General features: G+C 42.3%; 3 protein-coding genes across 13 annotated transcripts in view; 2 read left to right on the top strand and 1 right to left on the bottom strand.

Moving 5' to 3' along the window:
• Positions 1–30,074: 30,074 nt before the first annotated feature.
• On the top strand, positions 30,075–76,049 carry LOC118368223 (estrogen receptor beta-like). Of its 3 annotated transcripts, XM_035752134.1 has the most exons (10): positions 30,075–30,212; positions 45,457–45,953; positions 46,156–46,286; positions 46,536–46,652; positions 46,806–47,129; positions 58,067–58,205; positions 62,394–62,527; positions 74,623–74,806; positions 74,998–75,248; positions 75,346–76,049. In XM_035752134.1, exons 2-9 carry the CDS (start codon positions 45,457–45,459, stop codon positions 75,221–75,223), a joined length of 1,752 nt encoding a protein of 583 aa, XP_035608027.1. In that variant the 5' UTR covers positions 30,075–30,212; the 3' UTR covers positions 75,224–75,248; positions 75,346–76,049. The 3 variants fall into 3 exon arrangements, with proteins under 3 accessions (XP_035608027.1, XP_052352763.1, XP_035608031.1); XM_052496803.1 differs by lacking the exons at positions 62,394–62,527; positions 75,346–76,049 and having other exon boundaries at positions 46,521–46,652; positions 74,998–75,178; XM_035752138.1 differs by lacking the exons at positions 62,394–62,527; positions 75,346–76,049 and having other exon boundaries at positions 74,998–75,178.
• A 13,356-nt stretch (positions 76,050–89,405) lies between these two features.
• LOC118369229 (glycoprotein hormone beta-5) lies at positions 89,406–90,677 on the top strand. Its single transcript, XM_035753691.2, has 3 exons — positions 89,406–89,574; positions 89,869–90,067; positions 90,335–90,677. Exons 1-3 carry the CDS (start codon positions 89,549–89,551, stop codon positions 90,524–90,526), a joined length of 417 nt encoding a protein of 138 aa, XP_035609584.1. The 5' UTR covers positions 89,406–89,548; the 3' UTR covers positions 90,527–90,677.
• A 22,214-nt stretch (positions 90,678–112,891) lies between these two features.
• Positions 112,892–144,179, bottom strand: part of LOC118368224 (serine/threonine-protein phosphatase 2A 56 kDa regulatory subunit epsilon isoform) — a 100,595-nt gene continuing 69,307 nt past the window's right edge. For all 9 annotated transcript variants that reach the window (XM_035752145.2, XM_035752141.2, XM_035752144.2 and 6 more), the window contains 12 exons: positions 134,778–134,974; positions 128,824–128,925; positions 127,226–127,318; positions 126,967–127,097; positions 126,811–126,870; positions 118,562–118,670; positions 118,174–118,227; positions 117,988–118,038; positions 115,124–115,243; positions 114,584–114,711; positions 114,332–114,433; positions 112,892–114,019 (listed from right to left, as the gene is read on the bottom strand). In XM_035752145.2, the coding sequence (XP_035608038.1) occupies positions 113,920–114,019; positions 114,332–114,433; positions 114,584–114,711; positions 115,124–115,243; positions 117,988–118,038; positions 118,174–118,227; positions 118,562–118,670; positions 126,811–126,870; positions 126,967–127,097; positions 127,226–127,318; positions 128,824–128,925; positions 134,778–134,974 (1,247 nt within the window). In that variant the 3' untranslated portion in view covers positions 112,892–113,919. The remainder of the gene's footprint in view (positions 114,020–114,331; positions 114,434–114,583; positions 114,712–115,123; positions 115,244–117,987; positions 118,039–118,173; positions 118,228–118,561; positions 118,671–126,810; positions 126,871–126,966; positions 127,098–127,225; positions 127,319–128,823; positions 128,926–134,777; positions 134,975–144,179) is intronic.

Here is a 144,179-nt window from a genome sequence, read left to right on the forward strand (position 1 = left end):
GCAACTGGGTGCTGGACTTCCTGCCGGGCCGCCCCCAGGTAGTGAAGGTAGGAAACAACACCTCCACTTCGCTGATCCTCAACACAGGTGGACTACAAGGAGCTCAGCACCCTCCTGTACTCCCTGTTCACCCATGACTGCGTTGCCACGCATGCCTCCAACTCAATCATCAAGTTTGCAAACGACACAACAGTAGTAGGCTTGATTACCAACAATGACATGACAGCCTACAGGGGGAGGAGGTGAGGGCCCTGGGAGTGTGGTGTCAGGAAAATAACCTCTCACTCAACATCAACTAAACAAATGAGCAGATCATGGACTTCATGAATCAGCAGAGGGAGCATCCCTCTATTCACATCAATGGGACCGCAATTGCGAAGGTAGAAAGCTTCAAGGTCCTCGGCGTACACATCGCTGACAAACTGAAATGGTTCACCCACACAGACCGTGTGGTGAAGAAGGCGCAATAGCGCCTATTCAACCTCAGGAGGATGAAGAAATTTGGCTTGGCACCTAAAACCCTCACATCTTTTAAAGATGCACAATTGAGAGCAGCCTGCTGGGCTGTATCACTGCCTGGTATGACAACTTCACCGCCCGCAACCACAGGATTCTCCAGAGTGTGGTGCAGTCTGCCCAACACATCACCGGGGGCAAACTACCTGCCCTCCAGGACACCTACAGCATCCGATGTCACAGGAAGGCCAAAAAGATCACGGGCCACTTTAATAATGGAACACTAGTCACTGTTTACATATTTTGCATTATACAGTATATACTGTATTCTAATCTATTCTATTCTACTGTATTTTAGTCTATGCCACTCCCACATTCCTAGTCCAAATATTTCTATGTTCTCAATTCCATTCCTTTACTTTAAATTTGTGTGTTTTAGATAGTACTTGTTGGATATTACTGCACTGTTGGAGCTAAAAACACAAGCATTTTTCTACACCTGCAATAGCATCTGCTAAACATGTGTATGTGACCAACGGCATTTATTTGATTTGATGGGATTCGATTTTTGCGACTGCAATTGAAGAAACTTTAAAAGTTTTTGACATTTTCCAGATTGACTGACCTTCATGTCTTAAAGTAATGATGGATTGTCGTTTCTCTTTGCTTATTTGAGCTGTTCATGCCAGAGTATGGACTTGGTCTTTTAACAAATAGGGCCATCTTCTGTATACCACTCCTACCTTGTCACAACACAACTGACTGGCTCAAACGCATTAAGAAGGAAAGACATTGCACAAATTAACTTTTAACAAGGCACATCTGTTAATTGAAATGCATTCCAGGTGACTACCTCATGAAGCTGATTGAGAGAATGCCAAGAGTATGCAAAGCTGTCATCAAAGCAAAGGTTGGCTACTTTGAAGAATCTAAAATATATTTTGATTTGTCAACTACATGATTCCATATGTGTTATTTCATCGTTTTGATGACTTCACTATTATTCTACAATGTAGAAAATAGTAAAAAATAAAGAAAAACCCCTGAATGAGTAGGTGTGTCCAAATGTTTGACTGGTGCTGTGTGTAGATCCTTCTGTAGCTCAGTTGGTAGAGCATGGCGCTTGTAACGGCAGGGTAGTGGGTTCGATCCCCGGGACCACCCATACGTAGAATGTATGCACACATGACTGTAAGTCGCTTTGGATAAAAGCGTCTGCTAAATGGCATATATTATTATTAGATAAACCTTGTCTCTCACTCACGCCTAAACACACACACACACACACACACTTCTGGAGGCTAGATCTCCAACAGGGTCAGATTGCATGCCTGGGCTTGCCCCGGCTACCTCCAGAATGGTACGGGAGGGAGGGAGGCTCACCCTGTGTTGGCAGGGAACAGACTGTGCCGTACACTCTCTTCAGCAACGCCAAACACCCACAGACTCCCAAGCCGGCAGGCAGGTAACCTGACCGCAGGTGTATGTCACAGTCACTCTGCACTGGGAGCCTAGAGCCTCACAAAGCTTACTCACTGGGATTGTTCCCACACACACCCTAACACATGCTATAGGCTCCATAATAACCTATATTAGCAGCTGAGAGCTGATCTCTTATGATAGTGGTGTAGATTCACATGCTACTTAAAGTAGACAAACTGTGTTTTGACTAACTCTCTTGGTTTGCCATGGCTCAAGCCAAATCTGTTGATTGCACTCTTAAAGCTGTGATACTAAACTCAGAAAAAAAGAAACGTCCTCTCACTGTCAACTGCGTTAATTTTCAGTAAACTTAACATGTGTAAATATTTGTATGAGCATAACAAGATTCAATAACTGAGACATAAACTGAACAAGTTCCACAGACATGTGACTAACATAAATGGAATAATGTGTCCCTGAACAAAGGAGGGGGGGGGATCAAAAAGTAACAGTCAGTATCTGGTGTGACCACCAGCTGCATTAAAACTTCTTAGGGCTAGGCCCCTTTTTTCTCAATTTCCGCCTGAATGATGTTCCCAAAGTAAACTGCCTGTTGCTCAGGGCCTGAAGCTTATATGCATATAATTGGTACCATTGGAAAGAAAACACTTTGGAATTTGTAGAAATTTTGAAATAATGTAAGATAATATTACACAATAGATATGGTAGGAGAAAATCCAAAGAAAAACCAAACAATTGTTTTGTTGTTGAGAGAGACCATCCTATTAGAATGCCAAGTGTAAGGTCATACTGAATATTAGCTCCCTGGATGCAATTCCTATGGATTCCACAGGGTGTCAGCATATGTTCAAGGTTTCAGACTTTTAAAAAACAAATAAGAAATATCAGTTTTAGTACAGGGACACAGTCATTCGTGTTTGCGCCCACCATGAAGACAGGACGCACCTGCTAAAATCCTATTGAACATGCTACATTTCCTATTGAACATGCTTCTTTCTGTAAGAAATATTATAGTTTGATTACATTTTAGGGTATGTGAGGAGTAAATAGAAATTTATTTTGACTTGTTGAAACAAAGTACAGAGGTAGATTTTTGGATTCCTTTCTCTGCATGTTGCCAGTTCTTCCTGTGAGATGTTACCCCACTCTTCCAGCAAGGCACCTGCAAGTTCTGGAGGGAATGGCCCGAGCTCAATGGGATTGAGCTACCGCTCCAGAGTACAGGCATCAGTGTAACGCTCATTCCTTCGATGATAAATGCGAATCCGACCATCACCCCTGGTGAGACAAAACCGCGACTCGTCAGTGAAGAGCACGTTTTGCCAGTCCTGTCTGGCCCAGCGACGGTGGGTTTGTGCCCATAGGCAACGTTGTTGCCGGTGATGTCTGGTGAGGACCTGCCTTACAACAGGCCTACAAGCCCTCAGTCCAGCCTGTCTCAGCCTATTACGGACAGTCTGAGCACTGATGGAGGGATTGTGCATTCCTGGTGTTGTTACACGTGGTCTGCCACTGCGAGGATGATCAGCTGTCCATCCTGTCTCCCTGCAGTGCAGTCTTAGGCGTCTCACAGTACGGACATTGCAATTGGTTAGGACATCTACTTTGTGCATGACACAAGTAATTTTTCCAAGAATTGTTTACAGACAGATTATTTAATTTATAATAATTCGCTGTATCACAATTCCAGTGGGTCAGACTAAGTTCACTGTGCCTTTAAACAGCTTGGAAGATTCCAGAAAATTAGGTCATGGCTTTAGAAGTTTCTGATAGGTTAATTGACATAATTTGAGTCAATTTGGAGGTATACCTGTGTATGTGGTTCGAGGCCTACCTTCAATCTCAGTGACTCTTGCTTGACATTATGGGACAATCAAAAGAAATCAGAAAAGAACTCAGAAAAGTAATTGTAGACCTCCACAAGTCTGGTTCATTCTTGGGACCAATTTCCAAATGCCTGAAGGTACCACGTTCATCTGTAAAAACATTAGTACGCAAGTATAAACACCATGGGACCACGCAGTCGTCATACCTCTCAGGAAGCAGACACATTCTGTCTCTTAGAGATGAACGTACTTTGGTGCGAAAAGTGCAAATCAATCCCAGAACAACAGCCAAGAACCTTGTGAAGATGCTGGAGGAAACAGGTACAAAAGTATCTATATCCACAGTAAAACAAGTCCTCTATCGACATAACCTCAAAGTCTGCTCAGCAAGGTAGACGCCACTGCTACAAATTGCCATAAAAAAGGCAGACTACGGTTTGCAACTGCACATGGGGACAAAGATCTTACTTTTTGGAGAATTGTCCTCTGGTCTGATGAAACAAAAAGAGAACCGTTTGGCCATAATGACCATCGTTATGTTTGGAGGAAAAAGGGTGACGCTTGCAAGCCGAAGAACACCATCCCAATCGTGAAGCAAGGTTCTGGCAGCATCATGTTGTGTGGGTGCTTTGCTGCAGGAGGGACTGGTGCACTTCATAAAATAGATGGCATCATGAGGAGGAAAATTATATGGATATATTGAAGCAACATCTCAAGACATCAGTCAGGAAGTTAAAGCTTGGTCGCAAATGGGTCTTCCAAATGGACAATGACCCCCAACCATACTTCCAGAGTTGTGGCAAAATGGCTTATGGACAACAAAGTCAAGGTATTGGAGTGGCCATCACAAAGCCCTGACCTCAATCCTATAGAAAATGTGTGGGCAGAACTGAAAAAGCATGTGCGAGAAAGGAGGCCTACAAACCTGATTCAGTTACACCAGCTCTGTCAGGAGGAATGGGCCAAAATTCACCCAACTTATTGTGGTAAGCTTGTGGAAGGCTACCCAAAGCGTTTGACCCAAGATAAACAATTTAAAAGCAATGCTACCAAATACTAATTGAGTGTATGTAAACTTCTGACCCACTGGGTAGGTGAAGCTGAAATAAATCATTCTCTCTACTATTATTCTGACATTTCACATTCTTAAAATAAAGTGGTGATCCTAACTGACCTAAGACAGGGAATCTTTACTAGGATTAAATGTCAGGAATTGTGAAAAACGAGGTTTAAGTGTATTTGGCTAAGGTGTATGTAAACTTCCGACTTCAACTGTATATCTGGGAGCTTGATGAAGGAGGGTCTGTGTTTTTCCTGAAACATTTAATGGAAACATTTATCTGACTTTTTTTTGTTGCAATTTTAATCTCTTCTTGTGTTCTCAGCCCTGTGCAGTTTGTTATCTGCGGTAGTTCTGGTTGAAGTTGGTCATGGTCTATGACTGAGTTACTCAGAAGGAGCCAGGCACAGCTCTCTATTCACACATGGTCTGGCCCAACACTGCTCAGTGCTCCCTGGGTGGAGATAGATGTCTCTCTTGATTCTTTCTCCAGATGGAAGGGGAGATAGAAGACTACAGACAAAAGAGGACATCAAGGTGATGTGAGGCTACATCAGGTTGAAATATAACAAATTATCCAGTGCAACTCACAGGGGCAATTAGGGCTAAGTGCCTTGCTCAAGGGCACATCAACAGACTTTTCACCAAGTCGGCTCAGGGATTCAAACAGCGACCATTTGGTTACTGGTCCAACGCTCCTAGCCGCTAGGCTACGATAAATAACTTCTGTTCTTGCAACTTTCTGAAAATCAAACAAACAAATGAGTATTTCTCCATCAGCCCCAACAGAACAGTAAAGTTGAGGGGTCTGCTCTAAATTCTCCCTTTGAACTGTGTGGACTAAAGGGAGGCAGTGTGTAGGACATGCTCTAAAAAACTTGTGTGCTCTAACTGACCTGAGGGGCTGAGTTTGTTTAGCTGTTGTTAAAGTTATCTTAAATTGAGATGGCCGTGGCTCTCGGAAGCAAGCAGACTCTCTATCCTGGGGTGATGAATAGCCACTTCCTGCTCCCTCCCTCCATCCCGTTTGAGGCTGATCACCTGTTCCTCAATCCCAGGGAGGGGTCAGGAAGGGGGTGCTGAGAAGTTATTGATTTAAAGGAGAGGAGTGTTGCAGTTGTGTGTGTGTGTGTGTGTGTGTGTGTGTGTGTGTGTGTGTGTGTGTGTGTGGTAGCCTGCATGGTACAGTATGGTCTTGGATGATTTACATTTTTGCCGGTTCAGGCAAAGACAACTGTGTTTAGCGGTGGAATCAATTAGTGCCAGAAAGACATGTGGGCCATTGGGGAGGTTCCTTCAGGGGTCAGACACCAACTAAAGGACACACTACCTATATAAATCTGTGAATGTCCTTCATTTAACCCCACTTTATTGATTGATAATCCTCTCAATTTATGAGTGATACATTTTTTGTGTGACTATTACCTCAATGCGTTTGTTTGAGTGGATTGTGTGGTGACCAATTTAAAGAGTTTTGCTTCAGTATTCATCAAATGACACGCTCTATGCCTCCAAGCCCCAAGCATTGAGTCATTTCATGAAACATACCAACGCAAAGACCCTATAGTTGTCCTTGTGTCATGTTCTCCCCACATCTTACAGACTAGCAGTAAATACTGTCATTCCCATGTAGAGACACTTTTGGCCTAACCCTCTCAGAAATGTTATTTTAGTACGAGATCTGTAACCCTATGATTCTCACTACTTTGTTTAGGGTCATTTTTGCTCAACTCAAACCACCAGCAACCACCAAATGACAGCATTTCTGTGTGTGTGTGTGTGTGTTTATGTAGCTTTAAAAGCCTTTGTTGCAAAAAGGTTTCTTAAGGAACTGAATATGCTGTGACACCAGAGTATAACTTCATAAAGACCTGAAAAAAATGGGGATGTCCTCAGAAAATGTTTCTTCCACATGACACACAATACCATATCAATGACTGCACCCCTCCTTTGTCAATGGAGGAATAAGGTGATTTTGCCTGTAATCTTTAGCAATAGTAGCTACCAGCTCCCTTTGTGCACCTAACTAGTGTCTATAAATCAGCCACAACAAATACAGTCAACTTAGACTGTGGTGGTTTTAGATGTGTATCGGCTGATGTGATGGAGCTTCTAGTTCAGGACACCCAGGTGCTCAGTTAGAGGGATGTTGTAGAACAAGTCAGTACTCAGTATCAGAGCAGGTTGCACAAAGATGACTACCACACTGATCACAGAGTTTTTATACCAGATGCCATTTTCAGAGAACGCACCGTTCTCAACGCCCTCAACGTCTGACGCGTTGAACAGTGCAGGCCATGTCATGGCAGTAACTAACACTCACTGTAATGGGGTAGTACGGCAGGTACAGCGTGTGATAAGGAGATGATCTTCATGTTTGATTTCAAACTCTGTCCAGGCTCATGTTTCTGGGGCTTACTTAAATCAACAGCCCAAGTGCTGGAATAATCTGGTGATCTCTGCAGCCATGCAGTGCTGCTTTGTGATATACAGACAGTGTGTAAAGATATCCCAATGTTTTCCCATATCCTGGGGCTTCCAGACCACATAAAAAAAGCACAAACAATACAGACAAAGCCGATATCCTCTCACCACAGACAGCTGGGGTGACAAATGGTACCACTCCTTCTCTCTCCACTTCTCTCTCCATCGCACTCTCGATCACTCTCCCTTTTCTCTCCATCCTTGTCTCTCTGCATCTTTCCTCCCCCCACTTCCCTCTCTCTTACTAACGTCTTCGTATCTTTATAATTTCTCTCTCTTCTTATCCAGGTCTCCATCTCCTCCTCCTCCTCTGTTATACCACCTCTGTGTTTATGGCTTAATTTCTGGCCTTGCATAACCCTGCTCTGCCTTCATCCATTGATACCCACCAATTTATTGAGTGCGGGAAGAAGCAGAGAGTGTTTATTTTGATTGCTATGCGGTGTGATTTGACAGGCTATGACATTCTCTTCAGCATATGGAACAGCACAGGGCAAATTAGATTTGCTTAGCTGGAGCAGGAAAGGAAAGAGAGAGTGGGAAATGTTGTGTGTGTGTGTGTGCGCTTGTGTTGTTATTAACCAAACTCAACTATGTTAGCATGGCTATGTTTATTAGGTCAGGGTGGGAATTGGGGAGGGGGACGGATACATACAACAGCTAACTCACTTCAGGTTTTTATTTTTTTATTTCACCTTTATTTAACCAGGTAGGCAAGTTGAGAACAAGTTCTCATTTACAATTGCGACCTGGCGAGGTTAAAGAGCTTACACACTGATCCAACACACCCATAGTAACCTGTCTTGTCCCAGTCTGACCAAGACTAGGCTGGCATTCTCCTGGCAGATTGATCCGCCCTGTTAGCTTCTGGATCCTGTGGTCATAACAGTCACCATCATGTTTGTGTGGCTTAAGCTTGAGAGGTGTGCTTGAGAGACGGGAACAGGTGATGGTTATATGGAAAGCGAGAGAGGGAGAACGAGACTTGGAGAGAGGGGAAGGAGATGTGAAGGAGGGAGGGGGTGGAGTAAGGGGCCAGGAGGGTACATTGAGTGATGGTTAGACAGCCGTAAGTCTGACAGACAGAGCAGATAGGCTCCCGGCCGTGTAAAGGGGACAGATGCAGCCATAAGCTGGTCTCATTTCCTTCTCTTTAGATCCTTTTACCAGATTTCATCAGTTATGAAATCTGGTAAATTCATCAGCAATCTACGGTCAGGGAGTGACAAGATCATCAGACAATAATTATGCATGATCTTCTGAGTAGAAAATAACCCCCCCATTTGGTGTCTGGTGCTGTCCACTCTGTTCTAACAAGTCCTGCTTGGTTTATGAAGGTCGTCGGGAAACAGACATGTACGTGTTTCTGAGACTCTTAGCTTTCAGTAACGGGATCATAATGGCTTCAACTGTTCAAAAGTTAGAGCAAAGATTGTAGCAAGAGAACAGAAGCCTCTCTGTTTGTCCCAACTGGTAATAGTGGATTTCGAAGGTTACTAATTTATCCGCAAACTTTTTTTTTTCAGAGTTTCTCTCGTAACCGCATTTGTAAAGTACCCCTATTTTTGGGAAACGTTGGGTTCGGGTTAGTTCATTAGAGCTGTATTTTTAGTGCAGCGAACTGATGCCAAATCTGTCTCTATCAAAGGCTTACACAAGATACAAACAGTTTGGTCAGGAGTGAAGATGAGACAGTGAAACAGTAGATGACTGATTTAGCTCTGAGGGGGAGAGTCTCAGTTTGGTATTTTAATAGGATTCCCATTAGCTGTTGCATAAGCAGCAGATACTCTTCCTGGCGTCCACACAAAACATGAAACATGACATAATACAGAACATGAATAGACAAGAACAGCTCAAGGACAGAATTACATACAATGTACAAGTTTACATACACAGGTTGGAGTCATTAAAACTGGTTTTTCAACCACTCCACAAATTTCTTGTTAACAAACTATAGTTTTGGCAAGTCGGTTAGGACATCTACTTTGTGCATGACACAATTAATATTTCCAACAATTGTTTACAGACAGATTATTTCACTTATAATTCACTGTGTCACAATTCCAGTGGGTCAGACATTTACATACACTAAGTTGACTGTGCCTTTAAACAGTTTGGAAATTCCAGAAAATTATGTCATGGCTTTAGAAGCTTCTATTAGACTAATTGACATAATTTGAGTCAATTGGAGGTGTGCTTGTGGATGTATTTCAAGGCCTACCTTCAAACTCAGTGCCTCTTTGCTTGACATCATGGGAAAAATCAAAAGAAATCAGCCAAGACCTCAGAAACATAATTGTAGACCTGCACAAGTCTGGTTCATCCTTGGGAGCAATTTCCAAACACCTGAAGGTACCATGTTCATCTGTACAAACAGTAGTATAGAAGTATAAACACCATGGGACCACGCAGTCGTCATACCGCTTAAGAAGGAGATGCGTTCTGTCTCCTAGAGATGAAAGTACTTTGGTGCGAAAAGTGCAAATCAGTCCCAGAACAACAGAAAAGGACCGTGTGAAGATGCTGGAGGAAACAGGTACAAAAGTATCTATATCCACAGTAAAACAAGTCCTCTATCGACATAACCTGAAAGTCTGCTCAGCAAGGAAAAGGCCACTGCTCCAAAACCTCAATAAAAAAGCCAGACTACGGTTTGCAACTACACATGGGGACAAAGATCATACTTTTTGGAGAAATGTTCTCTGGTCTGATAAAACAAAAATAGAACTGTTTGCCCATAATGACCATTGTTATGTTTGGAGGAAAAAGGGGGAGGCTTGCAAGCTGAAGAACACCATCCCAACCGTGAAGCAAGGTTCTGGCAGCATCATGTTGTGGGGGTGCTTTGCTGCAGGAGGGACTGGTGCACTTCACAAAATAGATGGCATCACGAGGAGGAAAATTATGTGGATATATTGAACATCTCAAGACATCAGTCAGGAAGTTAAAGCTTGGTCGCAAATGGGTCTTTCAAATGGACAATGACTCCAAGCAAACTTCCAAAGTTGTGGCAAAATGGCTTAAGGACAACAAAGTCAAGGAATTGGAGTGGCCATCACAAAGCCCTGACCTCAGTCCTATAGAACATTTGTTAGCAGAACCGAAAAAGAGTCGAGCAAGGAGGCCTAAAAACCTGACTCGGTTACACCAGCTCTGTCAGGAGGATTGGGCCAAAAATCACCCAACTCATTGTGGGAAGCTTGTGGAAGGCTTCCTGAAACATTTGACCCAAGTTGAAAGATGAAAGAAATGATGAAAGAAATACAATATGAAATAAATAATTCTCTCTACTATTATTCTGACATTTCACATTCTTAAAATAAAGTGGTGATCCTAACTGACCTAAGACAGGGATTTTTTACTAGGATTAAATGTCAGGAATTGTGAAAAACGAGGCTTAAGTGTATTTGGCTAAGGTGTATGTAAACTTCAGACTTTAACTGTAAAGGTGCATAACCACGTGACATAAAATAGGTCATCAATTACTTTCGGACACACACCGTCTAATGTATTCTATATGGGGGTCATTATCCTGTTGGAAGGTGAACCTTTGCTCCAGTCTGAGGTCTTGAGAGCTCTGGAGCAGTTTTAAAAAAAATCAAGGATCTCTCTGTTCATCTTTCCCTCGATCCTGACTCATCTCCCAGTCTCTGCTACTGAAAAACATCCCCACAACATGATGCTGTCACCACCATGCTTCACCGTAGGGATGGTGCCAGGTTTCCTCCTGACATGACGATTGGCATTCAGGCCAAAGAGTTCAAACTTGGTTTCATTAGACCAGAGAATATTGTGTTCCATGGTCTGAATAGTGGGCTGTTGTGCCTTTTACTGAGGAGTGGCTTCTGTCTGGCCACTCTAACATAAAGGCCTGATTGGTGGAGTGCTGCAGAGATGGTTGTTCTGGAAGGTTCTCCCATTCCCACAGAGGAACTCTGGATCTCTGTCAGAGTGACCATCGAGTTCTTGATCACCTCCCTGATCAAGGCCCTTCTCCCCCAACTGATCAGTTTGGCCAGACGGCCAGCTCTAGGAAGAGTCTTGGTGGTTCCAAACTTATTCCCTTTAAGAATAATGGAGGCCGCTGTTTTCTTGGGGACTTTCAATGCTGCAGAAATATTTTGTTTATGTGTAGATTGATGAGAAAAAAAAATGGACTTTTATCCATTTTAGAATAAGGCTGTAACATATAAAATGTTGAAAAGGTCAATGGGTCTGAATACGTTCCGAATTAACTGTATAGGCACATTACTTTTCTGTATGGAAAGGCTGCCCTCTAGTGTTGGATTTTGGTCGATACAGTCTTCTAGAAATCTTCTCTAACATCTATTTTTCTCTGTGAGATTAATAAACATTTTGGGTACACACACACACTTTAATAGTCTTCCTTTGTTTTAGTAACACATCTTCTACCATGAGCATTTCTTTTGAGAATCTGGAGGCTTAATTAAGTGTGTGATTTTGCTCCCACATTTTTTTAAATTATCAGAAAAATCCTGCGATTAAACAAATTATATGCATTTTGAAAGTATCCAAAAAAGGTTAAAAAAATGTTAACTCATCTTTTTGAAAGAAATCTTATACATTCCATATGGTTACTTATACGTATTTTCACGCCAAGATGTTATATCTGAATTCTCTCCAGGATCTCTTCAGTTGTCAGTGACCGTAGAAAGTAGCCTTTGTGCCATGTTGCTCACAAGAAGGCCAAGCAGATCATCAAGGACCCCAGCCACCGAGCCACAGCCTGTTCACCTCGCTACCATCTAAAAGGCGGAGATAGGTGCATCAAAGCTGTGACCAAGAAACAGAAAAACATCTTCTATCTTCAGGCCATCAGACTGTTAAAATAGTCACCACTATCCGGCCTCCGCCCAGTAGCCTGCCCTGAACTTTAGTCACTGTTACTAGCCGGCTACCACCCGGGTACTCAACCCTACACCTTAGAGACTGCTGCCCTACAGTATGTACACTGCTCCCACATTTTGTTGTGTTACAGCCTCCCCATCAACCCACAATACCCTATAATGACAAAGTGAAAACGTGTTTTAACATCATTTTGCAAATGTATTGAAAATGAACTACAGCTGTATCTCATTTACATAAGTATTCACACCCCTGAGTCAGTACATGTTAGAATCCCCTTTTGCAACGATTACAGCCGTGAGTCTTTCTGGTTAGTCACTAAGAGCTTTGTGCACCTGGATTTTACCATTTTTGCACATTATTATTTTTTAAATTCTTCAATCTCCGTAAACTTGGTTGTTTAACATTGCTAGACATCCGTCTTGCCATAGATTTTAAAGCTGATTTAAGCGAAACTAGGCCACTCGGGAACATTCACTGTCATCTTGGTAAGCAACTCCAGTGTATATTTGGCCTTGTGTTTTAGGTCATTGTCCTGCTGAAAGATACATTTGTCTCCCAGTGTCTGGTGGAAAGCAGACTGAACCAGGCTTTCCTCTAGGATTTTGCCTGTCCTTAGTTCTTTTCCATGTATTTTTACCCTAAAACAACTCCCTAGTCCTTGCTGTTGACAAGCCAACCCATAACATGATACAACCACCACCATGCTTGAAAATATGAGGAGTGGTACTCAGTGATATGTTGTGTTTGATTTGCCCCAAACATAAAGCTTTGTATTCAGGACATGAAGTTAATTTCTTTGCCAAATTGTTTGCAATTTTACTTCAGTGCCTTATTGCAAACAGGATGCATGTTTTGGAATATGTTTTATTCTGTACAGGTTTCCTTCTTTTCACTCTGTCATTTAGGTTAGTATTGTGGAGTAACTACAATGTTGTTGATCCATCCTCAGTTTCTCATCACAGACATTAAACTCTGTAACTGTTTTAAAGTCACCATTGGCCTCATGGTGAGATCCCTGAGCGGTTTCCTTCCTCTCTGGCAACTGAGTTAGGAAGGACACCTGTATCTTTGTAGTAACTGGGTGTATTAATACACCATGCAAATTGTAATTATTATGTGACTTGTTAAGCACATTTTTACTCCTGAACTTGCCTGCCCTTAGTTCTTGCCTGCCCTTAGTTCTTGCCTGCCCTTAGTTCTTGCCTGCCCTTAGTTCTTGCCTGCCCTTAGTTCTTTTCCATTTATTTTTATCCTAAACCCCCTTGCTGTGACAAAGGGGTTTACTACATATTGACTCAAGATATTTCAGTTCTTCATTTTTAATTCATGTTTAAAATGTCTCAAAACATAATTCCACTTTGACATTATCGGGTATTGTGTGTAGGCCAGTGACACAATATCTCTAATTAATGTATTTTAAATACAGGCTGTAACACAACAAAATGTGGAAAAAGTAATGGGGTGTGAATACTTTCTGAAGGCACCGTACATAGCCATTGAACACTTGTCACTTTAATAATGTTTACATACCGTTTTACCCACTTCATATGTATATGCTGTATTCTAGTCATCCTATATAACTACTGCTGCACATAAACTGGCCATAATATCTATACACGACATCATATACATATATATTTATATTGTTCGATATTACTGCACTTTTATCTAGGAACATAAGCATTTCTCTACATTCATGATAACATCTTCTAAATATGTGTACTGGACTACTACAATTTTATTTTATTTTTAGTGAGTCCCCATTGAGAGTGTAGTCTCTCTTGTAGGCCTAAATAGAGAGCGCCAGCAACCTATTTGTCTGTGTGACACCGTGGAGTGAAGAGATTGTTTTTTGTTCCAGTTCTGGGTTCACAGACCAACCAGTCTGGTAGTCTGCTGAATAATTCTGGATGTAATTGGTCTGCTCCATGTTTCCAGGAAGCTCATTTGATGCAAGTGATTTTTAGAATGGTACCAAACACAGATGAAACAATGCAATCCTCTGCAACCTATAGTTCTTGTGAATTACTCTCCATGCAGGATTCATTTAAATGTCAAGAATAATCACAAAAATAAATGTACAAGAAACAAATCAGCTGAGATGAGATCTCGGGATGTGGTTTCAGTAGGGGGAGCCATTGAGCCTCTACATTGTCGATTTTCATCAATGTGGTTCCCTCCATGATATGCAAAGTCAAATTTAGTTTTGTGAGACACCTGTTTGATGTAAGTAACCAAATTGTATTAATTTATATTGATAAAGGATCATAAGGAATGCTGTGGTGAATGCAATTTTGAAACTGATCAGATAATTTGTGATATGACAGTAAATGTAATGTACTAGATACTGGGTATCAAGTTTGTTTGAAGTTAATAAGTAAGGGACGACTAACAAGTGTGAGTGTGGGTAAACGTAGGTATAACAACGAATGTAATGTACTAGGTATTGGGTGCCAAGTGTGTATGTGGTGGGTCGGCGAACCCACTGGTATGTATGTGTAAACGTAGGTATAACAACGATTGTAATGTACTAGATACTGGGTATCAAGTTTGTTTGTAGTTAATAAGTCAGGGACTATTAACAAGAGTGAGTGAAGTTCTGGAGCTCAAGTGTGAACGAAAGTGTGTATGTATGTGTGTATGGGGTTAACAAATGTATGCGACTGGTCAGAACGTGTGAATGAAGTACATTAGATATTAGTCGGTGTACAAATATCGGTTTGGATGGTCTGCGGATAACGGTACAGGCAAGAGACCTGTGTTATACTGAGAATGGTTTACTGACTGATTGTAGTACATTGGGTATTAAGTCAGAGCGCTACTACCAAGTTTGAATGACCTGTGGGTATTTCTTGAAGTCATATCATACATTATTAGGGGTGGTAGTAACTTTAACATAGATTAGAATGACGATTTTACATTGGAATTAATCCTAAATTCATATTACAATTTAACCCCAATTTTAAAATAGAACGCAATATAAATGTTAAAAATGACTAATCGGGAAGTCGAAAAATATTGAAAACATTAAAGTCTACTCTGGAGAAAGATTGGAAGGAACGAGGGGAAAAGTTATACAGTATTTCCGCGCCCAACGGGCTCCCAGTCGATGGGGAGCCTGGTTGTATGCTGGTGACATAACGAAAAACATAAAACCAATTCGGAGTAGAGAGAATAAGGAGAATCCTCGCTGGGGAAAAGCTTGGACCTTTGAATTGTAATATTTTCGGAGAATTGTCTCGGTGCCGGAGTTTGCAAATACAGACAAGCGTTGGTGGTTCAGCAGTAAAATTTTTGCATTCAACGCGGGAGACTGGGGTTCGTATCTCAGCCTTGACATCGATAGACTAAAATTCATTCTGATTGTAATTCAAATATTTATAGGTTTTGCCCTGAAAGATAAGGTTGTTAGTGTTTGTTCAAGATATGAACTGAACGTTTTAATAGTTTGTTTAGGTTGAATTGAGAGACTAATTCATTCAAAATAATGGAGAGGCAATTTCTATGTAATACGTTGTGTTTCCCAAATGATCTGCTGGAATAACCTATTGGGAATGGAGTCGTATTTTAAAACTTGTTAGAGAAGTGCTCCTGCTGTGGGAACATCAATCAGCGGAAATTTCAAGTGCGCCACGTATAGTTTTTGATAAAACTCAAACTTTCATTAAAATGCACATACAATGTACTGAATTAAAGCTACACTCGTTGTGAATCTATCCACCAAGTCAGATTTGTAAAATGCTTTTCGGCGAAAGCATGAGAAGCTATTATCTGATAGCATGTATCCCCCAAAATACTGCAACGTCACCTAACGACAGATTTTGCGATAGCCGGGGCTACCCAAAACGCAGAAATAAAATATAAAACATTCATTACCTTTGACGAGCTTCTTTCTTGGCACTCCTAGATGTCCCATAAACATCATTTTGGGTCTTTTTTCGATTAAATCGGTCCATATATAGCCTAGATATCGATCTATGAAGACTGTGTGAACAACGAAAAAAATAGCGTTTTCTAACGTAACGTCATTTTTTTAAATTAAAAAAGTTGACGATAAACTTTCACAAAACACTTCGAAATACTTTTGTAATGCAACTTTAGGTATTAGTACACGTTAATAAGCGATAAAATTGATCACGAGGCGATGTAAATTCTATAGGTGTCAGTCTGGAAATAATGTCCGGGTAAATCTCAACCAAAATATCCGGTCGGATACCTGAAGAAATGGCTTGTCTCTTCTTCGTTTGACCAAGAAACAAGGCAAATGACAAGACTGTTGACATCGTGTGGAAGCTGTAGGTATTGCAACCTCGACCTCATTTAATCTGGGTCACCTTTAACAATTCTTGGAAGTGGCGCATGGATATTTTTTTCCATTTTCAGTGATCAGATTTTCCTGCACTTTTCGATGAAACGCACGTTCTGTTATAGTCACAGCCGTGATCTAACCAGTTTTAGAAACGTCTGAGTGTTTTCTATCCACACATACTAATCATATGCATATACTATATTCCTGGCATGAATAGCAGGGCGCTGAAATGTGCGATTTTTAACAAAAAGCTGCGAAAATTCGCAGCTTCCTTAAGAATGCTGAATCATTTACCTAAATCTGATGAATTCTAAATAATAATGAAGAGACAATTACGATAGATTTGTGCCCATCGAAATGTTCTTATGAATTTAGCGAAGTACGTGGTACGTTTACATTTTGGGGTAGAGGAAGTTGGAAGGTAAAACTGCGTCATTACATTGAATACACAATAACGTTCCTCAAATTATGACAGAGAAAATTGGTTGTGTCATTTAGAGGGAAAATGCGTGCTTTATAGCTTTGAGTCACTTTACAGAAAAAGTTCCAAATATATATATTTTTTTTAAGTAGCTGAATATCGTCTTACAATAATTCCCAGTTAATGATTTTGTTTTGGTTGTTCAGATAACCTCCCGTTTAATTTCAAATGGTGTTAAGGTATACTAACATTAGAATCTGTTTTCATTATGGGGAACAATGAAAGGCCCGATTGCAGGCTGAGTTTATTTTATGTTAAAGGGACAGTGTATGTGTCTAATGGCACGGTATTTAAGAAGCATTTTGGAGAGACTGTTTGAAGCGAGACTGAATGGGTTTTAGATATAACCATTACGGTAATTTAAAACTAATGATTTGATAGATACAATAGAATTATTTTAACTATTAGGTTTTATTTGTAGTAAACGTTTTGGGTTTAAGGGGATTTCCATGTTCCCCAGAGACAAGATATCTTAAAGGGGTACACTCACATATGGAATATTAGGAGTTTTATTTTCTGAGTTTTAATTAAACAAGTGATTTTTTTATTGTATTTTTAAGATAAAGGGTTATTTAATATGTCTAATTTGGTATGGAACACGAATGTAAGGGGGTAGTGTAACCTTTGACCTGTTTTCATGGCTCTCCCAGGTGGTCTGATCAGCCGTAGGGGGGTGCCATTTGAATAATGAATTTGTGGTCATAGGTAATACTGTTTTTTAAAGGTAAATTAATTATAATGGAGTTTAATTAACCTATATAAGGACTTTAGAAATTGCCACCATAGACATGTTTTTCAAAAACAAATCCATGAGTTTAGATAAAGCCAAACAGTGAGACATTTAGTTAGAATTTTGAAACAAATTGTTATGAGATTGTTATGAGAAAAAGAGCTACAGACAGATAGGGGGAAAAGGCAGACAGAAGAGCCATCCCCGCACTGCGGAAACCTTGAAGGTTGGAGAGCAGAGAGAAGTTTTAGAAGGGCGCCAGGACGAGCAAAGATAACAGAATGGGTAGATAACAGTTACTGAGTGGAGACAAAAGGGAGAATTGGACATGTGGAGAATGAAAGGGGCGCTCCTACATGATAATGTCAGAACAGAAGGATAATTTACTAATCTTACCTAAGTCATTATTTAGAGTATGTAAGGTTGTTACCTGGGCAGAGCCAGGTATCAAATGGGGGATAGGTAAATTGTGGTCTAGGATAGGATGGGGAATATTGGATAATAAACTAATAAAAAAATATATATATATTCTAGCTAACAAATAGGCATAGAGGTTAAAGATAGGACAAATGAGAAACTGTTTGTTAACCAAACCTGTATGTCCAAGATTTTATGCATTACAGGTGAATTAAAGGAGAAGGGGATTCACTCAAGCCAGTCCCTGAGGAGAATAGATGGGAAGTAGCCCCTTGGGATGGGGCCATACTAAATATTCCTGGTGACAGCCTTTGCTGTGAGAATAGCTGAAAGAGCTACATATCACACATTGTTGGAGGGTAAGACACAATGATACTGTCAAACACTGTTCGAGAGGAGAACTGGAATTAACAGAATTCCGGGGGCCATCTCTCGAATGAAGAACTTCCTTTTCCCGTCTTTCCATCCCTGTGTTTGTTCATAAATGTGGAGGTGTGTCTGGCCTCTGGCTGCTGATGTGTTCTCTGGGAGAGGGTGGGGCTTTACAGGAGTGCCAGTGTACCTGTGTAATGGGGGAGGGTGTCCGTATGGGGATTACATGATAACCAACTTGGGACAGTTTTGGGATTGGAGAAGAGGGTATTCTTATAGCATAGGGGATCCCACAAAGGTGGATAGGTTTTCCATGATATGTGGAAAACCTGCGAGCACTGTTGAACTCTGTAAATGTGATGAAATCCTACTAACCATTAGGTCCATTAACCTCTTTGCGCACGGAACCCGCTAGCGGGGTGAAATTCCACAACATACGGTGATCGCTACATAAATAGTCATATTAAACATTCATGAAAATACAAGTGTCTCACATGTATCGTAAGCCTAGAATCTTGCTAATCCAACTGCTTTGTCAGATTTAAAAAAGGATTTACTGCGAAAGAATATGATGCGATTATCTGAGCATAGAGCCCCATAAAAAAAGTTTTTTTTAACCAGCACAGGCATAACAATCAAACTGCATTAAAATAAATTGTTTACCTTTGACGATCTTTGTCTGTTTGCAATTCGAATGCTCATTGTTACACAATGAATGATCTTTTGTTTGATTAAATCCGTTTTTATAGCCTAACATGAAACATTTTGTGAACCGCTTATGTCGTGAATTCAGTCTCATTCCATTTGACGACACATTCCAGGTAAATAACCCACACAGAACGTGACTTTTCCAGTCATGTTAGTGCACCAATGATTTGCCCGCTGTTTCGTTGATTGACTGTCTTTTAACCCAATGACCACTGATCGCCTTGAAATCTAGCTGGGTAGATAGCCAATGAGCTGAGGTAAATGGCAGTAGGTCATGTTTATGTGTTGCAAGACCAACCCATGTAGTAAGCTCCAGTGTAAAGAGAGTAATTCGCTATTGAAGTGTCATACCGGAAGGAGAAACACATATTACGCACTGCATTGTTTGGTAAACGTTTATATATCAATCATTATGGCGACTAAGTCAGGGAAAGCTAAATCTAAGTCTTGATATACAGATGTACACACAATTTTAGAATAAATTGATTGGGAAAGTGAGACAGAGATTGTTGTAGGACGATTCATTTAGCGATTGTGGAGGAATATTTTATGAACGGGAGATGACATCGAGTTCTTATCATGCTAATGCCCTTGTTTGAAATTAATAATATAAAATATTATTTGTGATTTTTTTTTAAATTTTAGAAGCAATATATAAACATGTAATGTCATGAAATGTGAGTTGTGTGTGTCTGCCGCCCCACCCCACCTCCAAATGAAATAGCCTATATGAGGATGTTGAGGGGAGGGCAGGCCCACAACAATGGCCAAAGTGAAATGGAGACAGTAGATACAGCTGGTCTGTTGTAATATAATAAAGACAGTAGATCTAGCTGGTCTGTCATAATATAATAGAGACAGTAGATCTCGCTGAAATGTCATAATATAATAGAGACAGTAGATCTCGCTGAAATGTCATAATATAATAGAGACAGTAGATCTCGCTGAAATGTCATAATATAATAGAGACAGTAGACCTCGCTGAAATGTCATAATATAGAAGAGACAGTAGATTTTGCAGGTCATAATAATATATTCAACCTTATCTTCCCTGTCCTCATATATATATATATATATATATTTATTTATTATACCTGTTGATACAGGGCTCATATGTGAAACTATTCTAACTGAACATTTTCTTTCACAGTGACACTGACTCCGAATGGCAGGCCCCAGGGCCAAGGTTTCCATCCCCCATTTCTGCCACAAGTGGTGTTCATCTGCCCAAATTTATTTCTGCAGAAATGGATGTGCCTCAGGGCTAAAAGGGCACAGCATGGAGGCGTCGCTGTGTTCTTTGCAAAATTAAGTCCCCCATCACCTGCGCCACATGCTTGGTGACCCTCTGCTTTACAGCAGAAAGAGACTGCTATGGCACCTGGCATCAGCAGCACAATATTGTGTAGGGCTTTGGCAAAGTGGGTGGGGTTATATCCTTTCTGTTTGACCCTGTCCGGGGCTCTCATCGGATGGGGCCACAGTGTCTCCTGACCCCTCCTGTCTCAGCATCCAGTATTTATGCTGCAGTAGTTTATGTGTCGCGGGGCTAGGGTCAGTTTGTTATATCTTCTGTCTTATCCGGTGTCCTGTGTGAATTTAAGTATGCTCTCTCTAATTCTCTCTCGGAGGAGGAGGACCTGAGCCCTAGGACCATGCATCAGGACTACCTGGCATGATGACTCCTTGCTGTCCACCTGGCCTTGCTGCTGTTCCAGTTTCAACTGTTCTGCCTGCGGCTATGGAACCCTAAACTGTTCATATTTACTCTTGAGGTGCTGTCCTGTTGCAGAAGAGGACTGGCCACCTCTCATAGCCTGGTTCCTCTCTAGGTTTCTTCCTAGGTTTTGGCATTTCTAGGGAGTTTTTCCTAGCCACCGTGCTTCTACACCTGCATTGCTTGCTGTTTGGGGTTTTAGGCTGGGTTTCTGTACAGCACTTTGAGATATTAGCTGATGTACGAAGGGCTATATAAATACATTTGATATGATAGAGGACTGAGGGTCTTCCAAATATTGAAAGTGTGTAAATAGTTACTCATGTTATTTTGTCAATGTATACATTTTTTTCTTCATATTTTTTCTCCATTTTTTTTTTTTTTTTTTTTGGGGGTATGTGTTACAATACCATTTTGGTATTTTGTATATAGTTATTTGTTTCAAAATGTATACCTTCCTCAATTTGACTTCATGATAAATATCATGTAGCACACTCATTTTGGAAGTTATCATTCTGAAACTTTGCTCAAGTACTGTTGCCCTCATGTTTTTCACTGAAATTGTCCCCATCATCCTATCTGAATGTTTGTTTTATCTTGTTCATTTTAAAGATGATGATATAAAAATAAAAAAGTTTTTTTTTCATTGTATTATCTAAACCAGATCTATTGTGTTATATTCTCCTACATTCAATTCACATTTACATAAACTTCAGAGTGTTTTCTTTCAAATGGTACCAATAATATGCATATCCTTGGTTCTGTCCCAGATGAACCAGAGCCAGACCCAGAAACACTCCTCCACCACTCCAGGCCCAGCCCTGTCTCCACCAACCAAAATATCAAACCCTATCCAGGTAATTAATGTTAAGGATATCACAGATAGCGACCAATTGGGTACTGAAATTGGATGTGACGGTAGGGAAAATATGTGGTTGGCATACATGCGATATACTGCCAAGACATTACAAAGGAAGGACTGTTATTTGTGGCCATACTAGGCCTGTATTGGCTACTCATCCATTTGCCTTGGGAAAGGGGGAAGGATGGAGGTGTATTACCATGTTAAACCCAACTCCACCCTTTGTAAGACTCTGTCTCTAGTGTTCCCGGAAGTCCCTCCTCAAAAGGCTCCATGGGGTGTTAAGGCGTACAGAGGTAACTACAGTTGCATCACTGGTACAGGTAGGGGTTTTGACTATGGGCAGTTGCCTGCAGCAGATTGTAATAGTAACATAACCATTAATGTGACCTGGCCAGTGAAAGGATTGAATCAAACTAAGGGTGTTGCTGATGTATGGTGGATGTGTGGCCCAAACAAGGCATTTAACACCTGTCCTTAGAGGTAACTGGCAGGGTACATGTGCTTTAGCCAGTCTGATAATACCACTAACCATTATTGAAGTTACAGCTAATCAGCTCCTGGGATCAATTAGAAAAGCACCTAATGATGTTCACCCGTACTCCAGATATAAGCGTGATGCACCTTGGTCTGAGGTAACGGATAATATACATTTCAACCTACTAGGTGTGCCAGTGGGTGTTCCTCAGGAATTCTAGGCCCTAAACAGGAATGATTTTTTATGCCATCTACTACCCATTATTGGCCCAGCTATTGTGGATGCTTAACAGACCTCATGGATAAATATACTATAATCAACAACGTTTTGTTAATTACACCCACACTGCCCTTACTGGTATGGCTGAGCAATTGGAGGCTACTACCAGAACCGCCAGGCAGAATAGATTGACTTTAGATATGATCCTTGCCAGTCAGGGAGGGGTTTGCAAAATGTTTGGTGAACAATGTTGTACATGTATACCTAATAATACTATCCCAGATGGGAGCATATCAAAAGCATTGGTTGGGTTGGACGAGCTTTCGGCAGAAATGAAGGGCGTGGCTGGGGTAGAGGAGTCTGGCTGGATGTCTTGGATGGGGGTGTGGCTTGGTGAGTATGCATCACTGGTGGTTATTGGATTTCTGACCCTAATTCTTGTATTTTTGTTATTGATGTGTTGTGCTGCTTGCATCATACCTTGTTTGAAGAAGTCTGTTACAGATGTGGTACAGGCTTCAGGTATGATGCCCTTGCTTGATGCTCCTGAAGGGGATGCAGATACAGAATCTAACTTCCGGAGAAAGATGGGGCTGACTGAGGATGACCCCTGGTTTGCTGTGGGTGAGGTCGTGGAATGATAACTTCTTAAATACATAACGTGTACAATATAACTTGTCCTCTCTTATGTGAAGGTTTAGAGTCCCTGGGTGGCAAGGAGCCCACCTGGTACAGGATAGGAGTAGCTGAGAGGACCAGATGGTTTATAATAATGCTTTGCTCTGCTTTACTCTGTTTTCCATGACCAAAGTTTTATCCTATATCTAACATGTCAATAAACAATAAAGTTATCCTATTTTTGATAGTTATCCTATTTTCTTTGTTGATTTTTCTTTTGTTTTTCTGAAAAAAATCTAATCAAATAAAAATGTATAATAAACTTTTTATTTTTTTCATGAAATGCTATTAACATATTACTATGTTGGGACCGCTGAAATAATGGATAATGAGTGACACCCTAGGGGGTGTCAAAAGGGGGACTCAAAGCAAAAGGGCATGACCAGCTGGCTGGTGTGTTTACAGACATATTCAATCAATCCTTATCCCATTCTGCTGTTCCCACATGCTTCAAGCTAAAGTAACTGAGCTAAACGACTACCGCCCCGTAGCACTCACTTCCGTCATCATGAAGTGCTTTGAGAGGCTAGTCAAGGACCATATCACCTCCACCCTACCTGACACCCTAGATCCACTCCAATTTGCTTCCCGCCCAAATAGGTCCACGGACGACGCAAACGCAACCACACTGCCCTAACCCATCTGGACAAGAGGAATACCTATGTGAGAATGCTGTTCGTCGACTACAGTTCAGCATTTAACACCATAGTACCCTCCAAACTCGTCATCAAGCTTGAGACCCTGGGTCGCGACCCCGCCCTGTGCAACTGGGTCCTGGACTTCCTGACGGGCTGCCCCAAGGTGGTGAGGGTAGGTAACAACATCTCCACCCCGCTGATCCTCAACACTGGGGCGCCACAAGGGTGCGTTCTGAGCCCTCTCCTGTATTCCCTGTTCACCCACGACTGCGTGGCCATGCACGCCTCCAACTCAATCATCAAGTTTGCGGACGACACTACAGTGGTAGGCTTGATTACCAACAACGACGAGACGGCCTACTGGGAGTGTGGTGTCAGGAAAATAACCTCACACTCAACAAAACAAAGGAGATGATTGTGGACTTCAGGAAACAGCAGAGGGAGCACCCCCCTAGTAAGTAGTAAGTTTTAAGTTCCTCTGCGTACACATCACGGACAAACTGAATTGGTCCACCCACACAGACAGCGTCGTGAAGAAGGCGCTGCAGCGCCTCTTCAACCTCAGGAGGCTGAAGAAATGCGGCTTGTCAACAAAAGCACTCACAAACTTCTACAGATGCACAATCAAGAGCATGCTGTCGGGCTGTATCACCGCCTGGTACGGCAACTACTCCACCCACATCCGTAAGGCTCTCCAGAGGGTAGTGAGGTCTGTACAACGCATCACCGGGGGCAAACTACCTGCCCTCCAGGACACCTATACCACCGGATGTCACAGGAAGGCCATAAAGATCATCAAGGACAACAACCACCCAAGCTGTATCACCGCCTGGTACGGCAACTGCTCCGCCCTCAACCGTAAGGCTCTCCACAGGGTAGTGAGGTCTGCACAACGCATCACCGGGGGCAAACTACCTGCCCTCCAGGACACCTACACCACCCGATGTTACAGGAAGGCCATAAAGATCATCAAGGACATCAACCACCCGAACCACTGCCTGTTCACCCCGCTATCATCCAGAAGGCGAGGTCAGTACAGGTGCATAAAAGCAGGAACCCGGAGACTGAAAAACAGATTCTATCTCAAGGCCATCAGACTGTTAAACAGCCACCACTAACATCGAGTGGCTGCTGCCAACATACTGACTCAACTCCAGCCACTTTAATAATGGAAATGGATGGAAAATGATGGAAAAATATATCACTAGCCTCTTTAAACAATGCTACTTAATATAATGTTTACATACCCTACATTACTCATCTCATATGTATATACTGTACTCGATACCATCTACTGCATCTTGCCTATGCCGTTCTGTACCATCACTCATTCATATATCTTTATGTACATATTCTTTATCCCTTTACATATTCTTTATCCCTTTTGTGTGTATAGGGTAGTAGTTTTGGAATTGTTAGGTTAGATTACTCGTTGGTTATTACTGCATTGTCAAAACTAGAAGCACAAGCATTTCGCTACACTCCCATTATGTGACAAATGAATTTGATTTGATGACCACCACCAACTCCAATATAATAAACAGGTACATTTGACCCCCCAATAAAACACAATGAAGTAGATGAAGTTGATGGAATCGAAATTATTTCTGCACCAGAGAGATTGGCTTTTTGTGGCTTTACACTATGCAGTACTACTCAATTTCATATTTTATGATTGAAATTCCCTGTGAAGAGGTGATGAGGGGCACAAGGTGACATTTAGAATGGGCCATTATCATGCACCTGTCAGAACAGGGGCTAAAAATACATGTTATCCTAATGCACTTGAATAAGGAATGGAGGAAGCTTTCACTATGGTTCATTATCATGTCATGCAAGTTCGAATCCCCGAGCTGTTCCTAGGCCGAGGCAGTCATTGAAAATAAATAAAAAATTATTAATATGTCGTCTATTACCATATTAATAGCTAGCAGGCAGATGAAAGTAATGAGCCTCTACTTCCAACTCTCAGATAGAGCAATGGGATAATGGAAGTAATTAAGGAATGAGTAAGGAGGAATAGGGCCTCAGCTTAGCTACAAATGTGCTCCCGATTTTCTCCACTCCCTCTGACCCCCACTCGTCCCTCATTATGGTCAAGAGCTAGCGTACACTCGCTGTTTCCCCATTTCTCTGGGAGGTGCTACCCTCTCTGTTGCCTTGAAGCATATTTAAGTGGAGAGGAACAAAAGTAAGAGGACACAATTCCAATTCTAAGGTAATTTTTTCAATCAAGATTTCGGATATGAAATAGCCCACTAGTGTTCCTTTACAGCGGCAGATTTGATTCTGGGAAATTACACATGCAATTTGACATCCTATTACCTTATCCTGCAGGCCCTCGGCTATTAGGGTCAGTGTGATCATCATCAGAAAAATATGGAGGAGAGGATGAGAGAGAGGGTACTAGATTCTATCATTTCTTCTGAGTGAATTAAGTTGCATAGTGTAGAGACTAATCAGCTTCCCATGAACTGGGTCTCTGTGGCCATGCACTAAGAAAAGAGTGGATGCTGTCCTATGCTCCTCTCATCTATCTGGCCTGGTTCTAGGTTCTGTATTCCTTGTTCTGCCCATGCTGTGGGTCATGTTCTTTCCCCAAATAGTGCACATGCTATTTTATCTTTCAGGCAAATATGTTATTGTTCCTTTTTATTTTTTAATGATGCGTCACGGTTGGGTCAATGTACAGAAGTAATCTCTTATGGGATTGTTTTTATAAGGGCATAGACTATAGACTATGGCACTAGGGGAACTGAGTCAATGTGTGAATGGTCTGACACTAGTAGAATGGTCTTGCATGCCACAGTTGCTGTATGTACAAATGACATGATGGCATCTGCCTTTTAGGGAGTTTATATTAAAATGTAATTGTAAGTAAAAACTAAACAGAGACGATGTGAGGACTTATGATTTGTTTGTTGAGTTGCATTCTTGTTGGAATGAAGCAGTGACTTCCATCAGATTTTGATCAGTATTGAACATGTTGAACAAGGGGCCAATACTTCTTGAGAGATGATGATTAGGCTAAACTCTGACTCTTATCTAAATAACAATGCAGTGTGCAGTGTGGTAAGTGTTCATGTTTGTTTGTTGACCTGAACACTAATACAAAATAACAAGAGAATAAATGAAACAGTCCCGTAAGGTACAGATACAGAAAATAACTACCCACAAAAACCCTGTGTGAAAAAGCTACCTAAGTATGGTTCACAATCAGAGACAACGATAGACAGCTGTCCCTGATTGAGAACCATACCCGGCCAAAACAAAGAAATACAAAAACGTAGAAAAAAAGAACATAGAATGCCCATCCAAATCACACCCTGACCAAACCAAAATAAAGACATGAAAAGCTCTCTACGGTCAGGGCGTGATATTTATCTTGTTAACATATGTGTTATTTAAATGAGTGTAGGCCTAATATTGGTGCTGGATGGAATGGGCCAGAGGGTATGACAGACGTTTTACGTTCTTCTGACCAATTGTGCTATTTTGTGTATTCTTTTTCTCTAATCATAACTTTTTTTGTACATAATGTTTCCCCCATCGTTTCCTATGACCGGAAGAGATTCTGGAAATCAGAACAGCTATCACTAACCTCGATGTGGACGAGGACTTCTACTTCAATGAGGCGGAGGTGAAAGATATTGATTATCCCTGACCAGGCACCCTGATGAGACTACGGGGGTGCATGAATAAATCACATCTGTCCTCTGATTATCCCTGACCAGGCACCCTGATGAGACTACGGGGGTGCATGAATAAATCACATCTGTCCTCTGTTATATTGGCGAATGTGCAATCGCTGGAGAATAAACTGGACCATTCGAGACTATCCTATCAGTGGGACATTAAGAACTGTAATATGTTATGCTTCTTGGGGTAATGGCTGAACAAGGACATGAAAATATACATCTAGCTGTTTTTTCTATGCATCGGTGGACAGAACAGCAGAGTCTGGTAAGATCGGGGGGTGGTGTGTGTCTATTAACAACAGCTGGTTCCTTATTATTAAGGAAGTCTCACGGTTCTGCTCGCCTGAGTTATAATACATAGCTGGCCACAAATGGATGTTCAATTTCACTTCCTGGGTTGGTTATGTAGGCTTCTTGTAAACCATTCCTTTCTTTTTCCTATAATAATACGATTAAATAAGATCTTTACAATTAAAACCAAAGTCTATTAGAATTCCAGTCATTCCAATAAATGTCACGACTCCGACCGAAGGTGGCTCCCCTTCCCGTTCGGGTGGCGCTCGTCGGTCGTCGTCGCCGGCCTACTAGCTGCCACTGATTCTTTCCTCCCCCTCCTTATGTGTTTATTGAGTACACCTGTTTTGTGTTGGGTATAAATAGGGAGGCTTTATTAGTCAGCCGGACCGCCTGGTTCTTTGTGCGGGATTAATTATTGTGACCTTCTGTTTTGTAGTAGAGGAACGTGTTTGTTCCTGGTCGTGCATTTTGGTTGTGAGCACACTGTGTTGAGTTTTGTGCATTAAAGTTTCCTGCGTCTGACTCCACACCCACGACACCCGGAGCGTTACAAGAATAGGACTTGGAAATATGGAAGTATAGATTAGCCAAATTATTTTACCTGAGCATGACCCCAAAACTAAGGAATTATTTGCGAGCCCTACTCTGCTGTTTATGATTTTGTTGTCATGGAGGACTGATTGATTCACAAAAGTGTGAAAGTTTGAGCATGTGTCCATTAGGTGCATTCGATATATATATATATATATATATATATATTTTTTATCAGCATGAATTAGATTGAGCCATAAAAGCCCCACTTTTATTCCATGGGCTTGGATTCGCACTATGCAGCTGTTGCAAGAGCGCATTTTTCACTGGCTGTCCACTGTTTACAAAAACAATGATTGATAGCCAGTTTAAAAGTCTTAAATTCAGCGATTATTTGGTTAAAATACACAGATTTGTGAACAGCCATCCACAACAACCACAATCAGTAAGGCGAAAATTGCTAACAAACATCAATGCGCTATGTAAATATCAATAAAAGTAAATGCTGTATCACCGTAGACTACACCACAACTGTCATCCTTACCTCCAAGCGTTTATTCAAATTGGATAATCATTTGATGCCGACAGCAGTCGCACCATTGGAAGACATAGCTTGAACTTTAGCCTGCAAAAGCCTATTCCTGCTCTTTTCTCGCGATCCATCAAACACGTTTGGTGTGTCTTCATAGTGGTCTCAGACTCGCTCAGGTGGAACTCATTTAAATTTGCGCCTTTTTTCAATGATGATTTGAATGTCATTGATAAAACAGAGAAGTGTCAGATTTTTTTTCGCAAATATCCTGTCTGAATTTAAAACTAATCCTCAAAGTAATCATCTAGTTTTTTAAAAGTATCGGTAATCTGATTACAATGTTGTTGCTGGTAATGTAACGGATTACAGTTACTGTTTTGTGCATGTAATCCCTTACATGTAATCTGTTACTCCCCAACCCTGAATGCAATATATATATATATATATATATATATATATATAGTCTATTTAAAATGAAAATAAGTTTAGGCGTAGCCCCAGAGATATAAACTTTTGAATTAAACATTCAAATCACAGGATTTTGCGGCATTATTCAAATTCTGAGCTGTATGTCATGGCTTCACTGTTCTTTCATGCACAATGATGAACGTGGCCATTAAGCTGCCTATCAGCTATTTCTATTTGTTCTCGTGGATTCATTTTGGAAATTGGACAAATGATCCACCTAGGACTATTATCACTATGAATGGTGGGTAGAGGGCAAGATGGACTGGTAGACTATACTGACCTGTGGTATAGTTAAGAAATAAGTCCTGAGGGGGTGTGGTATATGGCCAATATAACACGGCTAAGGGCTGTTCTTACACACAACGCAACGTGGAGTGCCTGGATACAGCCCTTAGCCGTGGTATTTTGGCCATATATCACAAATCTCCGAGGTGCCTTATTGCTATTATAAACTGGATTACCAACGTAATTAAAGCAGTTAAAATAAATGTTTTGTCATACCCGTGGTATACCGTCTGATGTACCATGGCTGTCAGCAAGTCAGCATTCAGGGCTCGAACCACACAGTTTATAATATAAGTTAGCACACAGAGAGGCATAGCGCATAAAGGAGGTACCAAAATACCTTGATATAAGGGAGGCGCATGCAAGCAGATTAGGAAATTTGGCTAGGATGGAATAAATTATATAGTAAAACCTGCAATAAATTAATGTAAACCTGGGGAAGAAATGCACTACCCTCCCCTGTGCCCAATAAAAAAATCAACAAACCTCCCCAAAGCAAAGTTTTGAACCACCCCCCAAATAAATTGCAAGTTTCCTTCTCTGTTTTCCCGATGCCCTGCAAACCTCAGTGACTGGCTCTTGGCTCAACTCACTGACTGGAAGAAAAGTCACTGTTCACTGATTACAGAAGATCAAAATACAAAGTGACAGGTTGGTTTGATCAAACTATTTTTATTATTGCCATCTTTGAAATGAGAAACAAAGTTAAAGTAAAAAGACAAAAAATAGTGTGTGTATGAAAGTGACAAGTTGTAGATGTTGTTGAAAAGGTAGCTCACAAAATTGTCATATAGCCATTGAAATGACTAGCCTTTTACACTTGATTAAAGTAACTGTGTTAAAGCTATGTCAAATTGTACATTTTATGTGTGATTTGGTAGGGTAGCCTATGCTATACTGTTTCAAATCTATAACTGGTATTGTGCTCTGTAAATATCCTTGGGCTACTGTCAGGGAATCAATGAGACATTTTGTTTAGGCTACACTGTGATTTCGATTCACAGTAGCGGTAAGATTTAATACAGGTTTGGTGACAAACTGATAACAGATCTGGATTCATTAAGTTAAATAACAAGAAATATTATGCAATTGACTTGACACTACATTATTCTACTTTACTGTAAATAGTTGTATAGTCTAGGCTACTGCATAATTAATTGTATGCCCATTTTCAGTTCTATTATTTTGACATATAGTCTCACAATATGCTGACTTTAAATAGCAAACTGAACAAGACTTTGACAAAAAGAAACACATTGGCAATTTGAGAGACAACCAGATTTATGTTCATTTAGGCTTTAATGAGGCATGCGTGAAATGAGCTGTGAAAACCAAAAGTTGTGTTTGTCTGTGGGAAATAACATAGGTTGACAAGACACCGGTAAGATAAGAGATTCATGCCTTTATGTTCGCATGCTTGCTTACTCCTCAATTTAAATAAATAATGTCCAGACTGTGTGAAATAGAGAATTAATGGATAGACGGGTTATTTGCTTTTATGAGTACCATGTTACAGATTCAGGTTTTTCCATTTGTGTTTTGAGGTTGAACTTAAGCACATATAACATGTTAGCACATAGGCTGCACCGATTGGTGTCACCTCGTTAGTCAGTATGTGTTCCACCTGTGCTGGGTTGTCCTTCTCGTTAGTCAGAAGGAGGTTAAACCTGTGTTGGCATAGGTAAAATATTGGTGACAAACTGATAACAGATGTGGAATACCTAGGATAGGATAAAGTAATCCTTCTCACCCCCCTTTAAAAGATTTAGATGCACTATTGTAAAGTGGCTGTTCCACTGGATGTCATAAGGTGAATGCACCAATTTGTAAGTCGCTCTGGATAAGAGCGTCTGCTAAATGACTTAAATGTAAATGTAAATGTAATGTGGATTCATTAAGTTGAATAACAAGAAATATTATGCAATTGACTTGACACTACATTATTGGCTGGCCCAGTGCTCCCTGTTTTCGTTTTGCTCCACTTTTTGGTTTGCTTCCTTTCTTTAAGTTTGTAGTGGGCTTTTCTTTTGTTTGCCTCTTCTTGGGCAAATTAGGGGAAGCTCATGGTGGGTGTCTTTTAGATTCCAGTTGTTGTTGCTATTCAACTTTCAGTGGAATCCCCCATAGGGTCTTCAGAACCCCTCCTAAAACCTCACCTGTTTTGTTTGTGACTCTTTGTTAGTTCCTCTTCTGTTTTTGCCAAATGGGGATCGTAACAACCAACTTAGATCACATTTAAAATGTAAAGTTACATTTGGATTTAGTATGGATTTATGATACAGAGAGGCAGAAAAATAGTTAACTCGCTAATTATAGTGTCGTTATCCTCGCAAGGGGAGGGTGCTAATTATGAAATGATTTGTTCAACTAAATCGCTTTCTCTGAGCAATTGTATTAATATCAAATAATATAATTTGTAGCATAAAATATAGCTCAATATTTGTATTATTTATTTATACAGTATTTTTTGCTAATCTTTATCAAGGGTGCCAATAATAATGGACCCCACTTTATTTTACAAATATTATCCTTATCAGCCACTAGCTTGCATCCCATCATACATATTACCAAAATGGTAGCAAGTCCGTTTTTGTTTCCCATGTTATCTTATTTACTTGGTTCTTTTATATTTTTATGCAGCAGAAGAATATTTTATATAAATAAAAATGGTCTTGCCAATCCATTCATATCATTTCTGGAGCACTGCAAAATTTAAACTGGATTTTTACATCCCCTCTTGATAGATAGCCTTGAGAATGCTGACGGAGTAATAATTATCTTACTGTTACTGTGGGTTACTCTCATCCTTTTTACTTACAAATAACTCAACCCGGCGGGATTTAGTACATTGGAAAGTATTCAGACCCCTTGAATTTTTCCACATTTTGTTATGTTAAAGCCTTATTCTAAAATGTATTAAATTGTTTTTTCCCCCTCATCAATCTATACACAACACCCCATAATGACAAAAATTTGCAAAAAAGTATTTACTCAGTACTTTGTTGAAGCACCTATGGCAGCGATTACAGCCTCGACTCTTCTTGGGTATGATGCTACAAGCTTGGCACACCTGTATTTGGGGAGTTTCTCCCATTCTTCTCTGCAGATCCTCTTAAGCTCTGTCAGGTTGGATGGGGAGCGTCGCTGCACAGCTATTTGCAGGTCTCTCTGGAGATGTTCGATCAGGTTCAATTCCGGGCTCTGGCTGGGCCACTAAAGGACATTCAGAGACATGTTCCAAAACCACTTCTGCTGTATCTTGGCTGTGTGCTTAGGGTCTTTGTCCTGTTGGAAGGTGAACCTTCGCCCCAGTCTGAGTTCCTGAGTGCTCTGGAGCAGTTTTTCATCAATCCTGACTAGTCTCCCAGTCCCTGCAGCTGAAAAACATTCCCACAGAATGATGCTGCCACCACCAGGCTTCACCGTAGGGATGGTGCCAGGTTTCTTTCAGATGTGACGCTTGGCATTCAGGCCAAAGAGTTACATTTGCAAACATTTTTAAAAACAGTTTTTTTCTTTGTCATTAAGGGGTATTGTGTGTAGATTGATAAGGGGGAAACTATTTAAACAATTCTAAACAACAACCATTCAAAATGTGGAATAAGTCAAGAGGTCTTAATACTTTTTGAATGCACTGTGTGTCCTCCGAGGGTGAAGGTGTGATTGTCCTTCTGCCCTGTTTGCAGCCTCAGCAGCATGTTGTTCAGTCTCTCCAGCCCCCGCCTATTCTTACCACCGTGGGGGCAGCTATTGACTCCCTGGTGCACAGGTGACATGTCTATAGTGTAGTCCTCCTCAAAGGTCTGAGAGCTAACAGTTCACCACAGTGTCCGAGAGCAAGCGAGAGTTTTTTATAAACATAGACCTCATTTATATGTAGGCCTAATAGTGCTTAACAATAATACATAATTGACAGTTACCTTCTTCTCAAAAAGCTTGGCTGAGAGGCTGTAGCATCACATGGTGGCTCCAACCTCCTTTGACTGCTCCATTTCAATATCATTCTCTTTGTCCTCATCTTCCCGAAGCAGTAATAAATCTTCAGCACATAAATGAGGGAATCGTGAATGGAAGGGAATTGTACAAGTTATCAATATGCTTGCAAGGTGACAAAGTTACATTTATTATCCAAAGGTTTTCACTGTAACATTTGAGAAAACATGTAACAATTTCATATTTGATAGTCCATAACTGAAATAATATGATAATGTATGCCTGTAAGTAGCAAAGTCACAAACCAGCTAGATCAGGATCACACCAAGCAAACTACCAACCTGAGCTTCGAAACGTCATTATAGCTATCATCAATCAAAGGTTAGGCTTCAGCCTTAGGCTACATGAATTCTTGCAATCAGCAGTCAGTTAGGAATCATAGCTATCACAGATAAAAAATAAAACATAATATATATAGCTATGTAGGTTGCTAGCTAATAATTACTGTAGCTACCTAGATAGCTATATTGGGATCATACATTTTACTGGTAAAAATAGCAATCCTGCATTAGGCATCTCTTCTGCCTGGCTGATCTAATCCCTAGCCAGTTCATTTTAGCTCGGTCTAGCTCATACCTAATAACAAATGCTCTTCAAATTGTCAATAAGTATTTAATTTTGTAAAGTTATCAATGAAGACATTGACAATACAAGACAAGAGATAGACTAGCTAGCTACCTTGCCTCATTTTGTCTGATTGTCTACTCAGCTTGTTAGCAAAACGTCTTTTCACAGACATCTTATCAATCGGAAAAAATATTCGAAAAAGTAAATATAAATAGCAATATAAAAACAAATTGTTCTGATTTTTAACTCAATATGATCTTAATGACAGAGGTGTCAAAGTTGTGAGAAACTTTCAGGTCCACTAGAGGCTAGATGCCTCCCGGACAGCATTCACTTTCAGCCTCCACACCAAAACTCACAATTTAATTTGCTCACCCCAATCAAGTACGTATTGCCATCAGTTGTTACTATGGCAATTCAAGATGGCGCTACCCATACCTCTAATAAATGTTGTTCAAGATCAAAATACTTAAAATAGAGTGCTTGCAGTTGCATCAAAAATCACCTAGCAATCCCACCAGGCCATGTTGGAAGATCAGTCAGTCTGTTGGAAGTCCTCCAATCCCCCACATGGCTGGGTGTGTTTTGCTATCACCGGAAGCTTTGGGAAAATTGTCCACATTATTTTGTTTTTTTCTAATGACCGAGAAAACAGAGGCAGTGGGAGAACCTATTCAAATTATATTTTGAAAATGATAGCTACAGGAACTTTGTGTGCAGGCTAGCTCAAATGAGCGGCTAACATAATGTGTTTCCTAGCTAGCTTTACATTTTTTCGATGTATTTTTACCTTTATTTAACTAGGCAAGTCAGTTAAGAACAAATTCTTATTTACAATGATGGGCTACACCGGCCAACGCTGGGACAGTTGTGCTCTCCCAATCACAGCCATTGTGATACAGCCTGGATTCAAAGCAGGGTGTCTGTAGAGACACCTCCAGCACTGAGATGCAGTGCCTTAGACCGCTGCACCACTTGGGAGCCAAGTGAATTAAATATCACCAGCTAGCTAACTTAATAGTAGCTACTTAACTATCTTTATGTTTTTATTGTTGCAACTTCCAATGCCTTTGTAGCTATGTAGCTAGCTAACTAAAACCAGCTGTCAGAAGGGAGAGTAGGCTACTCTGGATAGGGCAGGTACCTTTGTGGGAGGACATTATGAAACAATTATCCAGTTCCAATCCTTAGCATGAAACTATGAGGACAGAGAGATATAGGAACATAATATTCAGTGCTGTCTAATTTGAGTATAATGCAGCCTGATTCGTTGTGATGTTTTCAGTGGCGACCTGTCATTTAGATCCCCACTTATTAGCAAAAAAATACAAGCGGATGTATATATCTATATACACACAATATATATCTATATACACACAATATATATATATATATATACACAGTGCCTTCGGAAATTGTTCAGACCCCTTGGCTTTTTTCACAATTTGTTACGTTACAGCCTTGTTCTTTTTTCACCAATCTGCACACAATACCCCATAATGACAAAGCGAAAACAGAGTTGTCAATTTTGCAAATGTATTAAAAATAAATAACAGAGGTACCTTATTTACATAATTATTCAGATCCTTTGCTATAATATTCTAAATTGAGCTCAGGTGCATCCTCTTTCTGTTGAGATGTTTCAACAAGTCTACCTGTGGTAAATTAAATTGATTGGACATGATTTGAAAAAGCACACACCTGTCTATATAAGGTCCCACAGTTGACAGTGCATATCAGAGCAAAAACCAAGCCATGAGATCGAAGGAATTGTCTGTAGAGCTCCGAGTCAGGATCGTGTCGAGGCTCAGATCTGGGGAAGGGTACCAAAAAATGTCTGCAGCATTGAAGAAGAACACAATGGCCTCCATCATTCTTAAATGGAAGAAGTTTGGATACACCAAGACTCTTCCTAGAGCTGGCCACCCGGCAAAACTAAGCAAACGGGGGAGAAGGGAGGTGACCAAGAACCCGATGGTCACTCTGATCAAATCAAATTTATTTATATAGCCCTTCGTACATCAGCTGATATCTCAAAGTGCTGTACAGAAACCCAGCCTAAAACCCCAAACAGCAAGCAATGCAGGTGTAGAAGAATGGTGACTAGGAAAAACTCCCTAGAAAGGCCAAAACCTAGGAAGAAACCTAGAGAGGAACCAGGCTATGTGGGGTGGCCAGTCCTCTTCTGGCTGTGCCGGGTGGAGATTATAATAGAACATGGCCAAGATGTTCAAATGTTCATAAATGACCCGCATGGTCGAATAATAATAAGGCAGAACAGTTGAAACTGGAGCAGCAGCACGGTCAGGTGGACTGGGGACAGAAAGGAGTCATCATGTCAGGTAGTCCTGGGGCATGGTCCTAGGGCTCAGGTCCTCCGAGAGAGAGAAAGAAAGAAAGAGAGAAGGAGAGAATTAGAGAACACACACTTAGATTCACACAGGACACCGAATAGGACATGAGAAGTACTGTAGATATAACAAACTGACCCTAGCCCCCCGACACATAAACTAATGCAGCATAAATACTGGAGGCTGAGACAGGAGGGGTCAGGAGACACTGTGGCCCCATCCGAGGACACCCCCGGACAGGGCCAAACAGGAAGGATATAACCCCACCCACTTTGCCAAAACACAGCCCCCACACCACTAGAGGGATATCTTCAACCACCAACTTACCATCCTGAGACAAGGCTGAGTATAGCCCACAAAGATCTCCGCCATGGCACAACCCAAGGGGGGGCGCCAACCCAGACAGGATGACCACATCAGTGAATCAACCCACTCAGGTGACGCACCCCTTCCAGGGACGGCATGAGAGAGCCCCAGTAGGCCAGTGACTCAGCCCCTGTAATAGGGTTAGAGGCAGAGAATCCCAGTGGAAAGAGGGGAACCGGCCAGGCAGAGACAGCAAGGGCGGTTCGTTGCTCCAGAGCCTTTCCGTTCACCTTCCCACTCCTGGGCCAGACTACACTCAATCATATGACCCACTGAAGAGATTAGTCTTCAGTAAAGACTTAAAGGTTGAGACCGAGTTTGCGTCTCTGACTTGGGTAGGCAGACCGTTCCATAAAAAATGGAGCTCTATAGGAGAAAGCCCTGCCTCCAGCTGTTTGCTTAGAAATTCTAGGGACAATTAGGAGGCCTGCGTCTTGTGACCGTAGCGTACGTGTAGGTATGTACGGCAGGACCAAATCAGAGAGATAGGTAGGAGCAAGCCCATGTAATGCTTTGTAGGTTAGCAGTAAAACCTTAAAATCAGCCCTTGCTTTGACAGGAAGCCAGTGTAGAGAGGCAAGCACTGGAGTAATATGATCAAATTTGTTGGTTCTTGTCAGGATTCTAGCAGCCGTATTTCGCACTAACTGAAGTTTATTTAGTGCTTTATCCTGGTAGCCGGAAAGTAGAGCATTGCAGTAGTCTAACCTAGAAGTGACAAAAGCATGGATGAATTTTTCTGCATCATTTTTAGACAGAGAGTTTCTGATTTTGCAATGTTACATAGATGGAAAAAAGCTGTCCTTGAAATGGTCTTGATATGTTCTTCAAAAGAGAGATCAGGGTCCAGAGTAACGCCGAGGTCCTTCACAGTTTTATTTGAGACGACTGTACAACCATTAAGATTAATTGTCAGATTCAACAGAAGATCTCTTTGTTTCTTGGGACCTAGAACAAGCATCTCTGTTTTGTCCGAGTTTAAAAGTAGAACGTTTACAGCCATCCACTTCCTTATGTCTGAAACACATGCTTCTAGCAAGGGCAATTTTGGGGCTTCACCATGTTTCATTGAAATGTACAGCTGTGTGTCATCCGCATAGCAGTGAAAGTTAACATTATGTTTTTGAATAACATCCCCAAGAGGTAAAATATATAGTGAAAACAATAGTGGTCCTAAAACGGAACCTTGAGGAACACCGACATTTACAGTTGATTTGTCAGAGGACAAACCATTCACAGAGAAAAACTGATATCTTTCCGACAGATAAGATCTAAACCAGGCCAGAACTTGTCCGTGTAGACCAATTTGGGTTTCCAATCTCTCCAAAAGAATGTGGTGATGGATGGTATCAAAAGCAGCACTAAGGTCTAGGAGCACGAGGACAGATGCAGAGCCTCGGTCCGATGCCATTAAAATGTCATTTACCACCTTCACAAGTGCCGTCTCAGTGCTATGATGGGGTCTAAAACCAGACTGAAGCATTTCATATACATTGTTTGTCTTCAGGAAGGCAGTGAGTTGGTGCGCAACAGCCTTTTCTAAAAATTTTGAGAGGAATTGAAGATTCGATATAGGCCGATAGTTTTTTAAATATTTTCTGGGTCAAGGTTTGGCTTTTTCAAGAGAGGCTTTATTACTGCCACTTTTAGTGAGTTTAGTACACCTCCAGTGGATAGAGAGCCGTTTATTATGTTCAACATAGGAGGGCCAAGCACAGGAAGCAGCTCTTTCAGTAGTTTAGTTGGAATTGGGTCCAGTATGCAGCTTGAAGGTTTAGAGGCCATGATTATTTTCATCATTGTGTCAAGAGATATAGTGCTAAAACACTTGAGCTTCTCTCTTGATCCTAGGTCCTGGCAGAGTTTTGCAGACTAGGACATCTGAGCTTTGAAGGAATACGCAGATTTAAAGAGGAGTCCGTAATTTGCTTTCTAATAATCATAATCTTTTCCTCAAAGAAGTTCATGAATTTATCACTGCTAAAGTTAAAGTCATCCTCTCTTGGGGAATGCTGCTTTTTAGTTAGCTTTGCGACAGTATCAAAAAGGAATTTCGGATTGTTCTTATTTTCCTCAATTAAGTTAGAAAAATAGGATGATCGAGCAGCAGTAAGGGCTCTTTGGTACTGTCTTTCCAAACTAGTCGGAAGACTTCCAGTTTGGTGTGGCGCCATTTCCGTTCCAATTTTCTGGAAGCTTGCTTCAGAGCTCGGGTATTTTCTGTGTACCAGGGAGCTAGTTTCTTATGAGAAATGTTTTTAGTTTTTAGGGGTGCAACTGCATCTAGGGTATTGCGCAAGGTTAAATTGAGTTCCTCAGTTAGGTGGTTAACTGATTTTTGTCCTCTGGCGTCCTTGGGTAGACATAGGGAATCTGGAAGGACATCAAGGAATCTTTGTGTTGTCTGTGAATTTATAGCACGATTTTTGATGTTCCTTGGTTGGGGTCTGAGCAGATTATTTGTTGCAATTGCAAACGTAATAAAGTGGTGGTCCGATAGTCCAGGATTATGAGGAAAAACATTAAGATCCACAACATTTATTCCATGGGACAAAACTAGGTCCAGCGTATGACTGAGACAGTGAGTGGGTCCAGAGACATGTTGGACAAAACCCACTGAGTCGATGATGGCTCCGAAAGCCTTTTGGAGTGGGTCTGTGGACTTTTCCATGTGAATATTAAAGTCACAAAGATTATATTATTATCTGCTATGACTACAAGGTCCGATAGGAATTCAGGGAACTCAGTGAGGAACGCTGTATATGGCCCAGGAGGCCTGTAAACAGTAGCTATAAAAAGTGATTGAGTAGGCTGCATAGATTTCATGACTAGAAGCTCAAAAGACGAAAACGTCTTTCTTTTTTTTTTGTAAATTGAAATTTGCTATCATAAATGTTAGCAACACCTCTGCCTTTGCAGGATGCACGGGGGATATAGTCACTAGTGTAGCCAGGAGGTGAGGCCTCATTTAACACAGTAAATTCATCAGGCTTAAGGCATGTTTCAGTCAGGCCAATCACATCAAGATTATGATCAGTGATTAGTTCATTGACTATAATTGCCTTTGAAGTAAGGGATCTAACATTAAGTAGCCCTATTTTGAGATGTGAGGTATCATGATCTCTTTCAATAATGACAGGAATGGAGGTGGTCTTTCTTTATCCTAGTGAGATTGCTAAGGTGAACACCGCCATGTTTAGTTTTGCCCAACCTAGGTCGAGGCACAGACACTGTCTCAATGGTGATAGCTGAGCTGACTACACTGACTGTGCTAGTGGCAGACACCACTATGCTGGCAGGCTGGCTAACAGCCTGCTGCCTGGCCTGCACCCTATTTCATTGTGGAGCTAGAGGAGTTAGAGCCCTGTCTATGTTGGTAGATAAGATGAGAGCACCCCTCCAGCTAGGATGTAGTCCGTCACTCTTCAGCAGGTCAGGCTTGGTCCTGTTTGTAGGTGAGTCCCAGAAAGAGGGACAATTATCTACAAATTCTATCTTTTGGGAGGGGCAGAAAACAGTTTTACAACCAGCGTTTGAGTTGTGAGACTCTGCTGTAGAGCTCATCACTCCCCCTAACTGGTAGGGGGCCAGAGACAATTACTCGATGCCGACACATCTTTCTAGCTGATTTACACGCAGAAGCTATGTTGCGCTTGGTGATCTCTGACTGTTTCATCCTAACATCGTTGGTGCCGACGTGGATAACAATATCTCTATACTCTCTACACTCGCCAGTTTTAGCTTTAGTCAGCACCATCTTCAGATTAGCCTTAACGTCGGTAGCCCTGCCCCCTGGTAAACAGTGTATGATCGCTGGATGATTCGTTTTAATTCTAATACTGCGGGTAATGGAGTCGCCAGTGACTAGAGTTTTCAATTTGTCAGAGCTAATGGTGGGAAGCTTCAGCGTCTCAGACCCCGTAACGGGAGGAGTAGAGACCAGAGAAGACTCGCCCTCTGACTCCGACCAGCTGCTTAATGGGGAAAACCGGTTGAAAGTTTCTGTCGGCTGAATGAGCGACAACGGTTGAGCGTTCCTACAGCATTTCCTTCCAGAAACCATGAGAAAGTTGTCCGGCTGCGGGGACTGTGCCAGGGGAATTATACTACTATCTGTACTTACTGGTGGCACAGACGCTGTTTCATCCTTTCCTACACTGAAATTACCCTTGCCTAACGATTGCGTCTGAAGCTGGGCTTGTAGCACAACTATCCTCGCCGTAAGGCGAGTACAGCGACTGCAATTAGAAGGCATCATGTTAATGTTACTACTTAGCTTCGGCTGTTGGAGGTCCTGACGAATTGTGTCCAGATAAAGCGTCCAGAGTGAAAAAGTTGAGGGGAAAAAAACAAAAATATAAACGGTAATTAAAAAGTAAAAACCGTAAAGTTGTCAGGTAGCAAAATAGGCAACAAAACGCACAGCAACTCGAAAACAAGTCTGTAAGTTGTGACCGGAAATGACAGAGCTCTAGAGATGATAGAGCTCTAGAGTTCCTCTGTGGAGATGGGAGAACCTTCAAGAAGGACAACCATCTCTGCAGCACTCCACCAATCAGACCTTTATGGTAGAGTGGCCAGACGGAAGCCACTCCCTTAGTAAAAGGCACATGACAGCCCGCTTGGAGGTTGGCAAAAGGCACCTAAAGACTCGAGAAACAAGATTATCTGGTCTGATGACACAAAGATTTGGCCTGAATGAGAAGGCTGTAATCGCTGCCAATGGCGCTTCAACAAAGTACTGTGTAAAGGGTCTGAATACATATGTAAATAAGATGGACTGTAGCCTACTGTTCAGAGGGGTTAAATGGCAACTGAAATCTTAACACTGACTGTAGATCTATAACCTCTCACATAGCCTTAATAATAACTCCTGCAGACTTAAACGCCATTCTTGCAGTAAATTATATACTAAATGTAGTCCAAATTTGGACTTGGGAACAGGAGTGGAAAAGTCTGATTTCTTTCTTTCTGCATCTTGAGATGCTGTCAGCATCATACAAGCTGATAGTATTTTAACCACATAAAATAGTCAGGTTTGCAGGCCTCCTTGCTCGCACATGCTTTTTCAGTTCTGCATACAAATTTTCTATTTTGTCCGTTTGGAAGACCCATTTGCGACCAAGCTTTAACTTCCTGACTGATGTCTTGAGATGTTGCTTCAATATATCCACATAATTTCCTTTCTAATGATGCTATCTATTTTGTGAAGTGCACCAGTCCCTCCTGCAGCAAAGCACCCACACAACATGATGCTGCCAACCCTGTGCTTCACAGTTGGGATGGTGTTCTTCAGCTTGCAAGCCTCCCCATTTTTCTTCCAAACATAACGATGGTCATTATGGCCAAACAGTTCTATTTTTTTTCATCAGACCAGAGGAGATTTCTCCAAAAAGTATGACCTTTGTCCCCATGTGCAGTTGCAAACCTTTTTTATGGAGGTTTTGGAGCAGTGGCTTCTTCCTTGCTGAGCAGCCTTTCAGGCTATGTTGATATAGGACTAGTTTTATTGTGGATATAGATACTTCGTACCCGTTTCCTACAGCATCTTCACATGGTCCTTTGCTGTGATTGACTTGCACTTTTCACACCAAAGTACCTTCATCTCTAGGAGACAGAATACATCTCCTTCCTGAGCGGTCTGATGGCTACGTGGTCCCATGGTGTTAACAGTTGCATACTATTGTTTGTACAGATGAACATGATACATTCAGGCATTTGGAAATTGGTCCCAAGGATGAACCAGACTTGTGGAGGTCCACAATTTTTTTCTGAGGTCTTGGTTGATTTCTTTTGATTTTATTTTCCAAGGATGTCAAGCGAAGAAGGAACTGAGTTTGAAGGTAAGCCTTGAAATACATCCACAGGTACACCTCCAATTGACTCAAATTATGCCAATTAGCCTATCAGAAGCCATGACATAATTTTCTGGAATTTTCCAAGCTGTTTAAAGGCCCAGTCAACTTAGTGTATGTAAACTTCTGACCCACTGGAATTGTGATAGAGTGAATTATAAGTGAAATAATCTGTCTGTAAACAATTGTTGGAAAAATTAAGTAGATGTCCCAACCAACTTGCCAAAACTATAGTTTGTGAACCAGACATTTGTGGAGTGGTTCAAAGCAAGTTTTAATGACTCCAACCTAAGTGTATGTAAACTTCCGACATCAACTGTTTTTTCTCTTTATCAAAAAACAGCAGGACTTACAGACACTTAGCTGTTGTTGTCGGAAGAATTAATGTGGTGGTCTTCCAACATGGCCGCCAGGAGGTGTCGTATGTCAACTGCAAGCCCTCTATATCCAGCAGATATTTCTAATCAGGTCACAGGGTTTTAAAAAACGATTGGAAAAACTTTTGGCCTTCGGGAGGACGAAAACGCAGTCAGACTGCATCAAACTGGCACTTCATATTAATTATATTGTAATTATATTTTAAAGAAGGACTATGGGGGTTTCCTACACAGACGAAGAGAAAGCCGGTTTGCATATAGTCCTGTCTTACGGAACTGTAGGCCTAATAAAACATTTACTCACAGTCTGTGGCAACTAGATAGCCTAATCAGGCCACATTTGATCAAAGTCTAATTTTCTCACAAACAAATGGGCTATAAATACAAAACGTTACCGCTTCGTTTACCCTGGCCAGAGAGACAGGGGCGCATGGTATTCTAGACTATGCAGCTGCTGCTGTTAGTAGCCTACAGTTGATCAGACTGAAAAATAGTCTGGCTTCCATGCAATACAGCATTTCAGATCGCTAATGTTTAGGTGTAGGCCTATAAGCTGCTACATTTATGTAAGAGTATTTGCTTGTGTCTGAGAGTGATGTGTTATAACTGCTTGCAAATAAATACCAGAGGAAAGTGGAGTGCGCCTTTATATTTGTGCGTTGCATCGGCCCGCGCAACATGCGATTTTCGTGAATCTGATTTGGTCAAGACACACAAAGATCCTGCAGCTGTCACGGGCTTCTTCCTGGGAATGACCGGACCAAAGCGCAGCGTGATGAGCGTACATTTCTTTATTTTTTTAATGAATGTCGCCAACAAAACAAGGAAACGACCGTGAAGCTTAATAACTTGGGCAACAATGCCACAAACAAAGTCAACTACCCACAAAATACAAAGGAAAAAAGGCTGCCTGAGTATGATTCCCAATCAGAGACAACGATAGACAGCTGTCCCTGATTGAGAACCACACCCGGCCAAAACATAGAAACAGAAAACATAGAAATAAAGAAACTAGAATGCCCACCCTAGTCACACCCTAGCCTCTCTATGGCCAGGGCGTGACAGCAGCAGCACTCTGATGTGAAGAAATGATTCGGTCTAAGAAAAACAGCACTTTGTCCCTCTTTTAACACTTTACATCAATACATTTTATTAAACTAAAGCAAAAGTGTTGTGGTGCTGCCATACCTGATTGAAAAGTGCTGAGGGAAATGCTTCCTCGCTAAGTTTTCCAGCGGCCCTGACTGTGCTCTCCTCTACCTGTGCTGTTGGTAGATGTGTTATTCACTTTGACAGTGATTAACGTGCTGATGGCCTGTTTGTCCCAGCCTAATAATAAAGTATTTTACCTACAGTACATGTAAAAACTGAATACCTACATAAAAACACCTTATGTTGCACTTAGTTCTATTATTTATATATGAGTATTGAACATGTTCTATTATAAAATATAAGTAAGCATACAGACTTTGTGCAAACTTGGATTCATGCCACATGGACAGTCCATTTTGCTTGCTTCTCATCCATGTGAACCAGTGTTTTACCCCACATGCATAAAGTTAGGGCCATAACCTACGTTCAGTAAATCAAGGCACTGGCCAAGCGCATGTGTCATGTTCGTTTAAAGAAGGATTGGACCAAGGTGCAGCGTGGTAGGCGTACATCTTTCTTTATTAGATGACACCGAAGAAAACAACAAATACAAAATGAAAAGCACAGTTATGTAAGGGCTGGAAAGCAACAGTACAAAAACAAGATCCCACAAACTAAGGTGGGAAAAAGGCTACCTAAGTATGATCCCCAATCAGAGACAACGATAGACAGCTGCCTCTGATTGGGCAGCGTAGCCTAGTGGTTAGAGCGTTGGACTAGTAACCGGAAGGTTGCGAGTTTGAATCCCCGAGCTGACAAGGTACAAATCTGTCGTTCTGCCCCTGAACACACACACACACACACACGCACACAGCATGTTTCTTGAGAAGGTCTTCGGGGTGCAGAGGGAGATGCAACGTATGGACAATCTCGCCGATTCCAAGGATTATAACATTTAAGGGATATATTAATAAATTGAGGGAATTCATTTATATATTTAGGGAAAAAAATATTGAGGGAATGAATAAAAACCAAGGGAACAAATAAAAAAACCAGAGGGAACTGATTAGCCTGGCCGTTTTTTTTCTTCATCACCATGACTCCTGAGGGACTCTTTAAATTAATTCAAATAATGATCAAATTGTTTTTGTTGAGGAGGATGAGTGACGATAACATTATCGTTGAGTGACTTGGTGTGCACTTTAGAATATCTATGTGGTATGAGTGTGACTCCATATCCACTTTCTCTATCCTGCTCTCTATCCCACTCTCCATCCCTCCCTCCATACTGCAGATGGACTTCTCTCTGACCGGGCCCAGTGAGCTATGCAATAGACATCAGCAGCAGCAGCCACAACTTCAGCCCAATGTTCGCCCCATCATGGCCTGTTTTCCTGGGAGTGGGACTGACACTTCTCCCCTGCTCCAGGTCCAGAAGGTGGGCTCCAACAAGGCCCCTGGACTCCTGCCCACCATTTACAGCCCCCTCAGTGGCATGGAGAGCTCCAGCCTCTGCATCCCTTCTTCCCACACAGGCAGCAGCCATGATTACAGCCCTGTAGCCTTCTCCAACCACTCTACGCTGGGCTACAGCAGACCAACCATCTCCGACAGCACCTCTCTGTGTCCCCCACTCAGTCCCCACCTCTTCTGGCCCCCCAATGACCACGGCCAGCACAACATTCCCCCGCTGACCCAGCACTGTCCCCAACCCTTTCTGTACAGCAATCCCAACAACCCCGCCCCCTTTGAAGAGCCTAAACCCCACAACCTCAACCTCACCCCTAGCAGGTAGCTACGGTCTTCCAGCATCTGACAGTGACACACCCTCCGTTTGTATCTTTCAATCTTTACACCTGCCTTATTTGACCTTTGCTTGTCTCCTGTAACATCTCAGATGGGTAAACAAAAGGAGACAGCCTCTTAGCAAAACATAGGCAACCTATTTTGTAGTTTGTGTGTTAAACAGTGTGATTGATGTTCCTTCTCATAGCTCTCTCCTCCACACTACCAAGCTGCCGGGAAGAAAATTCTGTGCCGTATGTAATGACTACGTTTTGGGTTACCATTACAGCGTGCAGTCTTGTGAGGAATGCAAGGCCTTCTTCAAGAGGAACATCCAAGGTAGGACCACCAAGGGAGCTGTGTGGTGTCATTACAGTGTCTCTGCCCTGGGAACTGGGGTCATGGTGTCCACTGTAGGGTCTGATCTCTGCTGAGACCTCATTATATCCTGTTTTTACCTACTGTACTATAGGTCTCCAAGGATTATCTACAGTCTATTATGTAGTAATATGGTTTATTGTAGGTCGATCAGATGTGATGTATACAATTCAAGTAATATCTCCCAATGTCTAGCTCTATCTTTTCTAGGGCACAAGGACTACGTTTGTCCAGAGACTAACCAGTGCACTATCGACAAGAACCTCCGTAAAATGTGCCGGTCCTGCCACCTATGCAAGTGTTATGAAGTGGGCATGAAGAAGTGTGGTAGGCAGCCATCGTCCTTATCTACTCTCTCTCACTAGCTGGGTTGTGAAACCCAACCTCATGTAGACAAACATGTGAGCTGTGAGCCTGTGAGCTTGTAGAAGTATCTGTAGGAGTGAAATCCATCAGTTGTTTGTCTGTGCTGTTGTTCAGGGATGAGGCCGGAGCACTACAGTTACATGGGGGCGAGGCACAGGCGTGTGCCTCAGAGGTGGGGGGCACCAGGCGGGCTGGTGGGGGTCGGTGCCAGGGCCCAGTGGAATCTGGAGGGGGGGTCCCTCCCCCTGTTGGAGGTGCACCACTCATCCCTGACCCCTGAACAGCTGATATCCTGCATCATGGATGCGGAGCCGCCAGAGGTCTACCTGATGGAGGACCTAAAGAGGCCCTTCACTGAAGCCAGCATGATGATGTCACTCACCAAACTGGCCAACAAGGAGCTGTTCCTCATGATCAGCTGGGCCAAAAAGATCCCTGGTGAGACACCTGTGTGTGTGTGTGTGTGTGTGTGTGTGTGTGTGTGTGTGTGTGTGTGTGTGTGTGTGTGTGTGTGTGTGTGTGTGTGTGTGTGTGTGTGTGTGTGTGTGTGTGTGTGTGTGTGTGTGTGTGTGTGTGTGTGTGCACATGTTCAAGGTTTGGTTGATACCCCGAGTTTGTATGTGAGATAAGGTAGGTATGTCTAAAGAAAGAAAGACTACCTGGTTAGCTGTAGACCCTTCACACCCTACCCTACTTCTATATCTACTAACTGTGATCAGTACTGTACTAGTTGGCCCTTAGCCTTCTCATTAGCCCACGTACTGCAGCCAGCCATATGGATGTGTAGTCCCGAGGGACAGGAAATCACACAGGCTATGAAGGAGTTTCTCCTCTCCTCTCCTCTCCTCTCCTCTCCACCCTGCTGCAGGGCATTGTTCCCCCCTCACTCAGGGTTAAAGAAGTGAGCCCAGCAGGTGCCCTCTCAGGAGAGATGTGTCTGAGTTCACACACTCTTTTGTCTGAAATGGAGCTTTGGGGGTTTGGTGAAATAAGGATATGTGAAAATTTGCTTGTATTGTCAGTTATAAAGAAGAACAAAACCTCTACAGACTAGCTGTGCATTGTGGATTTGCTCCAGAGAGCACTGCAGTTTCATTTATGAAGGTGCCTCAGCATTTGGCTTTGTTCCAATATCCATCTTTCAGTACTTGTCCAGCTAAGACTGTTGTGCGCTTTAGGGTGCTCCTAGTCTGTCAGGGCTCTACTATGCATTTCATCTGTCCTTTATTAGTCCCTTTAAATGTAGGGGCCCTTAGGGAGTGAACGTTATTCATATTAAGGGTTACATGGAGAAAATCGAAACTCTCTGAAATGAAAATGGATGGCCCTCCCTTCAGCAAAATATATTTTACCTAAACCCTCCCTGAACACTTCAAAAACAAACAAGTGACCCTCCCATATACCCAAAATAATTCTTAAAACAAAGTGGATAGCAGAGAACATGTCTACCGTTTACCCTCACTTCTTGGACAGACCAGAGCCTTTGTCCTGTAAGCATTACATGGCAACGCTGGAATTTTGATAGCACACAGGGCTGCGAGCCAGAAGGTTGTTGGTTCGCAGACCACTATGGACAAAAGTAGGGATAGAAATATCTCCTTCATTGTAAAAGAATTGCATGAATCAATCGTCGTATTTGCAGGTCCGAGAAAACATTTCCTTTTATTAAAATTATATGTAATTCTGTGTAATTTTACATATTAGTTGAATACATTTTTAACACCACTCAAATGACCGAAATTACAGGCTAAGAATGGACAGAGAGATAGGCCTATGTGTTCATCTTATCATATTTCTCCAATGCCAAATGAGTGTCTTGTTTTCAACGAAACTGTCCCTGTTTAAATATAATGAAATCTGAAAATCAAATCAATCAAATGTATTTATCACAAAGTGCTATACAGACACCCAGCCTAAAACCCCAAACAGCAAGCAATGCAGATGTAGAAGCACGTGGCTAGGAAGTCATTAGGAATCTGAGCATGGTACTTTCAAAAGTTAGGCATACCTTTCAACCCCAGATAGAGTAGGCCTGCCGATGCAGAAATATAAGCTTTAACTGCTGGCCTCTCTTCTACCGTGGCTTAACTCAGTGAGAGGTCACAAGTGTTTCCCTAAATGCTATCTGTGTTTAAATATCTTCTATTGTACAGAAAGTGAATAGCTTAATCATTTGATAGTGACATAATTAGATTACCTCCCTGAATGTCAAAGAAACAAAACAATAGTATCCCCAAGTGCATCAGAGTCAAGTCTTTCCTGGGTATTTTACAGCTTGTTTCTAGCATAAAGCATTGTGGATCAAAGCAATGTTATAGATCACTTTATATAATCAGATCTGTTTCATTTTCTTCAAAAATGTTAAAACTCTAAGGATCCACCCCTTTTTTTCAATTTTCGCCTAAAATGACATATCCAAATCCAACTGCCTGTAGCTCAGGCCCTGAAGCAAGGATATGCATATTCATGGTACCGTTTGAAAGGAAACAATTTGAAGTTTTCAGAAATGTGAAAGGAATGTAGGAGAATATAACACAATAGATCTGGTTAAAGATAACACAAAGGAAAAAACAACCGTTCTGTTTTATTTTTTTGTACCATCATCTTTGAAATGCAAGAGAAAGGCCATAATTGTCACGATCGTCGTGGTAATCATACTTGGACCAAGGCGCAGCGTACGTAGAGTTCCACATGTTTAATTAATTAAAACTCACAAAAACAATAAAGAGCAACGAAACGTGACGTTCTGTAGAGCTCACAGGCATCAACACGAAAACAAGATCCCACAAAACCCAGTGAGGAAATGGCTGCCTAAATATGATCCCCAATCAGAGACAACGATAAACAGCTGCCTCTGATTGGGAACCATACCAGGCCAACATAGAAATAAATCACCCACCCTAGTCACACCCCGACCTAACCAAAATAGAGAATAAAAAGGCTCTCTATGGTCAGGTCGTGACAATAATGTATTATTCCAGCCCAGGTGCAATTTAGATTGTGGCCACTAGATGGCAGCAGTGTATGTGCAAAGTTTTAGACTGATACAATGAACCATTATATTTATGTTACAAATGTTGTATCAGGACTGCCCAAATGTGCCTAATTTGTTTATTAATAACTTTTCATGTTCAATATTGTGCACTCTCCTCAAACAATAGCATGATATTATCTCACTGTAATAGCTACTGTAAATTGGACAGTGCAGTTAGAAACCTCTTAGAGCTCCCCCCTACTTTGTGTAATTTCCGCCTGAAGACATACCCAAATCTAACAGCCTGTAGCTCAGGCACAGAACCAAGTATATGCATATTCTTGGTGCCATTTTAAAGAAAACACTCTGAAGTTTGTGTAAATGTGAATTGAATGTAGGAGAATATATCACAATATATCTGGTTTAGATAAAACAACGAAAAAAAACATATGTTTTTTATTTTTGTATCATCATCTTTAAAATGAACGAGATAAAACAAACATTCAGATAGGATGATGGGGACAATTTCAGTGAAAAAGTTTCAGAATGATAACTTCCAAAATGAGTGTGCTACATGACATTTATCATGAAGTCACCCAGGTGTCCCACACAAGTAGCCCAAATGTACCCAAGTGGCCAAATTGGTGAAGGTATACATTTTGAAACAATAATAATAATAATAATAAACAAATAACTATATACAAAATACCAAAATGGGATTCTAACACACCCCCCAAAAAATGTAGAAAAATAAACGGAAAAAAATAAATGTGGAAAATAAATATTATTGATTAAAAAATATATGATAAATATATATATATACATTTACAAAATAACATAGGTAACTATTTACACACTTTCAATATTTGGAAGACCCTCAGTCCTCTATCAAATCAAATCTATTTAAATAGCCCCAGCCTAAAACCCCAAACAGCAAGCAATGCAGGTGTAGAAGCACGGTGGCTAGGAAAATCTCCCTAGAAAGGAAAAAACCTAGGAAGAAACCTAGAGAGGAACCAGGCTATGAGGGGTGGCCAGTCCTCTTCTGGCTGTGCCGGGTGGAGATCACAGTGGTTGTAGAGGGTGCAACAGGACAGCACCTCAAGAGTAAAAATGAACAGTTTAGGGTCCCATAGCCGCAGGCAGAACAGTTGAAACTGGAACAGCGGCAAGGCCCGGTGGACTGGGGACAGCAAGGAGTCATCATGCCAGGTAGTTCTAACGCATGGTCCTAGGGCTCAGGTCCTCCGAGAGAGAGAAATAAATAATTAGAGAGAGCATACTTAAATTCACACAGGACACCGGATAAGACTCCCATTCGGAGTCAGTGTCACTGTGAAAGAAAATGTTCCGTTAGAATAGTCTCACATATGAGCCCTGTATCAACAGGTATAATAAACATATATATATAGAGTACAGCGAACATAAGGTTGAATACATTATTATGACCTGCTAGATCTACTGTCTCTTTTATATTATGACATTTCAGCTAGATCTACTGTCTATATTATATTATGACAGACCAGCTAGATCTACTGTATTTATTATATTTCAACCAGCTGTATCTACTGTCTCCATTTCACTTTGGCCATTGTTGTGTGAGCCTGCCCCCCCCTTTAATCTAAAATTGTGTGTACATCTGTATATCTAGACTTATATTTAGCTTTCCCTGACTCTTTCCCTGACTCTTTCCCTGACTCTTTCCCTGACTCTTTCCCTGACTCTGAATCTGAGCGTTTACCAAACAATGCAGTGCGTAATATGTGTTTCTCCTTCCGGTATGAAAGTTCAATAGTGAATGACTCACTTTACACTGGAGCTTACTACATGGGTTGGTCTTGCCACACATAAACATGGCCAATTGCCGTTTAGCTCAGCTCATTGGCTATCTACCCAGCTAGATTTCAAGACGATCAGTGGTCATTGGGTTAAAAGACAGTCAATCAACGAAACAGCGGGCAAATCATTGGTGCACTAACATGACTGGAAAAGTCACGTTCTGTGTGGGTTATTCGAAAATGGAATGAGACGGAATTCACGAAACAAGCGGTTCACAAAATGTTTCGTTAGGCTATAAAAACGGATTTTATCAAACAAAAGATCATTCATTGTGTAACAATGAGCATTGGAATTGCAAACAATTTATTTTAATGCAGTTTGTGAATATGTTAGGCCTGTGCTGGTTAAATGTATTTTTATTTTTATGGGGCTCTATGCTCAGATAATCACATCATATTCTTGCGCAGTAAATCCTTTTTAAAATCTGACAATGCAGTTGGATTAGCAAGATTCTAGGCTTTCGATACATGTGAGACACTTGTATTTTCATGAATGTTTAATATGACTAAAGTAGCGATCACCGTATGTTGTGGAATTTCAGCCTGCTAGCGGGTTCCGTGCGCAGAGAGATTAACAACAATATAAGCTTTCTGCAAATATCAGATATGTCTATGTCCTGGGAAATGTTCTTATTACTTACAACCTTACGCTAATCGCGTTAACCTACATTAGCTCAACCGTCCCGTGGAAGGGACACTGATCAGCTAACAAGCTAAAACCTAGCATACCCTCTCATACCCATCAATTTGAGTCTTGGTTTTAACAGCCCTTCACTGACACGGAGGTAGTCAGTGAAGTTAAAACGTGCCTGGTGGTGGGTGAAGGAATTGATATAGCATTGATATAGCAGCCTATCGCCTAATTCCGTCTGTCTAACATGTAGGCCTACCTCTTATTTCTTAAACAGCAGGAAATAGGCTCCTTCACAAAGCCCTCTTGTTGTTAATAAAGTGTAATACAGCCTAGATTTATTTACAACGTCCCAGCAGCTATCTTAGAAATAAAACGTTGCTCCCTGCTTCTCCAAGCATTCACTTCGTAGCCTATAGCACTCAACCTCAACTCTGAACCTCAAAGCCAGTTCCACTGCGTTTAAAAAAAAATGTTGCCTCTAATCAGGGACTGATTTAAACCTGGGACACCAGGTGGGTGCAATTAATTATCAGGTAGAACAGAAAACCAGCAGGCTTCGGACCTCGTAGGATAAACACCTGTGCCTATAGGCTATGTATCATTTGATTGAGACCACACTAAATTGACTATAGGCGGGGTGAGTTTAGTTCAATTGAACGTTTGTTACGTTGCGTAATGGTTTGTACTGAAAGACATAAGATGGCATCGCCAAATTCGGCATTGGTGGCAGCACTTTTTAAAAAACTTTGTTTTAAACATCACTGGAAAAATATTTGGGAATGTGTGCAGTTGATTAATCTAAATGCAGTGATACTAGCTTTGGGCATGGGGTCAATGAAACTTACCTTTGCTGTCGGTGTGCTGTACCCGCGGGGATATGTGATAATCGAAGGTGGAGTGGGACCAGAGGACTCACCTACAGTGGTTGCTCCACTAAAAGTTTTGCTATTATCTGCAGGATTTGTGGTTTAGTACGGTACCCCGTATCACTACTTCATTGCTCCAGACCAGCGCAAGGGGAAGTTAAAGCACTGATTATGCTTTTGGGTCCTACTGTGTCTCTAACTTACAATGAATGGGTGACATAAACCTAAATTGAAACTGATAATTGTTCAGGACTTCAGTATTACTTACTAAAACTGTTGTTACACTAAGGTTTTTATTCTTTTATTTTGCTCTTACTGTAGTACTGTAGCCCACTCCTGACCGGTCACATTGTAAAGTGCCTGAGTGGCGCAATGGTCTAAGACACTGTAAGTTTTTGATTTCTTTCCCTCTAAAAACAGAAATAAATAATAACAAACTGGCTTTATTTACAAATTAGTAACAATGTCTCACCCCATGTTCAAGAATGGCCTTTTCTCACTAGTTTTACATTATTTGAAAACAAAATCTCAAGAATATTGTTATTTTTTAAACAAAGTGAATACTATTAATTTTGAATGATATAAAGGTCCCTTGGATATTCTCACAGCTATATTATTAACCATGTTATTAGCAGAACAATATACACTACCATTCAAATGTTTGGGGTATTTACAAATGTCTTTGTTTTTGAAAGAAAAGCACATTTTTTGTTAATTAAAATAACATCAAATTGATCAAAAATACAGTGTAGACATTGTTAATGTTGTACATTACTATTGTAAATTACTATTGTAGCTGGAAACGGCTGATTTTGAATGGAATATCTACATAGACGTACAGAGGCCCATTATAAGCAACCATCACTTCTGATTAAAGAAGCAATAAAACTGTCAATCTTTAGACTAGTTGAGTATCTGGAGCATCAACATTTGTGAGTTCGATTATAGGCTCAAAATGGTCAGAAAAAAATACTTTCTTCTGAAACTCATCAGTCTATTCTTATTCTGAGAAATGAATGCTATGCAAAGAAATTGCCAAGAAACTGAAGGTAAACGTACAACGCTGTGTAATTCTCCCCTCACAGAACAGCGCAAACTATCTCTAACCAGAATAGAAAGGAGTTGGAGGCCCTGGTGCACAACTGAGCAAGAGGACAAGTACATCAGAGTGTCTAGTTTGAGAAACAGACACCTCACAAGTCATCAACTGGCAGCTTCATTAAATAGTACCGGCAAAACACCAGTCTCAACATCAACAGTGAAGAGACAACTTCGGGATGCTAGCCTTCTAGGCAGAGTTGTAATGAAAAAGCCATATCTCAGACTGACCAATAAAAATAAAGATTAAGCTGGGCAAAAGAACACAGACACTGGACAGAGGAACTCTGCCAGGCAACATGAGTCTCACTGGTGTTGAGTAATGTGCTGGTAAAAGTGGTGTGGGTCTTATTTAGAGCATATTGAAGTTAGAAGCAATCGGATTTGAAGCAATAGCCTACAACTATTTTAGCACCATTGCATGCTGCTCTGAGACAAGCATGGGGACCGGTCTTGATAAATCAATTAGATTTTTAAGTTCACTGAATCTCCATTTGGGTATTGGTTAGACTACAATTAGGGTGTAGAAATGTTATGTTCTTAGTGTAACCTTTAACTAGGCAAGTCAGTTAAGAACAAATTCATATTTACAATGACGGCCTACACTGGCCAAACCCGGACGACGCTGGGCCAATTGTGTGCCGGTTGTGATACAGCCTGGATCAAATACGCACAGTCCCACATCCATTACATTGTATCTTAGTCTCAGGGACGAGATCATTCTCCTCAAGGCCAATAAATCCTCTCCCAAACATTAGTGAGGTCAGGCACTGATGTTGAGCGATTAGGCCTGGCTCGCAATCGGCGTTCCAATTCATCCCAAAGGTGTTTGACGGGGTGGATTTCAGGGCTCTGTGCAGGCCAGACAAGTTCTTCCACACCAATTTCGACAAACCATTTCTGTATGGACTGCTTTTTGCATGGGGCATTGTCATGCTGAAACAGGAAAGGGCCTCCCTCAAACTGTTGCCATGCTGTGGCATTAAGATTTTCCTTCACTGGCACTAAGGGGCCTAGCCCTAACCATGAAAAACAGCCCCAGACAATTATTCCTCTCCCACAGAACTTTATCGTTGGCACTATGCATTTGGGCAGGAAGCGTTCTCCTGGCATCTGCCAAAACCAGATTAATCAGTTGGACTGCCAGATGGTGAAGCTGCTCTAGAGTCCAATGGCGGCGAGCTTTACACCACTCCAGCTGACGCTTGGCATTGTGCATGGTGATCTTAGGCTTGTGTGCGACTGCTCGGCCATGGAAGCCCCCAACGAACAGTTATTGTGCTGACGTTGCTTCCAGAGGCAGTTTGGAACTCAGTAGTAAGTGTTGCAACTGAGGACAGCATTTTTATTTTACACGCTACGCACTACAGCACTCTGCAGACTCGTTCTGTGAGCTTGTGTGGCCTACCACTTTGCGGCTTCTAGAAGTTTCCGCTTCACAATAACAGCACTTACAGCTGACCGGGGCAGCTTTACCAGGGCAAAAATTTGACGGACTGACTTGCTGGAAAGGTGGCATCCTATGACAGTGCCATGTTGAAAATCACTGAGCTCTTCAGTAAGGCCATTCTACTGCCAGTGTTTGTCTATGTAGATTGCATAACTGTGTGCTTGATTTTATACACCTGTCAGCAATGGGGTGTGGCTGAAATAGCCAAATCCACCAATTTGAAGGGAGATCCACATACTTTGTGTATATATAGTGTATCTCTGCCCTTTGGTGAAATGGAGGCAATTATTTTGGGGTCCAGAACTAAATTGTGTAGGTCCTCTGAAATCAGAGCGGAGTTAGGGGGTGAGGTGCTGATTACTAAAACCTCTGTTAGCTAGCTGGGATGCATCCTTGATGGCAGCTTGATAGGTGTGAGCATGGCCACTAAAGTGCTAGGGAAGTTTAATGCCAGGACTACATTTTTGGCTAGAAAGTCCAAGCTGCTTGATAAGGATTCCATGAGAGTGCTAGCCACTGCCCTCATTCAATGCCATTTTGACTACACTAATACTTCCTGGTTAGGGGGCTTATATACGTTTCTGAAGGGGAAACTCAAAATATTCCACAATAAACTGATCAGGGTAGTGTTGAAGGTGAGTCCACGTACTCACAGGCAGGAGCTGCTTTCAGGAACTCAACTGGCTGCCTGTTGAGGCTAAGGTGTTCCAGATTAGACTGAGTTTGGTTATCAGGAGTATTGATGATTCTGCGCTCAGATATCTAGATGATTACTTTCCCCATGTTAGGGATGCACACAATCACAGCACCAGATCAGGTGATGCTAATGAGGGCTTATACAGGTTCAGGAGTAATGCCGGGAAAGATACTTTCTTCAATACTGGAGTCTCAGAGAGGAATGTGTTGCCTCTAACCATAAAAACAACATCCTCTCTGGGCAAATTTTTGTTTGATGTCTTCTTTGTACCTTGCGATGCAACTGCAATGATATCATAGATGTTGTTCTTCGACGTTATCGTGTATTATCCTCAATGATTTTACTCATGTGCATGTATGGCTTTTCAAGTTTTGTGTATGCTTCTTTATTTAAATGTTAGAATTAATAAACAGAACTACATTTATATTGTGCGTCCAGTGGAGAATGAGAGATGGGGTACACATCGATATACAGTACCAGTCAAAAGATTGGACACAATGACTCATTCAAGTTATTTTTTACTATTTTCTACACTGTTGAATAATAGTAAAGACATCCATGCTATGAAATAACACATGGAATCATGTAGTAACCAAAAATGTGTTAAACTAATAAAAAATATATTTGAGATTCTTCAAAGTACCCACCCTTTGCATGGATGAAAGTTTTGCACACTCTTGGCATTCTCTCAACCAGCGTAATGAGGTAGTCACCTGGAATGCATTTCAATTAACCGGTGTGCCTTGTTAAAAGTACATTTGTGGAATTTCTTTCCTTAAAGCGTTTGAGCCAGTCAGTTGTGTTGTGACAAGGTAGGGTTGATATACAGACGATAGGATAGCCCTATTTGGTAAAAGACCAAGTCCATATTATGGCAAGAACAACTCAAGTAACTTTACTTTAAGACATGAAGCTCAGTCAATCCGGAAAATTTCAAGAACAAATTTTCCAATCCAGAAAATTTCCTCAAGTGCAGTTGCAAAAACCATCAAGTGCTTTAATGAAACTTGCTCTCAATAGGACCGCCACAGGAAAGGAAGACCCCGAGTTACCTCTGCTGCAGAAGATTAGTTAATTTGAGTTACCAGCCTCTGAAATTGCAGCCCAAATAAAAGCTTTACAGTGTTCAAGTAACAGACTCATCTCAACCTCAACTGTTCAGAGGAGACTGCGTGAATCAGGCCTTCATGGTCGAATTGCTGCAAAGAAACCACTACTAAAGGACACCAATAAGAAGAGACTCGCTTGGGTCAAGAAACACAAGCAATGGACATTAGACTGGTGGAAATCTGTCCTTTGGTCTGATGAGTCCAAATGTAAGATTTTTGGTTGGCTCCCACTGCATTCTGCAGAGATGCACCATCCCATTTGCGCTTAGTGGGAATATAATTTGTTTTTCAACAGGACAAGCACTCAAAACACACATCCACACTGTGTAAGGGCTATTTGACCAAGAAGGAAAGTGATGGAGTGCTGCATCAGATGACCTGGCCTCTACAATCACCCGAACTCTATTATTCTACAATGCAGAAAATAGTCAAAATAAATAAAAAACCCTTGAATGAGTAGGTGTGTCCAAACTTTTGACTGGTACTGTATATATATATCATAATAAGCAACTCATTCAAAAATACTGAAGAATATTGAAATTTACATTACGATTACATGACCCTCCCCTAGACTAGATAAAAAAAATACTAATCCCTCCCCTTGACTGAAATTGAAAAAGCATGACCCTCCCCCATTTTTCTCCCTTCAGAATACAATGAGCACTAACTCCCTCCACTTTCTTTTCATCTGTGCATGTGTGTACTATAGGCTTTGTAGAGCTGAGTCTGACGTACCAGATACACCTGTTGGAGAGTTGCTGGTTGGACGTGCTGATGCTTGGTCTGATGTGGAGGTCTGTCGACCACCCTGGGAAACTCATCTTCTCAGCAGACCTAAAGCTCAACAGGTACAAATGCCTGAATTTCACTTCTAAGCTCCAGTAAGAATAAGATGAGAATGATGTTGGTTACAGTATCTTCGCCCTTTAAATTGCTGAGAGGTTGACATCCCATAAATCTATGATCTGAAAATACAATAATACTGATTTTAATGTTTCCTTCAAACATACAGTCCTTGTATTTTTACTTTCCTTATTGATTTGTTTTTTTATGTTCTCTAGTTAAGTGACTTTAAATTTTGGCCATATCAACCTCTGACTGCTGACAAATTTTGAATCTTTTGAATTGTCAGTACACAAAAGGTTTATGGGTCTAAATCACACATGTCCCACTTTGTTTGTCAGAATTATATATTTGTGTTGTAGCCCAAAAAACTATAACATTGGGGTTTGTTAAGCATTGAACGTTGTTTATTTATTTGTAGTTCTGGTGTTGGCTGAATCTGATCAGTCCGGAAGGTAAGAGGATTTATTGGCCTTGAGGAGAATGATCTCATCCCTGAGACTAAGATACAATGTAATGAATGTGGGAGTGTGCGTATTTGATCCAGGCTGTATCACAACTGGCGCACAATTAACCCAGCGTCGTCCGGGTTTGGCCAGTGTAGGCCGTCATTGTAAATATGAATTTGTTCTTAACTGACTTGCCTAGTTAAATAAAGGTGAAATAAAATGTTTACAAAAAAATGATGCATACTCCCACATACATTACACTGTATCTTAGTCTCAGGGATGAGAACATTCTCCCCAAGGCCAATCAATCCTCTTACCTTTCGTACCACTTGTCTATATGTGACTATGGGTGTACCGCTTGTCGATATGGGAGTTTGTGTACTACTGGTCGATATGGGAGTTTGTGTACTAATTGTCTATATGGGAGTGTGTACTAATTGTCTATATGTGTGTAGGGGTATTACTTGTCTATATGTGAGTGTGTGTGTACCACTTGTCTATATGTGTGTGTACCACTTGTGTCGTGACTTTACTTTCATTAAGGCAGCAGACAAAATCCTTTGTCCTCTCAGTGTGGAGGATTGGAATGTGTGAATGGGCCCTATGGAGAATCTTACTCAAAACAGTAACATGCAATAAATGGATTTTGGGACAATATATTCCATCAGCCAAAATGGTGGTAATAACGATAGATGGAATATGAAAATGAATGTCATTTTTGTTATGTTATTAAAAGTTAAATGACGAAGTTATAACAAAAACATTTTAACTTGAAGAGTTTCCATAATATGCACATGATGTTTACATATTGTACTTTTTGTTGGAAAATGTCCAGATTAAAGAGAACATTTTTGTAAAATTGAACTGTGAATTTAGTTGTCTAAACTTGATTAGAGTACAATCTTGATGTCTTGCCTCGTAACTACATACGCCCAGAGAACTTGCCACGAAGGCGGAAACACCCAATTCTACCCTGGGGTATAAAACATGTGAGTTAAGAATTTACACATCAGACTAGGTGACCACGCACTGCAGCCAAGGTCCGAGTAGTCGCAATCCCAAAACGCAAAACGAGGTTTCAAGACGTTACTAGAGTAATTCCCTGGACTATCTATCAGGCAGCATGCCACAACGGAGACCTCCCGGACGCTCAGTAATTCCATTGCCAGTGATGATTTTGTACAGCCTACCCCGGCTTCCCGAGATCCCCGCTTACCTCCTCCTGAGCGCTATGTTGAGGACCCTGGAACCTGCCGGGTGTTTCTTTCCCAGTGCTCCCTCATCTTTGAGCTGCAGCCCTCTTCGTTCCCTTCGGAGGTGAGGAAGGTATTCGATCATCCGGTGTCCGGGAGAGATGCGGCCTGAAAGCTACTTTCATTACCTCAAGAACCAACCCCGTAGAGTGGCAGACCACACAGTAGAGTTTTGCACGTTGGCTGCCGAGAGTGCCTCGAACCCGGAGTCTCTGTTTGATACCTTTCTTCATGGACTATCCGAGGAGATTAAAGTTGAGCTCGCAGCTCGGGAGTTACTTCTGGACCTTAACTCCCACATAACCTTAACAATAAGGCTCGATGGACCACTTGTCTATATGTGAGGGGGCGGAGGAGGGATAAGAGGCCTGTTTTCGTCTCTACTCGTTCATCCACGGCTACTTGCTCGCCCCCGAAGAACCCCGGAAGTCCCCGACGCCTGCGTTTCCGAGAGGATCCAAAGGCACTCGAGTCCCCTCGGGAATCATTGGGCACAAGTGACTCATTTTTTTTACTGTGCCTACGAAACGGGCAGAGCTAGGTAAGAGTACTATGGTGGGTCATACTGGGAGTTTTCTAACTCCCATTACTCGTACTCTCTTTCATGTTATCCTGCTGTGGGGTGACCCATCTAAATCTCTCCGAGTACTCATTGACTCTGGAGCTGAGTTTTATGGACGCTACTCTGGTATCAGAGCTGGGTATCTCCACACAACTCCTCTCTGTTCCCATGGACGCCAGAGCACTGGACGGACGTACCATAGGCAGGGTCCCTCATAGTACGGTGCCCAGTAACCTGTGTGTGTCGGGCAATCACAGTGAGTCCACACAGCTTCTTCTCATTGAATCTCCCCATGTTCCTGTTGTTTTGTGATTCTCATGGCTCCAGAGGCACAACTCCGTTATTGACTGGACCACTGGTTCTATCCTGGGTTGGAACCCGTTCTGCCACTCACATTGCCTTCAGGCGGCTTAGCCTGCCCCAGGATGTCCTCCTGCGGTCTCTGGTAAAGCCTCGGATATCTCGTTCCAGCAGAATACCAGGACCTCCTGGAGGTGTTCATCAGCAAGGCTTGCGCTCCTCCCTCCGCATCGTCCCTACGATTGCGCTATTGATTTCCTCCCGGGCACAACACCGCCTCGTGGGTGACTATATTCCCTGTCTGGCCCTGAGACCAAGGCCATGGAGGAGTACATTTAGGACTTTCTGGCTGCTGTGAGCATTCATACTTTTGCTTCCCCTGTCGGCGCAGGGTTCTTCTTTGTGGGAAAAGAGGACAAGACCATGCGTCCATGTATCGACTCCCGGGGCCTCAATGACATCACAGTGAAGAATCGCTACCCTATACCACTCCTCTCCTCGGCTTTTGAACCTCTCCAGGGGACAACCATCTTTTCCAAGTTGGACCTTCTGAATGCCTACCATCTAGTTCGGATACACAAAGGAGAAGAGTGGAAAACGGCCTTCAACACAGCTAGTGGACACAATAAGCACCTGGTCATGCCGTTTGAAATCACCAACGCTCCAGCAGTGTTCCAGGCCCTGGTCAATGATGTGCTCTGTGACATGATGATCTCTGTTTGTCTATCTCACTGACATCCGTGATTTCTCCTGTTCTACTCAAGAACACGTCCGTCAAGTCCTTCAAAGCCTTCTAGAGAACCAGTTTTTTTGTGAAAGCTGAGAAGTGCAAATTCCACCACTCCACTATCTCCTTTCTGGGATACATCATCGCTGAAGGGAGTGTTCAGATGGTTCATGAAAAGGTGAGAGTGGTGGTGGATTGGCCCCAACCCACATCCAGAGTGCAGCTGCAGCGTTTCTTGGGATTTGAACATTTCTACCGCCGCTTCATTCAGGCTACAGCACCCTGGCGGCTCCCCTCTCTGCACTCACTTCTCCTAAGGTGTTGTTCACATGGTCTCCTGTTGACAGGGCATTTTTGGACCTCAAGCGTCAGTTTACTATCGCCCCCATCCTCATCCATCCGGATCCGTCTGTCAGTTTGTGGTTGAGGTCAACGCTTCTGACATTGGAGTGGGGGCCGTCCTGTCCCAGGGGTCTGCCCAGGACCCAAAGCTGCATCCCTGTGCCTTCCTGTCCCATTGTCTCAACCCCGCTGAGAGAAAATATGACGTAGGACATCGGGAACTTCTGGCGGTCAAGATTGCATTGGAGTGGAGGCACTGGCTGGAAGGGGCGGAACATCAGTTTTTGGTGTGGACCAATCATAAGAATTTAGAATATATCTGCAGTGCCAAGCGCCTTAATTCTAGGCAGGCCCATTGGCCTGTCTATATGTGAGTGTCTGTAATACTTGTCTAAGGATGTGCATGGCGTTTGAGTATAGTAGGTGTGCACATGTTGCTCTATCTATTTGCCAATCTTTGAGTTTACATGTCTGAACTGTTACACAAGTGTACATGTCTGTGAGTGTGTGTGTTTATATAATATGTCTCCTTCACTCTGTGTGTGACTGTGTGCTTGTAGGGAAGAGGGGAACTGTGTGGAGGGAATCATGATTATATTTGACATGCTACTGGCAGCCACCACTAGGTTTCGAGAGCTGAACCTCCAGAGAGAGGAGTATGTCTGTCTGAAAGTCATGATCCTCCTCAACTCCAGTAAGTCAAATAATCAGTACTTCTGTACAGTGACATGTGGTAAATACAGTACCACTGTAGCCAAGATACACAAGCAATATTTCATATCATCAGACAAAATGTATAACCAATAGGTAGCATTAAAATACCAATACAAGCACACATTTAATCCAAGTAGTTTGTAATGCAAACGCCTTAGCCTTTCAGAATGGATATACAATTCCTCCAATGAACCGCATGCATCATGCACATACACACATGATAATAATATTATGTGAAATATTATTATACACATTATACACACACATATAATAAAGTTCTAACAAAATGTCAATATCAACAATCAAAATGACTGAAAAATGCAGTTCAAAAGATTAAAAGTGTCTCATCAAAACAAAATTCTAGCTTGATAAATCAAATGCATCAAAGGGATGTTGTCTATTTTCATGTTTCATGTTCATTCAACAGTAGCCTAACCCACAAATTGCAAAGTATTTAGGCTTAACTTTACCTGTAAATGAAGTCCATTCATCTGTCCTTCAGGGTGAACCTCTCTGTGACAGTGTTGCAGGGCCAAGGATGACAAAATTATCAAACCTTGCTTTCATTTGAAAGCTACAATTGTCCAAAATGTTATAAAACAGTCATCTCTGATTGGCTGTCTGTCCTGGGTTGCTGTGTCTGTTAAGCCGAGTGTGGTGCATTCGATCAGATGATTTTCTGTTCCTTCCTCTGATGAAAGTCAGGAAGCAGAGCTGTTGCTCTCCCTCTGAATTACACCAAGATTTCCTTAGAAAATTGTTTGAGGTGCAGTATACTACCTATATATGAGGTTGTTTTTGCTAGCTAGGATGTGAGTGCCTAATTATGTACAGTGCATTCGAAAAGTTTTCATACCCCCTTTAGCCTTGTTCTAAAATTGATTAAATTGTTTATTTCCCGCAATCAATCTACACAAAATACTCCATAATGACAAAGCAAAAACAGGTTTTTAGAAATGTTTGCAAATGTATTAAAAAGGACAAACATGTCACATTTAAATCTCAGTACTTTCTTGAAGCACATTTGGCAGCAATTACAACCTCAATTCTTATTGGGTATGGCTATACAAGCATGGCACACCTGTATTTGGGTTTCATTCTTCTCTGCAGATCCTCTCAAGCTCTGTCAGGTTGGATGGGGAGCGTCGCTGCACAGCTATTTTTAGGTCTCTCCAGAGATATTCGATCGAGTTCAAGTTCAGGCTCTGGCTGGACCACTCAAGGACATTCAGAGAATTCCCCCGAAGCCACTCACTCCTGTGTTGTCTTGGCTGTGTGTTTAGGGTAGTTGTCCTGTTGGAAGGTGAACCATTTTGAGCCTGTAATCTAACCCACAAATGCTGATGCTCCAGATACTCAACTAGTCTAAAGAAGGACAGTTTTATTGCTTTTTTAATCAGGACAACAGTTTTCAGCTGTGAAAACATAAGTGCAAAAGGGTTTTCTAACAATCAATTCGCCTTTTAAAATCATAAACTTGGATTAGCTAACACAACGTGACATTGGAACACAGGAATGATGGTTGCTGATAATGGACCTCTGTACAGCTACAGAGATATTCCATTAAAAATCAGCCGTTTCCAGCTGCAATAGTCATTTACAACAATAACAATGTCTACACTGTATTTATGATCAATTTTATGTTATATTAATGGACAAAAACTGTGCTTTTCCTTCAAAAACAAGGACATTTCTATGTGGCCCTAAACTTTTGAATGGTAGTGTATATTTTGAAAGAGGTGTTGATCATCATTATTTGACCCATATAGATCAATTAGCCAGATCTGTTTTTGGTCCAATAGGATATTTAAAATAATCCATCTTCCTTGAGGAACTGTTTGCACAGTTTTCACAATCGGATCAACATTGCTATTAATTAGTATTATTACCCCTTTTGAGTTTCTTTGCCCATGACAAATATTTTCCTCCCTCCCAGTTCTTTTCCCACCGAACCTCATCTATATTTGTAGAGTGAATCAATCAATCAATCAAATGTATTTATAAAGCCCTTCTTACATCAGCTGACAAAGTGCTGTACAGAAACCCAGCCTAACAGCCAAAACAGCAAGCAATGCAGGTGTAGAAGCACGGTGGCTAGGAAAAACTTCCTAGGCTGGAACCTAGGAAGAAACCTAGAGAGGATCCAGGCTTTGAGGGGTGGCCAGTCCTCTTCTGGCTGTGCCAGGTGGAGATTATAACAGAACATGGTCAAGATGTTCAAATGTTCAGAGATGACCAGCAGAGTCAAATAATAATAACCACAGTGGTTGTAGAGGGTGCAACAGGTCAGCACCTCAGAAGTAAATGTCAGTTGGCTTTTCATAGCCGATCATTTAGAGTATCTCTACCACTCTTGCTGTCTCTAGAGAGTTGAAAACAGCAGGTCTGGGACAAGGTAGCACATCCAGTGAACAGGTCAGGGTTCCATAGCCGCAGGTGGACTGGGGACAGCAAGGAGTCATCAGGCCAGGTAGTCCTGATGCATGGTCCTAGGGTTAAGGTCCTCCGAGAGAAAGGAAGAAAGAGAAAAAGAGAGCGAGAAAGAGAGAGAATTAGAGAGAGCATACTTAAATTCACACAGGACACCGGATAAGACAGGAGAAACACTCCAGATATAACAGACTGACCCTAGCCCCCGACACAAACTATCATAAATACTAGAGTGAGTTTCCTGTAAAGCAGCACAAATAATAGAGTGAGTTTCCTGTAAACAAAATATATTATATTCTTTCTCTTTTAGCCAGATAAAAATGTATTACTATTATACCCAGTTCTTTATGTCCATTACATACAAGACATATTTCATGTAGTCCTCATTATGTCATGTATTGTCATGTATTGTCATGTCTTGTCCCTGTGCTTTCTCTTCTCTTCGTTTCCCCCTGCTGGTCGTATTAGGTTACTTTCTCTCTCTCTATCTCTCTCTCTCTCTATCGTTCCGTTCCTGCTCCCAGCTGTTCCTCATTCTCCTAACGACCTCGTTTACTCTCTCACACCTGTCCCCTCTTTTGCCCTCTGATTAAGTCTCTATTTCTCTCTCTGTTTCTGCTTCTGTCCTTGTCGGATTCTTGTTTGCTTTGCCCTTGTTCCGTCCTGTCGTAATCTGCCTCTTCATCAGATACTGCGTGTGAGCAGGTGTCTCTATCCTCTACGGCCCGCGCCTACCCGAAGGGACCTGCAGTCTGTTGCCGCTAGCCCTGCAATTCTCCTCTACAACTAGAAGGGGGACTCTCCTGTAAAGATAGAGGATTTATGTTTTCCCTGTTTGGACATCTCCTGTAAAGATTGAGGATTTATGTTTTCCCTGTTTGGACATTAAAAGACTCTGTTTCTGTTAAATTGCTTTTGGGTCCTCGCTCACCTGCATAACAGAAGAATCCGACCAAGAATGGACCCAGCGACTTCGGATCCTCTCTACTCAGCCGTCGAGATCCAGGGAGCGATGCTAGGCAGACACGAGCAGGAGTTGTCTGCTGCTCGACATGCCGTTGAGACCCTGGCCGCCCAAGTCTCCGACCTCTCAAAACATATTCACAATCTCCGCCTCGATCCACCGGCTACTTCCAGGGCTTCCGAGTCTCCGGAGCCCAGAATTAATAACCCACCGTGTTACTCTGGGCAGCCCACTGAATGCCGCTCGTTCCTCACCCAGTGTGATCTTGTGTTCTCTCTCCAGCCCAACACGTACTCCAGGGGTACAGCTCGTATCGCCTACGTCATATCTCTCCTTACTGGACGGGCTCGTGAGTGGGGCATGGCAATCTGGGAGGCAAGGGCTGAGTGTACTAACCAGTATCAGAACTTTAAGGAGGAGATGATACAGGTTTTTGATCGTTCAGTTTTTGGGAAAGAAGCTTCCAGGGCCCTGTCTTCCCTATGTCAAGGTAATCGATCCATAACGGATTACTCTATAGTTTCGCACTCTTGCTGCCTCCAGTGACTGGAACGAGCCGGCGTTGCTCGCTCGTTTTCTGGAGGGTCTCCACGCGGAGGTAAAGGATGAGATTCTCTCCCGGGAGGCTCCTTCCAGCGTGGATTCTTTGATTGAACTCGCTATTCGCATAGAACGACGGGTAGATCTTCGTCACCGAGCTCGTGGAAGAGAGCTCGCGTTATCCGTTTCCCCCCTCTCTGCATCACTACCATCTTCCTCCACTGGCTCAGGTGTTGAGCCCATGCAGCTGGGGGGTATTCGTATCTCGACTAAGGAGAGGGAACGGAGAATCACCAACCGCCTCTGTCTCTATTGCGGTTCCGCTGGTCATTTTGTCATTTCATGTCCAGTAAAAGCCAGAGCTCATCAGTAAGCGGAGGGCTACTGGTGAGCGCTACTACTCAGGTCTCTCCGTCAAGATCCTGTACTACCTTGTCGGTCCATCTACGCTGGACCGGTTCGGCAGCTTCCTGCAGTGCCTTGATAGACTCTTGGGCGGAGGGCTGTTTTATGGACGAAGCCTGGGCTCGGGAACATGACATTCCTCTCAGACAGTTAGGGGAGCCCACGGCCATGTTCGCCTTGGATGGTAGTCCTCTCCCCAGGATTCAGTGTGAAACGCTACCTTTAAACCTCACTGTCTCTGGTAATCATAGCGAAACTATTTCTTTTTTGATTTTTCGTTCACCTTTTACACCTGTTGTTTTGGGTCATCCCTGGCTAGTGTGTCATAATCCTTCTATTAATTGGTCTAGTAATTCTATCCTCTCCTGGAACGTTTCTTGTCATGTGAAATGTTTAATGTCTGCTATCCCTCCTGTTTCTTCTGCCCCCTCTTCACAGGAGGAGCCTGGTGATTTGACAGGGGTGCCGGAGGAATATCATGATCTGCGCACGGTCTTCAGTTGGTCCAGGGCTACCTCCCTTCCTCCTCACCGGTCGTATTTTTGTAGTATTGATCTCCTTCCGGGTACCACTCCCCCCGGGGTAGACTATACTCTCTGTCGGCTCCCGAACGTAAGGCTCTCGAAGATTATTTGTCTGTTGCTCTCGACGCCGGTACCGTAGTCCCTTCCTCCTCTCCCGCCAGAGCGGGGTTTTTTTTGTTAAGAAAAAGGACGGGACCCTGCGCCCCTGCATGGATTATCGAGGGCTGAATGACATAACGGTTAAGAATCGTTATCCGCTTCCCCTTATGTCATCAGCCTTCGAGATCCTGCAGGGAGCCAGGTTTTTCACTAAGTTGGACCTTCGTAACGCTTACCATCTCGTGCGCATCAGGGAGGGGGACGAGTGGAAAACGGCGTTTAACACTCCGTTAGGGCACTTTGAATACCGGGTTCTGCCGTTCGGTTTCGCTAACGCTCCAGCTGTCTTTCAGGCATTAGTGAATGATGTACTGAGAGACATGCTGAACATCTTTGTTTTCGTTTACCTTGACGATATCCTGATTTTTTTCACCGTCACTCCAGATTCATGTTCAGCACGTTCGACGTGTTCTCCAGCGCCTTTTAGAGAATTATCTTTATTTGAAGGCTGAGAAGTGCGCTTATCATGTCTCCTCCGTCACATTTCTCGGTTCTGTTATTTCCGCTGAAGGCATTCAGATGGATCCCGCTAAGGTCCAAGCTGTCAGCGATTGGCCCGTCCCTAAGTCACGTGTCGAGCTGCAGCGCTTTCTCGGTTTCGCGAATTTCTATCGTCGTTTCATTCGTAATTTCGGTCAGGTGGCAGCTCCTCTCACAGCCCTTACTTCTGTCAAGACGTGCTTTAAGTGGTCCGTTTCCGCCCAGGGAGCTTTTGATCTCCTCAAGAAGCGTTTTACATCCGCTCCTATCCTTGTTACACCTGACGTCTCTAGACAGTTCATTGTCGAGGTTGACGCGTCAGAGGTGGGCGTTGGAGCCATTCTGTCCCAGCGCTCCCATTCTGACGATAAGGTCCACCCTTGCGCGTATTTTTCTCATCGCCTGTCGCCATCGGAACGTAACTATGATGTGGGAAACCGCGAACTGCTCGCCATCCGCTTAGCCCTAGGCGAATGGCGACAGTGGTTGGAGGGGGCCGTTCCTTTTTGTCGTTTGGACTGACCATAAGAACCTTGAGTACATCCGTTCTGCCAAACGACTCAATGCGCGTCAGGCTCGTTGGGCGCTGTTTTTCGCTCGTTTCGAGTTCGTTATTTCTTATCGTCCGGGTTCAAAGAACACCGAGCCTGATGCTTTATCCCGTCTCTTCAGTTCTTCAGTAGCCTCCACCGACCCCGAGGGGATTCTCCCTGAGGGGCGTGTTGTCGGGTTGACTGTCTGGGGAATTGAGAGGCAGGTAAAGCAAGCACTCACTCACACTCCGTCGCCGCGCGCTTGTCCTAGGAACCTTCTTTTCGTTCCCGTTTCTACTCGTCTGGCCGTTCTTCAGTGGGCTCACTCTGCCAAGTTAGCCGGCCACCCCGGCGTTCGGGGTACGCTTGCTTCTATTCGCCAGCGTTTTTGGTGGCCCACTCAGGAGCGTGACACGCGTCGTTTCGTGGCTGCTTGTTCGGACTGCGCGCAGACTAAGTCCGGTAACTCTCCTCCTGCCGGTCGTCTCAGACCGCTTTCCATTCCCTCTCGACCGTGGTCTCACATCGCCTTAGACTTTATTACCGGTCTGCCTTCGTCAGCGGGGAAGACTGTTATTCTAACGGTTGTCGATAGGTTCTCTAAGGCGGCTCATTTTATTCCCCTCGCTAAGCTTCCTTCTGCTAAAGAGACGGCACAAATCATCATTGAGAATGTTTTCAGAATTCATGGCCTTCCGTCAGACGCCGTTTCGGACAGGGGTCCACAATTCACGTCTCAATTTTGGAGGGAGTTTTGCCGTTTGATTGGGGCTTCCGTCAGTCTCTCTTCCGGTTTTCACCCCCAGTCTAACGGTCAAGCAGAACGGGCCAATCAGACTATTGGTCGCATCTTACGCAGTCTTTCCTTTCGAAACCCTGCGTCTTGGGCAGAACAGCTCCCCTGGGCAGAATACGCTCACAACTCGCTTCCTTCGTCTGCGACCGGGCTATCTCCTTTTCAGAGTAGCCTCGGGTACCAGCCTCCTCTGTTCTCGTCCCAGCTCGCCGAGTCCAGCGTCCCCTCCGCTCAGGCTTTTGTCCAACGTTGTGAGCGCACCTGGAAGAGGGTCAGGTCTGCACTTTGCCGTTATAGGGCGCAGACTGTGAGAGCCGCTAATAAGCGTAGGACTAAGAGTCCTAGGTATTGTCGCGGTCAGAGAGTATGGCTCTCTACTCGTAACCTTCCCCTTATGACAGCTTCTCGCAAATTGACCCCGCGGTTCATTGGTCCGTTCCGTATTTCTCAGGTCGTTAATCCTGTCGCAGTGCGACTTCTTCCGCGACATCTTCGTCGCGTCCACCCGGCCTTCCATGTCTCCTGTGTCAAGCCTTTTCTTCGCGCCCCGTTCATCCCCCCGTCCTTGTCGAGGGCGCACCTATCTACAGGGTCCGGAAGATTATGGACATGGGTCCTCGGGGCCGTGGTCATCAGTACCTAGTGGATTGGGAGGGGTACGGTCCTGAGGAAAGGAGTTGGGTTCCATCTCGGGACGTGCTGGACCGTTCGCTGATCGATGATTTCCTCCGTTGCCGCCAGGTTTCCTCCTCGAGTGCGCCAGGAGGCGCTCGGTGAGTGGGGGGGGTACTGTCATGTATTGTCATGTCTTGTCCCTGTGCTTTCTCTTCTCTTCGTTTCCCCCTGCTGGTCGTATTAGGTTACTTTCTCTCTCTATCTCTCTCTCTATCGTTCCGTTCCTGCTCCCAGCTGTTCCTCATTCTCCTAACGACCTCGTTTACTCTCTCACACCTGTCCCCTCTTTTGCCCTCTGATTAAGTCTCTATTTCTCTCTCTGTTTCTGCTTCTGTCCTTGTCGGATTCTTGTTTGCTTTGCCCTTGTTCCGTCCTGTCGTAATCTGCCTCTTCATCAGATACTGCGTGTGAGCAGGTGTCTCTATCCTCTACGGCCCGCGCCTACCCGAAGGGACCTGCAGTCTGTTGCCGCTAGCCCTGCAATTCTCCTCTACAACTAGAAGGGGGACTCTCCTGTAAAGATAGAGGATTTATGTTTTCCCTGTTTGGACATTAAAAGACTCTGTTTCTGTTAAATCGCTTTTGGGTCCTCACTCACCTGCATAACACATTATATCCTGTTTTATTCCGACAAAAAAAGGATGAAGGAAAAGGGAACAGATTCTAACGCTAATGACTGACAGTAAAAGTGAGTTTTAGGCATCACACTAGCCATAAAGTCATACTTAAGTTTAGCTTACAATCGACCCTGACACAGCCATGGCACGATAGCCAAGAATACATGCAGTACTGACAATCCAGAACGACCCACACACTTTAGTTTTTTATTCCACGATCTATCACCTCAGCTGTTTTACACCTAGGCCTATATCATTAGGATCAAGAATATAAAAGGTAGTGTAAATAGCTTATATAGAATAATAAACTGGGTCGCTCGAGCCCTGAACACTGACTGCTGAGAGGCGTGGTACATCAGATTGTACACCACGGGCACGACAAAGCACCAATATTTAACACTCTAACTACGCTGACAACCAGCCTCAATAGCAATAAGGCAACTCAGGGGATTGTGGTATATTGGCTACACACCACAGCCAAGGCCTGCATCCCGGCACACCGTGTTGCGTCGTGCGTAGAAGAGCCCCCAGATGGGGCATATTGGCCATTATTTGTGGGACATTGTTTTTGCACCAGCAACAGTCATGTTTATTACCATGGAGCTGCTCAAAATCACGGCTGGCGAGAAGGATGAGGAAATCCGCCCACTCCCATGCTTCACAGAATTAGAACAACCCTTTATGGACGGGCGAGAGGCAGGATAACTTGAGGCCATTGCTCCCGGCGCTTGGTGCAGGCGTTTGAAAGATGGAGAATCCCTGAACGATGCAGACGAGAGACGGAAGGTTGCCAACATTGACTTCGAAATCATAGTATTAGGCACTGCGGCTGCAGATACCCCCAGCGACGAAGGTGCAAGAAGATCAGGCTCCAGGACGGCAAAACTATTTGTTGTTTGTATCTTCTCTTGCTGGGAGTGTAGACTGCTTTGCGGGAGTCCGCAGTCTTCGGCCTCCATGGCTCGTGTTATGCAATCATCGTTGATTCCCTTGCTCCTCATGCCAGGCTCCTTCGACTCTGCTATCAGACGGGGAGCTCCGGGCAACACCGGCAAGTCGGATAACGACAAACGACAAGGCCGGAGATGCATCCAATAAGCGTGAATGCCGTCCAGCCACCGGCATAGAAAATTTAAACATTCCACTCTGTGTTTTCCCCAGTTTCTTACATAGGCTGGAGACCTGCATGATCAAGGAAGCCACCTTAAGCCTATAATTCTTGGCAAGAAGACCATTGCCACATTGGAGTGATCCGGTTTGTCCCGAAACAAAGCGCAGTAGATATAGCTTCTACAGTGCTTGAACATTTATTTCTCCAGACAAAGAGAGTTCGATTGCAAGACTTCGTTAGCTTGATGGCTAGCAGCTTACCGTACCTGTCAAGCAGGCTTCCACCTCTCTGTTAAGCGGGATTCCAGGACAAGAAATTGCGGTCCTAGCCTTTAAAAGCTAACCGCGTCGCAGAATCCACGCAAGAACAATTTCGATATTCGAATTTAATGAATATAGGTTTAAGCCACGACTCGGTGAAACATAAGATATTACAGTTTTTAATGTCCAGTTGGTAGGATAGTTTCGATCGTAGATCATAGAGTTTGTTTTCCGGTGATTACACTTTAGCCAATAGAACTGATGGTAGTGGCAATTTACTGACTACCCTAAGATTCTTCACAAGCCACCAGGACCTTCTCTCTCTGTATCTCCGCCTTTTCTTCACATAAATGACAGGGATTTGGGTCTGGGCTCCATAAAGCAGTATATCCTTTGTTTCGGACTCATTAAAAGAGATGAGTAATCACTGTTTTGAAGTCCAGAAGCTCTTTTCGGTCATAAGAGATGGTAGCAGCAACTTTAAATTACTGCACAACTTGTACTACGTTAGCCTAATATGATCCACTATCGCTAGCGATCCTAAGGAACAACCACACAAAGGTGACAGGAAAGGACGGTAAACGATGCAATGGAATTAATCAAAATGTAAGGAAACAAACACTAAAATCTGTGACAGTTATAAATGTACTTTATGTGAGTATATGTGACCGACCGGCTCAAATCCGTCTTATGTAGCAACATTTGAAATGTTTTTTTACATTGGATAAAAGTAGAGACTCAGCTGTACAATTGTATGTCATGCACTACAATTGAAGAACAATGGGAAAGTAATTCTGCTTTGAAAGTTGATAAACTTGTAAAAACTCACTTTTGAGAAAATGGCCATTGAATGTTTTGGTAAACCTATTGGCGAGAGCTTTTTTGTCTACACACATTCAGCATCATTCAAACCCTCTTAAGATTTAGACCCACCAATCTCTTTAAGGGTTGATCTGAGCAAAACCGTGACTCGTCAATGAAGAGGACTTTTTGCCAGTACTGTCTGGTTCAGCGATGGTGAGTTTGAGCCCATAGGTGACGTTGTTGCCGATGAGGTCTGGTGAGGATCTGCCTACAACTGCAAGTCACTGCAAGCCCTCAGTCCAGCCTCTGTCAGCCTTTGCGGATAGTCTGAGCACTGATGGAGGGATTTTGCGTTCCTGGTGTAACTCGGGCAGTTGTTGTACCTGTCCTGCAGGTGTGATGTTCGGATGTACTGATCCTGTGCAGGTGTTTTTACACGTGGTCTGCCACTGTGAGGGCGATCAGCTGTCCGTCCTGTCTCCCTGTAGCGCTGTCTTAGGCGTCTCACAGTACGGACCACAGCTGCAGTCCTCATGCCTCCTTGTAGCATGCCTAAGGCACGTTCACACAGATGAACAGGGACCCTGGGCATCTTTCTTCTGGTGTTTTTCAGAGTCAGTAGAGAGGCCTCTTTAGCGTCCTAAGTTTTCATAACTGTGATCTTAATTGCCTACTGTCTGTAAGCTGTTAGTGTCTTAACGACCGTTCCACAGGTGTGTATGTTCATTAGTTGTTTATGGTTCATTGAACAAGCATGTGAAACAGTTTTTAAGCCCTTTACAATGAAGATCTGTGAAGTTATTAGGAATTATCTTTGAAAGACAGGGTCCTGAAAAAGGGACATTTCCTTTTTTGCTGAGTTTATTTTAAAAAAAGCTGTGTTAGACAGGACTAGCTACATATACTAACCAGCTCAAATATGATCTGTCTTTTTCTGTGGCTAAACCAACTAGGCTCGTAATTTAACAATGGCATACACATTTGTTATTAAGGCAAATGAAAGTTCACATGTTCCAGAAGGCACTTCTGCCAATAAATATTTGATTTAAAACATTGTGTTCAAATGGTTCTCCGGTGAAGTAGAGCCCCGCGAAATATGCCTAGTTTCCTGAAACGGGTCACAAATCTGACGGTCAGTAGCGGTGTGTGGGTAAAATCACTGAGGAAGCCACACCAAGCCAGTAAAAAATACATATTACAACCGTCACACATACCACACAGATTTCTCTACACATACCTTTGTTTCATCACAAAACTGAGCATCATCTGTCTGAAGTCCACAAAGCAAATATTGCATACAAACAGTTATCTCCAGCAGCATAGCCAAGCAAGTTAATGTTTTAGACAGTTAACTTAACAACTACTGATTTACAACCACAGAGTTACCGCAAGTCAGCACAAAGACAACAGGAACATCGCTATTCCATCACTATTTCAACTTAAACATCATCAAATCCAGTCAAAAGTTTGGACACACCTACTCATTCAAGGAATTTTCTTTATTTTTACTATTTTCTACATTGTATAATAATAGTAAAGACCTCAAAATGATGAAATAACACATATGGAATAATGTATTAACAAAAAAAGTATATTTGAGATTCTTCAAAGTAGCCACCCTTTGCCTTGATGACAGCTTTGCCTACTCTTGGCATGTTTTTAAAACTCATGCATAAAAAGGGAATTATGTTCTATTTACATACACTTAACTCTGGTCGGAATTCCCCCTAAATGAAAAGTCAGTTTACATATGGTCTATGTTTGTGTCCACCTGTAGACATATGCTCTACCTCTCCGGAGATGGCAGAGGATCTGGAGAGCAAGGGGAAGCTGCAGCTTCTGTTGGACTCAGTGACAGATGCCCTGGTGTGGGCCATCTCCAAACAAGGCCTGTCCTTCCAGCTGCAGTCAACCCGCCTTTCCCACCTCCTCATGTTGCTCTCAGACATCTGCCACGCCAGGTAGACTACAGCTACACCAGCTACAGTTATGTATCACTAGCAGCAAAAAGAGCCTTCTTTAAGAGTCTACTTAGTTACTATCTGTTTAGACATTCACCAACACTTTTTTGGATCAAAGTGGCATAATTGTATGTTTTTAGTTGTTTGTCAAAACTACATTTCCATGCTCCTCCTCTCCACTGTCTCATTAGTGGCAAAGGCATAAACCACCTCTCCGGCATGAAGAATAACAATATTGTGCAGCTCTCCGACCTGCTCTTGGAAATGCTCACCAACACATGCCACAGAAGCCATATGTCCGCACCTCTTGACCCCTCTAATCACGACCTCACCGTGCTCCCAGCAGCCCAAGCCCCTGCCCCTACCCAGGCTTCAGCCTCTGCTGTGGAACCCCAGTTCCAGCCACATTCCCTATAGCCACCATCCCAAACACTTGAGAGCAGTAAGTAACTCATGAAGTTGGGTTAGCCACTGAAGATGTAGAATGTATATTTACCAATACTCCATGAATCATAATCCGATGTGTTCTCCTTCTCCAGGTATATCCACCCAGGCTGCTGGCCAGCTGAGGGTAGATGTATACCTCAGTGAGTGGGAAAGTGACAGAATACAGCGTGGGACAGTGGGACATGGGTGGAGACGTCCTGAGACTGTAAAGCACCCCACAGGGGTGACTGGACTGAAAGAGAGGCCAGACTAGCACTAGGACAAGTGATGGATCTGACCGAAATCCACTCTCTGGGACAGTGGACATCATTCTCAATAGACTGACAAAGAGAAACTCGTAGAAAGACTGCAGAATGTGTCATTGTGAAGTAAATGTCAGTTTTATCCTTTTCAGATTTTTGGGATCTATGGAAAAATATGATTTGTAACAGTGAATTGACGTGTTTTTGCTTCATGTATTGTTTGTGATTTCCTTATAATAATGTAGTTGGTAAGTGTACTTATGCATCTTGATCATGCTCTGTCCCTCCTGTAATGATGTGGTGCTTGTGCTGTTTATCTGATGTTCAATGTCAAAGCCATGTTTGTATTTATAGAAAATCCACATCCAGAGATTGTAATTTCAAGACATTTTAGACCCAATTGAATTTCAACCAAACATCTTATTAAAAGCAGTGGTAAAATGTGAATGTAGTTATATTAACATGAGCACAGATCATAGAAAACAATGTTTATTGTTAAGTAAAAATGACTTCAAACTATTCATCATCCATAAATAAGCATTAAAAATACATCTAACTGTACACACCATTGTCTTCTCTATGTTCCATTGTACTACTGAGCAGTACAAAGTGACTTGACTATTTATTCTAATAATGGATCAGTGTAAATTAATTGTTTTACACTGTTCGCTGATCAGTTCCATCTTGACTATTGTCGTGACTTTACTTTCATTAATTTGATGACTGTCATTTGTGACTCACAACCTAGATTTGGTCTTATGTAGCAAAATTTGAAATGGTGTTTTTTACAGTGGATAAAAGTAGAGACTCAGAGCTACAAAATGGTATATCATACACTGCATTGTTGACGAAAAATGGGAAAGAAATTCTGCTTTGAAAGTTGATAAACTTGTAAACTCACTTTTGAGAAAATGGCCTTTGAATGGTTTGGTATCTAGTGAAGAGCTCTTCTTTGTCTACACCCACTCAGTATCGTTCACACCCTCTTAAGCTTTAGACCCACTCATCTCGCTTCGCCCTCCGAGCGTTCAGAGTGCACACTTGACGCTCTGGCCGATGATTTGTTTACCTATGGATAACATGAAAGCAGCCTAAACAGCTCTACTGGCAACAATTTCAGTACGCTTTTTTGCAGACGTTTACTGACACCGGCCATATTCAACGCGTGTTATACACTTTCGCTTAAGACATGTAGCTAGCTAACTAGGTAAACAATGAACCTAGCTAGGCAAACAGGGTGTAAGATCACACACATCAGATAACGTTAACTGACGAGTCAGCCAGCTAACGTTAGCTAGTTAAACAACAATGATCAAAGTGCCAAATCATGTCATTACTACCCTGCATTAATATGCTGGGAGCTAACCATCCAGGTTCAATGTTAGCTAGCTAACATTAGGCTCTAACTAGCGAATTAAACAGCTGTGGGATACAAATAATAATGTTAGCTACATTAAAATGGCTCTTCTGTGAAGTTGTTACTTGTGACATACGCCTAGTTTCTTGAAATGGGTCACATTTATCTGATCAACTAACTATGTTTAATTATTACCCGATTAAATGAATAATGTAACAATTAACTCATTAGGAATTTGGGGCAGCACGAGAGCAGTTGTTTAAAGAGTTACCATCTCCCGAATTAAACTCTAAATGGTCTTTACCTATCACATCCATAAAACAGTCAACGTATTAATCATAACCTCATATCATGTCATTCTGAACAGTTGTAACATCCTGAATCTGCAAAAACCCAGCCTTACTTATGATTCAGTACCACACAAGTTGGTTTAAGTATTTATTTACTAGCTAACTAAATGGTAACACAGGATAATCATACATTCTAAATACAGTAAAACAGGTCCCTAGCGGACTGACACAGTATGGTGGCTTTTTTACAAAAGACATGGAGAGGGTGAGAGAGAAAGAGAGAGGAACAGAGACATAACACTTTGGTACATTTAGAACTACTCTCGCAGTAATTATATACTTTGCACACGAACCGCCGCCCGTTTGGAGTAAGAAATCATGAAGGTATTTACGTGTAAATGTCTTTGTTCGCCGTGTATTTATGTCAGAACCAAGCCTTCTTAGGATGGGTGTTGGGACTTTCCGCGGCATGTTTGTAAGGCTCTGATTGTCCAAAAGGAGTTATTTACCTATCTCTTCTAGTGTTGCTCTACTCTGCCGTCGCCTAGAATCCTATGACCCGTTGTATAGTCCTGAACAGAACTACAGAGTTTATTTTACTTTCAATTCGCACCCGAAGCTGCTTATTTGAAGATAGCTAGACATCCATGTCGATGGTTCTCAAGGGTGATGAGAGTAGTAGAATACGAAACTTTGAAGAGTAGTAGAATGGTACAATTTAAATGAGCTTTTCTAGATATTTTACTTAAGACAGCTATTCAGCTGTATCAGTGAATGTCCAGGAGGTGAGCTTCTCGCCTCTGCCTCTGCCTCGTGTTGATATTCAGAGTTCGAACCACCTTGGACGTCAGCTGAAGCTACACACCTCTCTGGTCTCTCTGGTCTGAATGTCTTTACCTTTATTCACTCTGGTCAACAGGGGCGGTACCGTCAGGCTGACACGCTCTCTGGCCTCACTCGCGGTGTGGCTACTTAGTGTGAAAAGTTTATAGGAGACAAATGATCTCCTATGGCTTCTAAAATCACATTCATATCTAAATAAAATGATTTAATAATTTGTTATATTTCCAACACAACATTAAGGATGGAGAATTCATACATATAGTGTACAGTATATGCTTTTCAAGTTACAGTATTTCCTTTATACATTTTTTATGAAATCACAAAATAACAACCCATATGACATTATTACTCTGTAAATCGCCTCTGACCATTCCCCACATTCTATGTTAGAAATATTGTTCCAGTATTTGCTTTACTTTTTAGGGCTGCAATCCCATTAACGGGATCGATATGACAACAGCCAGTGAAAGTGCAGGGCGCCAAATTCAAACAACAGAAATCTCATAATTAAAATTCCTCAAGCATACAAGTATCTTATACCATTTTAAAGGTAATCTTGTTGTTAATTCCACCACAGTGTCCGATTTCAAATAGGCTTTACAGCGAAAGCACCACAAACGATTATGTTAGGTCAGAGCCAAGCCACAGAAAAACAGACATTTTTCCAGCCAAAGAGAGGAGTCACAAAAAGCACAAATAGAGATCAAATTAATCACTCACCTTTGATGAACTTCATCAGATGACACTCATAGGACGTCATGTTATACAATACATATATGTTTTGTTCGGTAAAGTTCATATTTATATAAAACAATCTCAGTATACATTGGGCGCTGTCACACCCTGACCATAGTTTGCTTTGTATGTTTCTATGTTTTGGTTGGTCAGGGTGTGATCTGAGTGGGCATTCTATATTGGATGTCTTGTTTGTCTATTTCTATGTCTGGCCTGATATGGTTCTCAATCAGAGGCAGGTGTTAGTCATTGTTTCTGATTGGGAACCATATTTAGGGAGCCTGGGTTTCACTGTGTGTTTGTGGGTGATTGTTCCTGTCTCTGTGTTTTGCACCAGATAGGGCTGTTTTTGGTTTTCCACATTTATTTTTTTTGTAGTGTTCGTGTTTATCTTTTGTTGTTAAACATGAATCAAAGAAACCACGCTGCATTTTGGTCTGCCTCTACTTCACCACAAGAAAACCATCACAGAATCACCCACCACAACAGGACCAAGTGGCGTGGTAATGAGCAGCAGTGGGAGAGGCTGCACTACTTGGAGAATATGGACTATACTACTTGGGAGGAAATAGACAGGTGGGCGGTCGACCCAGGGAGAGTGCCAGAGCCTGCCTGGGATTCGATGGACCAGTGCACGGAAGGTTACAGGAGAATGAGGTTGTCGAAGCAAGCACGGCGGCGCGGACGGAAGCCCGAGAGTCAGCCCCAAAAATGTATGGTGTATTGGGGGGGGGGGGGGGCACAGGGGAGTGTGGCAAAGTCAGGAGTCAGACCTGAGCCATCTCCCCCCGTTTATCGTGAGGAGCCAAGGAGGGGCTCAGAACCAGAGCTGGTGTTGGAGTTGAGCGAAGCAGAGACTGTGAAGGAGTTAATATAGAAATTGGAGGAGAGAGATATGAGGGAGTTGGTTTGGTGCATGAGGCATGACATTTGCCCGATGGTGCGTGTCAGGGATTTAATGGCACCTGGGTCAGCTCTCCATACTCATCCTGAGGTGCGTACTAGGGGTCTGGTGAAGACTGTGCCCACCGTGGTGGGCGTGGTGCTGGTCAGGCACCGTGTTATGCGGTGGTTTGCACGGTGTCCCCAGTACGCGTGCTTAGCCCGGTGCGCTACATCCCAGCTTCCCACATCTGCCGTGCTAGGGTGAAGATCCAGCCAGGGCGGTTGGTGCCAGCCCTGCTCTCCAGATCTCCGGTACGCCTTCACGGTCCGGTCCATCCAGTGCCACCTCCACACACAAGCCCTCCGGTGGCAGCTCCCTGCACCAGGCTTCCTGTGCGTGTCCTCGGCCCAGTACCACCAGTGCCAGCACCACGCATCAGGCCTACAGTGCGTTCCACCTGTCCGGCGCTGCTGCCGGAGTCTCCCGCCTGTCCGGCGCTGCTGCCGGAGTCTCCCGCCTGTCCGGCGCTGCTGCCGGAGTCTCCCGCCTGTCCGGCGCTGCTGCCGGAGTCTCCCGCCTGTCCGGCGCTGCTGCCGGAGTCTCCCGCCTGTCCGGCGCTGCTGCCGGAGTCTCCCGCCTGTCCGGCGCTGCTGCCGGAGTCTGAGGCGCCAGAGCCCCTCGGTCCCGAGCTTCCGCCCCTCTGTCCCGAGCTTCCGCCCCTCTGTCCCGAGCTTCCGCCCCTCAGTCCAGTGGGGTCATTAAGTAGGGTCGCCTTGGCTAGGAGGCCACGGAAGCGGACAAGATGGGGGACTAAGACTGCGGTGAAGTGGGGGCCAAGTCCAGCACCAGAGCCGCCACCGTGGACAGATTCCACCCAGACCCTCCCCAATAGGTTCAGGTTTTGCGGCCGGAGTCCGCACCTTGGGGGGGGACTGTCACACCCTGACCATAGTTTGCTTTGTATGTTTCTATGTTTTGGTTGGTCAGGGTGTGATCTGATCTTGTTTGTCTATTTCTATGTCTGACCTGATATGGTTCTCAATCAGAGGCAGGTGTTAGTCATTGTCTCTGATTGGGAACCATATTTAGGTAGCCTGGGTTTCACTGTGTGTTTGTGGGTGATTGTTCCTGTCTCTGTGTTTTGCACCAGATAGGGCTGTTTTTGGTTTTCCACGTTTATTGTTTTTGTTAGTTTATTCATGTCTAGTGTCTTTATTAAAAAACATGAATAACCACCACGCTGCGTTTTGGTCCGCCTCTACTTCACCACAGGAATACCCTTACAGGCACGTTATGTTAAGTAGGTCCAAAAACATCCAGTGAATTTTCTGAGAGCCACATCAATTTACAGAAATACTCATCATATGATGAAAATACAAGTGTTATACATGGAATGAAAGATATACTTCTCCTTAATGCAACTGCTGTGTCAGATTTCAAAAACAGCTTTATGGAAAAAGCAAACCATGCTATAATCTGAGTACAGCACTAAGAGAACAAATACATATATTCACCATGTTGGAGTCAATAGAAGTCAGAAATAACATAAATATTCACTTACCTTTGATCTTCATCAGAATGCACTCCCAGGAATCCCAGGTCCACAAAGATGTTTGATTTGTTCGATAATGTCCATCATTTAGCTACTTTTGTTAGCTCATTTGGTAAACAAATCAAAACTCACGAAGCGCGTTCACTAGTTGCAGACAATGTCAAAAGGTTCTGTTACAGACCATAGAAACTTAGCAAACAATGTATGTAGTCAATCTTTAGGATGTTTTTAACATACATCTTCAATAATATTCCAACCAGAGAATTCCTTTGTCTTCAGAAAAGCAAAAGAACGGGTGGTACCTCTCATGTGAAATGCGCGTGACCAAACAAGTTTCTAAAGATGGTTGACATCTAGTGGAAGCCTTAGGAAGTGCAAGATGACCAATATCCCACTGTAACGTCAATAGGGGCTGAGTTGAAAATCAACCAACCTCAGATTTCCCACTTCCTGGTTGGATTTTTTTTGTCAGGTTTTTGCCTGCCATATGAGTTCTGTTATACTCAGACATCATTCAAACAGTTTTAGAAACTCAGTGTTTTCTATCCAATACTAATAATAATATGCATATATTAGCAACTCAATACTTTGTTATATACCCTTTGTTGGCAATGACAGAGGTCAAACGTTTTCTGTAAATCTTCACAAGGTTTTCACACACTGTTGCTGGAATTTTGGCCCATTCCTCCATGCAGATCTCCTCTAGAGCAGTGATGTTTTGGGGCTGTTGCTGGGCAACACAGACTTTCAACTCCCTCCAAAGATTTTTTATGGGGTTGAGATATGGAGACTGGCTAGGCCACTCCAGGACCTTGAAATGCTTCTTACGAAGCCACTCCTTCGTTGCCCGGGCGGTGTGTTTGGGATCATTGTCATGCTGAAAGACCCAGCCACGTTTCATCTTCAATGCCCTTGCTGATGGAAGGTTTTCACTCAAAATCTCATGATGAATGGCCCCATTCATTCTTTCCTTTACACGGATCAGTCGTCCTGGTCCCTTTGCAGAAAAACAGCCCCAAAGCATGATGTTTCCGCCCCCATGCTTCACAGTAGGTATGGTGTTCTTTGGATGCAACACAGCATTCTTTGTCCTCCAAACACGACGAGTTGAGTTTTTACTTTGGTCCCAGTTCTCTGCAGGTCATTCACTAGGGTTCTAGGATTTTTGCTCACCGTTCTTGTGATCATTTTGACCCCACGGGGTGTGATCTTGAGTGGAGCCCCAGATCGAGGGAGATTATCAGTGGTCTTGTATGTCTTCCATTTCCTAATAATTGCTCCCACAGTTGATTTCTTCAAACCAACCTGCTTAACTATTTCAGATTCAGTCTTCCCAGCCTGGTGCAGGTCTACAATTTTGTTTCTGGTGTCCTTTGACAGCTCTTTGGTCTTGGCCATAGTGGAGTTTGGAGTGTGACTGTTTGAGGTTGTGGACAGGTGTCTTTTATACTGATAACAAGTTCAAACAGGTGCCATTAATACAGGTAACGAGTGGATGACAGAGGAGCCTCTTAAAGAAGAAGTTACAGGTCTGTGAGAGCCAGAAATCTTGCTTGTTTGTAGGTGACCAAATACTTATTGTCCACCATAATTTGCAAATAAATTCATTAAAAATCCTACAATGTGATTTTCTGGATTTGTTTTCTCATTTTGTCTGTCATAGTTGAAGTGTACCTATGATGAAAATTACAGGCCTCTCTCATCTTTTTAAGTGGGAGAACTTGCACAATTGGTGGCTGACTAAATACTTTTTTTGCCCCACTGTATATTACATGTAAATATGTTTACATAAATACCTGAAACTATAGAGAACTTTTAAAAAACATTTGGAGTGGCTCCAGTGTGTGTTTTTCGGGCCTCCTACAGTGGGGACTTGAAAATACGAAGGCAGGGAGTGGGTGTTGTTGTCTCGTGGGAAGGGGGGCCGTTGGTGTAGCGCAGCATGGGGTAGAAGGAACGATCAAAGTTGTTGGACAGGGCACAGCTGTAGTCATCCTCAGACAGAGGCACCAGGCAAGCCAGGAGCATCAGGAAGAGTAGGTGGAGGGGGAAGGCAGCACACAGCACCCTGTAGAAGAAAATAGATGGAGAGAAAGAGGCATTAGTAAGTCTATGGGCATTGGAGTCAAATGGATGAAATGTTGGCTGTGGACAGACACTGGCATGTTACTCACCAGATAATGTATTTATATCACTATTCAAGCCTTGTTCTTATCACTCAGTTTTTTTTGTTCCTACATGTTGAAAAAAGTGTTAAATATGTAAAAGGTGTGAAAGTTGTGAGCGAGCAGATGTTTCGATTGAAACACATACTATCTAAAGCGAGTGGCTCGGACTCCTGCTGCTCCCATTCCAGCTTTCTCCTACACACATACACAATAAATGAAGGTGTGGTGGAGGTGTGTCTACACCCATGGCTTATTCTGACCTTGACTTAAAACCTCTCTGATCTACCCATCCCGGATCCGGGAGCGTAATCATCGCCTCAAACTAATTAGCATAACGCAGCGGACATAAATCTTCCTACAAAATATTCCTATTCATGAAAATCACAAATGAAATATATTGAGACACAGCTTAGCCTTTTGTTAATCACACTGTCATCTTAGATTTTCAAAATATGCTTTACAGCCAACGCTAGACAAGCATTTGTGTAAGTTTATCATGCTATGCTAGGCTCTGCTGGCAGCAGGCAACATTTTCACGAAAATAAGAAAAGCAATCAAATTAAATCGTTTACCTTTGAAGAACTTTGGATGTTTTTACTCAGGAGACTCCCAGTTAGATAGCAAATGTTCCTTTTTCTTTGCTTTTTTAAAAAAAAATTCCCAAAAATATTATTTTTGTAGGCGAAATAGCTCCCGTTTGTTCATCACGCTTGGCTGAGAAATCGACCGGAAAATGCTGTCACTGCAACATCAAACTTTTTTCCAAATTAGCTCCATAATATCGAGAGAAACTTGGCAAAATATGTTAAGAATCAATCCTCAAGGTGTTTTAAACATATGTATTCGATCATATATCCGTCAAGACAATTGGTTTCTCATAAGAAGCGATTGGAAAAATGGCTACCTCAGTATTTTACGCAAGATTTTCTGCGGGAGACATCATGTGACCACTTGCTAAATGTGGTCCCTTACGGCTATTCTTCAACAGAAATGCATAAAAAGACGTCATAATGCTGTAGACACCTTGGGGAATACGTAGAAAACATAAGCTCATTCACAGCCATATAAGGAGTCATTGCCATGAGGCGGTTTAAAAAAATGCGGCACTTCCTGATTGGATTTTTATCAGGGTTTCGCATGTAACATCAGTTCTGTTGCACTCACAGACAATATCTTTGCAGTTTTGGAAACGTCAGAGTGTTTTCTACCCAAAGCTGTCAATTATATGCATAGTCGAGCATCTTTTCGTGACAAAATATCTTGTTTAAAACAGGAACGTTTTTTATCCAAAAATTAAAATACTGCCCCCTAGTCGTAAGAAGTTCCCTCAAAAATCTACCACTCTATTGATAAGAGCTAGGTACTTCAACATATAAAAAGGTAACATATACCTTTTGACCAGTGAAGTTAATTAAATTAAATTACTTTGCACTTTATTTTATTTTTTTACAATTTGCATCATGTTCAATTATTAGCCACTATCGGTAGCCAAAAACTTGTTCACATTTTTGATTGCCTTCTGTCGTGTCTTTGGCTATGCCGTATTAAGTGATATGACATGCTATTCTATAAAATCCTTTCTCCGTAATTAATATTACCTGATTGAGCTAATCATGTAAATGTAATAACTAGAGAGTCGGGGAACCACAAAATAATATTTATAGAGCCGTTATGTTCCGAATAAACTCTTAAAGACCTAGTAATATTTAACATCAATAGCAGTCAATATTAATTGTCACCTTAATTCAGTCTCATCTGAAAGTTGTAAATTCTTGGTTATCTTCACGAACCCTGGCTAACAAGTTGAATCAGCAATACAAAATTGGGCTTAATTATTTATTTAATAATAAATACCTAACCAATCACACAGAATTACATATACAAAGAATGAATCATACCTTGATTTCAAATGACGTCATAAAGGAAGACGTCACAAGCGGGCGGAACAGATATGACAGCGGGTTACACAAAAGAAAAGGGGCTGGATTTGAGTGAAAGAGCAGGAAGACTGAGGGACAAAGGGAGAAGCTGTGCTATCGTAAATACAGTATCTTATGCATTCTAAATTACCGCCCATTTGGAAAAGGAAAATGCAATAAATATTTACTCTGAGCTGTGCTTCGGTAGGTTGGTGGTAGATGGAAGTTTGCTGTGGGGGGTGCTGTTGGCCTGTGTAGGGGTAGCAGGTGGAAAGCATGGCCAGCCGTAGAAAAATGCATATTGAAATTCTTGATTATCGTAGATTTATCGGTGGTGACAGTGTTTCCTAGCCTCAGTACAGTGGGCAGCTGGGAGGAGGTGCTCTTATTCTCCATGGATTTTAGTGTCCCAGAACATTTTGGAATTAGTGCTACAGGATGCAAATTTCTGTTTGAAAAAGCTAGCCTTTGCTTTCCTAACTGACTGTGTATATTGGTTCCTGACTTCCCTGAAAAGTTGTATATCGCAGGGACTATTTGACGCTAGTGCAGTCTGCCACAGGATGTTTTTGTGCTGGTCAAGGGCAGTCAGGAGTGAACCTGGGGCTATATCTGTTCTTAGTTCTAAATTGTTTTGAAAGGGGCATGCTTATTTAACATGGTGAGGAAAGCACTTTTAAAGAACAACCAGGCATCCTCTCCTGACGGGATGATGTCAATATCCTTCCAGAATACCTGGGCCAGGTCGATTAGAAAGGCATGCTTGCAGAAGTGTTTTAGGGAGCGTTTGACAGTGATGAGGGGTGGTTGTTTGACCGCGAACCCATAGCGGATGCGGGCAATGAGGCACGGATCACTGAGATCCTGATTGAAAACAGCAGAAGTGTATTTGGAGGGCAAGTTGGTCAGGATAATATATTTGAGCGTGCCCATGTTTATGGATTTAGGGTTGTACCTGGTGGGTTCCTTGATCATTTGTGAGATTGAGGGCATCTATATTAGATTGTAGGACTGCCGGGGTGTTAAGCATATCCCAGTTTAGATCACTTAACAGAATGAACTCTGAGGATAGATGGGGGGCAATCAATTCAAATATGGTGTCCAGGGCAGAGGTTCTATTTACATTTACATTTAAGTCATTTAGCAGCTCAGGCGGCAACAGTGAGAGACTTATTTCTGGAGAGATTGGTGTCTATAGTCAAACCGTGTGTTCAGACAAATGAGAGTGATGGGTTCTGACTTCTAAACTTGAAAATATGAAATATCCTTATTCATGTCATTGAGGGAGAGAGGGGAATGTAGAACGTTTACATTCTGTCAGAATATGTTATTGTTGGAAATCAGGGATCCAATGAGAAGGAGAAGGGCCACAGTCTGCTACAAGTCAACAGGACAGCTGTGAGTTGGTGAGAAATTTGGGCCGAGGTCAGGTCAGATGAAGTAAGGAAGAACAGATATCACTAAAGTTCTGTCTAGCGACATAGGTGTATTGGCTGTTCAGATGTGGCGGCAGGGTAGCCTAGTGGTTAGAGCATTGGACCGGTAACCGAAAGGTTGCAAGTTCGAATCCCCGAGCTGGCGAGGTGCAAATCTGTCGTTCATTGAAAATAAGAATTTGTTCTTAACTGACTTGCCTAGTTAAATAGAGGTAAAATAAAAAAAATGTGTAGGAGACTCAGGAGGAAGGGTTAAATATCAGTGGTTGTGTGAAATGTCATTGTCTGGAGGGCCGGATATGGCCTGCAGGCTGTACTTTGCCACCCTGTTATTCTAGAGGGTAAATCCAGAGTGAATAGGTTAAGTCCCGGTAGGTAAGCACGAGCAGGGTGGTACCTGCATATGGTAAATCCAGAGTGGGGTTGGTTCCCTACTAGACCTTTAAGGGGGGGGGGGGGAAGTCCCAGCCGCAGTGGCCGTAAGGTGTGTATGGATAAATTGTTATGCTTCTGTACTAGTACAGTAGGTTGAAAGAAGTAGTCCATGGAGAAGGACAACAGGAGGGAATGTGGATGGTGATAAGAAGGTTGCCTATAAGTTCTGGAGAGAAGGTTCATGGTTAAAAAAGAGATTCAAATGTGCAAATATGTTGTGTGTATAAGCAGGAGCAATAAGGAGAGAGGTTGGTTTATGCCCTATCGGGGCAGGGACCCATGACAGACTATGTGGAAATAGGAAGACAGCTGTGAATAATTTTGGTAATGTGTGTTATCAACAACAATGATATTTGAGGCGTAACACTGGAATAAGATATTAGGACACCCATATTCTCCTGTAATAAATTGGCAGACACTTTAGTTAAGGTTGTGATATCAGGTCCCGTGACCAAATTCCTAGGCACCTATACCATAAGTACTCTCCAGGAAATGGATATCACTACCTGAAAAATAGTTACAATTGACGTGTATTAGAGCCAGTTGCACTTAGTTTGAAGATGTAATGTGTAGTGACAGGTGTTCTACATTTTTTGCAATTATACTCAGATTCCAATCATTTCAAAACTTGATTCTCCAGAAAATGGAGAGCAACACTTATGCAGCTCCACTACACAATACATTTTTAAAATAGCAGCGGTCGACAAGATTCCCAACACAGACTGACGAGCTCAAATAAACATTTTGATAAAAAAATATGCTTTACATTCAAACGGCATATATATATATATATATAAACGGCTCTCATGTGAAGTCGAGACTAGCAACACACGTCTAGTTTCCTGAATCGGGTCACAAATGTACTCAGCTGCAAAAAGCCTGGGTATGCGAGTACATTGATGGAATTTGTACGTCTTCTTTGATGGCAGGTTTGAAAACTGCAATAAAATGCAAATTAATTACTTAAAAATCATACAATGTGATTTTCTGGATTTTTGTTTTAGATTCCGTCTCTCACAATTGAAGTGTACCTATGATAAAAATTACAGACCTCTACATGCTTTGTAAGTAGGAAAACCTGCAAAATCGGCAGTGTATCAAATACTTGTTCTCCCCACTGTACAATAATTTTGCACGCCCAATTTTTCAGTTTTTGATTTGTTAAAAAAGTTTGAAATATCCAATAAATGTCGTTCCACTTCATGATTGTGTCCCACTTGTTGTTGATTCTTCACAAAAAAATACAGTTTTATATCTTTATGTTTGAAGCCTGAAATGTGGCAAAAGGTCGCAAAGTTCAAGGGGGCCGAATACTTTCGCAAGGCACTGTATTAGGTGCTGCCGGAGTCTCCCGCCTGACAGGTATCTAGAACCAAAAAGGGTTCTCTGGCTTTCCCAATAGAATAACCTTTTGAATAACCCTTTTTGGTTTTAGGTAGAACCCTTTTGGTTCCAGGTAGAACTATTGAATTCCATGTAGAACCCTTTCCACAGAGGGTTCTACATGGAACCCAAAATAGTTCTACCTGGTACCAAAAAGGGTCCTCCTATGGGGACAGCCGAATAACCCTTTTGAAGCCTTTTTTTCTAAGAGTGTATCCCAGACTCATCCTCCCTTCCTGCTATTCTAATCTAACTATAATTGGTTGGAGGGTGAGGTTAATCTCCTAAAGTACTTGAGTTACTCTGCTTCAATCCCCAGTATCCTGAGGGCTTTGGGAAATGGTAATTTAATGATGAGTGAAGCGCTTACTCACCCAAATAAACTCAGCCCTCTTCTCGCTCTAGCCCTGCTCTCATCTCCCCTACTATGACCTCCACACATCAGACCAGACGTGAATTATTCCTCTGTCTCCATGGGCTCCACACAACAAACATATTAGAGCTACAGTAAGTGCTCTGTGAAAGTGTGATAGCAGAAAAAAACATCTTAATTATAACAGACTTGCACTGAACTGAATAGTACAAGTTAACGCTCCAGGGCAAGGTTCTCACCTGTAAGAACAGTTCCTGAGGTCAATCAGCTAAATGTGTCTAATCTACAGGTATGAGGGTTTCCTCCCCTCTTCCATGTGGATTGCTATGAACAAAGGAGCAGTCTCAATCCCTAATCAGGCTAATGGTCTGTAGTTGATTGGTGACTGGGCTGATGGGTGAAATATAGTAGACAGGCCTAAGGGGGATCAGACAGGAGCCTGACTCTCTGGCAGGAGCTAGAGACATGGTGGATACTAAGGCCTTAAATGGCTCCTGATTGACATGAGATGCTGGGATAAATAGCTGGGAGTTCCTCCCTGGGATCCATTATCAGGTGATTCTGCTGTCAGAGACATCACAGCTACTGGAGTTACTGTAGCTCCTGATTCAGAGGTTCAGTAGTTGCAGTTTTCCCCAGTGGAGAACCACTGCAGTGAGACCAGTTGTGAGCCCAGATGACCCAGAGGAGAGGTACTCAGTGGTGAGTTATAACACTTTAGTTAGATCAGTACTCTGTATGAAGTTAGGGTCAGGAATCACTGAGATCTCTGGAATATTTCATGTTTTAGTTGTTGTTTTTAGTTTCATCAACAATCTATGTTTTCTTAATTTGATTGTTTTCATTACAAATGCCAACAATATTGTCTAAAAATACTAATGACATTAACTTGCCATACTCTAACTATTTGAAGACTTTGCTAAAAGTGAGATAGAGAAAGAACGTAATATGTTAGGCATTAGAGATAACCATGTGATGTGTGGTGTCTGTGTGGAGGTGGTGTGCTGTGCTGCTGTGCTGTACAGGGCTGTGGTCATGGCTTCACCCAGAGACACTGAGCCAGGCTTCAGCCGTCAACCTGCGCCGCTTCATTGGCTGTGCCGTCCGGGAGTTCACCTTCCTGGCCAGGAAACCAGGCTGTGGAGGGCTGCACATCACCACTGACGCCTGCTGGGGACGCTGTGAGACCTGGGAGGTGAGGGCAGAGAGAGGGAGAGAGTGTTAGAAATCAGTAGATGTTAACAAAATCAATCAATTGGAAAATATAACAGTAACTAAACTATGACGATTATTGAAGAAAAATGCATCACTGTAGCATGGCTAAAAGCTAAATCTACCCCTGGCATAATAACGTAATAAGTCAGTAATAAAGTACTTTATTATAAAGTCATAATTGTGGAACTCGTTGAAATAAATGAACAGATGTTAATGTAAATTAACCCTGTTCTGTGTGTCTTTTCAGAAGCCTGTCCTGGACCCTCCCTACATAGAGTCATACCAGCGTGTGTGTACCTACAACGAGACCCGCCTGGTGACGGTGCGGCTGCCTAACTGCTCAGCCAACGTGGACCCCATGTACACCTACCCTGTAGCCCTGAGGTGTGACTGTGGAGTGTGCCTGACCAGTACCACTGAGTGCATCACCTCTGTCTGACTGCAGCACCATCACTGGCACTGGACAGGGAGAGCAGCAGCGCTGGACGTTTACTCTATGGAGAGAATGGGAATCCCCTTTCTATTTCAAGTCATTATACAGCTTGGAAAAACATGAAACATGTTAATAAATAAAGTCATCTGAATCTGAATACTTTATTTAAATTAGATATAGATCACTCAGGTCTCTTCAGTAAAAAAGAAGATGAGAAGAAAGAATAGTCAAGACATTCAGAGCATAGTGGTTGATGATGAACTTAAAATCATTCATAAAGAGCATGTAAATTTGTTTTTCTAAGCGTTATGAATATGCATGACAAGGAGGTGTCATACTCCCTTATGGTTCATCACAAAATATTCAAGCCTGGGAACAAACACTCATCACCCCCTCCCCCCAGATATTAATCGTACAATCAGATTCATGCTTTTGGAGGTTTCATGTTGTGGCACCAGGATCATTCAAAATGTCACATTCAGGGGTCAACAGAGTTCCACCATCTTAGGATGGGAGACGTTACGGAGAGGGAATGTAGAGATATCTGTTAAATATGGAAAAGCAACCAACTGTTCTTCCATCTTCAGTTCCTGTTTGACTACTCCTGACATCAGTAAAACTGGACAAAGTTGCCTTACTTAAAAAATACATAGTGCAAACACGTTCGACCCAGTACACCTAACTTGGAGCAGTGACCAGACCTGGGCCTCTGTGCACTGTCAGCTGGCCCGGTCTCCTGAGTCTCCCTCTCAAACACATTGACCATCTACAACGATGCCACTGTCAAAGAAAGAGGCGAGGTAAGAAGACTTACAATAGTTGTGTGTCTCAAGAGAGTACAGTTTTGTGGCCTGCTGTAACAGCCCCTGTTGTTGTAATTGTTTGTGACATTTCCGCCACTTCCTCCTTGGGCTGGGGGAGGAGGGGGGTGTAATAGCTCCTGGCATAAGGACTGAGGGGGACACTGCAACATCCTAATGGAAAAAGAGGTGGCAGGATCTGAGAGGAAGGTACAGATGATGATAATGATGATGATAAGTATGATGATGAAGATGATGAAAACCTGGTCCTCCAGACCTCAGTCACAACAGTGAACCCCTCCTCTGTCACACCTGCTGAGAGCCTCCATGATGAAACCACTGAAACACAAGTTGTACAATTTTCACTCAAAAGGAAAATTCTAACCAAAAACATAAACATTGTTACCCTAAGCAGATAACATGCTAAACCCAAATCCACCTCTAACTGACTGCTGTGAAAGAATGACCACATAATGTAGCTGGTAGTTTTGCTGGAAAATCTATAGTGGTCTATATTGAGTGTAAGGGGTTCCTGGTGTCTTGGTTTGTCGATCTAAGAAGTCTGATCATCTATGTCCTTATACGAGAGTATGCCAAAGATAAGAAACCCTGCTCAGTTTTTAAGAGCACTTAACCAAGGGTATTAGGGTTGAATTCTGTGGCCAAAAACAATAACGAAAAATAGGAATAGTTATAACGTCTTACATTTTCACACTCCCAGGAGTGATCAAGTCAATTACTTTATAAAGCTTTATTTTTAGTAGCTCTTGACAAGCTAATTTATCTCGACTGTTCTCTTTGGCGTGGTGTCAGTATACACAAATGATGGTAAATTAACTATAATAATTTTTCTGTCAACCTGCTCAGTCTTAATTGGCGAACATCTGATTCCAAAATCATGGGCATTGATAAGGACTTGGTCCCCCATTTGCTACTATAACAGCCTCCACTCTTCTGGGAAGGCTTTCCATTAGAGCTTGGAACATTGCTGCGGGGACTTGCTTCCATTCAGCCACAAGAGCATTAGTGAGGTCGGGCACTAAAGGTTGGGTGATTAGGCCTGGTTCGCAGTCGGCATTTCAACTGATCCCAAAGGTGTTCGATGGGGTTGAGGTCAGGATCTGTGCAAGCCAGTCAAGTTCTTTCACACCGATCTCGCCAAACCATTTCTGTATGGATTTCGCTTTGTGCATTGTCATGCTGAAACAGGAAAGGGCCTTCTCCAAACTGTTGCCACAAAGTTGGAAGCATAGAATCGTCTAGAATGTAATTGTATGTTGTTGTGTTAAGATTTCCCTTCACTGGAACTGAAAGGGGCCTAGCCCGAACCATGAAAAACAGTCTCAGACCATTATTCCTCCGCCACCAGTCCTTACAGTTGGCACTATGCATTCGGGCAGGTAGCGTGCTCCTGGCATCCTCCAAACCCAGATTCGGCTGTCGGACTACCAGATGGTGAAGCGTGATTCATCACTCCAGAGAACGTGTTTAAACTGCTCCAGAAACCAATGGCGATGAGCTTTACACCACTCCAGCCGATGCTCGGCATTGCGTATGGTGATCTTAGGATTGTGTGCGGCTGCAAGGCCATGGAAAACCATTTCATGAAGCTCACGACGAACAGTTCTTGTGCAGACGTTGCTTCCAGAGGCAGTTTGGAACTCGGTACTGAGTGTTTCAACTGAGGACAGATAATTTTTAGGTGCTACTCTCATCAGCACTCGGCGGTCCCATTCTGTGAGCTTGTGTGGCCTACCCCTTTGCGGCTGAGCCGTTGTTGCTCCTAGACATTTCCACTTCACAATAACAGCACTTGCAGTTGACCGGGCAGCTCAAGCAGGGCAAGGTGGCATCCTATGACAGTGCCACACTGAGCTCTTCCGTAGAGCCATTCTACTGTCAATGTTTGTCTATGCCGATTTCATGGCTGTGTGCTCGATTTTATACACCTGACAGCAACGGGTGTGGCTTGAATGTAACTATTATACGGTATCATAAATTTAACTTTGAGGTGAAACTTTGGCTTCTTAGTCATTTCAAAGTATAAAGAGAGAATACATCGAATTATTGATTCTGACATCCTGCAGGTATCCCAGTAATAATACATTCCCAATCCTATAGAGAAGCACATTTTCAAGATGACAATTACACTAGAAAGCCCCAGACAGTAATGTCCCAGACAGTAGTTTATTTAGCTGACGCTACAGTCAAGGTGTGCAACTGTAAAACAATACATGAACCATAGTGGGAATGATCAGTGATACTTATCAATGCCATTGCTTTACCAAACATTTGAAAGCCATATTCCAGTAGAAAAGGATTGGACCTTAAAGTCCAGGTGTAAAGAAATGCTTCCCAATCCTGTCTGTCCTGTCCCTATGGGGAGAGGTATCCAGCTAGCACACCAACAGAGAGAAAGAGGCTAGATATTAGTATGCTCAGGAAACAGTCAGAGTTTCAATAGAAGTTATTTAGAGAGAGGAGAGAAGAGAGAGGTAGAGAGAGAGTATGCGAGAGAGAGAAGAAGAAATGAGGGATTGAGAGAAAGCGAGAGACCGGTGTGAGGTGTGAGAGAGAGAGAAGAGAGGAGAGAGCAGTGTCAGGTGAGACAGGGATGGAGGATGCAGCAATACATTCAGGTGGCTGAGACTGAGCTGAGACGTGATTAGTTCTCTCCTGTAATTAAGGGAAGGCTGGACATGCTCTCTCTTTCTCTCTCTCCTGCTGTGGACCACAGTCGGTTGTCAAATAAAAACACTGCTCCCAGTCGCTCCATCCCTTTATGAACTTCAGAAGTACATTTGAGAGATACTTTCAAGAAATGTTTTACTGCATACGTTACAGCATAGATGACTTATATGCACACAGATCCCTTGACTGAATGCTACCACTGCATCCTAATGTATCTCTGTATTATTACATTGTAGTAGGCCAGGCTCCCTTTGTAGCAGACAGGTATTCATCAGTGGACTAAGACCCAGAGCCATACACATATATACTGTATATATGACTCCGCTGTGAGTTTACGAGTGCCAGTAAGAATAAATCTGTTCACATTCACCAGATAATCACAGGTTGCATAGCTTGCAATATTCAAAACATCTTCATAACCATAAACTTGGCCATAAAATGGACAGAAGACATCCACATTGGTACTTCACAAACCAGGCGTGTATCTCTATTGGAATAGCTGTGCCACAGTGGGTTTTAAACAGCCCAGCCCAGTGCTTCAGTGCAGTTGAGTTGAACTGGGGAGAGGCTAAGTGGCAGGCAGGCACCCACAACATAATGAGAGAGAGGCTGGTGAAGGTGCTCTCAACAAATTAATCTTCAATAATAGAAGTTGGAGCAGGCTTTGTGATACACCATGTAACTGTGTGGCTCGTGTCAAGAGTAGGGACAGTGGGACTGTGTGTCACTGGATGGGACTCTATGTCCCAGAAGCCATGATATCAGTCTGTTTCAGACTTCCCTACTTTATTTACCATAGTGCAGTCAATCTGCACATAAATAAATAAAAATAATATGCCATTTAGCAGACGCTTTTATCCAAAGCGACTTACAGTCATGTGTGCATACATTCTACGTATGGGTGGTCCCGGGAATCGAACCCACTACCCTGGCGTTACAAGCGCCATGCTCTACCAACTGAGCTACAGAAGGACCACATCTAGTTCATGCTGCAGGGTGAACAGAAAAAGCCTTCTTTAGACATCATGGCAACATAAAGTCGATACACAACATGTATCTAAATTATGCATAGACATGAGGAAAATCAACTGTTATGCTATTAACACTAAAATACCTCTGGAAATAATATTTTTCTCTACAGGAAGTCAGACAGTGATAGGAGATATATAGGGTGATCATAAACAATATAAATCAATATAAGTAGCAACAACTAACTGGAACAGACCAAGGCTTGGGAGAAAAAAAAGGATGAATGCCTTCAAATCATGACATTGCTCAATAATTAATATCAGTTATCACTTACTTGCATGGACACTCATATCATCAAGAAAGGGCCAGATAATAGTATAGCCTACAGCTTCTGGACTTTCTTTCTGTGGGAAAACCTTAACCTCACGGATTTCCCAATACACCAAGTATCAACGCAGTTTCGGAATCCATTGGTAATTCATGGTTAATAGTGCTACCTCTATGCATACCCTGAATGTCAACATTGGAAATTGTCAATACTTAAAACACAATTATATACAGAATAGATCAATAAAATCTTAGTTCTCTTTAAGAACTGACTTTCAGCACGCTTATAAGAAAGAGCACTCAACATTTACAACACTTACACAAATGACTGATGATTGGCTGAAAATAAATGTATAATAGCAAGATTGTTGGAGCTGGTTTGTTAGACTTCAGTGCAGGTTTTGACATTACCGATCATAATCTGCTTCTGGAAAAACATTTTTTTTATGGCTTTACATCCTCTGCTATATCACATGGCTAGAGAGGTGTGTGTCTAACAGAACGCAGAGGGTGTTTTTTAACGTAAGCCTCCAACATAGAGTTGGGCATTCCCCAGGGAAGCTGTCTAGGCTTGACCTGCCACTGGCTCTGAGTAAAGCCTGTGTGTCTATGTATGCTGATGACTCAACATTATACACTTCAACTACCGCAGCGTAGTGAACCTGCCCGCACCCAACCCTAACCTGCAAATATCGAAAATGCGCTATAGGCTACAGTCAAACAAATTTGACAAGGGGTGCAGGATTTTGTTTTGCATGACTTAGATATGTTTCTACTTATAATTTCAGACATTTTGGTAGGCTATTTGTTAGTCAACTTGTCTATAATTAGATACATGTCATTTGTCATTAGAATAATGTAATAGATTGATAGAATAAATGCTTTAATCTAGTTGACATCGGCAAAGTTCTCTGTCATCTTTTGCGGAGCAAAGACGTTTAGGGACTGGGGAGAAAATACAAACGGGAAAGTTTATTTTGTGCAAAATGTCCAAATGACATCACTTTGACAGGTTGTAAGGAAAAAGAAAGCTGTGAAAACCATCCATCGTTTTTCTGATAAGATTTCAGTTCAGCTTTGACGCAGATTTTATGTGGTTGAAATACTGTCAGCTTTTAGGATGCTTTTATGTTGAAGACAGCACCTCTACAGATCATATCTAACTGAGCATTGCATTCAATCAAGATGAAGAAAGAAAGAAATCATATTTCTCCACTCCTGTTCCCAAGACCAAATGTTGCCTACATTTGGTGTATAATTTTACTGCAAGAAATGATTAATTCTACAGGAGTTAAGGCTATAGCACGGGACTAGTATTACTAGAGAACGTTGGTTGTGTATTTATTACGCCATAATGTCCGTTATTCCAGAGGACAATTTGGACGGGATTCGTTTTTTCCAAACTGTCCCCTGTAATTATATATATTTTTAAAGACAGTTTTGAAGGAAGCCTTGGGGTTTGTTTTCTAGTTGTGAAGATATTTCAACAAGTCCAGGTGAAAACAGGCTACACTGATAACTCAAGCTTGGTTCCCAAGTTTCTAAACCACACCAAATCATCTATAGTATACTGTAGTGTCGCTATTATATTTGAATTGGGGAAGTGTTATCATAATCATTAGGATATTTTAACGATCCGCAGTAGAAGACATCCTAAATGCCCCCCAGCCTTCAGATGTGAGCTGAACATCTACCTTGCACTTGATATGCGTTTTCAGGATATGAATGAGAAAGCGAATTTGTTCCAAACGTTTAGCTCAGTTGTATGTTGCTTTGTGATCTATTAACAGCAAAGGTTGCAAAACAAATGTGCTATATTTTTTAATGATGCATTTGGTAATGCTCAATTAATTAGCACAAAATGTATAAACAATAACATTCCCTGTGAAAGTTGATACATGCAGGCCCTTCATATACAGGATAGACTATGTGCAGCACTTCGTTCAATTTATCGAATCAGGTATTGTTTTCTTGCTCAAACCACATGCAACACCTGTAAAACTCAGACACTTATCACAAAACACAGGGATATCGATTCACACAGGACTAGTGTTATCAAAGGACATTGGAGTTTGCCGGCACTGCTTTCATGCTCTTTTACCACTTCACCAAATATTTTCCAAACAATACTTTTCTGGCCCTCTCTTTATTTTCAACTTTTCTTTCGCAGCGTTTGTCTTATTGAGATAAGATCCTTTTTGCCTTGCAAAACATTATTTGGCGATTGGCTGTGTAGGCAATTTTGCACGCTTCCAGTTAAGCCCTAAAGTTTAGGATTATGCACTAATACCAGATAGCCTAAAATAATGAAAGAAAAACCTCAGTGTAGACTATATAAATTCCACCATAATTAGACATTTCTGGATTTTTTAGGCATTCTTTCTCTTTATTTACCCACCACCCAACTGCCCAAATGCGGGGACTGCGGGTTAGGAGTCAACCTGCGCATCACAATAGCACACAGCTCAGACACCCATGCATACCCCACTAGACATGCCACCAGGGGTCCCTTCACAGTCCCTAAGTCCATAACAGACTCTGGAAAACGCACAGTACTACAAAGAGCTGTGAAGAGACACACATATACAGGCACACACACTCTACACACACACATGTATGGTGGTAATTTAAAGGTTGTTGTCACGTTCTGACCTTTATTTCCTTTGTTTTGTCGTTATTTAGTATGGTCAGGGCATGAGTTGGGGTGGGCAGTCTATGTTTATTTTTCTATGATTTTGGGATTTCTATGTTTCGGCCTGGTATGTTTCTCAATCAGAGGCAGGTGTCGTTAGTTGTCTCTGATTGAGAATCATACTTAGGTAGCCTGGGTTTCACTGTTTGTTTGTGGGTGTTTGTTTCCATGTCTGTGTTTTTCACCACACGGTCCTGTTTTTGTTTTCGTTCGTTTCACGTTTATTGTTTTTGTATTCATAGTGTTCAGTTTATGTTTTTTAAATAAACAACCACGGACACTTACCACGCTGCGCATTGGTCCTCCGATCCTTCTCGCTTCTCCTCCTCAGACGAAGAGGAGGAGGAAAACCCTTACAGTTGTAGTGTGTGCGTATTCAATGTAGTGGTGTAATAATGTTATATGTACTGTTTTATTTTATTATTTGCCTTATTTTGTTTGGACCTTAATACATACAAATAAAAATATACAGTGCCTTCGGAAAGTATTCAGACCCTGGACTTTTTTTCAAATTTTGTTATTTGAACATATTCAGACCCCTTGATCTCTCGCAGCCTTATTCTAAAATGTATTAAATTATTTTTTTGTCATCAATATACACACAATACATATAGATTCAATGGTTGTAACGATGGGGAGAGGTCAAGATATGCAGGTTCTAGTTTAGTCTAATCTTGATTATTGTCCAGTCGTGTGGTCCAGTGCTGCAAGGAATGACCCAGCTGCAGCTGGCCCAGAACAGAGCGGCACGTTTTGCTCTTCATTGTAATCAGAGGGCGGATATAAATACAATGCATGCATGTCTCTCTTGGCTAAGAGTTGAGGAAAGACTGACTGCATCACTTCTTCTTATAAGAAACGTGTTGAAAATCCCAAATTGTTTGCATAGTCAACTTACACACAACTCTGACACACACACTTATCCCACCAATCATGCCACCAGGGGTCTTTTCACAGTCCCCAAATCCAGAACAAATGAAAGAAAGTGTACCGAATAATATAGAGCCCTTATTGAATGGAACTTCCTTCCATCTCATATTGCTCAAATAAACAGCAAACACATCACAGCACAACGCCCCACAACTCTCCCCTATTTTGCGTGTATGCATTGATATGTAGGCTGTGTGCCTTTATAAAACAAAATGTATGTAGTTCTGTTCTTGTCTATAGATGTTCTGCATTGTCATTCTCTAGGTTTCATGTTATGTGTGGACCCCAGGAAGAGTAGCTGCTACTTCTGCAACAGCTAATGGGGATCCTAATAAAATACCAAATACCCCATAATGACAAAGCAACATCAGGTTTTTAGACATTTTTGAAAATGTAATACAAATAAATAACTGATATCACATTTACATAAGTATTCAGACCCTTTACTCAGTACTTTGTTGAAGCACCTCTCGCAGCGATTACAGCACTGAGTTTTCTTCGGTATATGACGCTACAAGCTTGGCACACATTTGGGGAGTTTCTCCCATTCTTCTCTGTAGATCCTCTCAAGCTCTGTCAGGTTGAATGGGAAGCATTGCTGCACATTTATTTTCAGGTCTCTCCAGAGATGTTAGATCTGGTTCAAGTCTGAGCACTGGCTGTGCCACTCAAGGGCATTCAGAAACTTGTCCCTGCACTTTACTCTTTTAATCTTTGCCTCAATCCTGACTAGTCTCCCAGTGCCGTGCACTGCTGAAAAATATCCTCACAGTATGATGCTGCCACTACCATGCTTCAACGTAGAGATGGTGCCAGGTTTCCTCCAGACATGACGCTTTTCATTCAGGCCAAATAGTTAAATCTTGGTTTCACCAGACCAGAGTGCAGAGATGGTTGTCCTTCTGGAAGTTTCTCCCATTTCCAAAGAGGAACTCTAAGGCTCTGTCAGAGTGACCATTTGGTTCTTGGTCACCACTTGGCCGGGCGGCCAGCTCTAGGAAGAGCCCTGGAGGTTCCAAACTTCTTCCATTTTAGAATGATGGAGGCCACTGTGTTCTTCGGAACATGAAATGTTGCATTTTTGGGTTCCCTTTTCCAGATCTGTGCCTTGACACAATCCACAATCCTGTCACAATTATTTCGACCTCATGGCTTGGTTTTTCTTCTGACATGCACTGTCAACTGTGGGACCTTATATAGACAGGTGTGTGCCTTTCCAAATCATGTCCAATCAATTGAATTTACCACAGGTGGACTCCAATGAAGTTGTAGAAACGTCTCAAGGATGATCAATGGAAACAGGATACACCTGAGCTCAATTTCGAGTCTCATAAATGGTCTGAATACTTATGCATATAGTATTTCAGTTTTTTTAACATATATTTTTTAAACATTTGCTATAAGTAAAAAAATAAACAGTTTTTGCATTGTCATTATGGGGTATTGTTTGTAGATTACTGAGGAAATGTTTTTATTTAATCCATTTTAGAATAAGGCTGTAACGTAACAAAATGTGGGAAAAGTCAAGGGGTCTGAATACTTCCCGAGGGCACTGTAGAACTTGAATTGTATTCTTATGAATAGTCACTACCTCCCAATTAACCCACAGGCTATCTGCAGGTAACCTGACTGACAATTCCTCTCTGTCCCCGTCCTTGTCCCCACAATAGCCCATTGACCCAGCAGGGGACTTGATACAATGACATTAAGTGACGATATGCAGCCTCTTCCAACAGAGGTGCCGGGTACAGAGGAGAAGGGGGCATGTCCTGACAAGGCTGGCAGAAAGAATGTGAGGGAATAATATAATAATATACTGTATTTCCACCATGCTAAAGAGCCACATGCCTAGACTGTCAGCTGCAGAGGGACTATTATTATTTTAACTAATAATAACACTTTGGTCTACTGACTGAGATCCTTGTCATTCCTTATGTAATTAGTGTCTAAGGAGCGCCAGGAGAGACCAGGCTGGCGGCGCCAGGCAACACAGGTTGAATAATAGAGGAAGACACAGTCAGGAGCACTGATAGATAATTTAACAGAGATCCTCCCTGAAGCCAGCTGCAGTAGAGGGCCCCACTGACGGCACTGCAGTGTCAATGGGGCACATGACAAGTGGATGGATAGATGGACAGATATGCAGGCCGACAGGTGATTAAAAAAAATCCGAATATAAGACTTTATATTCATATTTTTTTTAAATCACCTGTCGGCCTGCGCATCTGTCCATCTATGCATCCACTTGTCATGTGCCCCATAAACACTTCTACATTCATGTGGATGCTACCATGATTACGGATAATCCTGAATGAATCATGAATAATGACGAGTGAGAAAGTTAGACTCACAAATATCATACCCCCCCCCCCCCAAAATGCTAACCTCCCCTGTATTGTAATGGTGAGAGGTTAGCATGTCTTGGGGGTATGATATTTGGGCATCTGTAACTTTCTCACTCATCATTATTCACAATTCATTCAGGATTAATTTAATCATGGTAGCAGCCACATGGATAGGAGTCAACTTCCGGTGAAACTGGAGGGTGCGGAATTCAAAGAAATAATCATAAATATTATGGATTTTAAACATTTATGTTCATATGTGTCTTATATCGACTGAAAGCATAAATTCTTGTTAATCTAACTGCACTGTCCGATTTACAGTAGCTCTTACGAGAAAAACATGCCATGCGATTGTTCGAGGACGGCGCCCCACATCAAAATGTTTTTCCACCGGCACAGGTTTCGTACATTCATAAATAACAATTAAATATTCACTCACTTTTTGAAAATCTTCCTCTGATTTGTCATCCAAAGGGTTCCAACTATAACACGTAGTGTCATTTTGTTAGATAAAATTCTTCTTTATATCCCAAAAGTCAGTTTAGTTGGCACCATCTATTTGAATAATCCACTCGTTCAACTTGAAAATCTACCCCTTAACTTTGTTTCAACAAGTCAAAATACATTTCTATTTACTCCATAGATACCCTAAAAATGTAATCAAACTATAATATTTCTTTCAGAAAGAAGTATGTTCAATAGGAAACTAATTTTAGCAGGTGTGTAATGTCTTCATGGTGTGCGCAAACACACATTTATAAGACAGTGTCCCACTATTAAAAGTGATATTTCTTCTTATTGTTTTTAAATTACAAGCCATGAACATAGACTGCTGACACCCTGTGGAAGCCATAGGAATTTCATTCAGGGAGCTAATTTTCAATATGACCTTTCTCATGCATTTCTAAGAGGATGGTCATTCTCTCAAAAACAATTCTGGTTGGTTTTTCTTTTGATTTTCTCCTACCATATATATTGTGCTATACTCTTCTACATTATTAAAAAATTTCTACAAACGTCAAAGTGTTTTCTTTCCAATGGTACCAATTATATGCATATCCTGGCTTCAGGGCCTGAACTTTGGGCATGTCATTCAGACAGGAAGTGGAGAAAAAAAGTGGCCTAGCCCTAAGCAGTTGTAGAAGTGTTTAGAAACATATTCTATTCTTACTTACAATAAAAGTGTAGAGTGACAGGCTTGATGTAGTTATTGTGTGCTATGAATATGGGGCAAAATACTTCACTTTAATACACATATACAGTATAATGATATAAAAAGCATGGGGTCTCAGGGGAGGCCTTTGATGCTGTGAGAGAAGAGGGGATGAGAGGAGAGATGAGAAGAGAAGAGGAAGTACGGAGGCGAGGCGATGATGGGGATGGTGGCATGTTCCACTGACTTTTTGAATGTCATATTAGTGGATAGAAAGTTTGTCTTTTATGTACTTTCATGTTGCTGCAATACTTAATTCTACAAAAGCAGCATATGGAGATTCATGTTTGTAAACATTTGTAAACATTTCACTATCTCTGGATGTTGTGTTGTTGTTTTGTTGTTGCCTTATGGAGACTCCCCTGCCTTCCACCTGTGCTTCAGTTTGTGCACAGATAATGTTAGATACAGTAGCACAATTTACATCGTTTTTCCCCTCTTTTCCATATTAACAGAATCCTTTTGTTTGTTGTGTGCTTGTTTTCTCAGCCAACTGCTTTTGTGTCCTCTGGGAAAGTTGTGTTATTACAGAGACAGTACACAGCACTTTGGAGAACATGTGTTGCTTACATCAGAAGAGAGAACTGAAGGCGAGCTGTTTGATTCAGAGACATCAATTTTGTGTGAATCGAGATATGAAGGCTAAATTACATCTGTATTCAGTTTTTTGAGGCATTATATTCTGTTTTATATAGTGGGAAAGCTGCAGTTATGACTACATTTACCCTATTCAGTTTCACCCATCCCTGAAAACCCCCTCCACCCCTTCTACCTCCCACCCCCTCAAATATCCCCTCTTGTCCTCCCTACTACCCTTAGAAGCCATCCCTTCCACCTCAAATACCCCCCCCTCCAAGCACCATTCTGTTCTATGCATCCCATAACATTTAAACATGGAAATAGCTGTTCTGTCATTCAGCCTACAGTAGCAGCCAATGTGTGGTGTTTAATATAGGCCAACATTCTATTAGACTTTTGAAATAAACATGCAGGACTTGACATTAACTTGTTTATGCACTTGTCCTTCAGACAAGGAAGTGACTGTAAATGTTGTTGTTTGATGCAAGAAAGCACTTTACAAAATAAAATGCATTATCAGACCATTATTATAGAGAATCAGTCAAATTATGCTACTTAGCTTATTAAAGCCTGTCTCAAAATACAACACTGCCCCTTTAAGACAAAAAAAGCTCTTTACCTGACTCACTTTTCAAAGATGTCTAAACATGTACAGATTTTGTGCTCTTGTAGTTAGCAACCACTCCCCCATTAATGACTACACATGATATATAACTGGGATAATAACTCAGTAACTAGCAAAGGATATGAAAAAATGTGCACACCTGGCTAGATAAAACTCTCACTTTGATCTCAAATCAAGCGCATCTACTCACAACCGCTGATGCTGTAAAAACAGTCCAGTTCAATGTTAATGGTACAGATCCATATATGGCAATGGCCTATTTGCATATAGACCTACTGCAGCTCTGATTGGATATGGCACACAGGTGTGTGTAGAGTAGGTGACTGAGTCGTGTCTGTCAAACCTCACATTTTCCAAGCTTCAGATATTCAGGTAGAGTCTCCTCAAACGACAATAATACTGATAGGCTTTTCTCCTTCCTTCCTATTATACAATGTAGAAAATAGTAAAAATAAAGAAAAACCCTGGAACGAGTAGGTGTGTCCAAACTTTTGACTTTTGACTGGTACTGTATATCCAACGAGACTGGATATAACGAGACAGCTTTAACTCCTTTGGCAGGTGCCCTGCTCCGAAGATCAATACATGTTACTTCTGACGTGGACACTTTTGCCAGATCCAGTGCACACTTCTTCTGTTTTTCATCAACACAATTAACCAAAACAAGGCTGCTTCTAGTCACCTTGAGTCAATTCACATATGTTGCCATGGTGAAAGTGTGGCTTAGAACCTCACCCTCTGCTTCCTTTGGAAATGAACCCACAGCACCAGGTGATAAGGGACTTTCTGACTCCTAGCTGAATCAAGCTTTTTGTTACCACTGTAAGGTCAACATTGTTGAAGGCTTTGGCACAATATTATGTTATTATAGTAGGTTTATAATGGTCTTACTTGCATCAGTGGATTTGACATCATATCTAGGAGGCTGACCAACACATCTGTCGTCGACCTGCCCTTTTTACATACATTTGATGCACCTGTACTGACCTCGCCTTATCGATGGTAGCGGGGTGAACAGTCAGTACTTAAACCAGGGGTAGTGATGGGGGAAAATACCTATACAGTTCGTAGCTTGTTCTCCATCTTCTTTTTAAATAGGGAGACAATTAGTTTTCAGCACTATTATTTCCATGACTGATCAAAACATGTATTCTCATGGCTCCCTCTTGTCCTTCTGCAAGAGAGAGCCATAATCGTGAGAATATGGTGAGCAATATGCTTGGAACATCGAATCACAATAAAATCACAGTATTGAATCTCAATACATATAAAATTGTGAGAATCGCAATACATTTCATATCGGCACCTAAGTATCGTGGTATTATCGCATTGTGAATTCCCTGGCAATTCACAGCCCGAACCAGGAGTGGACAATCTAAGGCCATTTATGACTAGTCCATAATGTAATAACTGCCAATAATGTCATAGCTTTTTCATTTCTAATGTAATAACCAGTCTCCTGGCCCCTAGCGATAGAAGAAAAAGAGAGCGAGAGAGTGATAGAGGAGGTGTAGTACCCTTGACACTATAGTCCACACTGGTCTCATGGCCAGCATTACAGTGAGGCAGTAATCCATCATACGGCAGTTCAGCAGAGAGATTAGACAATATAAACAGACTGAAGGAATGAATGTGTGTGAGTTTCTCACCTGAGAGGTAGAGGCAGCAGGTGGCTGTGTGTGTGTGACTGCGTGTAGGTGTGTGTGCCTATATTATTATTAACCAGAGATGTTGAGGCTGCTGGATGACTATAGGGTTACCACAACATAGTCCTTTATATATCAATGTACTGTGTGTCTGTCTACTACAACCCACCAGAGATATGGAGGTGGCAGGATGACTGCAAGGGTACCACCACACGGTACTTTAGATGTTGTTGTACTAAATGAACACTATCACTGGGGCGGCAGGTAGCCTAGCAGTTAAGAGCCTTGGGCCAGTAAGCAAAAGGTTGCTGGTGCAAATCCCAGAGCTGGTAAGGTGGAACGAAAATCTGCTGTTCTGCCCTTGAGCAAGGCAGTTAAACCCCTAACCACACCTGGGTGCTGATGACATGGACGGCGATTAAAGGCAACCCCCCTGCACCTCTCTGTTTCAGAGGGGTTGGCCTAAATGCGAAAGACACATTTTGGTTGAATGCATTCAGTTGTGCAACTGACTCGGTTTTCCGTTTCCCCACCAGCAGGTAGAGGAAGAGCAGGAACTCAAACAGCAGGCTGCTGTTCAAATAGGAGATCTGAGACGGACAGGTTCTAGTGTGATGAGGGCCGGGAGACCCACATAGTTATTGCGCCGAGACGGAGGGGTACGTAGTAGGGTTAGTGTTTGTGATGCAGTGTGAGTTGGCTACAGGAATTAGCCTAGGTGTCTGTAGCCTAGTCATAGATTTGTGCTCTTGCCAACTCCACGAAAAGCCTTTCATGGCTACAAATGAGTGCAACGGGGCGATAGTCATTTAGACAGGTGATCTTGGCATTCTTGGGCACAGGGACACCATTTCAAATGCCAAAGCAGCAGCTACTCTTCCTGGGGTCCAGCAAAAATTAAGGGAGTAATATACATTATAATAAAAATGTTCAATGTTAAAATACATTTTTACAACAGATTTCACAATACTTTAAGTATTTACCCTCCAGCCACTACAACACACAATCCAGATTAACATGTGTATATTGTGTATGTTATGTGTGTTTGTACCTGTGTATGTGACTCTTCACAGTCCTCGCTTTTCCATAAGGTGTATTTGTGTCTGTTTTTCAAATCTGATTTTACTGCTTGTGTGAGTTACTTGATGTGGAATAGAGTTCCATGTTGTCATTGCTCTATGTAGTACTGTGTGCCTCCCATGATCTGTTCTGGACTTGGGGATTGTGAAGAGATCTTTGGTGGCATATCTTGTGGGGTATGTGTGGATGTCCGAGCTGTGTGCTAGTAGTTTAAACAGACAGCTCTGTGAATTCAACATGTCAATACTTCTTACATAAACAAGTAGTGATGAGGTCAATCTCTCCTCTACTTTGAGCCATGAGAGATTGACATGTATATACACTGCTCAAAAAAATAAAGGGAACACTTAAACAACACAATGTAACTCCAAGTGAATCACACTTCTGTGAAATCAAACTGTCCACTTAGGAAGCAACACTGATTGACAATACATTTCACATGCTGTTGTGCAAATGGAAGACAACAGGTGGAAATTATAGGCAATTAGCAAGACACCCCCAATAAAGGAGTGGTTCTGCAGGTGGTGACCACAGACCACTTCGCAGTTCCTATGCATCCTGGCTGATGTTTTGGTCACTTTTGAATGCTGGCGGTGCTTTCACTCTAGTGGTAGCATGAGACGGAGTCTACAACCCACACAAGTGGTTCAGGTAGTGCAGCTCAAACAGGATGGCACATCAATGCGAGCTGTGGCAAGAAGGTTTGCTGTGTCTGTCAGCGTAGTGTCCAGAGCATGGAGGCGCTACCAAGAGACAGGCCAGTACATCAGGAGATGTGGAGGAGGCCGTAGGAGGGCAACAACCCAGCAGCAGGACCGCTACCTCCGCCTTTGTGCAAGGAGGAGCAGGAGGAGCACTGCCAGAGCCCTGCAAAATGACCTTCGCCACTGGTGCCCTGTGCTCTTCACAGATGAAAGCAGGTTCACACTGAGCATGTGACAGACGTGACAGAGTCTGGAGACGAAGTGGAGAACATTCTGCTGCCTGCAACATCCTCCAGCATGACCGGTTTGGCGGTGGGTCAGTCATGGTGTGGAGTGGCATTTCTTTGGGGGGCCGCACAGCCCCCCATGTGCTCGCCAGAGGTAGCCTGACTGCTATTAGGTACCGAGATGAGATCCTCAGACCCCTTGTGAGACCATATGCTGGTGCGGTTGGCCCTGGGTTCCTCCGAATGCAAGACAATGCTAGACCTCATGTGGCTGGAGTGTCAGCAGTTCCTGCAAGAGGAAGGCATTGATGCTATGGACTGGCCCGCCCGTTCCCCAGACCTGAATCCAATTGAGCACATCTGGGACATCATGTCTCGCTCCATCCACCGACGCCACGTTGCACCACAGACTGTCCAGGAGTTGGCGGATGCTTTAGTCCAGGTCTGGGAGGAGATCCCTCAGGAGACCATCTGCCACCTCATCAGGAGCATGCCCAAGCGTTGTAGGGAGGTCATACAGGCACGTGGAGGCCACAGTTTTAAGGACATTACATCAAAGTTGGATCAGCCTGTAGTGTGGTTTTCCACTTGAATTTTGAGTGTGACTCCAAATCCAGACCTCCATGGGTTGATAAATTAGATTTCCATTGATAATTTTTGTGCGATTTTGTCAGCACATTCAACTATGTAAAGAAAAAAGTATTTAATAAGAATATTTCATTCATTCAGATCTAGGATGTGTTATTTTAGTGTTCCCTTTATTTTTTTGAGCAGTGTATTTAATCTTAGCTCTACCTGTACATTTAAGGGCCAGCCATGCTGCCCTCTTCTGGGCCAGTTGTAAAGTCCCTCTTTGTGGTACCTAACCACACGACAGTAGTCGACAGTAGTCCTGGTGCGACAAAACTAGGGCCTGTATGACCTACCTTGTTGATATTGTTGTTAAGAATGCAGAGCAACACTTTATTATGGACAGACATCTCCCCATCTTAGATACTGTTGCATCAATATGTTTAGACCATAACAGCATAATTTAGGTCGGACTGTGTCTTGAACGTACTGAAGTCGAAAACATCCGAGTACCCAGTTCCGAGTTCCCAGTTGTTTTGAAAAAGGCATTAGTCTCAGCAGCGGGAGAGAGAGAGCAACTGAGTGTCCGTCTCTCATGGTCCCTGCTCTCTCCTTCCTTTCCTCCGTTGAGACTGAGCAGAGAGAGGGGACATTGTCTCCACCTCGTCGCGTAACTCGTATCCCATCTGCCTCATGCACAAATGAATCTTGTTACTATGACCTGAGAAAGAGAAATATTCCTCGATATTAAAATTGACACAACCAGCTGCTAATAATAATAAAAACGCAGGGCTATCTACATCACCGGTCAAAAGTTTTAGAACACCTACTCATTCCAGGGTTTTTATTTATTTCTACATTGTAGAATAATAGTGAAGATATTAAGCTATGAAATAACACATATGGAATCATGTAACTAAAAAAAGTTATGTGCTGACAACAATATATTATATATATATTTGAGATTCTTTAAATAGCCACCCTTTGCCTTGATAATAGTTTTGCACACTCTTGGCATTCTCTCAACCGGCTTCATGAGGTAGTCACCTGGAATGGATTTCAATTAACAGGTGTGTCTTCTTAAAAGTTAATTTGTGTCATTTCTTACCTTCTTAATGCGTTTGAGCCAATCAGTTGTGTTGTGACAAGGGAGCCCTATTTGGTAGAAGACGAAGTCCATATTATGGCAAGAACAGCTCAAATAAGTGAAGAGATACAACAGTCCATCATTACTGTAAGACATGGTCAGTCAATATGGAACATTTCAAGACCTTTGAAAGTTTCTTCAAGTGCAGTCGCAAAAACCATCAAATGTCATGATGGAACTGGCTCTCTTGAGGACCGTCACATGAATGGAAGACCCAGGGTTACAGTACCTCTGCTGCAGAGCATAAGTTAGAGTCACCAGCCTCAGAAATTGCAGCCCAAATAAATGCTTCAGAGTTCAAGTAACAGACCCATCTCAACATCAACTGTTCAGAGGAGACTGTGTGAATCAGGCCTTCATGGTCAAATTGCTGAAACAAAACAAGTACTAAAGGACACCAATAAGTAGAGACTTGCTTGGGCCAAGAAACACGAGCAATGGACACTAGAGCGGTGGAAATCTGTCCTTTGGTCTGGAGTCGAAATTGGAGATTTTTGGTTCCAACCGCCGTGTCTTTGTGAGACGCAGTGTGGGTGAACGGATGATCTCTGCATGTGTATTTCCCACCATAAAGCATGGAGGATGTGGTGTTATGGTGCTTTGCTGGTGACACGGTCTGTGATTTATTTAGAATTCAAGGCACACTTAAATAGCATGGCTACCACAGAATTCTGCAGCGATACACCATACCATCTGTTTTGGACCATCTGTTTGGGACAACAGGACAATGACCCAACACACCAAGGAGAGTGATGGAGCGCTGCATCAGATAACCTGGCCTCCACATTCCCTCGACCTCAACCAAATTGAGAGTCGAACTGCACAGTGAAGGAAAAGCAGCCAACAAGCGCTCAGCATATGTGGGAATTCCTTCAAGACTGTTGGAAAAGAATTCCAGGAGAAGCTGGTTGAGAGAATGTCAAGCGTGTGCAAAGCTGTCATAGGCAAAGGGTGACTATTTGAAGAATCTCAAATATAAAATATTTTTAGCTTTAACACTTTTTTAGTTTCTACATGATTCCATGTGTTATTTCATTGTTTTGATGTCTTCACTATTATTCTACAATGTAGAAAACTGTAAAAAAAATAAAAACCCTTGAATGAGTAGGTGTTCTAAAACTTTGACTGGTAGTGTATACACTTCGCTATTTATTCATTGCAATGTGAGTGGAATAAGGAGAAGATTTTTTTATGTTTTGTAAGTGTTGAATAAAAACAGTGACAGGGATGAATATTTTAAAAAAGTAGGGTACTGGGAGGTAACTGCCCTCCCACCTCCAGCTGAAATTCACATCAAGACCACAAGATGTCACCAAATTATTTCCCCAACACTTTCCCTGGCTGCCACTGATCTTGCTCATCAAAAAGTAATCTGTGTCTTCACAACTTTGAGATATTTCAACAAAACGATTTTGTGGTGAATTGAAAAAGTTGTCAAAATATTGTGATGAAGTTAGATCTATAATTGTTTTTTAAATATGCAAGTAGGTAAGATAAATAATCCACTTGTTTAGAGAGCAATTTACATACTTTCTTTATAAAGTGTACAGTAGTGAAATATCCCATCCCTGCATTTAGGTACGTTTTCCGACTCCACGGTGTCTTAATGTACCCAATGTACCCTACAACAGTGCAGCTCGGTGTAAACAAGCGTAACTGTAGGGTCAGTATCTTCTGGGAAAAGTGTGTGTGTGTCAGGTCAACATTACACCCACCTTCAAAGGGGTCACACACAGGTCAGATCACATCACACCCTGAGTGACAAATCGAATACAGATCTCGTAAAGGAAGGGTTTTCATAAACTTAGTCCAGAAATATTCTTCATTGATATTGGAACAGTGCTGAATAAAAGCTCACAAATGACATCAGATACAAATCAACTACATGGTAACTCAATGGCTGCTTTGGGGTCTGTCAGATTTGAAGTCTTGCTGCCCTCCTGTGGCACTTCAAGGTAGCATTATATTTGTGGTATTGTAAAATTAGCTTTACTTAAAATTTATTTGGGAACAGGGGGCAGTATTGAGTAGCTTGGATGAATAAGGTGCCCAGAGTAAACTACCTTTTACTCAGGCCCAGAAGCTTGGATATGCATATAATTAGTAGATTTGGATAGAAAGCACTCTAAAGTTTCCAAAACAGTTAAAATAATGTCTGAGTATAACAGTCATATGGCAGGCAAAAAACCCAAACAGGAAGTGGGAAATGGCAGTTTAAAAAAAAAGTGATTGCCTATCCAATATCCTGTGTCTATGGGGTCAGATTGCACTTCCTAAGGCTTCCAGTAGATTTAGTTTAGTCTCGCACGAGGTTCTTTCTCTTTCCTTTCTAATGAAAACAGTATTGTCCGGTTGGAATATTATTGAAGATAAGATTAACCCTTCATCCTAGATTGATTATATACACATCGTTTGACATAATAACATGTTTCTATGAACTTTAATGGAACTTTTTGGACTTTGTCTTGTGCATTTGGAATACTGGACTAAACGCGCAAACAAAAAAAGGAGGTATTTGGACATAAAGATTAACTTCATCGAACAAAACTAACAATTGTCTAACATGGAGACCTGGGAGTTTCATCAGATGAAGATCAAAGGTAAGTGATTCATTTTAACACTATTTCTGACTTTTGTGACACCTCTCCTTGGTTGGAAAATGACTATGGTTTTCTGTGGCTCGGCGCTGACCTAACAATCTCATTGTGTGCCATCACCGTAAAGCTTTTTTGAAATCGGACACAGCGGCTGCATTAACAAGAAGTTTCTTTAATCCTATGTATAACACTTGTATCTTTCATCAATGTTTATGATGAGTATTTCGGTAATTTGATATGGCTCTCTGCAATTTCACCGGACGTTTGTTTGAGAATGCATTTCTGAACATAACACGCCAATTTCAAATTAGGTTTTTGCTTTCGCCGTAAAAGCCTTTTTGAAATCAGACACTGTGGCTGGATTAACAAGAAGTTTCTTTAAAATGGTGTAAAATACTTGTATGTTTTAGGAATTTTATTTATGAGATTTGTTTGAATTTGGCACCCTGCAATTTCACTGGCTGTTGGCGAGGTGGGACACTAGCATCCCAGAGAGGTTTTAAAAACTGAAAAACAAAACTCACATTCTGCTAATTATTGGTGAACCAAAGCAATTTAACAAACAATGAGTAAACTCCTGTAATCGATCATTCATCATACCAAAGGATATTGAGACGGGTCTATGTTGACTGCAGACTACTTTAGTTGTTGCTGACTTGCTTGAGTAGCCAAGTGACAAGCAGAATCAATTAGTCATGAAATACATAGCGGAGTAGCTAAGCAACAATCAAAAACTCATGACGCCTTCATGTATTTTTCACCTCTCCATCATATACACAAAGTAAACAGTGGTATGCTGTCTGAAAATAAAGCAATCCAGCATCTGAGCTTTCATCACAAAACAGGTTTAATTATTATTATTTTTTAAATAAACGTGTATTTCTTCAACCCCTTTTTTCTTCTTTTCATTCATATTAAATCTGGGCCACCCTAAAGCACAAACTATTTAAGGGGGCAACAATGCTGAACTTAATGTAAATTTAAACAGGATAAGAACTTGGGCCAAGCCTTCCCTCTCTGCCATTCCCTCTTCCAATCCACAATAAAAAATATCTGATGGTCAAAGAAACAATAAAAATCCCCAAATGAGAGATTAAAAACCAAGAAGGAAACAGAGAAAAAACTAATCTTAAATACCAGATAGTCTTGTTCCATATTAACTCATACAGAATACTTCTTGGCTGTTCCTAAGCAAAAATATATGCAAAATTACTACAAGATACAATATATCAGTGTACTGCGTTTAATAACAATATACAGATTTGTAATACTGTGTAAAGCACACTTGGGAGTGACACTCCTTTTCACAATAGGCGAGTTTGGTGCTCCTCTATAGCTCGCAATCGTAAAAAAAAAAAAAAAATCCTATTTTCTGTGTGGCTGGAGGGTACCAGTACCAGACTGATACCAGGCTACCTGGTACTGCAGGGTCAAAGTCCACAAAACAAAAGAGACAACTGAAGTGACAGAAACCAATCAATCATTGGGGAGAGACACACACAAGTGAAAAGAAACAAATGTGGAAGTGGGGAGAAAAATTGTGCGAGAGAATGAATGTAAGTATGTGTATGGAGATCTTCCTTTGTTTTTATTTTATTTTAGTCCCTGTACATACAGGACCTTAACATGTTCGCCTCTTGGAGGAGGGGTTAAATTCATTTCCTCATGGCTAATGGGTCCATATAATATAATACCAGCATGGCTTCAGCATGAGTCAGGTCAGGAGGGGTCAGAGGGTGGTCCTTACAGAGAGAAGGGGTGCCCTCTTGGTCAGGGCGGGGCCTCCCAGGTATCTCTCAGGACGTCCCACAAAAGGGAGAGAGGTACAGAAGCACCAAAGTGTGAGAGGGACAGAGAGGAGAGAGAAAGAGTAGAAACAGATATGGAAAATGGGTTTGTATTCAAGGAGAGTGGGTAGGGTTCTCAAATAGGAGGGAAGTTAACAGATTGTTTTAACTTTGCTGTTCATTTCAAGTCTTAATGTCCAAAGTATATTTTTACCCCCACACAAGTTCCTTATCGCGTTTTATTTTTTTTACAATTTTTATTTCGCAATAATGGCAGTTTAAGGATAAAAGTTATTTACAGTGCTGTTGAAATAATGAAACAACGTGTGAATCTACCATAAAGTAAGTCGCACACTATACAGAAAAAAACAACAAAAAAACGCGGTCGCTCCATGCCGTTCCAGATGGCCGCACAGGATCCACGGGGCGTGCTCCGGTGGACATGGATGGGAGAGGAGCGTGGCGCTTCGTTAAGTGGGAATTATCCCGTCACGCCTAAGGCTCCTCTTCAGCTCCAGGTCCTCTAACTTCTTCCAAAGTTCCTCCCTCTCCTTCTCCTTCTTCTTCTCACTGCAGACAGTACGGGGGGAGGCAGGACTAGCTGCAGATTACTGAGATATTACTACTGGGTTTTCCACCACTAAGTACATATCCTTATCCTGCTAGAGTCAAGAATGACAATATTACACACACCAGACAGTGTATGAGGGAAAAAAAGTGTTACTCTGCATAAAAACAAACAGTAATTTTTCTGTACAGTAATTTTCCGTGTAGTGAGCATGGGCCTATTTGAATAGGTGTCTAAAACTATACACGCTTAACACAACAGCACTATGCAGGACCACACCACAGAGGCACCATTAATGATGCAGCATATCTTACCGCTGGCGGTCTGACTTGTAAGTAGCTGTGAGCTCATCAAATAAGGTACTGTTCATCTCCATGAAGGCTTTCAGTACGTTGTACACCAACGCCACTATCGCCCTTCAAGGCAAAATAAAAAACATGTAAAAAAAACAGCCAATTTCAACTCTTTCACAACTTATGTTCTCTCTAATGAAAACAAATACAAGGTGATAAATAAAGTTTTTTGATAGGACCAATCTGTGTGAGGGTGTGTTGAGGTGGACTCACGGGTTCCAGTGTTCTTTGGAGATCCTGTACAGGCTGGCGAACATGATGGGTAAGATAACGCTGGAGTTCTCCTCAATCAGACTCATGATGTACTCGTTGTTCCAGTAGTACAGGGCCCTCTCTGCCACCTGCCAGGGTCACAGAGATTTAATACACAATACCTACACCCATACGCACTAGCCTCTTTTCAGATTTATTTTGTGATCCTATGGTTGTTGTCATGACAATGACCCTAGAAGTTAGCTATACAGAACAAACAGATCTGGGACAAGGCTAAACCCTCCAACAACAACCATGTACTTATAAGAGCACCATAGATATGCTGAGATTACCACTAAAAACCAGGGTCCGTACTAGCCGGGACCCTTGGGACTTCCCTAACCCTTTGAAGATTAAATAAGGGAAGTGGTAGGTCAGGGACAGGTTGTTATGGTAAGAGTATGGGTTAAGATTAGGGTTTAGGATAGGGACATCCCAAGGCAGTCAGACAGCATTGACCTAAAAACCCGCCAGGATTTGTGTCCTTCTCTATAGACTGACCTGGAAGTGTGGGCTGGATACGCATCTGGAGATCTGTTTGAAAAGCGGCTCCTGGATCTTGACGAACTGTGTCGGCTCAATCACGTCTAGGATCTCCTCCAGCTCCCCCAGGTACATAACCTGAGAACACACACAGTTACAAACACACCTGAGGTACATCACCTGACAGGGTTTGACATTCAGGTAAATTAGATTGTGGAACACCAGGCCAGTAACAAGTATAAACTACTGTCCTGAATGAGAAAATTACTGGCCTGGGCCAGATCACAGGAAAGCAAGTTATGCATGCAGAATTTCAATCATGGGGGGGTTTAATTTGCAGTCTGGGCAAGTACCGTATAGGCCATTATAGCCAACCATACAATCTGATATTTACACTGATTGGAATACAAAAATTAAACCATGCCAACTCTCAATGAGGACATACAAATCTGTTGTTCTGCCCCTGAACAAGGCAGTTAACCCACTGTTCCTAGGCCTTCATTGAAAATAAGAATTTGTCCTTAACTGACTTGCCTAGTTAAATAAATAAAAGTAAAATACAATTATTTTTTTTTAAACACTGAGCGCACAACACATTAGGAACACCTCTCTCCATGACAGACTGACCAGCTACGCCACCAATTTTTAAGCTTTGTGACATGGATAGTGCATGTGTGCCATTCAGAGGGTGAATTATTGTTTAATTTAACTAGGTAAGTCAGTTAAAACAAATTCTTATTTTACAATGACGGCCAAACCCGGACAACGCTGGGCCAATTGTGCGCCACCCTATGGGACCCCCGATCACAGCCGGTTGTGATATAGCCCGGGATCGTACCAGGGTCTGTAGTGACACATCTAGCACTGAGATGCGGTGCCTTGCGCCACTCGGGAGCCAAAAGATTTAAGTGCCTTCGAACGGAGTATGGTAGTAGGTGCCAAGTGAACCGGTTTGAGTGGGTCAAGAACTGCAAAGCTGCTGGGTTTTTCCACTCTCAACAGTTTCCTGTGTGTATAAAGATTGGTCCACCACCCAAAGGACATCCTACCAACTTGACAACTGTGGGAAGCATTGGAATCAACATGGTCCAGCATCCCTGTTACTGGCTGTTGGCTGGGCTCCCTGCCTGTGCCATTAAACCCCTACAACTCATCCAGCTTGACACATTGTAGTCCATGCCCAGACAAATTGAGGCAGTTCTCCAGGCTCTGAGGCAAAAACAAGGACACTGGGGCCTGCACCACTGAGGAAGTACAGTTCCCGCTCAGCCCAGTCAAAACTTAATGGTGGAACAAACTCCCTCACGCTGTTAGACACCTAAATGTTTTGTACACTCATTGAAAAGCCTTAACATATGACACTTCATAAAAAGCCTTAACATGTAATATTCCCCCTAGAAAGGAGCCCAATAGCATATTGAAGAAAATGTATTTATTTAGGGCCTATACATGGTCCATATTGCAGGCAGGTGTGCTATTTTAACAATAAACATTATCACATGAAGCCTGATGCAGCATCGTGGCTTCATGGCTGAATGCTCCATCTGCATTGTTTACCCCAACGGGATAATCATTAGGTAGATCAGACTTGATATGTCCTTGCTGCTTGTTTAATGTCCTAAAAACGGCCACTAGCCTAATAAAATTGTGATTTGTACAGTGTTTATAAATAGAGTTATTCTGTGAATTTCAGTGAATATAGGTTTACTGTTTATGCACTCGAATGGCAGTTATGTAAATGTAAACACGAAATGCTCATTTGTTTTGTCATGCTAGACACTCAGATTGTAAAACTGAATCTTATTATTTACACAAGTGACGTGTAAATTATGTTATAAGCAAGCAAGCAAGCAGCTACATAGTGTAGGCCTATGTAACCTTTCTTTGCAATTATGGCATTGCTGTGTAGGATGTCTGATATGAGAAAAGGCAGGTGGAGGTCTTTTATTCTGCGATTGTGAAACACCCATGACAATCTCTAATTCTGCTTCCACTAAGACGGGTCTGGGGCAAGTACAATGGCAAGAAAAAGTATGTGAACCCTTCGGAAATACCTGGAGTTCTGCATAAATTGGTCATAAAATTTGATCTGATCTTCCATCTAGGTCACAACAATTTGTTTGTCTAGTCTGCTTAAACTAATAACACACAATTATAATGTTTTCATGTCTTTATTGAACACGTGTAAAAATTCACAGTGCAGGGTGGGAAAAGTATGTGAACCCTTGGTTTTAATAACTGGTTGACCCTCCCCTTTGGCAGCAACAACCTCAACCAAGTGTTTTTTGTAGTTGCGGATCAGACCTGCAAAACGGTCAGAAGGAATTTTAGACAATTCGTCTTTACAAAACTTTTTCAGTTCAGCAATATTCTTGGGATGTCTGGTGTGAACTGCTCTCAAGGTCATGCCACAACATTTCAAATCGGGTTAAGGTCAGGGCTCTGTCGATGACAGCAAGCTGTCCAGGCCCTGAGGCAGCAAAGCAGCCCCAAACCATGATGCTCCCTCCACCATAGTTTACAGTTGGGATGAGGTTGATGTTGGTGTGCTGTGCTGTGCCTTTTTTTCTCTACACAGTGTTGTGTTTCTTCCAAACAACTCAACTGTAGTTTCATCTGTCCACAGACTATTTTGCCAGGCAGCTCTAACCAACATCTCCAATCTCGTCTCATTGATTGGACTCCTAATTCCATTTAACTTTTTGGAGAAGTCATTATCCTAGGGGAACACACCGGAGGTACATCACCTAAGAACACAGTTACAAACACCTGAGCAGGACAACACATCAGGTCGTTACTATCTAGGTAACAGATCTAAACTCCCATTAACATTAGCAGCTCAGTGCTCCAGACCAAGGAAGGGAAACTTCCAGTGCTCTTACCTCTTTTTGACTGCAGGTTTTTGGCCAGAACTTCAGTAAGCCCCTGATGACCTATAGATAGATTAGATTAATAGATGTGAGAGCGATAGATGCGAGAGAGAAATGTGTGACTGAAGGGAGACGGTGACTGATTAAAAGGCCCTTCTGATTACAAGGTGGTGTGACCATGGGGGAGATAACACTTACTGGTTCTGTTAACGCTGGGTCTTTCTCTAGGAACTGTACAATGCAATACGCCAACTGGAAAAATAAGTTGCAATAAAGAAAAACATAACACATTGTCAATGTTATGGTTGGAAAATGTGGAATACCAATTAGGATCGACTCACTGGACAGACTCAATCATGTAGAACAGGGCTCTCCAAACCTGTTTCTGGAGAGCTACCATCCTGTCAGTTTTCTCCAACCATAATCTAGTGCACCCAATTCTAATATTTAGCTGGTTGATAAGTTCCAATTGGGGTTGGAGCAAAAACCAACAGGAGGGTAGTTTTCCAGGAACAGGGTTGGAGAACCAAACCCGGATGTTGAACATCAACAAAAGTATGATTGCACACAGTCATACACACAGTACCTGTGCGTGGAAGAGAGACAGGCTCCTGACAGTGTGGAGGGGGATCAACACTTTGACCAGAAACTGTTTGTGCTCTGCTTTGAGCGGCAGGGCAAATCCATTGATTATGCTGCAAGAGAGTGGGAGAGGAGAAACGCATCGCTAAGCCAGGATGGCAAATTACACATGTCAGTACAAAGAGACAAGAATTTAGTATAAAGCTTACTGGAGAATCAATGTCAACAAGACTGAGGCAAAGATACATTAAGGATCAATAGCTTTTACATGGGCCAACAGAAATTACACAGGTACTGTAGCTACTTTATGCAAAGTTACCAACAAGCTTTAGCCTGGGCTACAGAACTAAGACCCAAAGATGATGAAATGGTAAATCCTTTAACCCTTTACACTTGTAGCCAGCAGATTTGGACACTAATAAGCACCTAAATAGGATTGCAGTGGTTGTACAGTAAAATGCTATAAACTACATCAGAGCTCAGGCTCTGCGCTTCACATGGCTGTATGGGTTTTTGACTGACAGAGTATCGGAAGTTGAGCACCGCACGTGGCAAGATGTTGCTCCCAACCCTCCTCCTGCTAATTGGGCAACTTGCGCACGTTTTTTTGTTGTCCGAGTGAGGGAAATGCTGTAAATTAAGAGGAGTCAATCCATTTTGAAAGATGCGACATTGAGGATTATAATAAATAGTGCTTTGGATGTCATACAAGCATGTCAAACACCCGTGAGTCTAAGGTTGTCTGTCCCAAACCCCAAAAAATCTTGGTCGATCAAGAATTGTCTGTTCGTTAAACCAATCGATTGGTCAAAATGTTTAAACATGTAATTTTCCATAGACACATCCTATGTGTTTTAATCAAATCAACTATATTCACTGAGCTTGACTGATGCTTTAAGCACACGGTTTGATTAAATAATTAAGACACACAAATGAGAAGACTGAGTACGACTAGCAATTGATTTGATTGTACCAGCCTCAGAGTTGCTACTTTGTGTTAAAAGACAAAGACTGAGTAATTGTGTGATGAGCACCGCTCTCTCTTCCATGCTGTAGCGCCTACCAGTGTTTATCGCACAGTTCGTGTTGCTGAAACTGCAATATAATTACAGAATTCTGACAGAAAAGTTGTGTTAATGAAAGCCCTCATTTGTTTAGAAAAAAAACATTCTCTATTCCCTCAACCCTTGATCTCTTTACGTGACACATGTATGCATTAAATGCACTTGACCAATAGGGCCTGACCTATAGCATAAGCACATCAATAAATTGGTTATAACAAACTCCGAACATTAACAGCAAAATGGATGCAGAGGACGTGACAAAAACTAAAAATGGGGGAATGTTTACTGGTTGCTCATGAGGTAAAGGGGAAGTCAGATGTGTGAAATTTGATTAATTGTGGAAAAGACTGGAACTCAAGAAAAATAAGGTAAGGAGCAAGCACTACGTGCATATTATGTGTGCCAAACAGGTGCAGTTAAATTACAATATAATTTCTGACCTTTGGGAACAATGTAAACACTAAATAAATTCTAAGCGTACCAGTCTGTTGTAACTTTTTTGCTAAGCCTTTATTACATCAAAGACTAAAAACAGCTGCATTGTGAATGCAATTTCCATAATAGAACGGTTTATTTATTATTTAAGCTAATTATTCAAGGCTAGCTTTATTTTAAACTAAAATGCTTGATTGCATTTCAACTCTTGAATGACTCGTATACAATGTGATGACATTAATGACTGATTGATACAGTAGCCTATACAAATATTGAAATATAGGCAGACCTAAGTAAGTTACAGTATAGAGACTAAACAGGATGCGCTCTTAGGCCTACAGCTCAATGGTGGTTGTACAAGGCTGCTATACTAAGCCTACTAATGATGACATTACTTATTACGATAATGATCATAATAGTAATAATAACAATAAGTAGATCAAGAAAAAAAAGAGCATTATTATGAATATAATTTTTTGGACAATATGGAACAGGGTCAACACTAAATACATTGTATAATACCAGAGGCGGTTCTAAAGAAATAAAGTACAAAGCAAAGATAAAAACAGCAGAATTTGTCAAGTGTTTTACTTAACATGTTGCGAGGCTTGATGCTCACAGAATCAGTAGGCTATTAAACACTCAAACCAGCAACAGAAGCAGGATCTGTCTTATTTATGTAGATATACAGTGCATCCGTAAAGTATTCAGACCCCTTGACTTTTCCCACATTTGTTAAGTTACAGCCATATTCTGAAATTGATTAAATTGGCGGTGTCAGAGGAAGGCCCTAAAAATTGTCAAAGACTCCAGCCACCCTAGTCATAGACTGTTCTCTCTGCTACCGCACGGCAAGCGGTACCAGAGCACCAAGTCTAGGTCCAAGAGGCTTCTGCCCCCATATTACCTCGACTAACCGGTGCCCCCGCACATTGACACTGTACCGGTACCCCCTTTATATAGCCTTGCGATTGTTATTTACTGCTGCGCTTTAATTATTTTGGAATTTATTATTTTTCTTAAAACTGCATTGTTGGTTAAGGGCTTGTAAGTATTTCACTAAGTTCTTCACCTGTTGTATTCAGCACGTGACAAATAAAATGAGAAAGTTTTTGCCCTCTGCCCAGTCTACACACAACAACCCATAATGACAAAACAAAAACAGGTTTTTAGAAATGTTTGCTAATTTATCAAAAATGTTAAACGGAAATATCATATTTACATAAGTATTCAGACCCTTTACTCATTACTATGTTGAAATACCTTTGGCAGCGATTACAGCCATGAGTCTCCTTGGGTATGACGCTATAAGCTCGACACACCTGTATTTGGGTAGTTTCTCCCATTCTTCTCTGCAGATCCTCTCAAGCTCTGCCATGTTGGATGGGGAGCGCTGCAGCAAAGCTATTTTCAGGTCTCTCCAGACATGTTTAAATCAGGTTCAAGTTCGGCTGGTCCACTCAAGGACATTTAGAGACTTGTCCCGAAGCCACTCCTGTGTTGCCTTGGTTGTATGCTTAAGGTCGTTGTCTTGTTGTAAGGTGAACCTTCACCCCAGTCTGAGGTCCTGAGCGCTCTGGAGCATGTTTTCATCAAGGCTCTCGCTGAACTTTACTCCGTTCATCTTTGCCTCAATCCTGACTAGTCTCAGTCCCTGCTGTTGAAAAAAAAAGTCCCTGAAACACTTCAGCGAGCAGGCCTTCCTAATCGACCTGGCCTGGGTATCCTGGAAGGATATTTACCTCATCCCGTCAGTAGAGGATGCCTGGTTATTTTTTTTAAATGCCTTCCTCACCATCTTAAATAAGCATGCCCCATTCAAGAAATGTAGAACCAGGAACACATATAGCCATTGGTTCTCTCCAGACCTGAATGCTCTTTACCAACACAAAAACATCCTTTGGCATTCTGCATTAGCATCGAACAGCCCCCGTGATATGCAACTTTTCAGGAAAGTTAGAAACAAATATACACAGGCAGATAGAAAAGCCAAGGCTAGCTTTCTCAAGCAGAAATTTGCTTCCTGCAACAAAAACTAAAAAAAGTTCTGGGACACTGTAAAGTCCATGGAGAATAAGAACACCTCCTCCCAGCTGCCCACTGCACTGAGGATAGGAAACTCTGTCGCACGGCTGGCCATGCTTTACCTGGCTACCCCTACCCCGGTCTACTGCACTGTACACCCCACCGCAACTCGCCAAAGCCTTCCCCATTTCTCCTCCTCCCAAATCCAGTCAGCTGATGTTCTGAAAGAGCTGCAAAATCTGGACCCCTACAAATCAGCCAGGCTAGACAATCTGGACCCTTTCTCTCTAAAATGATCTGCCGAAATAGTTGCAACCCCTATTACTAGCCTGTTCAACCTCTCGTGTCGTCTGAGATTCCCACAGATTGGAAAGCAGCTGCGGACATCCCACTCATCCCACAATATCTTAACCGCCGTCGATAAGAGACAATACTGTGCAGCCGTACTCATTGACCTGGTCAAAGCTTTCGACTTTGTCAATCATCACATCCTCATCGGCAGACTCGATAGCCTTGGTTTCTCAAATGATTGCCTCGCCTGGTTCACCAAGTACTTCTCTGATAGAGTTCAGTGTGTTTACCCCCAAAACCAATTCTTCCTTTGGACCCTCTCCTTCCAGTTCTCTGCTGCCAATGACTGGAACATACTACAAAAATCTCTGAAACTGGAAACACTTATCTCCCTCACTAGCTTTAAGAACCAGCTGTCAGAGCAGCTCACAGATTACTGCACCTGTACACAGCCCATCTATAATTTAGCTCAAACAACTACCTCTTCCCCTACTGTATTTATTTATTTAGCTCCTTTGCACCCCATTATTTTTATTTCTACTTTGTACATTCTTCCACTGCAAATATACCATTCAAGTGTTTTACTTGCTATATTGTATTTACTTCGCCACCATGGTCTTTTTTGCCTTTACCTCCCTTACCTCATTTGCACACATTGTATAGACTTATATTTCTACTGTATTATTGACTGTGTGTTTGTTTTACTCCATGTGTAACTCTGTGTTGTTATATATGTCGAACTGCTTTGCTTTATCTTGGCCTGGTCACAATTGTAAATGATAACTTGTTCTCAACTTGCCTACCTGGTTAAATAAAGGTGAAAAAAACTAATCTTACAGCATGATGCTGCCACCGCCATGTTTCACCATAGGGATGGTGCCAGGTTTCCTCCATACGTGACGTTTGGCATTCAGACCAGACAGTTCAATCTTGGTTTCATCAGACCGGAGAATCTGGTTTCTCATGGTCTGAGTCTTTGGGTGCCTTTTGGCAAATTACACCATGTGTTTTTTTTTACTGAGGAGTGGCTTCCATCTGGCCACTACCATAAAGGCCTGATTGCTGGAGTGCTGCAGAGATGGGAGAACCTTCCAAAAAGACAACCATCTCCACAGAGGAAATCTAGAGCTCTGTCAGAGTGAACATCGGGTTCTTAGTCACCTCCCTGACCAAGGCCCTTCTCCCACGATTGCTCAGTTTGGCCAAGCGGCCAGCTCTAGGAAGAGTCCTGGTGGTTCCAAACTTCAACTTAAAAACGACGGAGGCCACTGTGTTCTTGGGGGACTTCAATGCTGCAGACATTTGTGGTACCCTTCCCAATCCTGGAGCTCTATGGACAATTCCTTCGACCTCATGGCTTGGTCTTTACTCTGACATGCACTGTCAACTGTGGGACATTATATAGACAGGTGTGTGCCTTTCCAAATCATGTCCAAACAATTGAATTTACCACAGGTGGACTCCCCTCAAGTTGTAGAAACATCTCAAGGATGATCAATGGAAACCTGAGCTCAATTGAGTCTCACAGCAAAGGGTCTGAATAATGGTCTGAATAATTATGTAAATATTAATGTAAACATTTCTAAAATCCTGTTGTCACTTTGTCATTATAGGGTATTGTGTGTAGATTGCTGAGAGGGAAATGTATTTAATCCATTTTAGAATAAGGCTGTAAAGTTTATTTTTTTTTTATTTTCACCTTTATTTAACCAGGTAGGCTAGTTGAGAACAAGTTCTCATTTGCAACTGCGACCTGGCCAAGATAAAGCATAGCAGTGTGAACAGACAACACAGAGTTACACATGGAGTAAACAATTAGCAAGTCAATAACACAGTAGAAAAAAATGGGCAGTCTATATACAATGTGTGCAAAAGGCATGAGGAGGTAGGCGAATAATACAATTTTGCAGATTAACACTGGAGTGATAAATGATCAGATGGGCATGTACAGGTAGAGATATTGGTGTGCAAAAGAGCAGAAAAGTAAATAAATAAAAACAGTATAAAAACAGTATGGGAATGAGGTAGGTGAAAAAGGGTGAGCTATTTACCTATAGACTATAGACTAAGTAACAAAATGTGGAGGGGTCTGAATAGTTTCCGAAGACACTGCATATTATTTATAAAGCCAGCAACATTTATTGTCTATTGATTATAGACCTAATTAAGTTGGGGTTTCCTTCCTCCTCACTTTTCATAGACAATAAGGCAAGGGCTCCACTACACCAATAAGCTGGTTAACTTTGCTATTGTGCACATAGCAATATAGTCTAGGAAAAGGCACTAATTTAACAGCGCACTGATGTGTTTCAGAACCATGGACAGCGACTACTATTTAAAGAAATTTAAAAAAATACATGTATTAGTGTATGTGCCCATAGGTAACGTTGTTGTCGGTGATGTCTGGTGAGGACCTGCCTTACAACAGGCCTACAAGCCCTCAGTCCAGCCTCTCTCAGCCTATTGTGGTCAGTCTGAGCACTGATGGAGGGATTGTGCGTTCCTGGTGTAACTCGGGCAGTTGTTGCCATCCTGTGCCTGTCCCGCAGGTGAGATGTTCGGATGTACCGATCCTGTACAGGTGTTGTTACACGTGGTCTGCCACTGTGAGGACGATCAGCCGTCCGTCCTGTCTCCCTGTATCGCTGTCTTAGGCGTCTCACAGTACGGACATTGCAATTTATTGCCCTGGCCACATCTGCAGTCCTCATGCCTCCTTGTAGCATGCCTAAGGCACATTCACGCAGATGAGCAGGGACCCTGGGCATCTTTCCTTTGGTGCTTTTCAAAGTCAGTAGAAAGGCCTCTTTAGTGTCCAAAGTTCTCATAACTGTGACCTTAATTGCCTACCGTCTGTAAGCTGTTAGTGTCTTAACGACCGTTCCACAGGTGCATGTTCATTAATTGTTTTCAAAAGGCCTTCAAGGGCCGACAGAGAAGTTCTCCACTTTTTCTCCCTTCCATTTATTCCCAAAGTAGTTCAATATGGTTTGCATTGCAAATGAAGGCATAAACTGGGTCAAGACACCAGCAGAGTAAGTAGACCGTTAAGTAGTAAAATAAAGGTTAATTAAAAATAAGACCTACAACACTTAACAGCACCTTACTCAACACCAGTGAGACTCATGTCGCCTACGGTAGGCCTACAGTATATCTACAAATATGTTTTTCCATCTCTACATGTAGGTCTCCTGATTTAAACCAGATCAAAGTTGTTGCAACTAAAATGTGGTAGAAATAATCTGCATGTTTGCCTGGCATGGATTGTGACTCCATCTTGTTCTTCGCCCTCTCCAACTCCGCCAATGCTGCCCGACTCTCCGCCAACGACGTGACTCTCCGCCAATAACAACATTTGGCGGATTGGAGGAGTCTAAATAAAAATCTAATCTGTGAGAATATCTAAGGGGCTTTTATATAATTATAATGCAGGGTTAATAATAATCGGTTTGTTTAAAAAAAATAACAATATTTTGGAGATTATTGTTTCAAATAACCAAAAGTGAACACTTAAAGGGTAAAAGGCCATTCTTTAACATGGGGTGAGACATTCTTAATAATTTGTAAATAAAGCCAGTTTGTTACTTAGAATGATTTCTGTTTTTAGCGGGAGAGAAACCAAAAGCTCACCACGCCTATTTTCGGAAAATCGTTAGTCCAAATGTCAAGTGAAATACCCCCATGTTATTTACCAAAGTTCTCTCTTAGCTCCAGGACCAAAGATAGTTTTTGTTATTGTTGCCTGATGCAGGACTGCCAGAGGAGAGACTTTCAGATGGAAAACGCCTCCATTAATTGCCACAGTTTAGACTTCCGATAGAGCAGAGTTTTAACTCCCCCTTGTGATAGTGTGGTGCAATGACAGAATGCCACCGTCTACCACAAAGGGTCACGGCATAAACTCATAACTTTTAAAGGAAGAACCACTATAGGAGAGCAAAATAAAAAATAAAAATCACCTTAATTGAATACGGAGTCATAAAAGTGCATTGAAATTACTTAGGAACTGTGCACATTTGAGAGTTGTGTGACCACTGAGACACCAGTTAGTCCTCTCACTCAAACCCTTGTCATTTATTTGTCTTGTATTGCAACTATTCTTATAATGTTAGTGAATGTATCCAGAGTATTTCTAGATTTCGTTATCGACAAAAAGTACAGTAAATGTAAAATACACAGTGTAATGTTTGGATTCAGTCTTGTGTCAGGTGAACCTGTTACGTCCTCAACTTTGGTCTAATACGTTTCCCATAATATCCAAACTGTTCCTTTTCAATTGATACCATGCTTAGGCATATTCCTTTCATATTTATTTTGTAAGAAACACTTCAATTTATCCCTATCCATATAGTCAAATTCCCACAAGTGTAAAGGGTTAAGACAGCACCTGAGAACAAAGGCATCAGAACTAACCATAAATTAATCCAGGGTCACATACCTTCCCAAGATCTCCAGTAACTCAGCAACCCCGTTAAAGTGCTCAGTCTCATAAACAAAACTTTACGAGAGAGGAGAGAGTGGATAAACGTTAGTGAAACATCAGTGAAAGTACCAAAACGGTCTGAGTAGAGGAGAATGAAGAGCGCTGTCTTACCGTAGAAAAATATTATTGATCTGTTTTCGTATAAAAGCCCTCAGCCCCAGGAATTTCCCATAGATTCTGTGTAAGACTGTTTTCAGGTAGTCTCTCTCCCGAGGATCCTCACTGTCAAATAGCTCCAAGAGCTACAGAGAGCCAGGGAGAAAGAACAAAAAGGGAAAGAAAAAGATGAAACAACTACAAACTCCTTAAACATGTACAACACTAGTCTACATTTTTTAAAGTGCAGCCTCAATGTAACAGTCTCACTCACCTGTAGAACAAATTTCTGGTCTATGTACTTTTTGGCAATGCTGGGCTGGAATTCTTGACTCTCCAAGAATCGTATGAAGAACTCATACACCAGCTATGATACAGTGAAAGAAAGAGCGAGATGGAGATGTTAAGGGATGGAGATTCATAAAACAAAGGTAAGGCTATGGAGCAGAGGAGGTCAAAGGTCAGAGGCAAATCATGGGTAGGGTCACTAGTACCTTAAGTGGTAACCATGGTTACAAGAAGGCCATGGGGAGGGGCTTATGACTAGGCGGGTTAATCTCAAAATGTGGTCAAATGAACATGGCTGTTGCTTTGGAAATATAATAAAGAAAAAAAAAATTTTACCAGGAAGAATTTACTTGAGATAAGCATCTATTTAATCTATTTTATCTATTTAGCTAGGATATGCATATAATTGGTAGATTTGGAAAGAAACACTAAAGTTTCCAAAACTGTTAAAATAATGTCTGTGACTATAACATAACTGATATGGTAGGCGAAAACCTGAGGAAAATCCATCCAGGAAGTGGTTTTTTTTTGATGTGGGTGGTTTTCAATTGAATGCCTATTGAGTATCTATTGATACTCTATTGAGTATCTATCTGGGTTAGGACCCAGATTGCAGTTCCTATGGCTTCCACTAGATGTCAACAGTCTTTAGACATTGTTTCAGGCTTGTTTTCTAAAAAATTAAGAAGAATGAGACCTTTCTGTCAGTGGACTGAGGAAGCATGCTGTTGTTTGTTGTTTTTCCTTTCTATTGAATACGCTATTGTACGGTTTAAATATTATTGATTATTTAGACAATTGACAACATGAGGATTAATTATCAACATCGTTTGACATGTTTCGTCAAACTTTACCATTACTATTAGGATGTATTCGTCTGCATGCTTTGACAGCCTTTGAGCCAGTGGATTACTGAACAAAACGCGCCAACAAAACTGAGTTTTTGGGATATAAAGAGGGACTTTATCGAACAAAACAAACATTTATTGTGTCTGCAACCAGATTAAGCTCTTCAAAAGGTAAGTGATTCATTTTATCGCCATTTCTGACTTTTGTGACTCCTTTACTTGGTTGGAAAATGTTTGTATGCTTTTGTAAGCAGGGTGCTGTCCTCAGATAATCGCATGGTATGCTTTTGCCGTAAAGCCTTTTTGAAATCTGACAAAGCGGCTGGATTAACAAGAAATTCATCTTTAAGCTGTTGTATAACACTTGTATTTTTATGAATGTTTATTATGACTATTTCTGTATTTTGAATTTGGCACTGCAATTTCACCGGATGTTGTCGAGGTGGTTGGCTAGCGGCACGTCAGAGGGGTTAAGGAGGCAGAGCAGCAGTTCCAAAGAAACGGTGGTGAGAGAATGAGCACCTGACAATAGACCCGTAATAAAATCTTACTAAATCAGGGACCGAGAAACAGTACACGCTCAACACCAGCTCAAATGTCCACATACAAACGAACATTATATCAAAAATAGCTATGACACCAGGAAGGTTCTCATGGGGGGGGGGCTCGGTCTCCAATTGAAGACAGAACGAATACTCACAAAAACTTATACATCAATTCTAGCCTATGCTGTTACCTGTAAGTGCGGCCATGAGGCCTCGAGTGTGGGTTCATCCTCCTCTGGGTCAAACTCACTACTGTCCGTGGGCGGAAGGGTCCGGAATATGTTGTAAGACACCTGGAAGACAGGGTAAAGGGGTAAATCAAAAGATTTCAAAATCCACTGATTTCACTGGAAAGTAAGGCAATTGACACAGAGTAATATAACAGTTTTATAGCCAACTCAGGCACTTCAATACGGATGTGAAACCAAAATGTTGACCAATGAGCATTGTTCTTGTCAACTAGCTAAATGAAATTGAATACAAACAGAAAATTCCCCACCTACCATCCGTCACTCCCACTTCCTGAAGATCGGGACTTCCTTCCCCCACACCTTAAGTAGGCTCACCTGATTCCAATCAAGGTGGTTACCTGATTGAATTGTTTTGATAAGTTTTTAAATTAAGTTTATAGTCCTCTTCTTTGAAGTACATCTCCCTTCAATGGATGTGTTATTGACCAAGTTTATCCTCTCTCCTTTATACCTACGCATTTGGTGTCGACTTTCTATAGAGTTTTACATGGGTTGACATGTGTTAGCCAAATGTTGGTCCCAAATTACTTTAACTCAAATAAAATATCCCGTAAATGTTCCATATGCACAACTTATTTCTCAAAAATCTTGTGCACAAATTTGTTTACATCCCTGTTAGTGAGCATTTCTCCTTTGCCAAGATATTCCATCCGATTAAACAGCAGGATCATTACACAGCACCTTGTGCTGGGAGCAATAAAAGGTCACTAAAATGTGCAGTTTTATCACAAAATACAATGTCACAGATGTGTCAAGTTAAAGGCTCCAATTGGCATGCTGACTGCAGGAATGTCCACCAGAACTGTTGCCAGAGAATGGAATGTTAAATTCTCTACATAAGCCGCCTCCAAAATTGTTTTAGAGCCTTGCAAACTCACCAGACATGCTACCCATTGAGGAGTGGTACAATATTCCACAGGCCACAATCAACAGCCTGATCAACTATGCGAAGGAGATGTCGCACTGAACGAGGCAAATGCTCGTCACACCAGATACGGACAAGTTCTGCTCCACCCCCGCCTTCTTTTTTTTAAGGTATCCGTGACCAACAGAAACATATCTGTATTCCCAGTGATGTGAAATCCATAGACTAGAGGATAATGAAAAATCAAATCCAAATAAAATGTTATTGGTCACATACACATGGTTAGCAGATGTTATTTGAGTGTAGCGAAATGCTTGTACTTCTAGTTCCGACAGTGCAGCAATATCAACAAGTAATCTAACAATTCCACAACTACCTAATACACACACATCTAGGTAAAAGGGTGGAATAAGAATATGTACATTTTTTTTAACCAGGCAAGTCAGTTAAGAACATATTCTTATTTTCAATGACGGCCTGGGAACAGTGGGTTAACTGCCTGTTCAGGGGCAGAACGACAGATTTGTACCTTGTCAGCTCGGGGGTTTGAACTCGGAACCTTCCGGTTACTAGTCCAACGCTCTAACCACTAGCTTACGCTGCCGCCCCGATATAAAAATATGGATGAGCAATGACGGAGCAGCATAGGCAAGACGCAATAGACGGTATAAAATATAGTATATAAATGTGGGATAAGTAATGCAAGATACATAAACATAATTAAAGTGGCATTAATGAAGTGACTAGTGATCCATTTGTTAGAGTGGCTAATCATTTCAAGTCTATGTAGGAAGCAGCCTCTCTGTGTTAGTGATGGCTGTTTAACAGTCTGATGGCTGTTTCTCAGTCTCTTTGATGCACCTGTACTGACCTCGCCTTCTGGATGATAACGGGGTGAACAGGCAGTGACTCAGGTGGTTGTTGTCCTTGATGATCTTTATGCCCTTCATCTGACATCAGGTGCTATAGGTGTCCTGGAGGGCAGGTAGTTTGCCCCCGGTGATGCCTTGTGCAGACCACACCACCCTATGGAGAGCAATACGATAGTGGGCGGTGCAGTTGCCATACAGGAAGCTCTCAATTGTGCATCTGTAAAAGTTAGTGAGGGTTTTTGGGTGTCAAGACATTTCTTCAGCCTCCTGAGGTTGAAGAGGCGCTGTTGCGCCTTCACCACACTGTATGTGTGGGTGGACTATTTCAGTTTGTCCGTGATGTGTACGCTGAGGAACTTAACTTTCCACTGCTGTCCCTTCAATGTGGATAGGGGGGGGGTGCTCCCTCTGCTGTTTCCTGAAGTCCACAACCTTTGTTTTGTTGACGTTGAGTGAGGTTGTTTTCCTGACACCACACTCCGAGTGACCTCACCTCCTCCCCACAGTCTGTCTTGTCGTTGTTGGTGATGAAGCCTTGTCACGAGAATGTTCAATCCCAATGATAATAACAATTAATCAATAGCTTTGACCAATCCCCGAGGTCTGTAAAACCATGGGTTTAATAATAATTAGTCAAAGACTCAGCTTATGCAAAAGGTCAGTACAATTTATTCACGAGAACATTCTGAAGTCCACAATACAAAGACATCCATTTTATAGCGGCGCACATACTTCTACAATACAATTCCACAATACTTCCTGTCATCCCCAAGATTAGGGAGGCCGTGAGAAGTACTCCCTGCCCTCTCCCAAATCTGTGGCCCCTAGCCAAGGTCGGCACCGAATTTTGCTCAGACAGTCTGATTAAGATACTATAAACAATATATTGTACAGATATTGTTTTACCCTAATTCTGACTAAAACTACACACATCATTAATTACAATTTTACTAACTATAATCAATTTCGTACAATTATATGGTTTCAGGGTGGAATATTCTAATCATTAATTTAAACAAATTCTATTATCAAGCCTACTACTGTGTCTGCAAACTTGATAATTGAGTTGGAGGCGTGCATGGCCCCGCAGTCATGGGTGAACAGGGAGTACAGAAAAGGGCTTAGCACACACCGTTGTGGGGCCTCAGTGTTGACGGTCAGCGAAGTGGAGATGTTGTTTCCTACCTTCACCACCTGGGGGCGGCCAGTCATGAAGTCCAGGACCGAATCGCACAGGGCGGGGTTGAGACCCAGGGCCTCCACCTTAATGAGCTTGGAGGGTACTATGGTGTTGAATGCTGAGCTGTACTCAATGAACAGCATTCTTACATAGGTATTCCTCTTGTCCAGATGGGATAGGGCAGTGTGTAGTGTGATGGCGATTGCATCGTCTGTGGACCTATTGGGGCGGTATGCAAATTGCAGTGGGTCTAGGGTGGCAGGTAAGGTGTGAGCTGTCGTCAATGAACAGCATTCCTACATAGGTATTGCTCTTGTCCAGATGGGATAGGACGGCGTGCAGTGTGATGGCGATTGCATCGTCTGTGGACCTATTGGGTTAGTGGGTCTAGGGTGGCAGGTAAGGTGGAGTTGAAATGATCCTTGACTAGTCTCTCAAAGCAATTTGTGATAACAGAAGTTAGTGCTACGGGGCAATAGTCATTCAGTTCAGTTACCTTTGCCTTCTTGGGTACATGAACAATGGTGGCCATCTTGAAGCATGTGGGGACAGCAGACTGGGATAGGGAGAGATTGAATGTCCATAAACACACCAGCCAGCTGGTCTGCGCATGCTCTGAGGACGCGGCTAGGGATGCCGTCTGGGCAGTCAGCTTTGTTAGGGTTAACATACTTAAAATGTCTTATTCACGTCCGCCACGAAGGAGGAGAGCCCACAGTCCTTGGTAGGTGACCACTTCGGTGGCATGGTGTTATCCTCAAAGCGGGCAAAGTTGTTTAGTTTGTCTGGAAGCATGGCAGTGTCCGTGACGTGACTGATTTTCTTTTTGTAGTCCGTGATTGTCTGTATACCCTGCCATATACGTGTCTGAGCCATTGAATTGCGACTCCACTTTGTCCCTATACTGACATTTCACTTGTTTGATTGCCTTGCGGAATGAATAACCACATTGTTTGTATTCGGCCATATTCCTGGTCGTCTTTCTTTTAAATTTTTTCTATTTCAATTTTTACCCCTTTTTCTCCCCAATTTCGTGGTATCCGATTGTTTTTAGTAGCTACTATCTTGTCTCATCGCTACAACTCCGGTATGGGCTCGGGAGAGACGAAGGTTTAAAGTCATGCGTCCTCCGATACACAACCCAACCAAGCCGCACTGCTTCTTAACACAGCGCGAATCCAACCCGGAAGCCAGCCGCACCAATGTGTCGGAGGAAACACTGTGCACCTGGCAACCTTGGTTAGCGTGCACTGCGCCCGGCCCGCCACAGGAGTCGGTGGTGCGCGATGAGACAAAGACATCCCTACCAGCCAAGCCCTCCCTAACCCGGACGACGCTAGGCCAATTGTGCGTCGCCCCACGGACCTCCCGGTCGCGGCCGGTTACGACAGAGCCTGGGCGCGAACCCAGAGTCTCTGATGGCACAGCTGGCGCTGCAGTACAGCGCCCTTAACCACTGCACCACCTGGGAGGCCCTGGTCATCTTTCCATGGTTAAATGCGGTGGTTTACCAATGCCACCATCTGTCCACTGTTTCTGGTTAGGGTAGATTTTAATAGTCACAGTGGGTACAACATCTGATGCACTTCCTTAAACTCACTCACAGAATCAGCGTATAAATCTATTATTCTCGGAGGCTACCCGGGAACATATCCCAGTCCACGTGATCAAAACATTCTTGAAGCGTGGATTCTGATTGGTCAGACCAGCGTTGAATGGTCCTGGTCACAGGTGTGCATCCTGTTTGAGGTTCTGCCTATAGGAGGGGAGAAGCAAAATGGAGTTGTGGTCAGATTTGCTGAACGGAGGGCGGGGGGAGGGCCTTGTATGCATCGCAGAAGTTAGAGTAGCATTGATCGTGTTTTGCCAGCCTGGGAACTACAATCAATATGATCTCAAATTTTCTGTGTTAAAATCCCCAACTACAATAAATGAAACGTCAGGGTACATGGTTTCCAGTTTGCGTGTAGTTCCTTGAGGGCCGTCGTGGTATCGGCTTGAGGGGGATATACACGTCTGTGACAATAACCGACGAGAATTGTCTTGGGAGATAATGCGGTCGGCATTTGAGCGTAAGGAATTCTTGGTCAGGTGAACAAAAGGACTTGAGTTCCTGTATGTTACAATCACACCATGAGTCGTTAATCATCCCGGTGGCTGTACAGACTCCCGACAGCATGTCCTCAGAAAGTATGTTACAGAGTATGTTACAATCCCGGATGTCTTTCTGGAAAGCAACCCTTGCCCTAATTTCATCTACCTTGTAATCTAGAGACTGGACATTAGCGAGTAATATACTTGGAAGCTGTGGGTGGTACGTGCGCCTCCGAAGTCTGACCAGAAAGACGCTCCGTCTACCTCTTCTGCGGCGACGTTGTTTTGGATCAGCCTCTGGAATCAGTTAGAATGCCTTGGGTGGTTTGAACAAGATATACGTTTTGGGAAAGTTGTATTCCTGGTAAATTGACATCGTTCTGATATCCAATAGTTCTTCCCGGCTGTATGTAATAACACTAAAGATTATCTGGGCTAACAATTTAAGAAATACATAAACTAAATACTGCATAGTTTCCTAAGGACTTGAAGCGAGGTGACCCTCTCCGTCGGGGCGCCATCTTCCCTTATAAGAGTCAACTGACTGATTTCCTTATGAACTGTAACTCAGTAAAATCTTTGAAATTGTTGCATGTTGCGTTTATTTTTCTTCAGTGTAGTTATCCTTTGAATATATTTTATGTTGAACTGGCATCTATTCCGTATTATTTACTCCCAGAATACTAGGCTAGCAACCATCATATCCGATTACAACCCTTTTCTAAATAAATGGTAAACTAGGAGATGGGTCCTAGTGTTCTTACAGACTACTCTGAAGCTGAGTAGTCTGTAAGAACCAGAAACCCTCCAGTATTTTACAAACTAAGATTGTAGCGTGGCTAGGAGTTAGTTTACTTTAAGGCACAATGTGTTGTGGCCTCACCATTTTGACAACCTCCGGGTAGGCCTGTTCTGTCAGGTAGCCCCTGCTGACGGTGACATAGTCCACCAGTTCGTTGAGCGTGGAGCGCTTGTACTCTTTCATCTTTAGGTCAGACAGCGTGTCCATGAAGTCAAAAACAGTACAGCACTGTTGCAGCTTCTTCAGGAACAGCTCCGGCTGCTCCGGCGCTGGCACGTCTACACACATAGGGAGAGAACGAGAAACGGTCAGTAGAGGCCTACTAGTAAAGGGAGACTTCTAGTGGAGAGGGGGAGGACAACATTGGAGTAGAGATGGAGAGTGAATGAGGAAAGGAAAATGTGAATTTAAGGACCTTCACTTGAATTAAATTTTTTATATATTCACCCTGATGAACCAATCCAACTAACTCAGTCTTCCATGATTGCGTAAGAGAGGAACGGACCACACGCCACACGAACCTACTGTTAACAGCGTAGTACAGGTAGAAGCGCAAAGACCATACATACAATACATATCAGAGGAACCTGATCCAGACATGAAATAGCTTCCATCAGAGACCAGTTTGCACAAGATCTTAAATCCAGGCTGTGTATACTTGTACTTACGGTATATCTATATAGTCAGTCAGTGCCTGCAGTTTAAACAGGTGGTATAAAAAGTGGTAAAAGTGACCTCATCACAGGCCATCCCTAAGACTAAGTATCTACACTAAACTATGGTCTTCTCAGCCAAGCATTTGTCAACATGGCATAACACAGGGCAATACAGGTAACTGCCAAAATAAAGGCAAACCCAACATAGTGTCTGAAAAGGTTGTTGGGCCACCAGAACAGCTTCAATGTGCCTTGGCATAGATTCTAAGAGTGTCTGGAACTCTATTGGAGGGATGTGACACCATTATTCAATGGGAAATTCCATAATTTGGTGTTTTGTTGATGGTAGTGGAAAACGCTCCAGAATCTCCCATGTGTTCAATTGGGTTGATCTGGTGACTAACACACCACTTTAAAGCCCCTATGCTCCTTTCAAGACCCCTCTTTCAAAGTCACGAGATCTCTTCTAGACACGGTAGCCAAAATAAATGGGCAACTGGGCATTTTTACATGACCCTAAACATGATGGGATGTTAATTGCTTAATTAACTCAGGAACCACACCAACTCCACCATGCTGCAGCTCCTTACCAAGAGGGGCCGAGAGCCCAGGGACCAAGATGTGGCCATCATAGAAGAAGGCCACACGCCCATCAAGACTGTGCGTTAGTGTGCACGCGCATTCTTATAACCCTAAAATTACTCCTATTATTGATCCTTTGCTCTCTCATGATTGGCTCACGGTCTGCTTCACTCGGTCTGATTGGTCTAGAGAAGGTCCACTTGGTCCTGATTGACACGCTGATGTCACTGGCTGCCATGGAGACTGTTGGCAAGGTGAAGAGGGCAGCGGAGGCAGAGCAGATGGGGGTGGGGGGGCTCCATGGAATAACACCCTCTTTTGGGTTAACCAGGTAAGACCAGAGCACAACCAGGTCATTCTAGAACACAACTAGAACATTCTAGTACACAAACTGGTCATTGTAAATTACAACCATCGTACTGTTAACGTGATTGTCTCGCTCTCTATCTGCAGTTAAATCAGAAGTTGAGAGCGAGCACTGAGGATGAGGAGACTCCAACCTGCACAGACTTACAGCCTGTCAAACCAACAGTTAGTGTACACACACACTAAAGGTTGAATGGCAAAAACCCGGATACTGAGATTTACCGGCCAAAACCAGTCCCTTTTCCCAGGATAAATAACTGCGAGAAACCCGTAAATAATTAGTCATACCGAGCAAAAATAAATGCAAAAACTAACTTTACTGAGTTACAGTTCATATAAGGAAATCAATTGTTGAAATAAATTAATTAGACCCTTGGATGTATGGATGTCACATGACCCCCCAAAAGGGCTTTATTACAAGCAGAAATACTCCTCAGTTTCATAAGCTGCCCGGGTGACTGGTCTCAGACAATCCCGCAGGTGAAGAAGCCGGATGTGGAGGTCCCTGGGCTGGCGTGGTTACACATGGTCTGCAATTGTGAGGCCGGTTGGAAGTACTGACATATTCTCTAATAAGACGTTGGACACGGCTTATGGAAAATACATTACCATTAAATTCTCTGGTAAGAGCTGTGGTGGACATTCCTGCAATCAGCATGCCAACTGCACGCTCCCTCAAAACTTTAAACATCTGTGGCATTGTGTTGTGTAACAAAACTGCACATTTTAGAGTGGCCTTTATTGTCCCCTGTGCAATGATCCTGCTGTCAAATAAAGCTTCTTGATATGTCTCACTTGTCAGGTGGATGGATTATCTTGACAAAGGAGAAACGCTCACTAACAGGGATGTAAAGAAATTTGCAAAGAATGAGAAATCCTTTTTCTGCATATGGAACATTTTGAGCTCTTATTTCAGCTCATGAAACCAACACTTATGTTGCGTTTATATTTTTGTTCAGGATATAAGAACAGCATGGCGTGAAATGATATGAAATGTTTAAATATGGCTTCTCTGCGGCCTCTGCATGATGAACCATCAAAGTTCAGGGTGGGAACAGACAGCCCATCTCAAATTGGAGCGCAGTTCACAGTGCATGTAGATCTATCATATCATGGTAACTTTTTTTCTTGTCATAGTTAGGCCTACATTTGCTGCAGCATAGTCTATAATATAAAGACCGAATGCGTGTCTAATTTACCCATCTCCATCTGGCTTGAGCAGTCACTTTATTTTTGAACACAGCCTCACTCGAATATCGTTGCTTTAAAATCAGTGCACGCGCAAGCACTCCCCCTCAATTCCATTCAGACAACAAAATAGATAATCCTGTTCTAGATTCAGTGTCAAACGTTTAGACACTACTCATTCAAGGGTTTCTTTATTTTTATTTTTTAACATATGGAATCATGTAGTAACTAAAAAAAGTGTTAAACAAATCTAAAAATATTTTATATTTGAGATTCTTCAAAGTAGCCACCCTTTGTCTTAATGACAGCTTTTCACACACTTTGCAGTCTCTCAACCAGCTTCAAGAGGAATGCTTTTCCAACCTTATTGAAGGAGTTCCCACATATGCTGAGCACTTGTTGGATTCTTTTCCTTCACTCTGCAGTCCAACCCATCACAAACCAAAGCACCCCCACACTTCTTCCTCCATGCTTCACAGAGGGAACCACATATGCGGAGATCATCCATTCACCTACTCTGCATCACAAAGACACAGCAGTTGGAAACAAATCTCTCAAATTTGGTTTCATCAGACCAAACATATATGATATAGGCTACTGCACATGAACTGTAATACTGTATTGAATTATATGGGCTGGAATTACGCACAGCGTTGAAACCATGATAAAGCAGGGAGAGAACATGGGATTCTGATGCAGCACATGCAGCCTACAAAGTTACAAGTATAGGCTTGTGAATTACATTGACATGTTGAAGTATACGGCCTATTTGTATAATTGGTAGGCTGATATATTTCCCTAATGTTATAAGCCTATTTGGCTCTTTCGCTCTCTCTTGTTGCTTCATTCCTTCCTCGCTTTCAACGGTTAAATTATATCAAGTTTGTCCTTAATCATTCTATTGACATCCATATTATAGTACTAGAATTAGATGCAGAAGGCTTTCACTTCTCTTCACGAAGATTGAATGGTTATGGGTCTGAAATTAACTGCTGTAGCCTACTGCCAGTGCGAGTTCGCTCTTCTTTCAAACTGCCCGTGATTTCTATTGGCTGCTATATTTAAAATTCCACCAACAAGAGCTTGGGTACCTCTTCAAATAGTCTAAGAAATATATATTTTTTTAAATGTCCAGAGATGCTAGTCTAACTTTTCATGCATGGGACTCCAAAAGCTAAGGAGTGTTTTTTTAAGGGGAGATGCCAGTGGAGCACAGGTATGGGCTTATTACGCAAGAGGCAATGTTTGATTTTTATGCATACCCCATCTTTAATTAACTAAATATGAGGCTTATACTGCATTGAATGTATTACCTGAAAGAGGTAGGCCAGGACATCAATCTAAAAATATTGTATATACACACAGTGCCCATTGTTGTCCGTAATAGTTTGCAAGCCCTGCCACATCCGACAAGCGTCGGAGCCATTGTAGTACGATTACATTTTTGTCCTGTATTTACACTTTGCCTGTTTGATGTTTGTCTGAGGGCATAGCGGAATTTCTAATAAGCAGCCGGGCTAGAGCCCCACTCTTTCAAAGCGGCAGCTCTACCCTTTAGCTCAGTGCAGATGTTGCCTGTTATCCATGGCTTCTGGTCAAGGTATGTACGTACGGTGACTGTGGGGACAACGTCATCGATGCACTTATTGTTGAAGGTGACTGATGTGGTGTACTCCTCAATACAAACAATGTGAAATAACAAAGTGGCACAATTGGTTAGGAGCCCGTAAAATGGCAGCCATCTCTTCCGGTACCATTCTGTCAGGACGGCACTGATGTTGGGCGATTAGGCTTGCAGTTGGCATTCAAATCAAATATTATTGTCACATAACATATTTAGGAGATGTTATTGCGGGTGTAGGAAAATGCTTGTGTTCCTAGCGCCAACAGTGGATCTAACAATTTACAACAGAATAGAAATCTAAAAGAAAGAAATTAAGACATTTCGGAGTGGTATTGACCAAAACACAGTAGAATACAGTATATAAATATGAAATAGTTTTAATTATGTAAACATTAAAGTGACCAGCGATTCCATGTCTATATACATATGGCAGCAGCCTCTAGGGTGCAGTGTTGAGTAACCTCGTGGAAGCCAGCTCGGGATGGCTTTTTAACAGTATGTTGGCCTTGATAGACTAAAAAAGCTTCTTAGTCCCAGCTTTGATGCACATGTCCTGAACTCAGATTCTGGGTGACAGTGAACAAGCCGTTGCTCGAGTGGTTGATGTCCTTGCCGATCTTCTTGCCGATCGTCTTGCCTTCCTGTGACATCCAGGTGCTGTAGGTGTCCTGGAGGGCAGGTTGTTTGTCCCCGGTGATGCGTTGGGCTCAACACCCTCTGTCGAGTCCTGCGTTCACTAGTAATTACTATCAAAGACTTGTTCTTATTCTGTCGGTATCGATAGTCTAAGAGTTTAACTTCTTGACGCTACCCACCCATAATTGTTATCAACAACCGCTGAATTGCATTCAAATATTACTAAAAATATTTATATTCATGAAATCACAAGTGCAATATAACAAAACACAGTTTAGCATTTTGTTAATCCACCTGTCGTCTCAGATTTTGAAAATATGCTTTACATCGAAAGCAATCCAAGCGTTTGTGTAAATTTATCGATCACTAGACAAAACATTATGAACACCTAGCATCAAAGGAGCATGGTCACGAAAATCAGAAAAGCAATAAATTAAATCGCTTACCTTTGATGATCACAAGCAAAACTCATGCGAACACCCAGCTATCCACCGACGCAATGTTATCTTTCTTGCTCATTTTTCAAAATAAAAGCCTGAAACTATGTCTAAAGACTGTTGACACCTTGAGAAAGCGATAGGAAAAAGAATCTGGTTGATATCTCTTTAAATAGAGCGAAGGCAGGCTATGGAACATGGAGCTTACAAAATAGAAGCCACTTCCTGGTTTGATTTTCCTCAGGTTTTGCTTGCAATATCAGTTCTGTTATACTCACAAACAATATTTAGACAGTTTTGGAAACTTTAGAGTGTTTGCTATCCCAATCTGTCAATTATACGCATATTCTAGCATATGGGCCTGAGAAATAGGCCTTTTACATTGGGAATGTTATTTTTTCAAACATAAAAAAATTGTGCCCCCGAGGCGCAGTGGTTATGCTGTGCCATCAGAGACTCCGGGTTCGCGCCCAGGCTCTGTCGTAACCGGCCGCGACCAGGAGGTCCGTGGGGCGACGCACAATTAGCCTAGCGTCGTCCGCGTCAGGGAGGGCTTGGCCGGTAGGGATGTTCTTGTCTTATCGCGCACCAGCGACCCCTGTGGCGGGCTGGCCGCAGTGCGCGCTAACCAAGGTTGCCAGGTGCACGGAGTTTCCTCCGACACATTGGTGTGGCTGGCTTCTGGGTTGGACGTGCGCTGTGTTAAGAAGCAGCACGGCTTGGTTGGGTTTTGTATCGGAGGATGCATGACCTTCAACCTTTGTCTCTCCCGAGCCAGTACGGGAGTTGTAGCGATGAGACAAGATAGTAGCTACTAAAAACAATTGGATACCACGAAAATTGGGGAGAAAAAGAGGTAAAAATGCACACAATTTACATGTTTTTTTTTGTATTATTTTTTTTTTACAAAAGTGCCCCCTAGCTGAAAGTAAGTAAGTTAATTTATTGAACCATATTTGGAAGCTTTCTGCCATGCTTGAGAAGTCAAAGCCCCTAGGATGAGTTCTGTACCGCTGCCATCATGATTTCCTTTCTCTCCACGGCCCGTCTGCTCCTCTCCTATCTTCTCCAAGCAGAGCAGGCAGGCCCCTTGCCCTGAAGACTCCAGACTCAACACAGCCTATAACCTTAACATGCTGTTTCAGAGCCAGTACTGTTCATCCTTCAGACAAGCATGTGTCCAAATGTTGTTCATTTGCACAATATATCTGGTTCACTTTCATGTAAAATGTCCAAACTCATCACAAATTACATTCGGTAGCTTCAGCAAAAAAAAAAAAAAGTCCTCTCATTGGCAACGGCGTTCATTTTCAGCAAACGTGTAAATAGTTATCTGAACATAAGATTCAGACAAACTGAACAAGTTCCACAGACATGTGACTAACAAATTGAATCATGTGTCTTTGAACAAGGGGGGTCAAAATCAAAAGTCAGTATCTGACTGACATCAGATTGACATACGACATCAGATTTGCCAGTTCTTGCTGTGAGATGTAACCCCACTCTTCCACCAAGTTCTCTGACATTTCTGGGGAGGAATGGCCCTATCCCTCACCCGCTGATCCAACAGGTCCCAGGCGTGAGATCCGGGCTTTTTGCTGGCCATGGCAGAACACTGACATTCCTGTCTTGCAGGAAATCATGCACAGAACAAGCAGTATGGCCATGTCAGGATGAGCCTGCAGGAAGGGTACCACATGGAGGAGAATGTCTTCCCTGTAATGCACAGCATTGAGATTGCAATGACAGCAAGCTCAGTCAGATTATGCCGTGACACACCGCCCAGACCAAGACTGACCCTCCACCTCGATCCCACTCCAGAGTACAAGCTTCGGTGTAACGCTCATTCCTTCGATGATAAACGTCAAGCCGACCATCACCCCTGGTGAGACAAAACCACGTCGACTGTGAAGAGCACTTTTTGCCAATCCTGTCTGGTCCAGCGACGATGGGTTTGTGCCCATATGCGACGTTGTAGCCAGTGATGTCTGGTGAGGACCTGAATTACCACAGGTCTACACAAGCCCTTAGTCCAGCCTCTCTCAGCCTATTGCAGACAGTCTGAGCACTGATGGTGGGATTGTGCATTCCTGGTGTAACTCGGGCAGTTGTTGTTGCCATCCTGTACCTGTCCCACAGGTGTGATGTTCGGATGTACCGATCCTGTCCAGGTGATGTTACACATGGTCTGCCACTGCGAGGACGATCAGCTGTCCATCCTGTCTCCCTGTAGCGCGGTCTTAGGCATCTCACAGTACGGACATTGCAATTTATTAACCTGGCCACATCTGCAGTCCTCATGCCTCCTTGCAGCATGCCTAAGGCACATTCACAAAGATGAGCAGAGATCCTGGGAATCTTTCTTTTGGTGTCTTTCAGTCAGTAGAAAGGCCTCTTTAGTGTCCTAAGTTTTTATAACTGTGACCTTAAATGCCTACCGTCTAAGCTGCTAGAATCTTATTGACCGTTCCACACAGGTGCATGTTCATTAATTGTTTATTGAACAAGCATAGGAAACTGTGTTTAAACCCTCTACAATGAAGATCTTAAGTTATTTGGATTTTTATGAATTCTCTTTGAAAGACAGGGTCCTGAAAAAGGGACGTTTCTTTTATAGCTGAGCTTATGTATAACTTTATGAGCTGTATTGCCTGTCTTTGCAATTGGATTTTTTTTTTTCACTCATTAGCACATTTAGATAGCAGCCTACATGGAATTGCACTATTAGTCGTGTTAATTTCGTTAGCATTCTGGTAACAGATGCCCAATGGTATTTTTTTGCATTTTGTATTATGCCGGTCATATCGTATATCCCAGGATGAGAGGACGGTATTAAAACATATAAATAAATAATAAAATCAGGAAACCACCCAAACCTACTGCTCTACACCTTATCTATTCATATACTTATTTTCCACCATAAATTTGCTAATAAATTCATAAAAAATCCTACAAATGTGATTTTCTGGATTTCTTTCCCTCATTTGGTCTGTCATAGTTGAAGTGTACCTATGATGAAAATTACAGGCCTCATCTTTAAGTGGGAGAACTTGCACAATTGGTTGCTGACTAAATACTTTTTTGCCCCACTGTACCTTCCATGTCTATACACTGATGTACAACAGGTCAGCCACCAGGGGGAGACTCGTCAATGGAGACTCATCCAACCGTATGGACTAACATCATGATGCCACAAGGGAGCTTGCTTCCAGATGATGGTGGGTGCAGTACCAGAGTTGACGGTACCTCTCCTAGTTGGACAGGAATGTCCGCTGTTCAAAGTCCTATGGGGGCACGAGCTGAAGAAAAAGATACGAGCAAGCCTAAGAAGAGAGCAGGGACGACCCATCGCCTGTACGGCCCAGAAGCAATCGGTTGACCAACCTGTATCTACGGGTCCGAGTCAAAAGGAGTTCAACCTCCCCCTCCTCGATTCCGAGGGGCCAGTCGTGACACCCGCTGGGGGCCAACTGAGGGGACACTTCGGATCTGAACTTGAAAGCCGCCGCAGCCCAAGGGATAGCAGTGGATGGACAGCTACTTCTGGGGGTGAGTGACTGGCAATACACCCATTTCCAAATCAAGAATAACCTTTTGTATCAGGTGTCGCACTAACAGGGGGAACTTCGAGGGGTTTTTGTTGCTGCCCCGACGGTACATGGGAACCGTTCTTCAGCTGCCCCACACCCACCTGTTTGGGGCGAACCTGGGAATGGAGAAGACCCGGGAAGGGATCGCAGCCCGGTTACACTGGCCCGGGATGAAGAGGGCTGTGGCAGACCACTGTCGCAGTGTCAACTCATTGCCCCAAAAGCACACATCCGAAACCCACTGGTCCACCTACCGATCATCGGGGTGCCCTTTGAATGTATCGCCATGGACATAGTGGGACCCTTGGTAAAAACAGTACAAGGTCACCGGTGCATCCTGGTGATAGTAGATTATGCCACCAGGTATCCCGAGGCTATTCCCCTACGGGCAGCAGTATCCAAGG

The sequence above is a fragment of the Oncorhynchus keta genome, chromosome 35 (assembly GCF_023373465.1).
Source record: "Oncorhynchus keta strain PuntledgeMale-10-30-2019 chromosome 35, Oket_V2, whole genome shotgun sequence".
Taxonomy (NCBI): Eukaryota; Metazoa; Chordata; class Actinopteri; order Salmoniformes; family Salmonidae; genus Oncorhynchus; species Oncorhynchus keta.

What these genes read in the sequence shown, in the direction of transcription:
- LOC118368223 (XM_035752134.1), top strand. Translation starts at nt 45,457, where the DNA reads ATGGACTTCTCTCTGACCGGGCCCAGTGAGCTATGCAATAGACATCAG. An exon ending in CTTCAAGAGGAACATCCAAG is followed by an intron (nt 46,287 to 46,535) that starts GTAGGACCACCA and finishes TATCTTTTCTAG; the next exon opens with GGCACAAGGACTACGTTTGT. An exon ending in TCAGACATCTGCCACGCCAG is followed by an intron (nt 74,807 to 74,997) that starts GTAGACTACAGC and finishes CTGTCTCATTAG; the next exon opens with TGGCAAAGGCATAAACCACC.
- LOC118369229 (XM_035753691.2), top strand. Translation starts at nt 89,549, where the DNA reads ATGACCCAGAGGAGAGGTACTCAGTG. An exon ending in CAGAGGAGAGGTACTCAGTG is followed by an intron (nt 89,575 to 89,868) that starts GTGAGTTATAAC and finishes GTCTGTGTGGAG; the next exon opens with GTGGTGTGCTGTGCTGCTGT. An exon ending in GACGCTGTGAGACCTGGGAG is followed by an intron (nt 90,068 to 90,334) that starts GTGAGGGCAGAG and finishes GTGTCTTTTCAG; the next exon opens with AAGCCTGTCCTGGACCCTCC.